At 39.3% G+C, this 144,179-nt stretch overlaps 2 protein-coding genes and 1 pseudogene across 5 annotated transcripts in view; 2 read left to right on the top strand and 1 right to left on the bottom strand.

Moving 5' to 3' along the window:
- Positions 1 to 5,457: 5,457 nt before the first annotated feature.
- Positions 5,458 to 7,675, top strand: LOC100349394 (transducin-like enhancer protein 4 pseudogene; annotated as a pseudogene).
- Positions 7,676 to 28,390: 20,715 nt separating this feature from the next.
- On the top strand, positions 28,391 to 133,044 carry CDK17 (cyclin dependent kinase 17). 2 transcript variants are annotated; one of them, XM_051845785.2, is made up of 17 exons: positions 28,391 to 28,530; positions 95,141 to 95,287; positions 97,475 to 97,577; positions 101,421 to 101,554; positions 105,669 to 105,794; positions 114,777 to 114,833; positions 116,181 to 116,295; positions 116,970 to 117,064; positions 117,300 to 117,362; positions 119,807 to 119,930; positions 123,486 to 123,606; positions 125,797 to 125,894; positions 126,386 to 126,491; positions 128,245 to 128,287; positions 129,238 to 129,328; positions 130,350 to 130,427; positions 130,955 to 133,044. In XM_051845785.2, the coding sequence occupies exons 2-17, from the start codon at positions 95,285 to 95,287 to the stop codon at positions 130,990 to 130,992; spliced, it is 1,395 nt and encodes a 464-aa protein (XP_051701745.1). In that variant the 5' UTR covers positions 28,391 to 28,530; positions 95,141 to 95,284; the 3' UTR covers positions 130,993 to 133,044. The 2 variants fall into 2 exon arrangements, with proteins under 2 accessions (XP_051701745.1, XP_008255141.1); XM_008256919.4 differs by having other exon boundaries at positions 28,397 to 28,530; positions 97,413 to 97,577.
- A 7,131-nt stretch (positions 133,045 to 140,175) lies between these two features.
- ELK3 (ETS transcription factor ELK3) overlaps positions 140,176 to 144,179 on the bottom strand; it is a 70,831-nt gene continuing 66,827 nt past the window's right edge. For all 3 annotated transcript variants that reach the window (XM_070052729.1, XM_070052728.1, XM_070052730.1), the window contains one exon: positions 140,176 to 142,470. Coding sequence is in view for 2 of the 3 variants with exons in the window: in XM_070052728.1 (XP_069908829.1) it covers positions 142,372 to 142,470 (99 nt within the window). In the remaining variant the exon portion in view is untranslated. The remainder of the gene's footprint in view (positions 142,471 to 144,179) is intronic.

The following is a 144,179-nucleotide window of genomic DNA, read 5'->3' as shown; positions in this document are numbered from 1 at the left end:
TGGCCTGAAGCACCGGCATCCCATATGGGCACCGGTTCTAGTCCTGGCTGCTTCTCCTCCAATCCAGCTCTCTGCTATGGCCTGGGATAGCAGTAGAAGATGGCCCAAGTCCTTGGGCCCATGTACCCACATGGGAGACCCGGAAGAAGCTCCTGGCTTCAGATTGGCACAGCTCCAGCTGTTGCGGCCAGTTGGGGAGTGAACCAGCGGATGGTAGACCTCTCTGTCTCTACCTCTCTCTGTAATTCTGTCTTTCAGATAAATAAAACAAAAAAATCTTAAAAAAAAAAAAAGGCTTACTAGCTCAGATTTTACCAGTCAAATCACTACTGTTCCTGAAGTTTGTGGACTTACAGAATCTCTTAGTCTATGTAGCAGATTTTGTTGTTTGCCTGCCCAACACATTCTACCATTGCTTTTCCCTCAGAGAGCTTTTATTTTGTTCAGGAATTCACCCTCTTTCCACCTTGTGCCTGAGAACTGCATTCTGACTGTTTTTAGCAATTAAGGCTGGCAGTGATTGATGTAGACATAAGCATGTGATACATTCTGGCCAATAAGATGTGAAAGGAAATCTGGATGCTTCTGGGAAAAGTTCCCTCCTCCAAGAGAGACAGACAGAGAGCCCTTCTCTTCCCTCTGAACATTGTCCTATCCAAAGGTGACACATGGAACTGTGTGGCCTGCTTTCTAACCATGAAGGGATTTTTCTAAGGACAAAAACAAGAGAGAGTGAAAAAAGAATGGGTAGAGAAAACCTGACCTTGATGACTGGCCCACCAAAAATTTAATCTTGACTATTTCTTCCTCCAGAATTTTTAGAATAATAGTGTTATTATTTATACTTATTTTGAGCTCATTTTTCTGTTGTTTAGAAATAAAAATACTCTAAAGGACACCTCTAAGTTTCCAGCCTGCTGACATTATGAGGATTCATTCTCCCTCTAATATCCATATCCTTCCTTGAGTCTCAGAGTCCCAAAATCTATCTTAACTAACTCTCAAAGAACAACTCCCACATTCTATTTGTTGGCTGTGGGAAATAAATCCCTTTATTCTCAACTTCTCCCATCTAACCTCTAGGGTCTCCTCTCTACCACTTCATTATCAAAAGGTCCACTTAATGAATTTTCCTAAAGAATTCTTCACTAGGAATCAGATACTAAAGATACTCAGCTCTACGTCATGCTAGCTGCATAACTTTGGCAAGTTATTAATGTTTTCTAACTTTATCTATCAAATGGGAATAATAAATGCAGTGTTATTGTGAAGATCAAATGATGTCATCCACACAGGAACTTCATAATAGTGTCTAGCACTTGCAAGCATTCAAGAAAAACATACTGACTGGAATTAAGCTGCATAAAGTAGGTAGAAAGTGAAATTTCCAACCCATGTGCTACCAGCTCATAGATTGAAAAATCCCAATTCTATCAATAACTAGAGCCGAGAAAAGGCAAGAATCACAGTGGCCTTGGGACTTAAGATAGCAAAAGGAAATGTCTTTTTCAGTCTTTTTGTTCCTCTCTTCAAGATTGAAAATTCCTGGGAGCAAGCAAGTGATACAGATCTAGCTTGGGTCATGTGTCCACCTCCATTTAGTAGAAGAGAGAAGAGCAAGAATAAGCTATGAGTAGACAGACAGGCTTATGGTGAAATCAGCCACAAGATGACTAGTGTCACCTTTTTATTTGGCTAACCCTCATTCATGGTACAGCCAGACTATCTCCAACAGTGTCCCAAAAAAGCTTGGAATACTGTTCATAGAAGGAGTAAAGTAAAAAACAAATGAAAAAAAAAAGGTATATTGATGAATCTATTTTTTATGTTATGGTTGTAGGACAAGGATTATGTCTTATCCATTGCATTGCCTAATATCCTGATTCAATCATTATCAGTGTTCAAGATCTATTGGTTGGTTTTTCTTACACAAGTTGACTTGTAACAAAGATCATTTATTTGTATTTGGAGGCTCAATCCAAAAGAAAGTACATGTTCCTTTCTTGGTTTTGTTAAGAGAAGAAAGAGTATCAGTGACAATTATGAAGGGATATAACAAGGCTGTTTCTGAAGCATGAGGAAAGCAGAGTAAGGGTGAGTATGTTAAACAAAAAAAACTCAGTCCTAAAGAAAACCACGGAGGAAAGCGCAGACAACTGAAGACACCTTTGCTGAACTGTCTTCTCCATCCTTCTCTGAAATTTGAACAGATTTCAGTCCTAGAGGATGAAGTAAAATGGGAAAGGGGAAATTGGTAGGAAAAACATCTCAATGACCTAACTGAATCTTTGTGTATTAATCTTCAGAGGGAATGCTCTTTGACTCCAAGCATGGTGAAAAAGAAAGTTGTATGTTTCATCTAAAGGTGAACACCTTAGAAAAAGTGTTAACTTCACTATTTCTGATGTCTTTATTCTCTACATTTTCAACCAGCACTGTGTGTCCTTCTCTAGGTTTCTTACAGATGTATTCCTATCATAAAAAATGACTGAATACCAGGCATCTTGTGGCTGCTCCACCAACACAGCCTGTCTAGCTCCCAATAGCTTATCCTTTCTTCATTCTCTTCTGTGAAATCACACCACGAGTCAGCTCCTCCAAGCATTATTTTGTTCTAACGCCTTTCAAATTGTACTTAAGCTCCTCAACCAGATGTGAGAGCAATCTGGCTGAGACATCTGTCCATCCTTTCTTATCCGCAGTGATTCTAACTGATCTGACTGCTAAAGACAATGTTCCCCTTTTTTCCTCACTGCTCTGTGTGTGCCCGTCCACCTGAAGCTGAATGTATGGGAACCCTGGCAAACGAACGGGAAGGGAATCCATGGCCTTGATGTTGTGTAAACCAAAAGAAAGGGTCTCATAATGTAAAGATACATTTTAAAAATGTGACATACATATGCAATGGAGTATCATTTAGCCTTAAAGGGGAAGGCAATTCTGAAACATGCTGTAACATGTATGAACTTCGAAGACATTATGGCTAACTGAAATAAGTCATTCATAAAAGTACAAATACTGTATGATTTCACTTATATAAAGTACCTAGAGTGATTAAATTCACAAAAATAAAAAATAGAATAGTAATTGCCATGGGAGAGACTAATAGGAGGTTATTGCTTTTTTTTTTTTTTTTAACCATTCGTACCATTTTTTTTAGTTTACAATTCAGGAGTGTTACAATTTTACACCACTGTATAATCAATCTCCAGAACTTTTACATCCTGTAAAACTCTATACTCATTACACAACTCTCCATCACCCCCTCATGAGCTCTTGGCAACCGCCACTCTACTGTGTGTTTATGATTTTGACTATCCTAGATACTTCAGCTAAGTGGAATCATGAATTTTTTGACTTTTGTGATTGGCTTAATTCACTTAGCATAATGTCTTTGAAGTTCATCCACATGGTAGCTTGTATCAGAACTTCTTTCCTTTTAAGGTTGCATAATATCCCCTTGTGTGTATACACATTTTGTTTATTCATTCATCTGTCAATAGACAGCTGGGTGATTTCTGCATTTTAACTATTGTGAATAGTGCTGAGCATATGAATGAATATCGAGGATATGAGTGTACAAATATCCCTTCAAGGTCTTGCTTTGGTGCTTTTGGGTATGTACACAGAAGTATAATTTCTGAATCATAAGGTAATTCTACGTAGTTTTTTTAGTTTTTTTTTTTTTTTTTTTTTTTTTTGGAGGACCTGGCTTACTGTTTTCCAGAGATGCTGTGGAGGTTATTGTTTAATAGGTACAATTTTGCCAAGTGGGGAGTTCTGTGGATGGGTGGTGGTTACAGTAGCACGAGTAACATGAAGGCTCTTATTGCCACTGGGCTATACACTTAAAGGTGGTTGAGAGAGTAACTTTTGTGTTATGTGTACTTTAGAGTGGTGGGGAGAAACTCAAGAGGTCAACAAAGTCAGATACTGCCAAAGGTCATGGACAGGAAGGACTGAAAACATCCCTGGTGTTCAGTGCCCTAGAGACTGCTGGTTAAACAGCAAGGGAGGGGTCCTGCCGGCATTCTGGGTGACTTCAATATGCACACATCACGCACATTTTGTGCCTCATAACTGACTTTCAGTAAAAGTGACTCACGGCAGAGTCAGGCCCTCTCTGGCTCCCGGGCTAACCTCCTCCCACCACCGCCTTCACTCAGTGCCTCCCATGGTGTACTCTGTGGCTCCCCCACTTATTTCACCATTTCCTACCTAAAGCTTAATAGGACTTAAATGTTTTATTTCCCCATGGAAGGTATTTACCCGTCCATTCTCCCAACTTATATCTCTCCCTTCCTTCCAGTCACCAAACACTTCCCTCTTCCAAGGCCTTTTTCTGAATTGACTCCATTTGGTTTCAGAAAGTCCTACTCACCATTGTCTTCATCTTTATCATCCCCTAATTTTTTTCTCATTAAAAAAAAAAAGAAAAAAAAAAGAACGCCAAGGCTGGTACTGTGACGCAGCGGACTGAGCAGTGTTCTACAGTGCCAGAATCCCCATACGGGCACTGGTTCCTGTCCTGCTGTTCTGCTTTTGATCCAACTCCCTAATAATGCACCTGGGAAAGCAGAAGATGGTCCAAGTCCTTGGGCTCCTGAACCCTCGTGGAAGACCCAGAAGAAGCTCCTGGCTCCTGGCTTCAGATTGGCCCAGCTCCAGCAATTGTAGCGTTTGGGGAGTGAACCAATGGAGGGAAGATCTCTCTGTATCTCTAACTCTGACTTCCAAATAAATAAATAAATCTTTAAAAAAAATCAGTAAAACTCCATTTGTCATCCATTCAACAATTAAAGAATTTAACATTCTATAGACCTTAATAGAGCATCTACTATATACCAAGTATTACGAGAGCTGCTGAAGATATAGTGCCTTCCCTCACACAGTTCATTGTCCAACGAAGAATTTATCTTCTGAGTCTTGGAGACAGTTTTTGTCTTGAGTTTAAATTTTAGAATGTGAATAGCCGGGTCGGTGCTGTGGCGTAGTGGGTAAAGCTGCTGCCTGCAGTGCCAGCATCCCATATGGCCAACGGTTCAAGTCCCAGCTGCTCCACTTCTGATCCAGCTCTCTGCTAGCATGAGAAACTAGTAGAAGATGGCCCAAGTCCTGGCTCCTAGCTTTGGATTGGCATAGCTCTGGCCACTGCAGCCAATTGGGGAATGAGCCAGTGGATGGAAGACCTCTCTCTCTCTCTCTCTCTCTCTCTCTGCCTCTCCTTCTCTCTGTGTAACTCTTTCAAATAACTAAATCTTAAAAAAAAAAAAAAAAAGTGCGGTAGCGCTACAGGGCCAGCTCCGGCTCGGCTTGTGAGTGTGGAGCACTGGAACTGGTCACTGGGCGGGCGGGCGGGCGAGTGAACAAGCCAGCTAGAGGGTGGTGGCCACGCCTCCCTCCCTGGCCTGACACTAGGGTGCAGGTCCCCCTGATGGGACAGTTTCAATTCCAGGCACCGCATCAGCCTGCTCAACCCTTTAAATGTACAATTTCAGAATCCTGCGATGGGATTAGGGAAGAGTTTCAGTTTTTACAGGCTCAATACCACAGTTTGAAGCTGGAATGTGAGAAACTCACCAGTGAGAAGACGGAGATACAGCGGCATTACGTCATGTACTAGGAAATGTCCTGTGGGTTGAATTTAGAAATGCACAAGCAGGCAGAGGTTGTCAAGAGGCTGAATGCTATCGGAGCACAAGTCATCCCTTTCCTGTCCCAAGAGCACCAGCAGCAAGTGGTGCAGGCTGTGGAATGGGCCAAGTAGGTGACCACGGCAGAACTGAACACCATCATTGGGCAACAACTCCAGGCTCAGCATTTATCACATGGACAGGGGCTGCCAGTGCCTCTGATCCACACCCTTCCGGGCTTCAGCCACCTGCTGTTGCACCCATCGGCAGCAGTGCCGGACTTCTGGCCCTCTGTAGTGCCCTAGGAGGCCAGTCTCACCTTCCAATTAAAGATGAGGAGAAGCACCAGGAAAACGATCACCCAGGAGACGGAGACTCCATCAAGAGCTCGTCCGTATCCCCATCAGCCAGGTTCCACGCTTAGAAGCACAGAAACTCCACAGACTGCTCCCGGGAGAGCAAAAGCAGGCAACTGAGGAAAAGGAAATTGTAGCTCATTATGACAGTGATGGTGAGAAGAGTCATGACAACTTGGCAGTGAATGTTTCCAATGAGGATCCATCTTCCCCCTGGGGGGAGCCCAGCACACTCCCCAAGAGAGAACGGCCTGGCCAAGACACGCCTGCTCAAGAAAGATGCCCCCGTCAGCCCCGTTTCCATGCCTCTTCCAGCAGTACTCCTTCCTCCAGCTCCAAAGAACTTAGCCTTAATGAAAAACCTACCACTCCTGTTTCAAAGTCTAACACCTCCACTCCACGAACTGATGCACCCACTCCAGGCAGTAATCCCACTCCCGATTGAGACCTGTACCTGGAAAACTACCAGGAGTTGACCCTTTGGCTTCCAGCCTGAGGACCCCAGTGGCAATACCTTGTCCATATCCAACCCCATTTGGGATTGTTCCCCATGCTGGGATGAATGGAGAGCTGACCAGCCCGGAGCCGCCTATGCTGGACTGCACTACATCTCCCCTCAGATGAGTGGTGGGATTTGATCCGCATCGTCACATCCGTGTGCCAGCGATACCTCCAAACCTGACAGGCATTCCAGGAGGAAAACCAGCGTCCTCCTTCCATGTTAGTGCAGACGGCCAGATGCAGCCTTCCTCCCCCGCCACCACCACCACCACCACGCCCTCATTGGACCCGGGATCCCCTGACACGCTCGCCAGATCAGCACCCTCAAACATGGGGAGGCGGTGTGCACCGCGACGTGACGATCAGCAACCCCACGAGACATGTGTACACGGCGGCAAGGGCTGAGTCAAGTTCTGGGACACCAGCCACCCTGGCGACAGGAGTCCTGTCTCACAGCTTGACTGTCTGAACAGGGATAACTACATCCATTCCTACAGATTGCTCCCTGATGGTCGCACCCTAATTGTTGGAGGGGAAGCCAGCACTTTGTCCATCTGGGACCTGGCGGCTTCTACCCCGTGCAGCAAGGCAGAGCTGACGTCCTCGGACCCCGCTGGCTACGCGCTGGCCATCAGCCCCAATTCCAAGGTCTGCTTCTTCCGCTGCAGCGGCGGCAGCATTGCCGTCAACCAGACCTTGGTGAGGCAACTCCAGGGCCACACAGACGGAGCCAGCTGTATTGACTTTTCTAACGATGGCACCAAGCTCTGGATGGGCGGTTTGGACAACACGGCCAGGTCCTGGGACCTGTGCGAAGCGGGGCAGCTGCAGCAGCAGGACTTCACCTCACAGATCTTTTCTCTGGGCTATTGCCCAGCTGGAGAGTGGCTGGCAGTGGGGATGGGGAACAGCAACGTGGAAGTGCTGCATGTCACCGAGCCCGACAAGTACCAGCTACATATGCTTGAGAGCTGTGTGCTGTTGCTCAAGTTTGCCCACCGTGGCGTACGGTTTGTAAGCCCTGGAAAGAGCAACCTTCTGAATGTCTGGAGAACACCTTACGGGGCCAGTATATTCCAGCCCAAAGAATCCTTGTTGCTGCTCAGCTGTGACATCTCTGTGGATGACAAGTACATGGTCACTGGCTCTGGGGACAAGAAGGCCACGGTTTATGAAGTTATTTAGCAAGGACAGATCATGCAAACTGGACTCCTTCTCCTTATAGCACTTTGCTCTCTCATCCCTTTAAGTTCACCCCCACCCCCACCTCTAAAACCAAAGATTCCGAATACTCCCTGCTGTTGTGGAGTTTAATCCCCTTCCTTCACCCCACTTCCTCTTTGCTATTGAATTGTGAATATTCATTAAGAACTTGTGATACCAAATCTGCAGCTGTCTACTAGGAAGAACATGGAATAGCATACTTAACAGTGACCGGAATCTTTAATTATGTGTTATATCTGTAATATATTTATTTTGTTTAAAGAAGGCTTTCTAACAATGATTGACTATATAAAGCTGTCTGCTCCTGCAAAAAAATGTGAACAGCCAAATAAAAAACTTTATCAGGACAGGGAGATTTACAGCTGTTTCAGGAGATAATATTGCATAATAATTTCAGTAGGAACTCCTTCCAATCACCGACAAATTAAGTGTAGTATGAACTCTTAGGCCTATAGCAGAACTTTTACAACACAATTTCTAAGTGCTGGTTTTGCAGGGTAGCTGGGTCCAAGTTCTTGTCTCTGACAAAAGAAGGAATTTGAGGAGCAGACAGGTAAAGGATAGAAGAGAAGGAAAATGTATTTGCATGCAAAGCAAAAATACACACTCTACAAGGAGTGCAGGCAGGCTCAAGAGAGAGCTATACTTAGTGAGGTTCAGGCCCATCCCCAGATTCACTTATATGAGCTGGAGGCATATCGGGGGTGGGGTTTGATTGACTAGTTTTAAGGGCCAGAGTTTTGGCCAGGGCTTGAATACAGTACCACTTATTTCCTCGCCCTTTTTTGGAAAACTCAGAAATGTCAGCTTCAGGTGCATGATGGTAGTAGATATGTCAACCATGACAATTTGATGATAATGACCTTATAATGAGCTAAAAGTCAATGTGGCTATGCAGTGGGCAGCCATGTTGGTTAGTTTTTTGCCGGTGCTAATTCCAAGCAGAGAAACCATAGAAGCTGCAATTTTCCACTGAGTGGAGGCAAGGCAGGGATAGGGCAGTGCAGGTGGACCTCAGGGAAGAGCTGATGACCTCAGCTCCTCCCGGCTAGTTTCCCCTCTGTCTCCATCACTAGTTCCCTCTGTTCCCCTATGTATACTCTGTGTTCAAGTAAAACTGAATCACCTTATTTATCCATGCCTAAAATGCAACTGATGTTTATAAGACACACCATCAATTAAAGAACATTTCAGGGAAAAAAGGAAGCAACTATAGTACATTCAGATGGTGATTATAAGACACATACCAATTATACCAATTTAGAAATGTTAAAATGGAAGGGCAAGCAGGAGGATAAAGTTTGCATCTTAAGTTCAAAAATAGACAGAGTTTATTGTTCTCAGAAAGGGATTTGCCTTTCTTGGGCTCCAAACATTTGCTTATGCTCTTCCTTCTGTTTGGAACATCTCTCTTCTCCCCACTACTTTCAACATATCCAGTTTTTAAGGCTCCCTTCCTCTCAGGAAACCCATCCTGATCCTACCAACCAAATGCAATCTTTTGTTTGTTCATTTCTTCATTCAACAAATATATGTTGACAGTGTCAAGCACTGTTCTAGGCATCAAGGGTAAAATGGCAGACATGACAGACAGTCCTGCCTTCGTGGAGTGTTTATTTACATGAGGATTCAAAAAAGCAAGTCAATCAACAAATAAAGGAACTAATTATAAATGGTCATGAATGCTCTGAAGAAACAAACAAGGAGCTGAGATATTGAATTATAGGGGGAGTCTCTTCTATCATGAGTGGTCAGAAAAGACTCGCACAAGGACAAAGACGTAAGCTGTCCTGTCAAAGGGAGAGGAAGGAGTTATATACCCAGAGTTAGGAAAAGACATTCAAAGCATATGGAACAGCATATGCAAATGCTATGAAGCAGAATTGAGTTTGATGTATTTAAGAAACCAGACTTATCCTGTTTTTGAATATCCAGGGCATTTTGTATTTTCCTTTGAGGTTTATACTACTTTGCCTTGATCAGAATCTGTGTTATTTTCTTATTCCTGTTGCCACACCTAACTAATTAGTAAGTTTTTGAGGGTAGAAGTTGAGTCTAATTCATTTGTGTTTTCTGTTATAGTGCTATGACAGTACCTTGCACAAAGCTGTTGTTCAATAAATATTTGGGGCCATATTTACTTAGTCCATTATATAATTTCTTATTGAGCTACTTTGTTGTATACTTTGGATTTTACCAATGGTGCTATCCCAGCCATATTGAATTCATTATAGTATTTACTGCAAAATGTTACTGAAAATTATTCAATATATTACCTAATGTCCCCTGAGCTCCTTTAGAAATTCAGTGCTGGCAAAATTTTTGCATCTAAACTGGTTTGCTCCTTACTTTATAAACCCAAGATTTATACAACAGTTTGGTTTCACCTCACAGTTATGGGTGCTAGAAAGCTCAAAATCAATTCAATTATTTGATTTGCCCAATTAAAGCCACATGTTTATCCATAGAGTTACAATATTTGTGTTTTTCTCAGATCCTGCCTTTTCTTTTTATAATGATTAAAATCACAGTTTGCCAGGCTCTGTGCCAAGTACATTATGTGAATTATCTCATTTAATCTTCGCAACAATCCCGGGTTATGCAAGCAAAATAAGCTGAGCTATAGAGTCACTCAAATAGATAGTAAGTACTAGAGCCTGGATTGAACCCAGTTAGTCTGACTTCTCATTTTACTATACTTTATTATCTGATCATGTGGAGTGTTGTCTCTTAAAATAATTTCAGGAAAAAGACCATGTATGCTTACATCTACTTATTAATATTTACATAAAATATTTGAATTAAATTAAAAAACAAAACACACATTAATAACCTATTTTATATAATACTGTACTTGGAGGTCATTATGAAATGCAGCAAGACCCCACAAACTCTTTGTCTATTTGATATAGATGAGTAGGACCGAAACAATAATAGTATTTTAATGTAGTTCTAATAATATGCAAGCAAATCTAGGACGTAAACAATTTTGTTCTCAAATCTCATAGGAATGTAAGTTTGGATAAAGAATGTTTCGAATTTTTAAGTTCAGATTGTGGCCCAGTGCACTGCAGTAAATCATAAAGAGAGAATCCCCAGCTGCATTGCAGTACAGTTCCTTAGATGACATATGTCATGTTTTAATATGAGATCTGCTCCCAATTGGGAACAGATCACGGGCCCTGGCTCTTCCAGACACTCAAGTTGAGCTCACTGGGAGAATATTATATTGTTTAACATTGAAATAACTCTGCATTCCCTGTCAGTCAAGACTGCTTTTACATTTTTATAGAGACAATTTGTAGAGAGAAAGAAATTATTGAAGTTTATTCCCAAGGCAAATGCTATCTTTTAGGGTATTATTCAAAGCCATTTTTTTTTCACTTATGGCAAGAGTTTACACCAAAGCTAGTAAAATATGGAGAACTGAAAAAATTTCCAGTGATATTTATTTCTCTTCACCAAAGCTACAGAGGCGAGAAAGCTCAGTAGGAAAACCTGTTTCTGGAACAAACAAAGCCACAGAAGGAAATCTTCCCAGGGTGTTCAGACTCATTTAGTGAGAGCAATAGCTTTTCATTTGCAGAAAGAACAGGTGTTCCCGGAGAAAAAAAACACCCTGCAGAATCACCTTGCCAAGGCAACATACAATTGGAAAACAACAAAAACTGGATTACTGAAGCCTGATTCAGGAGAAAGGTAGAAGTCTATGGGATATTTTGCTTATGTGTCACCAAGATTATCTGATAGCATCCTCGGGGGCTTGGGATGGGGGAACAGATTCTTTTGCAAGTCATAAGAGAAAACTTAGCTCTTCCTTCAGTTTGGAAGGGATTAACAGAAAAAACACAAATTGACTGCAGCATGTTATCAAAGTGGTCAGAAATTAAGTAAACAACATTTAATACAATCAAGAGCAGCAGAAAAAATATGCTTTGTAAAGATAAGAAAATGATGGCTTAGGATGGTTGCAAAAAGACGAAAGAGGGAGAAGGAACTCAAAGATGTGCATGAGTCAGCACCACTAAGAGCTGCACAATTCAGGCATGTGCTTGTTGAAACAAAGGTTTGCCGCGCAGGAATTGGCAAGATGGTTCTGCCCATTGCCGAGCTCTCTGTAGCAGGGGATGGGGTGGGGGGAGGGTTGTGCAACTCATCAGATTTGTCTGAATATTTCTCCTGCAGTGCACTTTCAACAAGTAGCTCAGTGTTGGGAGTCTCTTGGTGTCTAGACTCTATTTGGTGAATATTTCAAAATCTCATTTATTATTTTATCATTTAACCACATTGACGGGGTGCCCAGTGACTGCCATGCATGCTGGCAAGCTGGGGGGAGACGGAGAGAAATAAAGCAAGAGGTTCAGAAAACGAGGTGATGTGATCAGTTCTCAGAAAAATTGTTGCACGCTGCTTCATCCTCCCAAGAGCCTGTTTGACATGAAAATGATTCATCGGTTTATAATGGAAAACGTTAAGGACTAGGATAGTGGATTGGCACCCACTCCTGGTAAACACAAAGCAGCCTAAGTCACGGGTCCCAAAAATCTTCAGGAAAACAGATTTAGAGCAAAGGAAACCAGACACGTTTGAAACACGGTAACTTCTCCAAAGATTACTCTCCTCATTTCTCTCTAATCCTTTCTCTGCTAATACTTATTTTTTCACCTACATCTCAGATTCCTTCACATTATCACAGTAATGAAGAACAACATTGCAGAAATCCGAGAAGGCATTTGGGGACAGGCTTTGGAATCAAGGAGATGTGGGTTCACACACCGCTAACTGTGTGACGTTGGGCAAGTTGCCTAACCTTTCTGAGCCTCAAATCCCTCATCTGTGAGATAAAGGCACTGCAAACACCTGTCCCAAGGATCCTTATGGACATTAAATGAGATAATATTTGTAAAGCAGTAGCTCAATTAGTTATAGCTAACTTAACTGTTACATTCCCATAGTATCTGCTTCCACGTTCAAGCGAAGATAATCTTTTTGACTTCTGCTTGTGTCATTTTTTCCAAATTTTTTATTTTAAAAACAACAGCATTATAGAAATTGGAAATTAGAAGAAAAGAAGAGTAACTTAATTCTGCCATCCTAATACTACTTTTAAAAGCATTGTGGTATATTTTAAATTTTTTATTATAAGCAATTATTTTTCATAATTGTATATGTGTTTGTATCTCTAATATATAAAGTTAGCTATGGATTGGAATAAAGAGATAGTAGGTAATAAGTGCCTTTGCCTAATGAAATATTTTACCTTGGATTTATTGACACTTTATCATTTTGAGTGAGAATGTGGAAAAATTGTCAGTTATGCCATTTCTCTTCAACGAAAGGGTGTCATGCCTCAATTCAGTCATTCCCTGGTTTACATTTGTCATATTTGGGCAAAAACATTTAAAATAATTTTATTTTGTGCACCCCTTTTGGGAATCCCAAAGTGCTTTGAATTATTCAAAATGTAAAAGAATTACTTAAAGTAAAAACACCAATTGCAAGCAAAACTGTGAGACCACGGTACACAAGCATTGTTTGGCAATACATCCGGTTTTTCTGCTTTGATGAAGAAAGAAGTCAACATGTCGCTGTGAGTCACTGCTTTCTACATCACCTTGCATGGGCATTAAAGTCCCTGCCAACAGTCCTGAAAGAGGTTTTACCCATAACTGCAGATGTCATCACTTTCTCCAGACCCTGGGCTCTCTGACTCTGTGGCACTTCAAGATTTTTGTCAGGAAATAAAAGCAGAATATGAACCATTCACAGGAATTGACTCCTCAAATAATTCCATAGGGAAAACGTCATTGGTGATTTGATGTAGTCGACCACAGAAATAAGGTAAGGCAAAAAACAAAAACAAAAACAAAAACAAAAAAACAGAAGAACAAGAAGAACAAAGTAAGGCTTACTTTCAGCACAAGATACCGAGGTTGCCATTTTTGGAAACAGACCAAAAAACAAAAACAAAAAAAAAAAAAAAAGGGCGCCATGAGCCCTTTTGGCTCTGCTGCCACTGTGGGAGAGAGGGAAGAGACCAATCTGAAACAGTCTCACACTGGAGCAGAGTCTCCTGGCTCCATTCTCGGGTGATGAAACATGTCAATTTTTCTGGAGGCAGAGATTTGCAAGCATTTGAAAGCACTGCAGAACTCCTCTAAAGGTCAGTTACACGAGGCTGACCTTAACATCGGAATGTTGATGTTAACCATTTTTTCACTGACATGTACAGCCTTGATGCTGCGGGCTCTGCAAAGATAACCAAATCTGTAGACGTGAAGAAAGAGGAAATGATGCAACTGCGTCAGTCTGAAGAGTCCTGGAGGAATCCAATGTGTCTGGACGGAAGCCTGTCCATTCGCTGCAAGACACTTCTGTTCTTTTGGGCTTTTGTTCACTTGTGGCTATCAAAACTAAAAGCCAAACTGACAGAGTAACACAAATGGCAAGCACATTACAATGCAAGACTATATCATAGTATCTTCCCTTCCAGTTAAATAATGGCAGCCTTCATAGTGAAATTCTCTCTGGGAGAAGAATTTTAATTTGGTTTTTTGCTTCTGCATGTGCACACCTAGGATTATTTTGAACTAATTCACTTCTGTGAATAAACAAAAATGAGGGAAGAAAAGCATTTTTGAAGTTTTTTTTTCTATGTGAAGGAGATCAATTTCTAATGCAACTAAGAAAAGTGTGTGGCAAAATCTGGGAGGGTGTTTATGTGCATTTTTTGGAAGAAAATGATCCTTGTCTTTCATCAGATCAAAAGAAATGAATGAATCACTTCAAAAAGACGTAAGAACCACTGATCTAATACCACACTTATAGTGAACAAGTGGAGCACCCAGAACATGAAATATTTATCTAAGATCACACACAGCTAAAAATTGCAGAACTGAAATTTGAACCCAGTCCTCTTACATCTGAGTCCATTATGCCATGTGGCCTTTACACCTCCTCGTTGCAGCACCTCAGAGGCACATCAGAAAGTTATTTGGAATCAAACCAAACCACAAGAAACCAACGACAAAACCAGATTGGATTTTTTAAAAATCCTGTGAAAATGAAACCTTTTGTTGCAAATGTATGACTACCAGGTTTTCTCAACCTTGACTCCCTACTTGACTAGACCTATGCTGATTGCCAGCTGCTTGGAAAAATCCATCTGCCACCTACTCCATCTTGTTCTTGCTTGTTCTCTTCTTTAATGACAGCTGTCCCAGTTTCAAATCCAATAACAGATTTAAGCATCTTAACTAACCATCACTAACCTTCAGCTGGGTGTGTCTCTATTCTCTAAACCGAAACCTTAGTTTTTTCTGCTGTGTCATTTTATCATTGTCCAAACTCTGTGAATAATACCTTATAATAGAGTGTAGTAAATTTTGAGGCCATATGCTAAAATGGACTCTTTACTTTAAAAGGAAAAAAAAAAGGATAAAGCTTATTTGAAGCTTTGTCATTTTCAAATACATAAAGGTCATATGAGCATTTTCCACATTTAATTCAATAACCTGAAAAAAATTAGTTCAAGATCTTTTTCTTAAATGGTTAAGCAAAATCAACAAAACAGTTGAGATTTTGAGTCTTAGTTTCAAGATGGGGTAGGCCATCTGAATTAACTCTACTGTTCATATGTGAACAATAAATAACAAGAATATTAGCTATTGAGATCAATGTGGTGCTTGGAGCACCACTCTGTAAAGTAGAAGATATTATCCCCATATATAGACGAGAGAACTGAGGTCAAAGAAATTGACTTGCTAAGAACACTTTGTGTTGTGAGTGGCGGAGCTAGATTATAGCATTCAGGAATAAATATTTTTGAAAACACTCATATCAAGCCCAGCACATAGACAGAATCTTTCTTACCACTAAAAAATGAATGTAGTTGAGAGCCCATTTAAGAAAAATGTGAACCTACTGCTGGGAACTCCAAGGGCTTTCGTTAGCCTCTGGTCTAATTTCTGCCTGCAATTAGAGACCCTTTCAGGTTGGAACAGCAGTGGGTGAAATCAGGGTGGGTGGTCTGGGAGAATAAGCTAAAATGTAAGCCCTCTCTATAGAGAAAATCAGTAGTATCCAAGGAAAATGGTGGCAGAGGCTGCAGCAGTGTGTGCAAACTCAGCTTAGCTGAAAATGGTGGTATCCAGCAATGGGGGAGAAGAATTAGATAAATACATGGTAACCGAGTGGGCAGGAAACTAACCAAGTGAGGATCCTGTTCTCTCCAGCACCTGCCACACGTACTTTAGGGAAGACTTTGCAGAGTTTGGGGAGGCTCCCTGAGACACAGGTGATGCAACCTTAGGCAGCCAACAAATAGATAATTATGAAGACCTATAGCAACAGAAACAAGTGTTCATGATCATATAAGCAAAGAATGGGCTACAAATCCACCTGACCACCATTAAAACAAATGACCATGAAATAAAGAGTAGAAAAAAATCCCTCCAAATTGATACAAATAACTGTTGTAATTGTGACATTACTGGTGACACTTTCTTCTTTTCTAAATCTTTTTAATGTTGTGGCAGTATAATTTTTAGAAAAAATACAAAAATGAGGTCAAAGGAGAAGAGAAATATTAACCAACATTTTATATTCTATAAGAAAAACAGAAAGTTCTTCAAAACCTAAGAATTTTTTTTCTTCCGTTTGTCCTCTGTCATCACTTCAAAGTCTACTTCCAATTCATTTCCTGTTATCATTCCCCTTCAGGCTCAATTAAGATGCAGTTTGAGCCTGCTGAATTTTGTTGGTTTGGTGTCACATAGGTGAGCTATATGGACTTGCCTAAATATGAGCTGGACATAAATGACCTGCAGAGAAGTGCTGAGACATCCAGTTTGTAAAAGAGCGTGAAGTATGAACCAGGCGCAAAAGGAAACCAGGTGAACAAATCAAAAACTTGTACCATGTTCCAGAATCGGTATATATAAAGTACATGAAATATGTATACTTTAAATATTTTTTTTGACAGACAGAGTGAACAGTGAAAGAGAGAGACAGGTCTTCCTTTTTCCATTGGTTCACCCCACAATGGCCGCCACGGCCGGCACACTGTGGCCGGCGCACCACGCTGATCCGAAGCCAGGAGCCAGGCGCTTCTCCTGGTCTCCCATGGGGTGCAGGGCCCAAGCACCTGGGCCATCCTCCACTGCCCTCCTGGGCCACAGCAGAGAGCTGGCCTGGAAGAGGGGCAACCGGGACAGAATCCGGTGCCCCGACTGGGACTAGAACCCGGTGTGCCGGCGCCATAGGTGGAGGATTAGCCTAGTGAGCCGCGACGCTGGCCTAAATAAAATTTAAAAAAAAAATGAGTAAGAAAGCAGTTTGAGGACCAAACAACAAACAAACAAAAAAAACTTGGATGCCAAACATGGTGAGGCTGTTTTAGATAAGTTGTAAACTCAGTGCCAGGGAGAGAAATAGAATACTTCATATTTAATTGGTTTACAGCATAAATAAAACGAAATTTATTTCTGAAGATTATTCTAAAATAAAGTTGTTAAGGATTTATAATACCTCTTGTAAAATAAATGCTTAACATTTCTAGTAAAAGTTTAGTACTTATCTTAATCTTGTTATGCATAAACACTAGACCCAAATTTTATGTGACTCTACAGTTAAAATTGTATCTCATTAATGCTTTAAGCATAAAGGTATGGGGTAGGTGTTTGGCCTAATGGTTACAATGCCAGTTAGGGCACCCAAGTCCCATATTAGAGTACCTGGTTTCAATTCCCTGCTCTGGCTTCTGATTTTCTGCTCATGCAGGTCCTGAGAAGGAGCAGTGATGGCTCAAGCAATAGGGCTCTTGCAACTTATATGGGAGACTTGGATTGAGCTTCTTGGCTCCAGTCTGGCCAGGCCTGGGTGTGAACATTTGGGGAGTGAACCAGGATAGACGTGTTCTCTCTCTCTCTCTCTCTCTCTCTCTCCTCAAAAAGATAAATAAACACATTTAAAGGGAATATGTAGTAACCAAATAATTCATTTAAAGTTTTAGTTTAAAAAATATTGCCATTCAGCCAAGATTCATAAAGAATGGCATTCCCCAAATACCACAGGGCAAAGGACTACAGAGGCTATTTCAAGATGTCCTGAGTTAATTTTCTTCATTATCTGTTTATCAAACCACTTACATAGAGAGGAGCCTACCTTTTATCTCTCTATATAACAGATTTCATTCCCTGTTTTCTAAAACTGAAATACTATTGAACAATTCACATTAGAAATGGAGACATTAAAAACCTAGCTTTCAAATTCTGCATGGTGCTATTCGATCCAAGTACAGACACGGTATCTTCCTACCATTCTTTAGTGTGCCTGGCTCCTTGTAGACACAAACTATAAATCAGTTGAAAGATTATTTGAATATAATGATAGCTGAATAGTAAATACGAGAGTTGGATGATTTCTCCTTCCCACGCCTAAAATTACTTGAGTTATTAAAAGATATTGAGATTTATAGCTATACTTATAAATACAAAGTATTTATAAAGTATTTACAAAGCAGATAAATAAGAGTCCCTGTTCATGTGATTTTTTTTCCCTTACAGGAAAATCTGTCACAAGCTACATTTGTATTATACATTCTATTAGGTAATACTTATGATGAATAATACAGTAAGATTTAAACATCTTTTTTTTTGTTTAAATAGGGCTGCTAATCTTCCAGCAAAAAAATTTATTTTTTTCCATTCCTTTTTTCTAAATATTGTATTGCCACTCCATAGAAGATAGATTATTTCTCTTGAGCATTATAAATTTAGATCTCTGCCTTTCTAGATGCATTTCCATCAAAGCATTTTTCCGTAACTTTTGTAGCCATGGTGTGCAGGAGTGGAAGGAAGCACACTAACTTTACTCATTGCCTGTTAAGCGCCAAATATTGTGTTAGGCACTTTTCTATCTGATGTCTCATTGAATTCTCATGAAAGGCCCCCTGCGATATGCCCCTCTTTTACCTATGAAGTCACTGGTGCTCAGGAAGACAACTATCTTTCTCAATATCTTACAACAGATAGTGGAGTTAAAATTCAGACTCGGGTTTGTTTCACTTTGAATCCTATAGTCTTTCTATTGCACCGTGCTAAAATGTTTCTGAACACTTACAGGAACTACAGAGCCCTGGAATGTAGTACTCCATCACATCTGGAAGTACATAGAAAGTAGTGGGGGATGAGGCATGATGCACAGAGAAAAACTGACTACCCTAACAACGAGTTCATTGATAATGATGTGAATTACTGAATGATCCAAATATGTGAGATAACCTTTTATAGACTACCTTACTAGAGAATTATCACTGTAAGGAAAATTATCTTTTAGGGGCCAGCCTTATGGCGCAGCGGGTTAACGCCCTGGCCTGAAGCGCTGGCATCCCATATGGGCGCTGGTTCGAGACCTGGCTGCTCTACTTCCGATCCAGCTCTCTGTTATGGCCTGGGAAAGCAGTAGAAGATGGCCCAAGTCCCTGGGCCCCTGCACCTGCGAGAGAGACCCAGAAGAAGCTTCTGGCTCCTGGCTTCGGATCTGCGCAGCTCCAGCCATTGCGGCCAATTGGGGAGTGAATCACCAGATGGAAGACCTCTATCTCTCTGCCTCTCCTCTCTCTGTGTAGCTCTTTCAAATAAATCTTTAAATATTATCTTTTAAACAAACAAACAAAAAACACTCTGTAAATGTCTGCATTTCTATATGCATGAGAGGTCAGTACTGAAGCACTGAACATTTCTGATGAGTTTGAGGATAGGTAATTGCTATGACTTTTATGAACTAATTTTAATGATCTATCTAATGGCTTTGGATACAAGAGTGCCCAAAGAATCGGGGTGGTCTACCCAGTGGTAATCTTCTCCTTGCCCAGAGAGAAAGCACCTTTAGATAAATGTACAGATCAGGATTCTAAAAAGAGGAAATATTTGTATTACATAAACACAAAAGATGAACAGTATTTCAAACTTTTCATTTATTTCCATATTGAGGAAGTGGAGGGAGACAGGAGCTGCCATTGATTGTAATTTACAATCTGCTTTACCAGGATGTCCGGGATTTACCAGAGCAATATTTTATACAGGGTCAAGTAGCTGTCAGATGTGGCTCACTCACTATTACCCACTGTTACCCTCTTTTGCACTGTGGGGAGGAATCTGTCAAAAAACCCGATATTATTTGTAGCTCTTATTAACCTCTTCTTTGACCCTGAGGCTAGAAACCACCTATGGGTTAAGTGGTGGGACTTCTATATAGACATACTTAGAGAAAGCTTGCATTTTTAATACTGTTGGAAAACTCAGACTTGTATAGACAGGTCCAATAATAGCTTTAAACATTATTAAACAGCAGGGTGCTGTGGATCATGTTCCCTCACTTTTTAAATAGCATTATTTAGGGAAGATTACATACAATGAACTGCACATATTTAAAGTGTCCAAGCTGATATGTCTTTACATTAAAAGTGTACACCCAGAAAGCTACAACCACAATAACAAGAAAACATAATTCCTATAAATGCCCTCTTGCTTCTTTTTTTTTTTTTTTTTTTTTTTTTTTTTTTTTTTTAACAGGCAGAGTGGACAGTGAGAGAGAGAGAGACAGAGAGAAAGGTCTTCCTTTGCCGTTGGTTCACCCTCCAATGGCCGCCGCGGAAGGCGCGCTGCGGCCGGCGCACCGCGCTGATCTGATGGCAGGAGCCAGGAGCCAGGTGCTTTTCCTGGTCTCCCATGGGGTGCAGGGCCCAAGCACCTGGGCCATCCTCCACTGCACTCCCTGGCCACAGCAGAGAGCTGGCCTGGATGAGGGGCAACCGGGACAGAATCCGGTTCCCCGACCAGGACTAGAACCTGGTGTGCCGGTGCCGCAAGGCAGAGGATTAGCCTAGTGAGCCACGGCGCCGGCCTCTCTTGCTTCTTTAATCCTTTTCTCACCGACTCAGGCAACTACTGATCTGCTTTTTGTCACTACAGTTTACTTTGGATGCCCTATAATTAGACAAAAATGTCACCATAAAGTATATATTCTTTTGTGACCTGATATCTTTTCTGCAGCATAATTATTTTGGGGTTCATCTATATTGTCACATGTCTCAGTACTTCTTTCCTTTTTATTGGTGCGTCATCTCCTGTACTATTTGCTTTTCTGCCTGTCCTTTTGCTTGTCCCTCTTTTTGGTTTATCTTGCTCTCCTTATCAAAATCACTTTCTCTGACTTGCAATTTCGCATTGTTCTCTTGACATTCACTCAAGGATCATGGCCACCTGCAGTCTTTGATTGTCTAGCACCCCTTTCCTCTTCCTCCTGTGGACAGCACCCTCCTGTCCTTTGGACATCTGCATCTTTCCCCTTCCACCTGGTCTGGTGGGACCCTTCTGCTAAGAAGGTGGACACATATGACATACATTGGGCCAATCGGAGCCTTTCCTTGGAATTGTCTGAATGGGCCTCCCTCCCCTCGCACTAGGAGGTATGGGGAGCTGTTGGTGAACTTGGAAAGAATGAGGTTGGCCTATACATTGAAGCTCAGATGAGAGACAGAAATCCTGATCTGAGGCAGCCTTTTTAGATCTAGTTGATGAGAAATCCCGCTCATCCCTGACTTTCTGCACTTTAACTAAGTGGGTGCCTGCATCTACTACCCTTCTATGATAAGAGTAGCCTGGTTGTGTTTTGGGGGGACTTCTCTTCCCATAAGCCCTGTATGAGCATTTAGGTAACACACACACACACACACACCCTTTAAGAGTAAAGCGTATGTGCAGGTTCCAGCCAATTATTCAGCAGCATTGGCAGCATTGACAGTCAATGATTTAAACTGAGCTAATTAGAGTCAATGTTTATGCTATTGAGGATGTGGTTCCCTTTTATTGTGTAGGAATTGAACTTGGAAGTACAAAGCTACAAATTTTGGAGACATCTTTTGACCTAATGGGTAGATGAGCCAGCACCATCAAAGGCAGAACCTAGAAGAGAGAAACTATGTCCTGATAACATCATATGGACTGTTAATATGTTCCTGAAGTCTGCAGTACCCTGGCCTTTACAGATAAGAAAGCAACAAAGTCCCCTTTTGGTACGAGTTATTTGAGTTGCTATCCCTGTTCCTTACAATAGAAAAGTTGCAATATGATGCATTTAATCCTCGTAACATGGCAGGTGTGTTATTATCCCAGTTTACATGAAGAAACTCGTGGTTAAGTAACCTACAGAAAGCTCTGGGTGGCAGAGCTGGACTCTCATCCAATCCAACTGATTGCAAAGCCCAATTACTGTGCAATGCTGCTTCAGGGCTAGAACCTTGACCTGTTTCGATTTGTGGTTTTCTATTCTTTCTTTCTATTACATGAAGTTTAATACTATTAACCTTTGTAGCTTCCTTAATGCTGAAATAAAATTATATTTACACGGCTTAGTTCTTCTCTTCCTCCTTTTCCCTTGCTTCTTATCCTTCTTGGTTTCTTTACCTTCTTCCTCTTTTTTTTTTTTCTTTTTCCATTTTACCCCACATCTAAATAACAAATATTTGCTCTAATTTCTTCGTATAGGTCATACCAATTCTAAAATGATCCTACAGGTCAATGTTGTCTTGAGCAAGGCAAAATTAGTTTACTGCAAACTTGCCCTTCGGAACTAACAGCTAAAGACTAGGGGACTACAAAGCAGTGTAATCAACTGACCTTAAAGCAAATCATTGGACCAAATTTCAAAGATGACAAACCGTAAGGCTGCTGCTAGTCCATCTCTTGTTCTTTAAAAGGATGGATAAAAGCCGACCATCATTGGTGATTTTCCCCCAGGGAAACTGGCTGATTGCCATGTCTTTCTTCATAATATTCCTACCAAAGGAAAAAAATCTATATCGCCTCAGCTCTCATTTTTCAACAATGTTTAAATAAAAGGGAGGAATCTGTGAAATCTAAAAGTAGCTTCATGTTGTGTTTTATTTCTCAGGAAGCTCAAATAAGCTTTAATGCATTTGACTTGATTAAGAGCCTACCTTTGCTTTTTTTCAGTGGACATAATGTTAGTTAAGAGCAGATTGGGGTTCTCTAGACAGATAGAACGGATAAGACACGCATGTGAAGTATAAGAAGGAGGATTTATTAGGGAGTTTGGCTCATGAGATTGTGGTGGTTGAGAAGTGCCACAACAGATTCATCTGCAGGCTGGGGAGCCCGGGATGCTGGTAACATGGCTCAGTCCAAGTCCATGGGTCTTAGTACCAGAGAAGCTGAGGACGTGAGCCTCAATTTGAAGGTAAAAAAACCCAAGTGCCAGCAAGGGGGTCCCAGGTGTAGGCCTGTGGTGCAAAGGCCAGCAGCCAACACTCAGGACAGAAGCGGAACATGTCCCGGCCTCTCTCCACCAGAGATGCAAATCATCTTCCCATTTAGTCTTTCCAGACCCCAGTCCATTGATGATGCTGCTCACGTGGAGGCCAGCTCTTCCCACTTAGTCCACTTGGATTCACACGCTACTCTCACTTGGGCACCCCACCCCCACCCCAACACATCCAGACTAATGCTTTTACAGCTTTCTAGGGACTCCTTAAACTAGTTGAGTTGATACACAACATTTAAAAAGTAAAAAAACCTAACCTGTTTAATATCTTCTTTTTTAAAATTTATTTATTTCATTTGAGAGGTAGAGTTACACAGAGAGAGGGAGAGACAGAGACTGAGAGATATTCCATCTGCTGCTTCACTCCCCAGATGGGTGCAGTGGCTGGAGCTGGGCCAATCAGGAGCCAACACCTTCTTCTGGGTCTTCCACATGGGTGCAGGGGCCCAAGCACTTGGGCTGTCTTCCACTGCTTTCCCAGGCCATCAGCAGGAAGCGGGATCAGAAGTAGAGCAGCCAGCACTCAAACCATATGGGATGCTGGCAACACAGGAGGAGGCATAACCTACTGCATAACAGTGCCAACCACTCATTTTAATTTTTGAAAAATTTCTTTTTAATTTATTGAGGGAGAGAGAGAGAGAGAGGGAGAGAGAGAGGCCTTTTATCCACTGGTTCACTCCCCAAATTCCTGCACAACCAGGGCTGGATCAGGCTGAAGACAGGAGACTGGAAGTCCACCCAAGTCTCCCATATAAGTGCCAGGGACCCAAGAACTTGAGCAGTTGTCTATTGTCTCCCAAGGTATACAAGCTGGATTGGAAGCAGAGGAACAAGGACTTGAACCAGGCACTCTGATGTGGGAGGCAGGTGTTTTAAGCAGTAACTTAACCACTGTGCCAAATGTCTGCCCCCAATTTCATTTTAAAACAGAAACATTTCAAAATTATGTCCTCCTTGACTGCCAAGACTGAGGTTGGTTCCTGAATTCATTTCCTGTATAAGGACACATAACAACATGGTCCTGAAAGTTATTTTTTTAAAGATTTATTTATTTATTTATTTGAAAGTCAGAGTTATACAAAGAGAAGAGAGGCAGAGAGAGAGCGAGCGAGCCTTCCACTTGCTGGTTCACTCCCCAATTGACAGCAACAGCCAGAGCTGGGCTGATCCAAAGCCAGGAGCCAGGAGCTTCTTCTGGGTCCCCAAAACAGGTGCAGCAGCCAAGGACTGGAACCAGCGCCCATATGGGTTTCTGGCACTCCAAGCAGTGGCTTTATCCACTACGCTGGCCCCCTGAAAGCTTTATCTAATACTCCCTGGACCCAATCTCTCCTGTGTTATCAATCCTCTGGAGTTAAGTTCAGTACTGCAAATTTGAAAATATACATTTAAACAGAGAAGAAATTTTCCTCTCAGAATTTGTAACTTGTAAGTCTACAGAGATATTCCGAGAAAGATTTTAAATCAATCTAGTTCTGTAAAGTATCTGCAATTATTCTTTAAGTGAGTATACAACCAAATCATGATGCAGTGGTATATAGTGGTCTTACAGGTGTTGGGATGTACAAAATATTTATAAAAGAAGTTAGAGTAAGGTTAGGTGTTTTGTTTTTAAGCAGTTCTTTAAAAGCCTCTAATACTCTAGTAGCATTTTTACCAAATGTTAAATTATTTTTCTCAAATAACATTAGGGAGAAGATAGTTGATTCCTGCCCTTAGCTTGATTTGTTCACTCTTGTAGCAAAACAATCAACTTCTTATGTGGATCTGCCTTGCAAAATAGGGAATGAACCCAGACAAAAAGCTTTTTCCCAATTTGGTCAGTTAACTCTTTTCTTTAAGATTTTTAAACAAAAATTGGAAATGGTGCAGAAGTCCAGGCATGTGGCAAGTTATTTTACAAATAGATGTAGCTATGGATTGATGTTGTATAGAACAGTGGTTCTCAAACTTTATTGTGCAGCAGAATCCTTGAGGCCTTGGGATAACAGTTTGCTTGGCGCCATCCCAGAGTTTCTGATTCAGTTGGTCTGGAGCAGAGCCTGAGAATTTGCATGTCAAAGAAAATCCCAGGTGGCAGTGCTGTGTCTGGTTCAGGGATCACAGTTTGAGAACCACTGATGTAAAGCAACTAAAAACCAACTCAAGTGTTTCTTCTCCATATCTTATCTGCATATGCTTCACATTTGTTTCCCAGGCAATGTCACACTCAAGACTGTGAATCACAGCATAGATTTCCTGGCTCTATACCCTTTTGCTGTCTGTCCAAAGTTCAATATTCTCCCATCAATATTTTTATGTATGCCCTGTGATACAGCTGTTCTATGTCAAAACATTTTGAGATACACTGGTTTCACTGGAAAGCAAATTATTTTTAATCTCAGAACTTGTCAGAGCTTTTAATATGTAAATGTGCATTGTAACTTTCCAAAAAGAAAAAGACCTCATGGCATTTCCTAGGTGGATTTGGTTTTTTGAGTTCTTCCCGCATCTCTTCTGCACTAAGCACCAAGGAATGTGTGTTAATCACAGTTTGAGAAACACTCAAATAATTTAACTTTGTTTTACAAAGTACACTTATTTGCAGCCTAGGAAATAGACCAACCAACATACACAAAACATTATGTGTGAATTGTAAATCAATGTAGAAAAGTAGATAAATGCACTTGATGCACTCATCTGTAGTGTTGAGTCATGTGACCTTTTCTTGCTCAAATAACGTGGAGTGATACAAAGAAAGAATCCCTGCCTTCTAGCCTCTACTGATCATCAGTGCTTTCTTGGTTTTACCACCTAGTATACCCCTGCTAACCTCCCTCCCCCATTGCTGCTGTGTTTTCTTCATAACCCCCTCCTGATTATAAATTATCTCACTAACACAGTTCCACAGGGCAATATTGTCTTGTTCTCTTCAAAGCCTAGTACATCATGTAGAGTTGGTAAATGATTTTTAACTGAAAGAACAAATAGATCAATAAATTAAATCCTAATAATGAAATATTTGTGATCATAAAAATGTAGGAAGAAGAGATGATGTTCTCTCTCTCTTTTTTAAAGATTTATTTATTTATTTGAAAGAGTCACACAGAGAGAGAAGAGGGGAGACACAGAGAGAGAGAGAGAGAGAGAAAGAGAGAGTTCTATCCGTTGGTTCACTCCCCAAGTTGGCTGCAACAGCCGGAGCTGAGCTGATCCAAAGCCAGGAGCCAGGAGTTTCTTGTGGATCTCCCATTCGGGTGCAGGGGCCCAAGGACTTGGACCATCTTCTACTGCTTTCCTAGGCCATAGCAGAGAGCTGGATTGGAGGTTGAGCAGCCGGATCTCGAACCAGCGCCCATATGGGATGCCGGCACTGCAGGCGGCGGCTTTACCTGCTACACCACAGCACCGGCCAGAGACGGTGTTCTTTAACAGCTTTAGAAGAGGCAGTTGGAATAATCTATAGTTCTAACAGCAATTCCAATCCGATGATAAGAAGGGGGGATTATTGGTGCTGAAACTCAGGATGTAATTTTGTAAACTTCTTTCTTGGTGATTTTTAATATTTACTAAGGGATCAAAAAATCATTCAATTATTTTTAAAAATAAGGCAAGTATGTGAAGAGGCTTGGCAACATAAGTAGGCCTGTATAAACATCAGTTCTTTAAAAAGCACAGTTGCTCTAAAGGAAAGCTTGTTATATGGATTTGCATTGCCGCATGGTAAACAAGTGTTAAATGTGTGTAGAGCATAATTGCCGCTAATTTACGGGTCCTGCTCATTTTGGCGGCCCAGGAGCAATCTAACTGACATGTTGAGTGTTACAGCAGATACATTTAACTTGCCCAACAAGAGAAAGAAGTCAGCAGGCAGTATTTTAAGGAGATTCATCCAGGAATCTAAGTCAACTGTCAGAAGTCCTTAGGACATAATGTGATTTGAAATTGCATTCAAAATATATTGTCTACCTCCAGTGTTAAAATGGGAACAATATTTACATCTCACTTCACAGGCCTTTTATGTGGTTAAGGTTTTTTTTTTCCTTGTTTAGGTTTTCTGCATCCGGTCTCTTTTTCTTTTTTTCAATCCTCTCATCACCTCCCTCTAGGGGTTTAAGTTTGTTTTCACTTCATGCTTTTATCCTTATTAGTGGGAAAAAATGGGTCAGTATTACTTTAGTTTGTCTTCACTTTCACTCTGCTGTTCATTCCTGAACTAGCTTTTAACCTCTGGGAAAGAAGAAAGTAGAAACATTTGCAGAAACTGGGCCAACCTGTGGAAGCCCGCCTCCCCCAGGAAAACAAACCTAACCAGGTGCACTGGTGGTCCGTGGTGCTCTCAGCACACCTGTAGCTCCCTCTCACCACGCTCCGGTTTTTAATTATAATTGTTGATCATCCTTCACTGGGGTTAGCCTCCTGGCCTCCTGAGGACCCAATATTTTTGGTAGTATTATACATAAAATTGTAGCTTAACTTGTAAACTGCGTGTGTTTGCGTGACTGCTGCACCAGTACCCAACTCACCACACACAACGAAGGGAGAGTTTGCAGCAATCCACACGGGTCCTTTGACATCAGCCTTTTAGAAGGACCAAAAACAGGCGCATTGATACTTTGCACAATAATTATTTGGATCTTTGCAAGCAAGAGTTGTGTGTGCTGGGGGTGGGGGTGGGAAATGAAGGGGCTGACTTATTCAGATAATTTCTTCCCCGGTCTTCCTTGACAGCCACTGCTTACTTTTTTCACTCCCGAAGGGTCGTCCCCAGCCCAGACCCCCGCCTGGGGGCAGGGGGTTTCCTGGGGATACCCCGCCCCGCCCTTCAGGCCCCACCCCCTGCCCGCCGGCTCCGCCCCCATTGCCGCCGCCGCCGCCGCCGGCAGGGGTCGCGCTGCCCCCGGCGAGCGGCTCAGGCGGGGGTGGGGGAAGCTCCCGCGGCCGGTCGCCTTTCTCTGCCGCTGCTGGTTGGATCGTTTCAATAAAAGTCTTTTTTCTCTCTGGCTCGCTCTCCTCCGGGGAACAGGCGGAGGCGTCAATCCGCAGCCGCCGAGTGAGAAAGCGACGCACACGCAGCGACCGAAAGCGGCCGCCCGCCGTCTCCTCAGCGCCCCACGGTCCGGCCCCAGAGCAGAGAAGAAGGAGCCCGCGCCCGGCCGAGCCGCCTCAGCCGGGCGTCGGCGCCTGCCTGTCCGCCTCGCTCCCGCCCCAGTTTCTCCGAGGGGATTAGGGGGCCGCCCGCGCGACTCGGCGGCCCGGGAGCCATGTTGACCGGGGGGCTTGGCAACGCGTGAGACACCCGCGGCCCCTCCCGGAGGCTCCGGACCCTGGGCTACAGCCGGAAGGCGGCTGCGGCGACGGAGGCCTGCGTCTCGCAGACGCCTCGGATCTGCCGACCGCTGGGACCCAGACCTGCATCCGGTCGCCGCGGGCGTCGGCGGAGCCGCTTTCCCTCCGCGCCTCGCCCGAGGCGGTCCCCGCACTTGCTGGTGAGTTGGCGGCCGCGCCTTCCCCGCGCTGCCGGGCCGACCCCGGGCCAAGGGGGGCCGGGAAGGTGCGTGGGACGGACGGGAGGGCCGGGCGAGGCGCTGCTGGGGGCGCAGGAGGCGCAGGCCCGGCCGGGAAGTTGGGAGCCGACCCGCCGGGCGCCGGGGGCGGGGGGCTCGCTCGCGTGTGCCTGTCACCTGTCGGGTCCCGCGCGGACCCCGGGTCGCCCAGGCATTTCCGGGGGGTGGGGTGGGGTGTGGGTGTCTGCCGGGAGCACTCCCGAGAGGCGCCTCTGGCCGCCGCCTCCGGGGCTCACGGTCGCCCTTTGGTCTCCAGGGGAGGCCGGTCTCCCCGCGGGGCGGAGGAGGGAAAGAGACAGAAAGTCCCCGGAGACACAAAGCTCCCCCTCCGCGAGGTGGAGCGGGAGGCGCGGGCGGCGCTGCCCGGGTCGAGCGCTCGGGAGGTGGGGGGTGGGGAAGGGGCGCGGGGCCGCGGGAGGTGGGCGAGGAGGCGGTGGCCCGCCGCTTGCAGCTCCTTGGAGACGCGGGGACTGTGCGCGGTGGGGAGCGAGGAGGAGGAGCCCCCGCGTGGGGAGCGGGCCGAGACAAAGCTCGGGGAGGGCAGCCGCCTGCTGGCGGGTCGCACCTCGAGTGTTGGTCCAGAGCGGAGATGGAGGGAATGTGGGAAACCCGGAGACCCGATGGCGTGGGGGGGTGCCGGTGCCCTTTCGGTCGCAGCCGCTTTTCTCAGCGTTTTTGTGCCCGATGCCTCTGCGCCCCAACTCCGCTGGATAGCTCCAGATCCCCTCCCTCTCGGCACCCCCCACACTGCCACAACTGCCTCTCCGGTGGCTTCCCCCGCGTTCTTCCCCCACTCTTCACCCACTGCTTTTTGAGTAAGCAGTCTTTTGCCTTGAGCTGGAGGAGCGTTTGCTAATGACAGGATGCCTGAGCTTGTTCTGACCCTGAACTGCCTTGAACTCCTCCCCCCCCCCCCACCTTTTCCTTTCTGGGCTCTGTAATGTCACATGGCCATTAACAATTAGCTTTTCTTCTGGAAGAAAAAAAAAAGGCAAAAGCATGTAGCTTCAGTCCGTGGCGCTTCTCCTTTATGTGCAAGCGTCCGCGGAGACACGTCGCTGGTCGTGTTCTATTAGCCCCTAGCCAAATTAATTTTCTAATACAGAAGTGGCAGATTTTGTTTTTGAGCCTTGGTCGTTCCTAGGATCAGCAAAGTGTATTTCTGGCAGCTAGGCCTTCTGTCACTTATCAGGAAATGTTTGACTTAAAGACAGGCAATTCTTGCAAACTTTGCCTTTTTTTGGGGGGGGGGGTTCTTTGTTATAGGATTTCTTTTCAAAGACGTTTGTGTAGGAAGTAACAAATCTGAGTTGCTGTGTTTTAGGTTTACTTTGTTGAACATCGGACAGAAGAAAATGAATGGCATTTTAAGACTTTTGATACGTTGAGTTGACCAGAACCTCACTGAGGCTAGAAATAAGACTAAACTAGATTGCTGGTGGTCATAGCTGGTTTTGTTCTTTTATCCGTGTAAGGAAGTGTCTTATTAAGCATTGGGTGTTGCTTTGTTAATGAAGTCATTTCAGTCTTTGTAATAACATCTGCATATTTCCATAAACAATGAGAGGGACCAAAAGAAAAATGACTGTATTTACAGAATATTCCTTATTTTATGTTGTATGAGAGGAAATTGGAATGTAAAGGGTCTTGTTATCTAGGAACCCTCTCATAGGCCAGAAGCACCAACACTTTGAATGCTGGGCTTCCAAAACAAATTGCTGAGTCTTAGAATTTAAGCTGCCTTAAAATTATTATACAAATATAATTAATTTGATTATTCTTACAGTGCAAATAAAAACATTACTTAAATGTGGAAAGAAAATAAAAATAAAACCTATGTCTTGCTGGTTGCTTCCATACTAGAAATTGCTGATGAAAGAGATTTCAGGTCACGGGCCAGTCTCTAAATCACAGGACTCTGTACCTTCTTTCACCACTTCACTGTTTTAGAAACCTTTGTGGAATTGACAGGTCATATAATTCATATTTGATATGTACAACATTTATCAAAAGGCCATATTGAAAATACATTGTTTTTTCTGTCATCTAATTAGATAATCAATCAAACTATCATTGGAAGGGATTTACTAAAAAGTTAAAGGTTTCTGAATGCTGGGATTTATTGGTAATGAAAAAATTGTTTTCTATATTTACAGGTTTTCTCATTATTTTTCAACCCTAATAAAAGCAGAATTAAAATCTTGTTACTTTTTTTTTTTTTTTTTTGACAGGCAGAGTTAGACAGAGAGACAGAGAGAAAGGTCTTCCTTTTTGCATTGGTTCACCCCCAAAGTGGCTGCTATGCGCTGGCCGGGGTGCTACGCCGATCCCAAGCCAGGAACCAGGTACTTCCTCCTGGTCTCTGATGCTGGTGCAGGGCCCAAGGACTTGGGCCATCCTTCACTGCACTCCGGGGCCACAGCAGAGAGGTGGACTGGAAGAGGAGCAACTGGGGACAGAATCCGGCGCCCCTTGTTACTTTCATAATTTGGCTATTACTAAAAGAAGATTCTATAAAATATGTAATTTATTGTTGACTTTGGATTCAGGCCCAACAAAGTAACTTTCAGTGTTACTGATACTATGCAGCCTTTCCCATGTACTCTGGTTACCAGAAAAACAAGAAGAAACTAGTAAGGAAAATTTAATTGGAAGAATAGATTCAGTGTATATGATAGTTTGGTACAACTAATCTTCTCCTAATAAGTCTTTGTTTTACAACATATAGAAAACTTAAGTTTTATTTTCTCTGTAGTATTGGATAGTTGCGTGGACTGAGAGCAGTTTTGAATGTATGTATATATATATATTTTTTACATATATATGTATTTAGTTTTCAGATACTTGTTCAGTTCTACAATTATGGCAGAAATAGATGACATGCAAAATCATTTTCTTTGCTCTGTCAAGGTTGTTTTATCTCTTATTTTCAGCATTATGTCTTCCTTTCCCCCTGCATTGATGAAACAGTAATAGCTGGAAAACATTGCAAATATTTTGTGAAGAGTGGAAGCTATGACAACTAAAGTTAGAGTTATTTAGCAGTGGAGATCATAATTACCTGTGAACAAAAACTTTTTGTCCTGTTCTCTTTGTTATTGTCCATTTGTGCTGATATTTATAGGACATCACAGTTTGCATCTTTATTGCTGTTTCTCATTCTTTGTAAAACTATAGCATCGGCTTCTGGCATTGTTCTGCATAGCTTTTATACTTCCAGGGTGGATAATTACTTAATGAATTTATTGCTGTATTGTCAACAAAGGAAAAAACCATTATATGTTAAATCCAGTTTAAAATGTATAGTTTTTGCCTACATTTTTAAAAAGAAAATCATCATTTAAGCTGTATTTTATACAATGATTATGGCATTCTGCATTTTAAATGCAGAAGATAAATAATAGGTTTATGACATTTTTAAAAAAAGATTTATTTATTTGAAAGTCAGAGTTACACAGAGAGAGGAGAGGCAGAGAGAGAAAATCTTCCATCCACTGGTTCACTTCCCAGATGGTCACAACAGCCAGAGCTGCCGATCTGAAGCCAGGAGCCCGGAGCTTCTTCCTGGCCTTCCATGTGGGTGCAGGGGCCCAAGGACTTGGGCCATCCTCTACTGCTTTCCCAGGCCATAGCAGAGAACTAGATAGGAAGTGGAGTAGCCGGGACTCGAAGTGGCATCCATATGGGATGCTGGCACTGCAGGCTGCAGCTTTACCCGCTATGCTATGGCGCCAGCCCTGGTTTATGACATTTTAAAATTAAAATGTGCTTTATGTAGCATTTGTGAAGTAAAAAACTGCCTGTAGTTGAAAACCTAGTATTTCTGCACTAGCATTCAACTTACAGTGTTGGCAATTTCTTTGAACCTGTGGAGAGAAGAGCACTTAAACTAGCTTTTAAGAATTCCTGTTGTCATTATTGGATTCTTTGTCATTATGTTCCTCCCAAGATGAGTATAGTTAGTTGCTGGTTACTTTTGATATCTGCAAAATATTGACCTGATAGAAAGAATTGTCAAAAGACCCAAAAAATCTATCAAGTGTGGCTTACTGTACCTACCCTATTTTTTATCTCCCTTTTGGCCAACTTGGAAGATCAACAGACATCTACCAGTAGATCTTTTTAATGTTTATGTTCTGCAGTAACATGGTTCTGAATGCTGTATGAGTATTTGGGGAGGTAGATTCACAGACCCCATTGGCATATTGGAATGAGGTGAAAATTATCTTACTTTCCAAAGTCTCCTTTTTGAAGTATTTTTTGATGTAACCTATTTTAATCTCCTCAGGCTGCCATAGCAGAACCATCCAGTGGGTGGCTTAAAAAGCATATATATTTTCTCACACTTTTTAAAACCAGAAGTCTGAGTTCAGGATGCCAACTTGATCAGGTTCTGGTGAGGGCCTTCTTCCTGGCTTGCGTATGGCTGCCTTTTCATTCTGATAAATCTGTTATTTAAAATATATAAGTATTTTGAATACCTTTTGTGGTCTCCTGGCATTTACCCCATGCCTACAGGTAGAGAAGGGGAGAGGGAAAGGAGGAGAGAGGTCTTTTTCTCTATTCCTTTCTTTATAAGACCATGAATCCCATCATGAGGGCCCACCCTCAGGACCTAATAATCTATACCAGGTTATCTCCCAAAAGCCCACTGACCGTAACTACCAGGAGTTCCAACATGCATTTTGGTGGCACATAGAATTCAGTTTATAGCATAAACTGTATGAAATAAACTGTATGAAATACAATTACCATTAATTTCCTCCTTTGTAGGCACTATGTTAAATCTTATTTTGTTAAATCCTCACAATAAGCCCATGATCTAGGAATTGTACCTATTTCCAAATGAGGAAACAAAGGTTTTAAGTTTGTCTCTAGGGTCCTGTCACTATAGTGACCCTGAGAATCCAGTTTAGATATTCCAACTGCTGCTATACTTCCTCCTTGGGGATGAGATGTGAAAAATCAATGTTAGTATCAACGCTGCATAAGCAGTGGTAAAGGTCATTGAAATTATATTTAGAAAAGATTATCAAAATTATTCTTAAACTCAGTTGATTTAGTTTCACTACATAAAAATTGAACCACAGGGCTGGCATTGTGGTGTAATAGGTTAAGCTGCTCACTCCCTGCTAATGGTACCTGGGAAGGCAGCAAAGGTTGACATGGGTGCTTGGGCCCCTGTACCCATGTGGGAGACCTGGAAAAGCTCCTGGGTCCTGGCTTTGGCCTAGCCCACCCCTTTGCAGCCATTTGGAGAGTGAAGCAGCTGACGGAAGATCTCTTTCTCTCTCTGTAACTCTGCCTTTCCAAATAAAATAGATCTAAAAAAAACATTGAACTACACAAAATTTATAAAGTAGGGCATGTTTGTCCCTCAAAGTGAAGTAAAATCAAGGTGCAGAAAAGATGTTTACAATGTTTGTAGATTTATTTTAAATCAGGGGGATATCAGAATTCTTTGTGCATAAAGTGAAGCAAATGTGGGATTATGATATAAGTACATGTAGTTTTACTTATTTTGATTTTATATGTATTGAAATTAATTTTCATTATTTGAGCATATTCCATCAAAGGGAAGACAACTCAGACTCGTGACCTTAAGGTAGATAAATTGTGTGTGTAGTAAGTGTATGTGCGTACGCTTGTACATGCCTCTTGGCTTCTGGTATTGATATTATTTAAGTAAGGTATAAACTCTGAATTTATGTTTTTATTAGAATGTGGCTACATGCCATTGAAAAGTGAAAATACCAGACTAGATTATGGATTTTTGTAATTGCTTTTTTTTTTTTAAAGATTTATTTATTTGAAAGTCAGAGTTACACAGAGGAGAGGCAGAGAGAGAGGGGTCTTCGATCTGATGGTTCACTTCCCAACTGGCCGCAACAGCCGGAACTAAACTGATCCGAAGCCAGGAGCTTCTTCTGGGTATCCCACATGGGTGCAAGGGCCCAAGGACTTGGGCCATCCTCCACTGCCTTCCCAGGCCATAGTAGAGAGCTGGATGGGAAGTGGAGCAGCTGGGTCTCGAACAGATGCCCACATGGGATGCCGTTGCTCCAGGCCAGGGCGTTAACCTGCTGTGCCACAGCACTGGGCCCCTATAATTGCTTTTTATATTGAAAACCAATCCTTATGATATGCAAGCTGAAAATTAGTGTTAACATGTTTGTTTTAGGTTTATTTATTTGTTTGAAAGGCAGAGGCGCAGAGAGAGAGAGGTCTTCCATCCACTGGTTCACTTCCCAAATGGCTGAAAGTGGCGGGGAGCTGGATGAAGCCAGGAACTTCTTCCGTGTCTCCCATGTGGGTGCAGGGGCCCAAGCATCTGGACCCAAAACTTCCTCTGCTGCTTTCCCAGACACATGTTAGCAGGGAGCTGGATTGGGAGTGGAGCAGCCAGAAACCGGCACCCAGATGGAATGCTGACACTGCGGGCCGCTCTTGTTCACTTTTAAAGAACAGAAAACGTTACTGACATTGACCTGAAGGTAGTTCATTAAAGTGAAAAGCATAGGAAATTTGTAAAGTTTTGCTTACTTTTTAATAGTACATTCTTGTTTCCCTTCGTTCACTTGTTAGTGTAAACATTTTCAAGAATTGCCTCAATTTTGTGTGTATGTTTGTAAACAATGGGAAAAAATCCTAAGATAATTTTTCCTTGAGGTTGGTTAATTTGACCTTATCAAGTCATATTATATTCTAATTGTTGGTTAATATTTGTTGTTAGTATGTATTAATGTTCAGTAATAAAAAGGGTGGTAGATATTGATATTAATGTTTGTGAGAAATTATGAACTGACAACATTGAAGCTCTTATCTCTGAATTTTGAAATTTTCCTTTAAATTGATATGTATTTTTAGTATGATTTTAAAGTAAACCTTTTTGAAATATAATTTCAAATTTTAATATTTTATTGTACTGACTTGTACTATTATTTCTGATTGGAAAATTAACTTTTCAGTGATTCTAAGTAAATTAGGATTCCTTAACCAGTTGTTAGCCCCTCAAGCCTGTCCTTTTAGTGTTTTTTTTTTTTTTTTTTTGACAGGTAGAGAGTTATAGACAGTGAGAGAGAGAGAGACAGAAAGGTCTTCCTTCCGTTGGTTCACCCCCTAAATGGCTGCTACGGCCGGAACTGCGCCAATCTGAAGTCAGGATCCAGGTGCTTCTTCCTGGTCTCCCATGCAGGTGCAGGGGCCCAAGCACTTGGGCCATCCTCCACTGCCTTCCTGGGCCACAGCAGAAAGCTGGACTGGAAGAGGTGCAGCCGGGACTAGAACTGGCGCCCATATGGAATGCCGGCGCCGCAGGTGGAGGATTAACCAAGTGAGCCATGGTGCTGGCACCATGTCCTTTTAGTTTTAAGAAGTGGTCCTTTATTTATGGCTGAATTTAACTTAATTTGATTTTCCAATTAATTCAAGTGTGCAGTCAGTAATTTTAAAGCATTGGTTTTCTCTACATTGTGTTAGTTATTATATATGCTGTAAAATAGAATTTCATGAAGAATGTTGTAACGTGAAATAACAGCAATAATGGTTGAATATTCCTTCCAAAGCCCTCTCCTGTTTTATGACTTCCCTGAGCAGTCTCATCATGTTTAGGCTTAGCTCTCGTCACCTATATACTGATGATACTTCCAGTTATTTCTAATCCAGATCTCTTTTTCTGAGTTCTATTCTAGCTACCTCCTAGATACTGCTTCTTTGTTCCCTTACCTACCCTCAACTCTCTTAAAAATATCCTTTTTTTTTTTTTTTTTTTTTTTTAATTTGAGAGACTCAGAGAAAGACATCTTCCATCTTCTGGTTCACTATCTAAATGCCTGCAATAGCCAGGACTGGGCCATGCTGGAACCAGGAACCAGGAACTCTGAATCAGTCTTCCACCTGGGTGGCAGGTACCAAGTACATGCACCATCACCTGCTGCCTCCCAGGCTTTGTAAGAGGCTAGAATGAGGAATGGAGCCTGGACTTGAACCTAGGTGTTCTGATATGCAATGCTGACTTCCCAACTTGAGGCTTAACCACTAGGCCAAAGGCATACCCCATTTTTTCATTCTCTACCCTTCTTCCTTCCTCCTCTCCTACCTTCCATCCATCCATCCATGTCTGAAGGGCTGCCTACTCTGCTAGGCATTTGATAGGTGCAAACATAGATAAGGAAACAGATATGTTGATATTATAGTGCTACAACACTTATTTGGAAAAAAAAAGTCTCATTTTTGAGGCCAAATATCACTTCTGGAGTTGTCTTTTTTCACTCTGGCAGAATATGGTAATTTAGGTTTATAGCATTTATTTATATTACTGTTGTACTTACTACTTCTTATGGCTGGCTTTATGATATGTGGGGACCTTTTTTGTTTTATTTTTATTTCTTTATTTTGTATTATTTAATTGAATGAAATGGGATTAAGAGAAAAAAGCACCTAATTAGTAAATTAGGATCAGAGTGGTCATGGTTTAAATTAAATTAAATTTAAATTTAAATTAAACAGTCTAAATTTTGATATATTACAAAATAAAAAGCCATCAAAGATATTGATTGTTGTAGCTATATGATATTAGTTCAATTACATATGAGCTTTACTAGTTAGTGAAAATAGAAAAGGAGTATAGTGGGCTGGCACTGTAAATTAGGCCACCACATGAAATGCTGCCATCCCAAATGGGTGCTGGTTTGTATCCTGGCTGCTCTACTTCCAATGCAGCTCCCTTCTAATGTGTCTGGGAAAACAGCGGAAGATGGCCTGGGTCCTTAGGCATCTGTACTCACATGGGAGACCTGAAAGAAGCTCTTGGCTGTTGGGACCATTTGTGGGAGTGAATTGGCAGATAAAAAGTCTCTCCCTCTCTCAAAAAAAAAAAAAAAAAAAAAGTGGGGGAGGATGTAATTGTCAAAGATGGTCTCCTAGCAAATTAGAAATATAAAATTACGGTTATGTGTGAAGATAATGCTTATTCTAAGGTCTAAAAACATTGGTTAATGTGAAGAGTAAAATTTGGTTTAACGGGAAGAATTTCATTTATGCTGAAAAATGTAATTCTTTGTATAGTTCTAGATTTGAATTTGCTTTCTAAAATCAAGTGCAGAATTGTATTCAAAGGACGAACAATACATTTATTAATGTCATTCCTGCTGTCCTAGTACTTTGTATATATAGCTTACTAGGAATTTTTTTTTAAGGATTTATTTATTTATTTGGGAAGTTGAAAGGCAGAGTAACAGAAGAGAAGACAGAGATAGATTGTTCATCTGCTGGTTCACTGTACAAATGCTTACAACAACCAGGGCTGGACCAGGCCAAAGCTAGGAGGCAGGAACTCCATCCAGCTCTACCATGTGGGTAGCCAGAACCTAACTACTTTGGGCCATCTTCGGCTGTCTTCCCAGTGCCGTAGCAGGAAGCTGGATCAAAAGTGCAGTCAGGGCAGAGACTGATGTGATTGTGGCATCCCCAGCAATAGTTTGACTCGCTGTACCTCATTGCCAGACCTAGGAACTTTGTTTTTCTTTTTCTTTTTTTTTTAATTTATTTTGACAGGCAGAGTTAGACAGTGAGAGAGAGAGACACACACACACACAGAGAAAGATCTTCCTTCCGTTGGTTCACCCCCCAAATGGTTGCTATGGCCAGTGTGCTGTGCCTATCTGAAGCCAGGAGCCAGGTGCTTCCTCCTGGTCTCCCATGTGGGGCCAGGGCCCAAGCACTTGGGCCATCCTCCACTGCACTCCTGGGCCACAGTAGAGAGCTGGACTGGAAGAGGTACAGCTGGTGCCTATATGGGATGCCGGCGCCGCAGGCAGAGGATTAACCAAGTGAGCCATGGCGCCAGCCAGGAACTTTGCTTTTCAGCAGAATTACTGCAATTAAATGAAAACTTTTTATAATTTACTTTTAAAAATTCTCCCTTTGCTGTAGTAGTAGAATATTGTGTTATCAGGAATAGATTTATTTTAGATATCTGATGGTGACTTGCTACCATCTTATTTGAAATGTGACATTTAAAAATGAATTTTCAAAAAAATGAATTTTCAATATTTGTGAGATTTGATACTTTTTCATATTACTAAACTAGCATGTGGTCTTAAGACATTAAATTTTTTGTGTTAGTAACATTTTTGAGATGATGATTTATTTATCTACATTTATCATTTCATAAACAATGGCATCAACATTGTATTTTGTCAAATTTTTGCCTGTAATTTTGTGAACATGTATTTTTATCCATTCCTCCCAATCCCAGATATTGTTACTATTTAAATTTTCATATTTCTTTAACTTCTTTTCTTTCCAAGAAGGTAAAAGTGAAACATATATTTTAGGTATAATTTTTTGGAAGAAACCTGCAACTCAAGTTTCTATTATATAAAGTTTAGAAATGATTACATGTTTTCATTTGTTTTCCATAAAGATTACTTCAGTTATAACATGATGTGATCATGAGTTACTTAAATTCTTGAGTCAGTTTCTTTTATGCAATTGGGAAATAACAGAAGGTACTTGACAGGATTGTAGGAATTAAATGAAATACTACATATAAAGTACTTTGCAAAATATAAGGCAGATAGTGAGCAGTCACTATTAGCAGTTACTTTTTTTTTTTTTTTCCAAATTTTATGTATTTGAAAGGCAGTGACAAAGAGGGATAGAGACAGACATAAATCTTTCACCTACTGGTTCACTCCTCAAATGCTAACAACAGCCAGGGCTGGAGTAGGCTAAAACCAGGAGCCCAGAACTCCATCCGCGTCTCCTAAATGGGTGACAGGAACCCAAATACTTGGGCTGTCTTATCATCTGCTGCCTCTCAGGCACTTTAGTAGGCAGCTGGATCAGAAATAGAGGTAGGATTGTATCCCAAGTACTCAGGTACGCGATACAGGTGTCCCAGGCAAAGGTTTAACTTGCTGTGCCACAACTTCTGCCCACCAATTGTGTGTGTGTATGTGTGTGTGTTTAAAGATTATTTATTTATTTATTTGAAAGGCAGAGCAAGAGAGAAATCTTTGATCTGCCAGTTCACTCCCCAGGTGGCCACAATAGCAAGGTTGAAAGCCAGGAGCCACGTGAATGATCTGCCACATGAATGGCAGGGGCCCGAATACTTGCGCCATCTTCTGCTGCCTTCCCAGACATATTAGCAGGGAACTAGATTAGAAACGGAAAAGCCGGGATTCCAGCCCTCACTCCAATATGGGATGCCAGCTTTGAAGGTGGCGGTTTAACCCACTGTGCTACAATGTTGGCTCCCCAGTATGTTGGTCATATTGCTTATATAGTGAGAAGTTTTGGTTATGGTAGTAAAGTTATTTAAGTGATCTAGTCCTTCAAATTAGTGAATGTCTAAATTGTTCACAAGGACAGTTTAATCAAAATTGTCTTTTTAAAAAACTATTCATACCTCCTGATCCTCCCAATTTGAAAATCAATTATGTAGTGAGTTAGTGTTAGTGTTACTAATGAGAACCTTCATGTGTATTGGGTTGTATGGGGTGGTGAATTTTAGACTCACCAGTCATAAATAATAAAGGGTATTCATTGTTTCTTCTCTGATGACTATTAAGAATAAAGCAGTCATAAGCTTCATATAAGCACATAAATAAGATTTTTCTTAGGGCCAACCAAATTTTTCTTTTAGGCATTTAGTGCATTCCTCTTTATGATATTTACACAGTCTAGACAGTGTTTGCTTTCTTTGTTATTGGCTCATTAGACTCTCAACTTTTTCTGAAATCAGAATAGAGTAATTGATACAAAACTTGTCCAATAAAAGAAACTGACTTTGCATTTTATTCTGTGCCATAAAATCTGATTGATGCTTACTATTTACTATGTTATTGTTTATCTAAGTCAGTGGCCTTAACGTGAACTTCACAGAGGACTCATTGATTTAAAAAAAAAAAAAAAAAAAGACTAAAGACCGGAAAACTTGAATCAGAATCTCTTAGCCTGATTATTTAATATTTCAAGCAATTGTTGATGGGTCCTGGAAATTTAGAAACACTGTTCTGAGGACTAGTACAACATTACAGGAAGGTTCTCCTGAATTTGAATTTAATTTACATGGAAGGTAAATTATTAAAATTTTCCATCATTCCATCTCCCTTTTTATTCTTTTGAACCTTTAGTTTTAGCAGGTTTGGGAAATTTTCTTAGGTTTATGTGTAAATATGCTGTTCCAATTCAAAAAACTGTTTTATCTCTTGATTGGATGTTTTGTATTAGTTTTTTTTTGAAGATTTATGTATTTCGAAAAGGTTAGAGAGATCTTCCATCAGCTGGTTCACTCCAGATGACCACAGCAGCCAGTGCTGGACCAGGCTAAAGCCAGGAGGCAGGAGCTTAATTGAGTCTCTCATGTGGGTGCAGGAGCCCAAACATTTGGGCCATCTTTCACTGTTTTCCCAGGTGCATTAGCAGAGAGCTGGATAGGAAGTAGAGCAGCTAGGACAGGAACTAATGTCCATAAGGGATGCCTGTGTTGCAGGCGGCCTTACCTGCTACGCCACAAAGCCGGCCCCTTATTCTTCATGTTAACATTTTTGCTGTATTTTTGTCTTATCAGTGTCTTACTTTTTCTATTTTTATTTTTTATATGTAAGAATGCTTAATAATGTAGGAAATAGGCTATCTAAATTACCTTATGTGATAGTTACCATCTTTTGTCTTTTTTCACATATGCAGTTTTTTTTTTTAAAATTATTTATTTGAAAATCAGAATTACACAGAGAAGGAAAGGCAGAGAGAGAGAGAGAGTGTGAGTGTGTGTGTGTGTGTGTGTGCAGTCTACAGATTTCCTGTCCATCAGACACAGGGAAGTAAAAAACTGTCATGGTGGCCGGCCTTGTGGTATAACGGGTAAAACTGCCACCTGCAGTTCCGATATCCCATATGGGTGCCAGTTCGAGTCGCAGCTGCTCCACTTCTCATCCAGCTCTCTGCTATGGTCTGGGAAAGGAGAAGATGGCCCAACTCCTTGGGCCTCTGCATACTCATGGGAGACCTGGGAGAAGCTCCCCGCTTTGGATTGGCCCAGCTCTGGCCACTGCAGCCATTTGGGAAGTGAACCAGCAGATAGAAGACCCCTCCCTCCCTATCTTCCTCCCTATCTTCCTCTCTCTCTCTCTCTCTCTCTCTCTCTCTCTCTCCATCCCTCTCTCCCTCTCCCTCTCTCTGCCTCTTTGTAGCTCTGCCTTTCAAATAAGTAAGTCTTTAAAACAAACCAACTGTCATAGCCAAGGGTAGCCTAAGAAGACATGACTATTAATAATGTGGTAAACTACGTGGGATCCTGAAACAGAAAAAGTAAATTAGGTAGGGGCTGGCGCTGTGCTGTAGTGTATAAGACCGCCGCCTGCAGTGCCGGAGCTGGTTCAAGACCAAGCTGCTCCACTTCCAATCCGGCACTCTGCTATAGCCTGAGAAAGCTGTATAAGATGGCTCAGATTCTTGGGCCCCTGTACCTGCGTGGGAGATCCGGAAGAGGCTCCTGGCTCCTGGCTTAGGATCGGCCCAGCTCTGGCCATTGTGGCCATCTGGGAAGTGAACCAGCAGATGGAAGACCTCTCTGTCTCTCTCCTATCTGACCCTCTGCCTCTTTGTAGCTCTGCCTTTCAAATAAATCCTAAAAAAAAAAAAAATTAGGTAAAAACTGAGGAAATCTAAATAAACTAGTATAACTTTAGTTAATGATATATCAGTATGGTTCATTAATTATGAAAATATCCGTGGCTCACTTGGTTAATCCTCCGCCTGCGGTGCCGGCATCCCATATGGGCACCGGGTTCTAGTCCTGGTTGTTCCTCTTCCAGTTCAGCCCTCTGTTGCGGCCCCGGGAGTGCAGTGGAGGATGGCCCAGGTGCTTGGGCCCTGCACCCCATGGGAGACCAAGAGGAAGCACCTGGCTCCTGGTTTCGGATCGGCTCAGTGCTCCAGCCATGGCGTCCATTTGGGGAGTGAACCAACGGAAGGAAGATCTTTCTCTCTGTCTCTCTCTCTGTCTCTAACTCTACCTGTCGAATAAAAAAAAAAAAAAAGAAAATATTCCTTGCTATTTAAGATCTTAATAGCAAAAACTGGGAATGTGATACAGAAGCCTGTAACATGTTTGCAGTTTTTCTGTAAATCAGATTATTCTAAAGAAAAAGGTTTTTTTTAAAAAGATAAATGTCTCTGTAATTCTGTTAGATATTGCCAAATTGCTATTTTTGTACTAGTAACTGAATGTTTAAGAGGCCTGTTTTTCCATAGCCTAGTCAGCTGAATGTGTTGTCAGACTTTTGGAATTTTGCCAGTTTGGTGGATGAGAACTTGTATAACTAGGCTATTGTATTTCTCACATTTTCAGTGACATTTGGTATTTTTTCATTTGTTTAAGGGACATTTTACATTTTCCCCCTTTTGTGAACTCTCATGTCCTTATTTTCCTATTAGGTTGTCAGTCGTTTCTTCTTGGTGGAGGGCATTCTTTTTTTTTTTTTTTTTTTTTTTTTTTTGGATAGGCAGAGTGGACAGAGAGAGAGACACGGCGCACCGCACTGATCCGATGGCAGGAGCCAGGTACTTCTCCTGGTCTCCCATGGGGTGCAGGGCCCAAGCACTTGGGCCATCCTCCACTCCACTCCCTGGCCACAGCAGAGAGCTGGCTTGGAAGAGGGGCAACCGGGACAGAATCTGGAGCCCCGACTGGGACTAGAACCCGGTGTGCCAGCGCCGCAAGGTGGAGGATTAGCCTAGTGAGTTGCGGCGCCGGCCGGAGGGCATTCTTGATACAGAGATTAGTGTTTTATATGTAATGAGAGTTGAAATTTTTTCTCCTTGCATTGTATGTGATGATTTTTCATGTAACATTTTGTTTTTGTGAAACTTTTCATGTTTAGATTGTGATGTGATTTTTCTGTTTCTTAATTTCAAAATGTCTTCACCACCTCAAGATTTTAAGTGAATTGATCCATATTTTTTTCAGTCCGTATGGCTTCATTTTTTCGTATTCAGAATTTTTAAAAAAGATTTATATATTTATTTGAAAGGCAGAGTTAGGGAGAGACAGAGAGATCTTCCATCTGCTGGTTCAGTCCCCAGATGGCTGCAACAGCCTGAGTTGGTTAGATCTGAAGCCAGGAGCCAGGATCTCCCACATGGGTGCAGGGTCCCAAACACTTGGGGCATCTTCTACTGCTTTCCCAGGCTCCTTAGCAGGGAGCTTATAAATCTTAAAAACAAACAAAAACAAACTTGGGTTAGCATTGTCAATAGAAATTGCCTAACGTAGTGTGATGATTTTTTTTATAGATTTATTTATTTTATTTGAAAGGCAGAGTTACAGAGAGAGAGGTCTTCCATATGTTGGTTTATTCCCCAAATGGCTGCAGTGGTTGGAGCTGTGCTGATCTGAAACCAGAAGCCAGGAGCTTCTTCTGGGTCTCCCACGCAGGTGCAGGGGCTCAAGGACTTGGACCATCTTTTATTGCTTTCTTAGACCATAGCAGAGAGCTGGATTGGAAGTGGAGCAGCCGGGACTCGAACTGGCGTCCATATGGGATGCCGGCACTGCAGGCTGCAGCTTTCCCTGCCATGCCACAGCGTTGGCCCTGGTTGATAATTTATCATAGCATTTTTTTTAAACTTTTATTTAATGCATATAAATTTCCAAAGTATGACTTATGGATTACAATGGCTTCCCCCCATACCGTCCCTCCCACCCACAACCCTCCCCTTTCCCACTCCCTCTCCCCTTCCATTCACATCAAGATTCATTTTCGATTATCTTAATATACAGAAGATCAGCTTAGTATACATCAAGTATGGATTTTAACAGTTTGCTCCCACACAGAAACATAAAGTGAAAAATAATAGATGATTTTTTTTAAATGATGATGAAATCAGAGCAGACCTATTGTCATGTTTAATCCCAGTGAGAGTCAGGTTGGGAATTGATAATTTCTTTTTTTTTTTTTTTTTTTTTTTTTTTTTTACAGAGGATCAGTTTAGTATGCATTAAGTAAGGATTTCAACAGTTTGCACTCCCATAGAAACACAAAGTGAAATATATTGTTTGAGTACTCGTTATAGCATTAAATATTTCCTCCACACTGTTTATTGAACTGAATGTGTGATAGTCTTTGGAAGCTCTCTGATAGTGCTGTGGAATGACAGCTCCTGGAATATGCCACCAAAAATAACCTTTTAAGTTTATTGTTTATATGAGTAATGGAATGTACATCTTTACAGAATTTAGAGCATCTGCAGGAGGAGGTGGTAGAGGTGGAGGTAGTGGTGGTTGTATCAAAATATCAAACAGGGAAGGGGCAACAGAATTGAAGTTTCTTATTAAGGGCTGCAAATTGGTTTAAAGTAAGTACTTCAGTGTGAGACTTAATTAGAATTAGATAAGGATCATGATAGAGTAGTTTAGGATTGACAGACATAGCTGTGCAAGCATATTTGAGGTGAGATTTTCCAGAAATCTGAAAAAATGGAAGGAAAACAGTCATTTGCTGCTATTTATTGAAAAATTGAGTAGTCTGATGTTGGTTTGTATGTTTTTTGGGGGGAGTTCCTGATATGAACAATGAAGTTCTTTGCAACTCTTATCTGCTTGGGCAAGAGTTTCCTGGAATAGCAGCCATGTTTGTTGAAGACAGTTTAATGGAGATCATTAATGTGGACTGTAAACTCAGTTTCAGTTCTCAGTGCTCATTCAGAACCACAGTACACTTTCAAATATATGTCTGATTTTTAGGTCCATCTATATCTCAGTGGTTGACTCAATTCCCCCCTGAGTAATGAGGCCTGACTTTAACAATTAAGGTGTCTAAGACACATGAATGGGCAGTTGATTATAAGAGTCTGCAGCTCAGTATAGAAATTTGGAGCTAACATACAGATGCTACTGAAGTCATGCACCTGGATAAGCTTGACTGAGGAAACAGGATGAGAAGAAAAATAACTTAGGAGTTTTAGTACTTAATGGTCACAGTAGTGTGTCTGTGGCCAGAGGTGTAGTGAGAGGGTAGAATAAGCCTCCAGAGGAGTAGCCGGAAAGCTTGGGGAAAAATGAAGATATTGTTATATGGAACCTAGTAAAGTGTTTTTTGGATGATGAGGGAATGGTCAAACTCCAGTAAAAATATTGAAGGAAAAATGAAGATACTGGTGCAGGTTAGTAGACAAAATCTGTGTAGTCCATCATTGAACCAAAATATTACTCAGAACACAACTGTTTTTATGCACTAGAATGGCACAAGTGTGTATATGCACCTTCTCCCTGCTCTTCACCTTTGGAGTGGCTGTGTCTCTGAGTTGATTTGCTGGGGTGCTTTGTTTCCTGCTGATAGGTATCCTCACATGTCCTCAGATGCCATTAAGCTTACTACTTAACTGGTGTTCAACCTAAGCTTATTTTTTATTTCTATGGATAAGTAATTATTCATTCCCTGTCCCTAGTTTTCACAGGACCTTGAGATCTCTGTTGCTTTTTGAGAAGCAGGGATATTTGAATAGAATTATAAAGGCAAAAAGTTTACCAACAGAGGGAGGATGGGAATGGGGAGTTTAGTTGCTCCTAATAAAGGAATATGCTTGTGCAAAGCTGGAGACAGGAGCAAAATGCCTTAAGGGAACTGAAGCTACAAATAATTTCCTTTAGGCTGTGACCGGGGTTGCATTCTCTGGAGGTGGTACTGAAAAGCGATGAGGTCAGAACATGAAAGCCTTATATATATGCCTAGGTGGAGAAAGAGCTGTTGGCCCCATTGATAAATTTTCACCTAGCAATTTCCTGTGCATGTACGAAATATAGGCTGTTCAGAGAATTATTCAGTCTGTCATGACATTCTATGCATAAGAATTGCCTAGGGGGAAATTCTGTTTGAAATTTAGTTATTTGAAATTGAGAATATTTTCATAGAAATAATTTTACCAACTTTGCTCCCATATTAACTCATAAAGTTATTTAATCTCATTTTGACTATCATTGGAAGAGGGTCAGTGGTGTGTAGTTTATAATTTTATGTGAAGTATGTATATTTTTTTTAACTTTTATTTAATGAATATAAATTTCCAAAGTACAGCTTATGGATTACAATGGCTTCCACCCATACCGTCCCTCCCACCCACAACCCTCCCCTTTCCCACTCCCTCTCCCCTTCCATTCACATCAAGATTCATTTTCGATTATCTTAATATACAGAAGATCAGCTTAGTATACATCAAGTATGGATTTTAACAGTTTGCTCCCACACAGAAACATAAAGTGAAAAATAATAGATGATTTTTTTTAAATGATGATGAAATCAGATCAGACCTATTGTCATGTTTAATCCCAGTGAGAGTCAAGTTGGGAGTTGATAATTCCTTTTTTTTTTTTTTTTTTTTACAGAAGATCAGTTTAGTATGCATTAAGTAAAGATTTCAACAGTTTGCACCCCCATAGAAACACAAAGTGAAATATATTGTTTGAGTACTCGTTATAGCATTAAATCTCAATGCACAGCACATTAAGGACAGAGATCCTACATGAGGAATAAGTGCACAGTGACTCCTGTTGTTGACTTTACCAATTGACACTCCTGTCTATGGCATCAGTAATCTCCCTATGCTCCAGTCATGAGTTTCCAAGGCTATGGAAGCCCTCTGAGTTCTCCGATTCTTATCTTGTTTAGACAAGGTCATAGTCAAAGTGGAGGTTCTCTCCTCCCTTCAGAGAAAGGTACCTCCTTCTTTGAAGACCTGTTCTTTCCACTGGGATCTCACTCACAGAGATCTTTTGCCAGAGTGTCTTGGCTTTCCATGCCTGAAATACTCTCATGGGCTTTTCAGCCAGCTCCTAATGCCTTTAGGGCTGATTCTGAGGCCAGAGTGCTATTTAGGACATCTGCCATTCTGTGAGTCTGCTGAGTATCTCACTTCCCATGTTGGATCACTCTCCCCTTTATTTATTCTATCGGTTAGTGTTAGCAGGTACTAGACTTGTTTATGTGCTCCCTTTGAAGTATGTATATTTGATGTTCATAAGTTGGGAATTTTCAGTGGAAGAAGTAACATCTGTTGAATGCTTATTATATGCTAGCCACAGCACATTCATTCCAATTTAGATCTCAAATATTTTTGAGGTAATTATCAATTCTTTCTCCCAGGAAACTAAGTGTGGCTTTTTCAGTTTCCTAATTCTTACTTACTTCAATATCTAAATGAAGGAATGAGGTAGGCTTACTCAAAGTTAATCTCATTTTCTGTTTCACAAAGAGCAATTGCTGTATGCTGTATACCCTTTATCACTAGTGCCAAAGTTGTATGCAATTAACATTTCACCACAGATGTTAATTAAGTTTAGGAATATGTTTACCTCTCAGCTTTTGGGAATCAAGACTGAACAGGTAGCAAGCAATAATGAAGCAGAGAGAGAGACGTAAGTCCATATGGTCATGCTTTGATTAATTAGGATATGTTTAATTCTACTTACGCTTAGAAAAGTATATTGTTTATTGGAATACGATAATTAAGATATTAAGATATTACTGTTTTTAAATGTTCTATATCTTCTGAGGATTTTTAAAAAGTTTCTCATTAAGGCTAGCACTGTGGCATAACGGGTAGAACCCCCACCTGCAGTGCCAGCATCCCATATGGGTGCCGGTTCAGTCTCGGCTGCTCCACTTCAGTCCAGTTTTCTTCTATGGCCTGGGAAAGCAGTAGGAAATGGCCCAGGTCCTTGGGTCCCTGCAGCTGCGTGGGAGACCTAGAAGAAGCTCCTGGCTTGGGATTGGCCCCACTCCGGCTGTTGCAGCTGTTTGGGAAGTGAACCAGCAGATGGAAGGCCTAGCTGTCTCTGCCTCTGCGTCTCAAATAAAATAGATTAATATTTTTGTAAAAGTCTGTCTTTTTTAATGCATATTCATGTTTTGCTTTTCTTTTCTTTAATTTGTGTTAATTTAATCAAGTATTTGAATTCTATTTGTAGTATGCTGCGGTGTCCTAAATAAGTGGAATTTAGAATGGAAAATCTCATAAGTAAAAACGCAAACTTTTGAGAAAAAAATTAAGTTGTGGCTTTGGAATTAGGTACAACTTTTTAAAAAATCCAATTTTTTAAGAAAATTTATTTGAAAGTCAGAGTTACACAGAGAGAGAAGGAGAGGCAGAGAGAGAGGTGTCTTCCATCTGCTGGTTCACTCCCCAACTGGCTGCAATGGCCAGAGCTTCACCCATCTGAAGCCAGGAGCAAGGAGCTTCTTCCGGGTCTCCCACGTGGATGCCGGGACCCAAGTGCTTGGGCCATCTTCTACTGCTTTCCCAGGCCATGGCAGAGAGCTGGATTGGAAATGGAGCAGCCAGGACTTGAACTGGCATCCAAAGGGATGCCGGCAGTACAGGCAACAGCTTTACACGCAACACCACAGCACTGGCCCCACAACTTTTTTTCTTACTGTTTTGATTGAACTATTACAACCTGGCTTTATGATATGTATTTTAAAAAGAAAAAGTACATAAGAGTATTTCTGCAATTAAAAGATGTTTATTTGGGTGCAGAAAAAAACATTTTTAAATCCATGCATAGTTTTTTCACAATATACATTTTTGTGAACTTTTTGAAAACCCTGTGTATGCATGGATTTCAAAATTTTTTTCCAGTGTTGTAGGGATTAGGGTAATCTCCCCTTTCCCCAAAAAATCATCAAAAATTTTTTCCTGAAGATAATGGTGGTTTTATAGTTTGGAAGTCAAGTGACTCAGCTTCAGGAAAACTCTTTTGGAGTATTTTTAATGTCGTCAAAGTTAACTGACCATGTAAGAGAGAAATATTTTTCTTAAACAGACTTTCCCTTCCCCAAAGAAAAATTTTGCCAAAAGATTGACTACTGCTGGCATTTTTTAATACATTGCCAAATCATCCACTGTTGCCAAGGAAAGTTGGCTACTATCCAAAATTTGTCTTAGATAGACTGTTAATAAAAGTATTGGTTTTTAAAAAATGTAATAAGCTAGTGTTGTCATAAATTATAAAATGGAAGAGTAGCATTTTCAGTTGTCCAGGTATCTTTTGGAGAGAAAGGCTAGAAAATTGCCTACACGCAGTCCCCCCACCTCCCCATTTGAGGAGGAGGTATATATGTTGAGAAATTTATATTTACCTTGTGCCAAGTATACTGAGAACATTCTCAATGAAGCATGGATACTGAAGAAGTGGATTTTTGTGAGACTTGTACTTTATTATTTGGTTACAGTTGAAAAATGTGTCATCTGATGTAGAATTACTTTTGAAGAAAATTGAAGTTTCACTTGTAGCTTTAAGAATATAGCCTTTTAAATATCTAAAATTATAGTATGATTTCTTAATTCTCCCTAATGAAATGAAGTTCCAAAATGCTGTTTTATTTCTTACTGTTGGAGTTAGGCTGTACTTAAAAGGATAAATGATTAGTTGGGCTTCACAGGCCACCTTTGTCAGCGGGAACATCTTGTGTCGCCATGTGGCAGTCTGATCTTTTCAGTTTTGTCGGTTGACGGTCTTCTACAGTGCATTTCATGGTGATGCAGTTAGTTCATTTCATGGTGATGTAGTACATGGTGATATGGAGAATTTTATGCTAGTTATACAATACACTATAGTGTTAATTTAAAAATGAACAATCATATATAATCTGGTTGTGATGTGATGGGGGAGGGAGGTACACAAGGATTTTTTTAAAAAGTTTCTGCCCTTAAGGAGTTTTGCATAACTTACTTAAACCTGATGAGTAAATCAACCTAGAAGACCAGAATTTAGGTTTGAGAATTGATTGAAAATAGCTTTAGAGCAGTGAGTTTTCAACCTTTTTGGTCTCAGGATTTCTTTATGCTCATTCTTTATTGAGGACCCATAAAAAGCTTTTATTTATGAGGATTATATATAAATATTTACTGTATTATAAATGAAAATAAAAAAACGTTTCTAAAATTCTATTTATTTGATAGGCAGAGGGCTGGAGAGAGCTTTCCCATGTACCAGTTGACTTCCCAAATGCCTACAGTAACCAGGAGCAGGCTGAAGCCAAAGCCAGGGTCTGGAAACTTAGTTCATGTTTGTGATGTGAGTGTCAGGAACCCAGCTACTCCCTCCCAGGATCTACAGTAGCCCAAAACTGAATTTAGGAATCAGTGTGGGACATGGGCAGATTACCCACGTTTTAACTGTTAGGCCAAACTCCTGCCTAGTCAATCACTTATTGTAAAGCTTAGAAGAAAGAAAAACCTTAAAGTACCCAACAAGTTCATGTTTATTGAATGAAGGAATGTGCTAATCTTATTCTGGGTGATACTGTGTAGCAGTTAAGGAGCATAGACTAACAGTGTTACATTACTTGAGTTCTCAGTGGCTATCCTACTTCCTGTGAACTTGAGCACATTTTTAACTCATCAGTATATGTTTCTTTAAGTGTAAAGTAGGGATAAATTTAGTAAACTATAGCATGACTGTTAGGGTTAAATGAGTTAATTACAAAAAGCACTGGAACAGATGAACACATAATAGTGCTTAACTTTTCTCCTAGTGTAGAGTACATAAAAAAGGGAAAGGCATCATTTCCTTGACAGTATTAACTTCTGGTAGTCTCACAGGGATCTTATATTTTAAAATGGGGGCTGAAAAATTATATAATGTGGAAAGTTAATTTTGTCTGCCTTTCACTCCTTTGGTATTTAAAGTATTTTTTTCTTGCACAAATGGAGAAAATTGATAAAAGACCAGATCTTTTTGTAGTTAGGAAGCAAGTGTTGCCATGCAGCAGTTAAGAGGCCTACATTCCATATGGGAGTGCCAGGTTTGAGTCTCAGCTACTCCACTTCTGATACAGCTTCTTCCTGATGCACACCTTGGGAGATAACAGATGATGGTCAAGTATTTGAGTTCCTGTACCCACTTGAAACACTAGGATGGAGTTCCAAGATCCTAGGTTCCGTCTGATCTAGCCCTGGCTGTTATAGGCATTTGGAAAGTGAAGAACATATGGAAGCTCTTTCTCTCTCTCTGATACGTGTGCTTTTCTTCAATCTGTCTTTCAAATAAATAAAAATAAAGTAAAAAAAAAGAATGTATTTTTGCTGAAACAAAACCTTTGTGCATACCAATGGCAGTTGACATTCTGGTATAGAGAAAAAAATTATTTTTCTAAAATTATATAAGAAGGCTTCAAAAACATCATAGAAAAATGGAATTAAGAGATAATGTGCATTTTCCATGAAATTTGTGTAACTCCCTCATATTAATGATTTTTTGACAGGCAGAGTGGACAGTGAGAGAGAGAGACAGAGAGAAAGGTCTTCCTTTTCCATTGGTTCACCCCACAATGGCCGCTGCGGCTGGCACGCTGCGGCCCACGCACTGCCCTGCTCTGAAGCCAGGAGCCAGGTGCTTCTCCTGGTCTCCCATGCAGATGCAGGGCCCAAGCACTTGGGCCATCCTCCACTGTACTCCTGGGCCACAGCAGAGAGCTGGACAGGAAGAGGGGCAACCGGGACTAGAACCCGGTGTGCCGGCGCCACAGGCAGAGGATTAGCCTATTGAGCCGCGTTGCCGGCCCATATTAATGATTTTTTAAAAGTCTTTTCCCTTTTGAATTCACCTTTTCATGCGAATATTGGAAGAAAAATTGATAATAAGCTTAAAACTCATTTAGTGACAGGAAAATTGTCCAAGGTTGTTGGTAGGTACTAGTTATTTTCTTTACAGTTTTTACCAGTCTTAAAGAATATAGTTGCATCTATAAGATTGCTATGATTTGAATATGGTTTGTCCTTCAAGGGCTCATGGTTTGAATGGTTGGTCCCCAGTGTGGTTATGTGAGAGGTGATGGGACTTTTAAGAGGCAGGGACATGTGTGTGTGTGCGCGCGTGCACACGTGCACACTCTTTCACTTCTGTTTGGTATTGTGATCACTCACATGCTTGGTGTTCTGCCATAATGTGATCTGCCATGATATGACATAGCCAAGAGTGCCCTTATCAAAGGGGACTAGGGGACTACCTGACCTTGACTTTCAGCCTCAAAAACTGTGAGCTCTACCTCTTATTTTTTTAAATTATTATTTTATCTATTTATTTGAAAGGCAGAGTTACGGTGACGGAGAAATGGAGAAAGAGGTCTTCATCCGCTGATTCACTCCCCAGATGGCCGAAATGGCAGAAGCTGGGCTGGACCAATGCCATGAACTAGTAGCTTCTTGGTTTACCACGTGGGTGGGGGCTCAAGCACTTAAGCCATCTTTCAGTGAGTGCCCAGGCCATAACAGAGAGCTGATCGGAAGTGGAGCACCTGGGACTGGAACTGGCGCCCATATGAGATGCCAGCGCTGCGGGCCAGGGCTTTAACCCGCTGTGCCACAATTTCGGCCCCTCTGCCTCTCTTCCTTATAAAGTTAGCCTGCCTCAGGTATTTTCCTGTTTCAGGTATTTTATTATAGTAACAGAAAACAGACTAATACAGAAACAGTTTGCTAATTGAGTGATTAACCTTACAGACAGAAGATTGCTCATATTCAAGGTTGAGACTGATTGATTTGAACAAGTATTTCAGATTGTCCTTGGTGTATTAAAGTTTGGGTCAAAGCCAGCATCGGGATAGTAAGTCATAAACTTTGCATTCTAGAGCAATAGTTATTGAAAGGTTAAGAGTCTTTTGAAGAATCAGTAAAAATAATCCTTATATTTAATCCACTTTGCTCAAAGAAAGTATAGGGAAAAAATAGAAGCCTTTCTTATTCTTTATGTCACTGAGTATATTGGGTAATAGTAATGCTAGTGAAATGTGTGTACAGAAGATAAATATACCTTAGAGCTCCAGGAAAATTTGAGTTGAAGTAGTATGTTTGAAACAAGATATTTGGGGCTGGTGTTGTAGCATAATGGGTTAAGCTGCTTCTTGGAATGCCAGCATCCCATAAGGGCTCCACTTTGAGTCCCGGTTGCTCCACTTCCAATCCAGCTCCCTGTTAATGCTCCTGGGAAAGCAGTAGAAGATGGCTCAAGTCCTTGGGCCCCTGCTCCAACTTGGCAGACCTGAATAAAGCTCCTGGCTCAGCCCTGCCATTGCAGCTACCTTGGGAGTGAACCAGCAGATGGAAAATTTCTCTCTCCCAATAAAACAAATTAAAATAGCAGAGTTATGGCCACTTTTGAATTTCTAGATTAAAATGTCAGAAAAATAAATCTTACTTTCTCTATAGTAAAAGAATATATAGACATTGGAAGCAAATGAAACCACACAAGAGGTTCTGTTTTGGACTATGAGAGGCATTTTCTTTTCTTTTCTTTCTTTCTTTTTTTTTTTTTTTTTTGACAGGCAGAGTGGACAGTGAGAGAGAGAGACAGAGAGAAAGGTCTTCCTTTGCCGTTGGTTCACCCTCCAATGGCCACTGCGGCCGGCGTGCTGTGGCCAGCGCACCATGCTGATCCGATGGCAGGACCCAGGTGCTTCCTCCTGGTCTCCCATGGGGTGCAGGGCCCAAGCACTTGGGCCATCCTCCACTGCACTCCCGGGCCACAGCAGAGAGCTGGCCTGGAAGAGGGGCAACCAGGACAGAATCCAGAGCCCCGACTGGGACTAGAACCCGGTGTGCCGGCGCCGCAAGGCGGAGGATTAGCCTAGTGAGCCGCGGCGCCGGCCCGAGAGGCATTTTCATACTACAGGCAAATTTTTTTTCTATTGAACGTACTCATTTATTGTAATTAAATGAAGATTTTTTTTCCCTCCTCAGTAATGAGTAAATTTAATGAGAATAAATTAATTCTCAATTGAGTAATGATAAATTCATACCCTTTTTGCTTTCACTGTTCGTGAGTTCTGGAGAGTTTGTGAGTGCCATTAGGTTTTCTTTTTTTATTATTATTATTATTATTTTATTTGAAAGGTAGAGTTACAGAGAGGCAGAGGCAGAGAGAATGAGTTATTCCATCCGCTGGTTCACTCCCCAAATGGCCCCAACGGCCAGAGCGAGGCTAGTCTGAAGCCAGGAGCCAAAAGTCTCCATGCGGGTGCAGGGGCCCAAGGACTGGGGTCATTTTCTACTGCTTTCCCAGGCCATAGCAGAGAGTTGGATCAGAAGTGGAGCAGCCGGCACCAGAACTGGTGCCCATATGGGATGCCAGCACTGCAAGCTGCAGCTTTACCTACTGCTGTGCAGCACTGGCTCCACTTAACATTATTATTATTTTTGACAGGCAGAGTTAGACTGTGAGAGAGAGAGACAGAGAGCAAGGTCTTCCTTTTCCGTTGGTTCATCCCCCAAATGGCTGCTATGGCCGACACGCTGCGCCGATCCGAAGCCAGGAGCCAGGTGCTTCCTCCTGGTCTCCCATGCGGGTGCAGGGCTCAAGCACTTGGGCCATCCTCCACTGTACTCCTGGGCCACAGCAGAGAGCTGGACTGGAAGAGGAGCAACCGGGACAGAATCCGGCACCTTAACTGGGACTAGAACCCCGTGTGCTGGCGCCGCAGGCGGAGGATTAGCCAAGTGAGCCGTGGCGCTGGCCAATGTTATTTTTTAAAAAAGGATCATCACATACACAAGATATATCTATGATAGTAACAAGAACTTTTTAACAAGATATTCATTTAACTATAGTAAAAACTGAATTCATTTGTGTTGTTTTTTCTGCTTACCTTTTTTCAGTATAAGAATATTTTAAATGGCATAGCATTTAAAAAAAATTTCTGTATATTTATTTGAAAAGCAGAGAGAGAGCGCTCTCATCTGCTGGTTCATTCCCTAGATGCCTTCAGCAGCCAGGGCTGGGCTAGGCTGAAGCCTGGAATGGGGAACTGAGTCCAGATCTCCCACATGGGTGGCAAAGATCCAACTATTTGAGTTGGACATTGATAGGAAAAAAAGGGGGCAGAGCCCATACTGTAACCAAGGCACTCCTGTATGGGAGACCAGCATCCCAAGTGGCATTTTAACCTCTCTTCCAAATGTCGTCTCTGCACAGAAATTGTATTACTCTTCATCAGCACACTATTTAGGAAGCTTCAGCACTCAACTTAGAAAAAATTGAAACCACCCATTTGCAGTTAAGTAAGATATTTGTTACAAGTTTATTTATTTTAAAATATTAAAATGATATAGATGTTATGTACTTGCCAAGATATCTGAGTACAGTGTTTAAAGGTGAGGGTATGTAGAAGCTCTTGAAACAAAGTCTGATATGTGGCATTTTTTTCCCTCTCTGTAAGACTACTGATTAATGGTCATGGCATATTTAATGCTAACTAGTTGCTACTTGGTTGTCTCTAATTTGACCTTACATTTCTTTTCCTGCTAGTTGTGTGTCAGATTTGCTAGCTTAATCACATAATTTCATCAAAAATTGCCTGAACCAGTGAAACATCAAATGCATGAGTCTGCAAGTTGAATTTTGATGGATGGAAGACAACTAAAAAGTCTAGAATGATTCTAAAAATCTAAAAGAGTTTGGCATTCATTGCTTTATAAGTGTTTTCAAGTTTTTTGCTTTTTACATAATTCAGCTAGAAATTATAACATCTTTGTTGCTGTGCAGTTCATATTAGGTATTCCTGTCACAGATCAGCCCTCGGCCTTATGGCAAAAGATTAGTAAACACGATTGCATAGTTTTTAAGTTAAAATAATTAAGGTGCTTAGGTACTTTTAAAAAAATTTTTTTAGCAAGTGTACCTTCTATCATAGGTATATTTTTCTTGAAGTCTAATTTCAAAGAAAGTAGTGGGACTGAAGCACTTTTTCAAACTTAAACATGGATTTTGTAATAAAAGTTAGAATAATTAATGGTTTTATAATAGATTCGAGAAGCTTTCATCAGATTTTGTGTTTGTTGTTTCATTTAGTAAGACTTGGTAGCTACCTAGGATTTTAACTCCACATTGCTTTCCATCCTTGTTGGCTTTCCTTTTTTTTTTTTTTTTTTTTTTTTAAGGCATTAGCTTTCTTTTAAATTTCCTCTTCCAGCTGATGCCGTTCTTGTGAATATTAGACTAAATTGTGGAAAACTTCAACAAATTGAAATATTAAAAGAAAGGTATTTACTGTTTATATTTATTTTACTTACTACCTTGGGGAGCTGAAAATACCATTTAAGAATGAGTGACAACAGGATTGGCCTGCACTCAGATTTTAGGAGGCGCAGTGCCCAGAGTGGGCTCCAAAGCTGTTTTGCTGGCTGGCTGCTCTGGAGCAGCTGACTAACCAGCTGCAGAGCATATTGATCTGGTCATGACTGCTTTCATCCTGGAGCAGAGTGAGTTCACACAGTTTTAAATCAAGAGCCACAAGAAGCTTCTGACCTTAGTATAACCTCTCATTTCCTACCTTTGAAAGAGGGAACAATTCCAGTCACTTCGTAACTTCTGGCCACAATAATGCATAGAAACATATAGCCACATCTAAGGATTGTGACCTCTTGACTTTCTTTTTGTCTTATACAGGTAAATGAAGAATAGAAACTTTTCCAATTTTCCTCTGGTGTAAAAGGAACATTAGTCTTTTTTTTTTCTTTTAAGATTTATTTATTTATTTGAAAGTCAGAGTTACACAGAGAGAGGAAAGGCAGAGAGAGAAAGAGGTCTTCTGCCCAATGGTCACTCCCCAGATGGCCGCAATGGCTGGAGCTGTGCTGATCCGAAGCCAGGAGTCAGGAGCTTCTTCCAGGTCTCCCATGCGGGTGCAGGGGCCAAAGGACTTGGGCTGTCTTCTACTGCTTTCCCAGGCTATAGCAGAGAGCTGGATCAGAAGAGGAGCAGCTGGGACTCAAACTGGCACCCATATGGGATGGCAGCACTTCAGGCGAGGGCGTTAACCTGCTGAGCCACAGCGCCGACCCCAGGAATATTACTGTTCTATGTTGAATAGAGAGAAATCCTTCCTTCTGTACTCTGCTCATTTTCCCTGTTGAAATCTTCCTAGGTCATTCCTTTACATGCAGCATAGAGGAAACAGACCTGGGATGTTGTTTGCAAACACACTTTTCCTAAAAAAGCATAAGAGAATATGACAACTTTTGTCTGACGGATAGCAGAGCAAATTTTTTGGTAAATACATTTTAAAATTTGTACTTTCTTTTGATAAGTCTAGGCCTCCGATTATTTGAATATCTCCAGTCACTGTAAGGTTTTATTGACTATTATTTTCTAGTGTTTTCAACTTTGTTTCTGCTATGACTCATGTAAAAGGATAAGTTCTCATTGAATACTCACTGTAAGTTACTGTATTGATAAGAGAAACTGAGAATTGTGATTTCTAACTTATGAGCAGTACTTTGACACTTCTGTTCATTATTGAGTGTCGTTCTGTACAGTAATTCTAAATCTGCTCTAGTTATTAAGTGTAATTCACATATCCTTATTTCAACTGTTTTAACAAATCCACGTTCTCACAAAGGTGAGCACCAAATATTAATTGAAAGAATTAATCTTGAGTTAAGAAATGCTTTTTTGCTTTGTAAATTTTCCTGGTACCAAAGGAACTACCACAGTGTTAAAAGTCTGTGAACAGGGTTGGTGCTGTGTGGTACTGGGTAAAGCTGCCGCCTACAGTGCCAGCATGGGTGCTGGTTGAGTCCTGGCTGCTGCATTTCTGATCCAGCTCCCTGATAATGCACCTGGGAAAGCAGTAGAAGATGACCTCAGTGCTTGGGGACCCTGCTCCCACGTGGGAGACCGGGAAGAAGCTTCTGGTTCCTGGCTTCAGATCGGCCCAGCTTAGGCTGTTGAGGCCATCTAGGGAGTGAACCAGTGATGGAAGACCTCTCCCTCTGTCTCTGCCTCTGCCTCCCTGTAACTGCCCTTCAAAGAAGTAAATCTTTAAAAAATAAGAAAAGTCTGCATACTTGACTGTTGGAGGGCATATTGAGCTACAGCGAAATAAGAATGGAATTCATTTAACATGTCAAAGGAAATAAGGAGGTTAAGAAATATGTGAAGAGTTTTATAAATATTATAATTATGTTGACTTATGTAATTAACATCTTCCTACTCAGAAAAAAGAAAAGGATCCAGATATATTTAATCAAGGTCAGATATGTTTGAATTTTGTACCTTCCTGTTCATTTAGTTTATTAAGCCATCTATAATCTTGGCTAAATCCTCATAAGATCACTGATAAATGTTTACCATTTCTGATTGTCCAGATTTATAGGTACTTTACATCCCTGATTAAAAATCTGACTGATTTATATAAGGATTATACTATGAGTCTTAACGTTGGCCAGATACATTAAACAAGCTTGAGTTAACTGTTAACTAAATTTTTTTGAACAGTGCAATTTAAATAGCTTAGAATTCACTTATTTTTCAAAGATGGTTTTTAGTTATTCATGTCTTTTTGTCCTAGGTATTTTAATACACTAGGTAAAATAATATATCAGAGTGGCTGTGACTTATTTTTATACTTAGAACTGAGGGAGCTTATCATGGATATTTACCTTCCCTCATATGAGAGACTAGGTCATACTGCCTTTGAAGAAATGACTAAAATGGCTTGCTGTGTAGGAAGGGTGGCATCTGTGTTCATACAGTAAATGGATGTGGCCTACTTCTTCAATGGAATGTCTAACACTTGCCAGTTCTGCTCTCAAAAGAGTTTATTAATAATTTTAAATAACTTGATTTCATTTAAAAATGCGTTGAGCGACCTAAGAAGGTTGGATAGCAGTGGAAAGTATTTGCTAGAACTGGCTTATACTGTGTCTGAAATCTCTTTTCACAAGTGTTAAAATGTAACCAGATTAGTTGAAAAATTTTCCTAACTTTGGGAATTGATGCTGGAATTTGTCTTTATGATTCTGCCCTAGGAGAAGTGTTCATAGGTCACCCAAAGGAAAGAGAAAAATGTTTACAGGTATCCTGCAGAGGTACTATTTATAGAGTTAGCTGGTTTATTTAAACGTATTTTTAAAAATTTATCTGAAAAAAACTAGGTAAGATGCTCTTTTAAGGAAATATTTGTGAAGCATGTTTTGGTAGGAAAGTAAATAGAATTTGTTGACTTTCAGAAAATCTAATACTGCCAGAATTTCTTTAGGGTGTGGTTTTTCTTTTGGTCTTTTAAAATAATCTTAATTGGCTTTATTTTCAACTGTAGAATTGAGCAGCACTTCATTCCACAAAGGAATAAGTATTCCATAGCTCTGAACCAAGAGGGATTGGTTTTAGAGATAGAAGGGTTAAAGAAAGCAGAAACAAAATGAAATGTGAACTGGTCCTTTCAAGAGTTACTTTCCTTGTAATGTGAGGACAGGAAGACAGAGCAATAGAAAAATAATTGATTGGTTAACATCAGGTTATTCCAGGTCACTTTTTTCTGTAAGGCTTAAGAAAGGTACAGGGAACTCCATCATCATGCCTGCTAAAATCTCTAATCCTTGGTTACATAAATATCTTTGGTGGTGTGGAGCCTTAACAAGTTTCTCCAATCTGATTTTTAGAATGGCCTGTTGTGGTATGATTTTACTTTAAAAACAAGTTCTCAAGTATACTCTAAAGTATACTTTATTCAAGAATACTACCTAATTTCACAAAAATTGAAAAGATAGTTTTATGGATAAATATATAACAAATATACAATCTATAGACATCTAGAAGTTATTAGAGTGGCAAAAATATTTGTGATACAAATAAAAATTTGGAGTCTCATAACGATTGCTTTGTAACCAAGTAACGCTTTTGCATCTTCCACATCTTTTTATGTCTTGTTCCTATCTTGCATTTGTGTGACCTCATAAATCCTTGAGTGTATTTTAGTTTTGTCCATGGTGCTGACAGAGAAGGTAGGACTGGATTCCCATCTCTCTCCATAAAAGGAGGAGTAATGTGCTGGTCTTAATTTTTTTTTTAAACAGTTTTTGAAGTTCATTTGTGAAACATTCATGTCTCAGGTGCTGTACTTTGGATCCAACTCCCTGCTAATGTACCTGGGCAAGCAGCAGAGGATGGCCTGAGTACTTGGGCCCTTTACCCATGTGGGAGACCTGGAAGAAGCTCCTGGCTTCTGACTTTGCTCTGGCACAGCCCTAGCCCATACCATTGTGGCCATTTGGGGAATGAACCAGCTGATGGAAGATCTCTGCCTGTCTATCCCTCTCTATATAACTCTGCCATTCAAATAAATAAATCTTTAGAAATAATTAGGAAAAACTGTTAGGAGAACAAAGAAATTGCAATACATATATCTGACAAGAATTTATAATCTATAATATATAAAGAAATCTTTTTAAAGGAAGTCTTGAATAATAAGACAACCCAATTTAAAATGGACACAAATTCATAAAATATTATGAATAGAAAATAAGTGCATGAAGAGATGAAAAGCATCATCAACCAAAAGGAAAATGCAAATTAGAATGATCCTGAGATTCAACTTATCAGAATAGCTAAAATTCTAAAACAATATATAGGAGGCTGGCATTTGGCGCAGCAGGTAAGATGCCACTTGGAGTGTCTGCATCCCGTTGACTAGTTTCTGGGTTCAAGTTTTCTCCATATGCTGGCTTCACACTCTGGAAGGGCAGGAAGTGGTGGCTCAATTAGTAATTGTGCCCCTGCTGCCCAAGTGAGAGGCCTGAATTGAATTCCTGGCTTTGGTCAGACCAGCCCCAGCTGTTCCAAGCATTTGGGATGTGAATCAGCTAATGGGAAATTGATCTCCCTCTGCCTTTCAGATGATAATAATTATATCAATGATTTTGAAGCTGTGGAGCAACTGGAGTATGTATATTATATACAAAGATGTAGCCACTTTGGAAAACTGGACATCTCTTAGAAATTTTAACAAAGATCTAGCATACAAGCCAGCTATTTTATCCAGTGGAAATGAAGATGAAGAATTTTATACAAGAATGTTCATAGCAAATCTGATTATGATAAAAAAAAAAAAAAAACTGGAGGGGTCAGTGCTGTGGTTCTGTGGGTTAATGCTCTTGCCTGAAGCACCGGAATCCCATATAGGCGCCGGTTCGAGACCTGGCTGCTCCTCTCCCAATCCAGCTCTCTGCTATGGCCTGGGAAAGCAGTAGAAGACGGCCCAGGTCCTTGGGCCCCTGCACCCAAGTGGGAGACTGGAAGAAGCTCCTGGCTTCAGATCTGGGCAGCTTAGGCCATTGTGGCCAGTTGGGGAGTGAACAATCAAATGGAAGACTTCTCTCTCTCTCTGCCTCTCCTCTCTCTGTGTAACTCTGACTTTCAAATAAATAAATAAATCTTTAAAAAAAAAAACAAACTGGAAACATGTTCATTAACAAGCATATGAGGAAAATATGGCATATCGATACAGTACTTTTAAGCAGTAAAAAAATAAGCTGATAAACAACATGAATATCAGAATCTTCAGTGTTGAGTATAGAAATGTCTTATGTAAGAGTATGTATGTGCTCTGAGGTGAATTAGTTTATATGAAATTCTAAGCAACATCCTGCCTTAAGGGACTGCAAAGCAAAAAGTAGCTATTGGGACTACTTGCTGACAAAGTATTGTGAGCTATAGTATCTTGATGTGCAACATTAAAAAAGTTTAATTTTTTAAGCTACAATCTCTTGAATGAGAGTAGCTCTTCAGGAACCCAGGACTTCTGTAGAATCTCAGTTTAAAGACTTGGTACTGGGAGTTCTAATTGTAATAATGCAAATTGATGACACTCATTTACACTTAAAAAAAGATTCACTTTATTGACTTGTAAGGCAGAGTTACAGAAACAGCAGGAGAGACAGAGATCTTCTGTCTACTGGTTGATTCCCCAAATGGCTGCGATGATCAGGGCTGTGCCAAGCAGAGCCACGAACCAGGAGAACTCCATCTGGGTCTCCCACAAGTGTGACAGGGGCCCAAGGACTTAGGCCATCCTCTGCTGCCATCCCAGGTGCATTAGCAGGGAGCTGGATTGGAGCCAGGACTACCAACTGATGGCTCCGATCAAGGTTCTGGAGCAGCTTAACCTGCACTACAACACTGGCCTCCATAATTAACTTTTCAAAATGAAGTGGTGGGAGCTTTAGATACATACATAGAATGTGTATCTGTGAGTCATTTCTGTAACTTTTCCTCTTGAAATATATTTTAGAAGTGAATAGTACATGAGTTATTTGTCAGAAATGTCGGAGGTCTTTCTTCTTCCATCAGTGCACCTTGCATACCGCATTTGATTTGTGGTGTGGAAATCGTTTCAGTTGGTGTCCAAACTCCTAGCGCCTACCCAGCAGTACATGAGAGGTGAAATGAGTCTTCAACGACCAAAACTGCTTTTTGGGGGCTGGCACTGTGGTGTAGCGGGTGAGGCCACCACCTGCAGTGCTGGCATCCCATATGGGCGCCGGTTTGAGTCCCACTTCCAATCCAGCTCTCTGCTGTGGCCTGGGGAAGTAGTGGAGGGTGGTCCAAGTCCTTGGGCCCCTGCACTTGTATAAGAGGCCCAGAGGAAGCTCCTGGCTTTGGATTGGTGCAGCTCCAGCCGTTGTGGCCAATTGGGGAGTGAAGCAGCAGATGGACAGCCTCTCTCTTTCTCTCTGTCTCCTTCTCTATTTTTTATAAAATCTTAGTTCTGAAAACAGTATCAGAAAAAATTCTCTCAAGTCAGCAAACTGTACATGATCCAATATTTTATACCTATATATATTTTTAAAATTTATTTGAAAGACAGAGTTATAAAGAGAGACTTTCTCTTTAAAAACTAACTAAATAAATAAATCTAGTTTATTAAAAAAACTGGTTTATGTTGGTGTCTCTTCATTAATATTGTCATTGCTGTGGGCTACATTTGGACTACCTGCTTTCTAAAATAACAAGGTGGCATGTGATTAGAGCAGGAGTCTACAAGCTACAGTCCTAGAGCTAAGAATGGCTTCACATGTTCTTTTCTGAAAAATTTGCCAGAGACTATATGTGGCCCACAAGTATAAAATATTTACTGTTTAGAGGTGGGCACTGTGGCATAGCAGGGTAAAGCTACCGACTGTGTTGCCAGTTTTCCTATGGGCTCTGGTTTGAGTCTCGGCTGATCCACTTCCCATCCAGCTCCCTGCTAATGTACCTGGGAAAGCAGCAGAGGATGGTCCAAGTGCTTGGGGCCCTGCATTCATGTGGGAGACCCAGATGAAGCTCCTGGCTTCTGTCTGGCCCAGCTCTGGCCGTTTTAGCCATTTGGGGAGTGAAACATTGGATGGAAACTCTCTGTCTCTCTCCTTTCCTCCTACACACTCTCTTTATAACTCTGTCTTTCAAATAAATTTTTTTTTTTTTTTTTACAGGCAGAGTGGACAGTGAGAGAGAGACAGAGAGAGAAAGGTCTTCCTTTGCCGTTGGTTCACCCTCCAATGGCCGCCGCTGCAGCCGGCGCACCGCACTGATCTGATGGCAGGAGCCAGGATCCAGGTGCTTTTCCTGGTCTCCCATGGGGTGCAGGGCCCAAGCACCTGGGCCATCCTCCACTGCACTCCCTGGCCATAGCAGAGAGCTGGCCTGGAAGAGGGGCAACCGGGACAGAATCCAGCACCCCGACCGGGACTAGAACCCGGTGTGCTGGCGCCGCAAGGTGGAGGATTAGCCTATTGAGCCACGGCGCCGGCTCTTTCAAATAAATTTTAAAAATATATATATGTATAAAATATTGGATCATGTACAGTTTGCTGACTTGAGAGAATTTTTTCTGATACTGTTTTCAGAACTAAGCTTTTGTAATTAAAAGTGCTACATTTTGTTTTATTGATGTAAGAAGCCAAAGTTTATTGTAGATATATTAACAGCTTTGTTGAGATTTAATGTATGTACTATACAGCACACCCCTTTAATGTGTACAATTTAGTATTTTTAAAACATTTTTCTCAAGAAACTTTGTGCCCATTTCTCCAAATCCCCCTTTCCCCTTCTCATAGTCCTGCAAATGTTAAATGAAATTATAATTGACTTTCTGTGTATATGGGTTTCTCAAGTGCAAATGCAACCAACCCTGGATCAAAAATTTTGGAAAGACTTGAATCTATACTGAACATATACAAACTTTGCTTTCTTGTCATTAATCTCTAAGTAGTACATTGTAACAACTATTTAGAAAGTATTTATATGGTATTAGGTATTATAACTAATCTGGAGAACAGAGTGGATGTGTATACCTTACATTTGAATACTGCACTATTTTTTTTTTTTTTAAGAGACTTGAACATTCGTAAATTTTGGTATCAAGAGGGAGTCCTCGGCCGGCGCCACAGCTCAATAGGCTAATCCTCTGCATGCGGTGCCCATTCACTGGGTTCTAGTCCTGGTCGGGGCGCCGGATTCTGTCCTGGTTGTTCCTCTTCCAGTCCAGCTCTCTGCTGTGGCACAGGAGTGCAGTGGAGGATGGTCCAAATGCTTGGGTCCTACACCCCATGGGAGACCAGGAGAAACACCTGGCTCCTGCCTTCGGATCAGCGTGGCGCCGGCCGCAGCGGCCATAGGAGGGTGAACCAACGGCAAAGGAAGACCTTTCCCTCTCTGTCTCTCTCTCTCACTGTCCACTCTGCCTGTCAAAAAAAAAAAAAAAAAAAAAAGGGGAGCCGGGGGGTGGAATCCTGGAACCAGTTCCCCCATGGATACCAAGGGACGACTTTATTCATTGAGTTCAGCAGTTCGAAATGAACAGAAATGGACTGAAGTTAACCTTTATGCTTTCTCTCTTGGGGAAAAAAAGATTTATTGATTAAATAATTAATAAGGTAAATCTCAGAGAAAACAGTTTAAGAAGCCAACATATTTATATGTACTCTAGAAACTGATATAACATCTATTAGCAATAAGAAATTATTCATTAAGGAACATCCTGAGATTACATCCTTTAACGGAACATTAGATAATTGATTTAGGAGAGCTCTTTCACTAAGTTGAAAAAGCCAATTGAAAGGACCCATGAAGTCACAGAGTAATGTACAGCATTTTTTACTCTTAGTGCTTTATACCATAGTTCTATTGTTCTATAATTGTTGGCATCTTAGATTTAGTGAAATATGTGTTCAAAATGATAAACACAAATATTACATTAAGAAAATATCAACTGTGGCTTACAATGTACAGCCTGCTGCATGCGAGGGTGGCATCTCATATGAGTTCCTGTTCTAATCATGGATGCTCCATTTCTGATGCAGCTCCCTGTTAATGCACCTGGAAAAGCAGCAGACTATGGCCCAAGTGCGTGGGCTGCTGCTACCCATGTGGTAGAAGATCCAGATGGAGTTCTAGGCTCTTGGGTTCAGCCTGGCCCAGCCCTGGCCATTGTGACCATTTGGGGGATGAACCAGCAGATGAAATATCTCTTTCTGTAACTCTGCCTTTCAGATAAATAAATAATATCTTAAAAAAATCAACTATTAACAAGAATCTTTACCATCTATTACCAGGGACTTTTACTCAAAACTTTTTAGGCAATAAAATCAGAAACATTCTTTAAAAAGTTCATGGAAACTGTATTATGGAAAAAAATGTGCATGAATTTCAAAAATCTTTCTGCCAGGATAAACTTATTTTCCAATTTGAATTTCCATGAACTTTTTTAGATTCTGTCATATTAAATGAATTACTAAGATGTGGCTTAAATGAAAAAGCTATCTATACTTGAAAGTAATGAAACAACATTTACCTAAAATTTAGCAACTCAGACCTTTCACTAATCCACATTAGTCTTTTCCTGATTATTTTTTAATAGGTGCAAGTTTAAAGTTTTCACATAGTGCCAATTTTTTTTTTTTTTTTTTTGACAGGCAGAGTGGACAGTGAGAGAGAGAGAGAGAGAAAGGTCTCCCTTTGCCGTTGGTTCACCCTCCAATGGCCGCCACGGCCGGCGCGCTGCGGCCGGCACACCACGCTGATCTGATGGCAGGAGCCAGGTACTTATCCTGGTCTCCCATGGGGTGCAGGGCCCAAGGACTTGGGCCATCCTCTACTGTACTCCCTGGCCACAGCAGAGAGCTGGCCTGGAAGAGGGACAACCTGGACAGAATCCGGTGCCCCGACTGGGACTAGAACCCGGTGTGCCGGAGCCGCAAGGCGGAGGATTAGCCTAGTGAGCCGCGGCGCCGGCCACACATAGTGCCAAATTTAAGAATTTTTCTAATTCTTCAGGTTCTGATTTTGTTTTGTAAGCTTTGAACATTGCTTTTATTACAAGAGTACAGAAGAGTTATTCTCCCCCCAGCTATTTGAGCACACGTCATTATCACTGTGTCATTGTTGTCTGCTTTTCTGGTTTTCTGATTTTGAGGCCAGTGATGATGTCTTTTATGTCTGTCTTTAGTTCTTAACACAAGATTTCATATACTTGTACTAGGTACTCAAATAGTATTTTAATTAATGAACATGCTTTTAAATCATTATAAGGGGCAAAAGGAATAATAAAATTATATGTGAAGGGATTTAAAAATTTTTATACCAAAATAAGCTTATTTTCTAATTACATTTCATCATGTCTGATGAAGAGATTTTATTTTAATAATTTTGGGCATATGAAGTTCCTTAGGGACCCTGCCCTTCTATCTAGTTTTTCCTGAGACTGCATATCCTCATTCTTACCAGCTCTTGCAAGATTCTTCTTCCAGAGAAGAATCCAAATCTATCCTGATTCTTTCTAGGTTGTCAGGTATCTGCTTATCATGCCTCACTTTTGCCTTTTTTCCCTGAAAATTATTTCTTTTTATTTACTTGGAAGGCAGAGTTGGAGGGAGGGAGTGAGGGAGGGAGGAGATACCATCCATCTGCTGGTTTACTCCCCAAATGGCTGCAATGGCTGGGGCTCAGTCAGGCCAAAGCTAAGAGCCTGGGGCTTCTTCTGGGTCTCCCACATGGGCACAGGGTCGCACTTGGGGCTGTCTGCTGCTGCTTTCCCAGGTGCATTAGCAGGGAGCTGGATCAGAAGTGGAGCAACCAAGTCTTGAACCAGCGCACATATGGGATGCTGGCGTCACTGGCAGAGGCTTAACCTGTGCTACAATACCATCACCCCTAAAATTTTTTTTGAAATTTATTTTATTTATTTGAAATGCAGAGGGAGATAGAGATCTTTTATCTACTAGTTTACTCCCCAAATGGGCTGGGCAGCTGAAGCGAGGAGCTTGCAATTTATTCTGGGTTTCCCACGTGTGTGTCAGTGACAAAGCCATTTGAGCCTTTTCCTGCTGCCTCCATAGTGTGCATTAGCAGGAAACTGGAGTCAAAACTCAAACCCAGGTACTCTGTGATGTGAGATAATGGGTATCATAAGCCGTGTCTTAATCATTAGACCAAATGGCTGGCCTATCTTAGAATTTTGAGGGGGCTTTGGTTTGTATTTGGCCTTTTCTTTATTTTCTGTTTCAGCTTTTATGATTTAAATGCTTGAAAAAATTTTGTGTTATTTCTTCCTATTCTTGAATTTGTAGTATGTCATAGTATGTTAACATGTCATGTGGTGTTTATCTCCAAATGCTGAATTGCGTAATAGTGAAAAGTGTTTAGATGTATTCTGATTTTCCTCTGGGAAGTATGGAAGGGATTCCTGCTAACTTGAAATTAGGAATGGCCTTGTGGCTTGATTTAGCCAGTGAAATGTAGTGAAAGTAATGTCATGGTTTTAGGTGGAAGGTTTCCCAGTTATTTTGTAGTTTGCCACAATTTACCCTATTCCCTTCCTGGCTGCTTCTTCAGCCTATCTTTAAGGACATTTTTTAAAACATTGTATTGATGTATTTGAAGGCAGAGATCTTCTGTCTCCTGGTTCACTCCTCAAATGGCCGCAGCAGTCAGGGCTGGATCAGACTTAAACCAAGAGCTACAAACTGTCCAAGCTCCCATGTGGGTGGCAGGGATTTTCTGCTGAACAGAAGCAGATAGAACTTCAACTGGCTCTCCAGGTGGCAGATTAACCTGCTGAGCCACAACGCTAGCCCCTGTTTGAAGACTTTGAGCAGAGCCCCCAGCCCAGTCTCTATGGACAAACAGAATGAAGAGAATAAAGTCTTGGTTATTTTAAGTTACTAAAACATATTGGTGTGGGCTGGCATTGTGGCATAGCAGGTAATGTGTTGCCTGCAACGCTGGCATCCCATATGGGCAACTGGTTCCTGTCCTGGCTACTCTACTTCCCAGCTGGCTCTCTGATAATGGCCTGGGAAAGCGATTCTGGCAGTGTTAAATTTTCTGAAAATCAACAAATCTTACTTTCGTACCAAAATATGCTTCACAAATAGTTCCTTCCAAAATCATTTTATGTGATTTTTTTTCTGATACATTTTTAAAAATAGGTTTTAATAAAGCAGCCAATAACTATAAATACCTGCAGTGCCACCAGTCTGCTTCCAGTCCTTGCTAGTGACCTGGGAGGGTGATGGAGGATGGTCCAAGTCCTTGGGCTCCTTGACACGTGTGGACGGCCTGATGAAGCCCCTGGCTCCTGGCTTCAGCCTGGCCCAGTGCTGGCTGTTGCAGCTGTCTGGGGAGTGAACCAGCAGATGGAAGATCTCTCTTTTTCTGTTTCTCCCTCTCTAACTCTGACTTTCAAATAAATAAATAAATAAGTCCTTTTTTTAAAAAAATAAATAAATAAAAGGACTTACTGCTGTTTGTTACTGTATAACCTACTCAAACCTGAATGATAAAAATTATTTTACAGTAACATTTATTAATACATATCTCATGTAAAACTAGTTCTCCCAAGGCATGTGGTACGTCTTTCTATGTTCATCCTCATTGGTTGTTATATGAGTAATCTGTGAAGAAAATTCAGTAATTCAGTGGAATGTTTTGTTAGCTGCTTTATTGAGGCAAAATAGTGACAACTATTAGATAGGTTGATGGACCAGGAAAAGAAGGGAAGCCAAGAGCAGAGTAATTCATTTTGTAAACAAGACTAAATTTCATATCTGCTGACATCAAACATAGACCAGTTCTTTCAGGGAAAACAATCCATCTGACCACAAGCACTTTGGGAAACTAATCTGTTAAGAAGCTAGTCTGAGATTATACAGCTATTTAGTGGGAGGACTGGGAAAAAGAAACCAGTTCTTTTGACTGTACGTAGCCCTATGTCCTTTTTTATTATTAAAACATTTCACTTATTAGGAGTTTTTAATCCATTCTTAATTTTTAATTATGCTTCTCTTTCATTCCTTTTTTTTCTAAGCTTATTAACATTTTTTCACCAATTTGTATTGATTTGTGTTAATCATAATTCTTGGCTCTTGACATACTGTCCTCACTGGTCCCTGCGTGACATGCATTTCTGTATGTGTATGTACTTATATATCAATAAAATAGTTAACCTCTGTGACCCCTACTTCATAAACATTGTCAGTTATTTAATATCTTTTTTTTAAAAGATTTATTTATTTGAAAGAGTTACACAAAGAGGAAAGGAGAGGCAGAGCTAGAGAGAGGTCTTCCATCTGCTGGTTCACTCCTCAGTTGGCCAAAACGGTCGGAGCTGTGCCGAACCAAAGCCAGGAAACAAGAGTTTCTTTTGGGTCTCCTATGCGGGTGCAGGGGTCCAAGCATTTGGGCCATCTTCTACTGCTTTCCCAGGCCATAGCAGAGAGCTGGATTGGAAGTGGAGCAGCCGGGACTTGAAGCGGCGCCCATATGGGATGCCAGCACTGCAGGCGGTAGCTGTACCCGCTACGCCACAGCTCTGGGCCCATGTAATTTGATTTCTATTTCTTCTTCTTACAACTCCCTAATTAGTGACTGTCATGAATTTTTATGTCAGTCTTTTGCATTTTATAAAAATATTATGTACATGTTTACCTAAACAATATGTTTTTATTTTTCCTTGTTTTACTTTTTAAAAATTATTATTCTAGATTCACTTTTCTGGGACTTTATTTTTATGGTTAAAAGGTAATGGTAACAGTGTTCATTTTCTATTGCATGTGGTTGTAGTTTGTTCATTTTTACCATTGTATAATATTCCATTCTGTAAATTTGTACAGCTTGTTCTGTCTATAATAGGCATTTGAGTTGTTTCTAGTGTTATGCATTACAGACATATTGTCATGAGCATTTCTGTTCATATTCATGGGTAAATGTGTGTTGACAATTTCTCATGGATACTTAGTATTAAAATTGCAAGGTACTTTCCTCAAGAATATGAAACTATTGGCCTAATGTTATCACTATTTGACTTTTCACCAAATAGAATAAACTGATTTACTCTTAGAAAATATGAAAGATATGATGTATACAACCTTAAACTCCCAGTGCTTATTACTTTATTGTTTAAAAATGTTCACAAGACTAAGCAAGATAATTTAAAGCTCAGAATAATCAATAGTCTGTGTGGTTGTACCTTCAAATATATAGTAAGTTTAAACCTGTGATGAGGAATTGTCATCTTGTAACTAAGATGTAAAATGATAATTTGAGCTGCTTTGAGTTGAATGACTGTGGAGAGATTTGAATTTTTATAGATTGGTACTGTTTCACTAGCCACTGGAGACAGGAGAGAATTGTCAGAGCAAAAACAGCTCTTTGTTTCTTTCAGTGAACTCCTGATATCACAATTAAAGTTGTTTTTCTTTTTTTAAATAAAAGAGTATTTGGTAAAATAAATGTATTGGAGTAAATAGTTAAAAGAGAATTTCATTCATTTACAAAAGAATAGATAAAAATTAGTGAAGTCTTAACATGTTTCACATATATTTTGTTTCCAATCCATGCTTCTTTTCTAATGGGCTTTTGTGTGTGTGTGTGTGTGTGTGTGTGTGTGTGTGTGTGTGTGTATCAAAGTGATGCACTACCTCAAGTGGTTACAATGGTTCTCTTGGTTCTGTTCTGAGTGAGACCATTATTATCAAAAGTGTCAGATGACATTTCTAATAGATGACTGAATTCACTGAAACTGAACAGCTGTCTAAAACAAATGCCACTTCTGTGGGGATTTATCATTTGAAAATCGATTGATGGTTATTCGTAATGAAAATGTCTACATTGGGAGCGATTTTTAAATCAGATTTTAATTATATTTTGAATGTTAACTTCTTATCCAACAGTGTATCAAAAAATATGTTTAAAGATAATAAATAAATAAATAAATAAATAAAGGGGAAAAAGATAATTAAAATAACTTTTAGTGGAAAAAATAGTTTCTTAAAGCTAGAAGGATTGGGGGTTATTTTTGTAAGTGAATGTATTAACAAATGTTAATAAGCCTGTTAGAAGCTTCTCTGAACCTGGTTTAAGTTTTATCTAAGTTCTTATTAAATCCAGGGAGTAACGGGTTAGGGATGTTATTTCATGTGTCTGTAGGAGTTCCTGTAAACTGAACTGTATGTTTTGGTCCCCGCTACTTTATTGAACTCAGCTAGTTAAGGTACATTTTTACTTAAGTTGATGAAACAGTTTTCATGAAAAGTTCAATTTGAGTAAGTTTGTTTTTTATTGAATTAATTTTGTGGTTTTATAATAGTTATAGAAGCATTCATTATATTGAGTTATATTCGCTTACAGTGGTAAAATGTTTCATTCTGCAAATGATATAACACCTCCCAGAATTCTTTCCATATGGACTGAGTTTACATGTATATTATTTACCTTTCTGTACTCAGTGCCAACTCTTTAGCCTGAGGCATGATATGGCCTCTTTGTGAATGAATGAATGGATACAATTTTTTAACATGTAGGTGAAAGCAGTCAGCATGAAACAGTGATCAGGGATTTTGCCAATTAGTGCATTGTTTGACTTTAGTCAGGAAGAAAGCCCAAGATATATAAAAATGACTGATTCTGGTATTACTATTGGTTGTTATTCATTCATTCATTCATTCAACAAGTGTTTATGAATGCCTGTTGAGTACTAAGTTTTGTTTTAAATGCTGGCAGGTACAACATTGAACAAGGATCCCACTCTAGAGGAGGGAATCAGCAATAAACCAAAATTTGAATGCCAGGCAACGACAAGGCTGTGAAGAAATTCGAAGCACTTCAGGAGGTGGTAGAGTGTGAGCTGGGTGTAGAATTGTCACTCTTCTGTATTAGGTGACCAAGGAAGTGGTGGTTGAATAGAAACTAGAAGGAAGTGAGGAAGTGAACCAGTAACATGTTAGGGAGAAATGCATTCTAGGCAGAGAGAATCAAGTACAAAGGCAGGAATAGCAACAACAACAACAAAAAAACTGTGTAGCTCAAGTGGAATGTTTGGAAGCAAAATGGTAGAAAAGGAGAGTGATAGACAAGTCATTGAAGCCATTTAAGGACTTTGGATTTCATTGTCAAATAAACTGCCATTCATTGTATGGTTTTGGAGAAGAAAGAGTAATATGTTTGTTATGCCTCTCTTATGGAAAATATACTGTGAACAGTGATGGTGGGATGGGAGCAGGAAAATCACTTAGGATGCTCCAAATATGAAAATCTAGGCAAAGAACCCATGTAGGAGACAGGATGAAGCTCCTGGCTCTTGGCTTCTGTTGCAGCCACGTGGGGAGTGAACCAACAGATGGAAAATTAGTGTGTTTCTCTTTCTCTCTCTCTACTTCTCTCTCTTTGACTTTCAAATAAAATCTTTTTAAAAAAGATTTATTATTTATTTGAAAGAGTTAGAGAAGGAGAGGCAGAGAGAGAGAGAGAGTCAGTCTTTGGCTGCAATGGCCGGAGCTGCGCTGATCCAAATCCAGGAGCCCGGAGCTTCTTCCAGGTCTCCCATGTGGGTGCAGGGGTCCAAGGACTTGGGCCATCTTCTACTACTTTCCCAGGCCATAGCAGAGAGCTGGATCACAAGTGGAGCAGCCGGGACTCCGAACCAGCGCTCATGGGATGCCAGCACTGTACGTGGTGGTTTTATCTTCTAAGCCACAGCGCTTAGGGAAAGAAATGATGGGGCTTGGATTAGGATTTTAGCAGTTCGTATGACCAGTATGAACGTTTTCAAGATTTTGAGGATGCATTGATTTTAAGTAAAGGGAAGACAACTGGAGCAAGTGTTAGGTTATAGTTACTGGATAAGTGAAGACTGCAAGAAGAGCAAGGTTTTTGGGAGGGAGTAGAGATAGATGTTCTGTTTGTTGATATCTGTCCCTGATGCTAGACTAACTCCTTTGTAACAAGAAGAGCAAAGAGTTGCTCCCTAAGTCTGTGGAAATGTTCATGAAAAGAAAAAATGAGATCACTCAGGTAGGATTTTAGAACCTTGAAGTTTCAGAAGCTTCACCCATAAGATTCCACTTTTTTGAGCCTCTTTATTTAGGCTTTGTTTCCTTAATCATAACTAAATTGATAGGCCCAGATTGTCTCTGATGTTCCTTCATTGTCAAAATCCTTACTTTTTGGAATTGCTTTGATGACTTCTCTTTAATCTGCTTGAAGACTGTAGGCATTCCTCAAGTTTCTGACCTCCTCTCTTTTTACACATATTCTTTCTGTCTTTAATCAGTTTTATAATTTTAACTGTCCCACAATTTAAATATTGACCCTGTTCTCAGCTATAGATTAATTAAAATTTTGTTTCAGTAGGTTTAATCCTGAATTCATTTTCCCTTCTGTCGCTCCCCCACTCGCGGAGGAAGGACACCGGACGCTGTTTTCTTTCCCCGTCCTTCCTGGATTTGCTGCCGCTCCCCCGCTTTCGCAGCACCAACGACTCTCTCAGGGGGGCGGCCCCGCATGTTGTCTCTCTCCCCCTTTTATAGTCCTCTCCCACCAATCCCTGCTCTGCTGCCCGCGTGCTGAGCACACCGCTTTCCTCCAATCAGAGGTTGGATCAGGAATCAGCTAATTGATGAAGCAGCTGTGTAAGATTTGTTTACTCCCTCTCAGCCCCATATGGTGGGAGCTCAGACGCATAGAGTTAGTTTCAGTCCACAGTCTCAGTACTTATTTGTCTCCCGGGCGCCCCGCCATGTTGCGGCAGACGGACCCTGCTCCCCACACCTTCCATACTTGATCTTACTGCACTGGGCCATTGGCCATTTTGATTATGATTACTGTTATTATAAGCAACCATTAACCTTATTAATTTATTAATATGCAGTTTGCTAGAATATATTAATTGAATTTAAGTTGAGGAAACTAACATAGCTGATCTCAAAATATGATCTATGATCTTGACACCCTTTCAGGAATCAAACAAGGTCAAAACTTAATTTTCATAATACTGAAATGTTATTTGTTTTTTTTTCTTATTACATTTGTTTTTTTTTTTTTCTTATTACATTGACATTTGCATTGATGGTACATAGGCAATGTGTATAAAAGTACTGGCTCCATTCTTTGAATCATGGTAGTGACATTCCTTACCAGCATTGCATACACAGAGACAGAAACAAAAAATGGTTTCACTGAAGTGTATTCTTGCTGAAGCCGTAAAATTTGTTACTTTTATTAAATCTCCCCCTTTCTTAATTTTATTAAAATCTCACCATGTCTTTTTTTATTTTTATTTTTATTTTTTTGGCAGGCAGAGTTAGATAGTGAGAGAGAGAGACAGAGAGAAAGGTCTTCATTTTCTGTTGGTTCACCTCCCAAATGGTCGCTAAGGGAGGCGTGCCGATCCGAAGCCAGGAGCCAGGTGCTTCCTCCTGGTCTCTCATGCGGGTGCAGGGCCCAAGCACTTGGGCCATCCTCCACTGCACTCCCGGGCCACAGCAGAGAGCTGGCCTGGAAGAGGAGCAACCTGGACAGAACCAGTGCCCCGACTGGGACTAGAACCCGGGGTGCCGGCGCTGCAGGCGGAGGATTAGCCAAGTGAGCCTCGGCACTGGCCACACCATGTCTTTATTAGTATTATGTGTGAACATAATGTGTAAACATAATGTGTAAACAGGAAACTTAAAACATTTCTACCGCATGGTACAGCCATATAATGGAATGTAAACATCCATTTAAAAGGATGTGTATAGTGATCATATAAATAGGATCAAGTATCTGGTAATAATAATAGATAGAATAAAAAAGGAGAGAATGTTCCAGCATGGGAAGCAGTCCATATACTCATAGAATGACAATCTCTTTATGTAATACACTGACTTTGGAATCAGCCCTTAAGGCAACCTGGTCTGGCTGAAAAGCCCATGAGAGCATTTCAGGCATGGAAAGCCAAGACACTGTGGCAAAAAAATGTTCTACAGAAGGATCTCTGAGTGAGACCTCAGTGGAAAGAAGGGGCCATCAAAGAAGCAGGTATTTTACTCTGAAGGGAGGAGAAAACTTCCACTTTGCTTATGGCCTTGTCTAAATATGAATGGAGTTTGTGGCTTTGAAAGGCTTCCATAGCCTACGCAGTTCATGTTAAGAGCCTTAGGTGGACACTGATGTCATACATAAGAGTGTTAATTGTTAAATTAACAACAGGAGTCACTTTGCACTAACTTCCTATGCAGGACCTCTGTCCTTAAATGAGTTGTGTTACGAGAGTTAACTGAGTTAACTGTAAAACTTGTTCTCAAACAATTTGTGTGTGTTTGCAAATTGTTGAAATCTTAGCATAGAGTTGGTCTTCTGTGTACAAAGTTAATTGAAAATGAATCTTCATCAAGAATGGGATGGAATGGGGAGAGGGAGGAGGAGGTGTGGGAGTGTTGGTGGGGGGGTATGGTGAGAAGAATAACTGTATTCCTAAAGTTACACTTATGAAATTTTTATTCATTAAATAAAAAGTTTATTTGAAAAAAAAAACCAGTGTGTATAGCTATATTAATTTATGTAAATAGGTCTCTGATACAGTTGAGGTAAAAAGGCTGAAAAATGCTTATCAGGAAAACAGATTATGAAGCAGCATATATTGTCTTATATAATTTATATAAGTTGTTGTGTGGGAAGTTAATTGTTTTGTAGTGTTAAAAGTGTCCATGATACTATGTGGCAAGATATATTTTGAATATAATAATACTCATTATTTTTACAGTTGTCTACTTTGTGATTCAGCTATCCAAAATTAATTTGATCATGGGATGCTTTCTAAAAGAAATGTTTTAGAATTTTAGATAATTGTATCATTGCCATTGACATGATGAAAGATCTGGCATTTTGTTGACCTAATAGTGGTGGGCAGATGGTAGTATTGCTTTCTTTTAGTTTCTGTATAGTATGAATTTTATACATTCCTTATAGTATTTTTATGTGGAAAAACAAATTCATTATTTTGAAAACCTATGTCTATGGAATAGTTTATTGGATTAAACACTAGTACTTTAAAAAATTATCCAAGTAGCAAAATAAAGGCATCACTTGAAATATTGTTGCTGAAACTTGCTACATTTTTGTTCTTGATTGTAGGACACATTTTTCTGTCTCTTAAATTTCTTATTTCATTTTAGACATTGTGTGAAAAGGGCAGTACAGACTGAAATATTCTGTCAGGCAACTAATGTTAGGGTCTGAATGTATCTAATTTGGGTTAGTACTCTTGTGACTTTAGTTATAATATTTAGTTCATCACTGGAACCAGATGTTTTGAGAACAGAACCAGAACTTAACCTTTATTAGCGATTGGGCTCTGAGAGAGCACCTGCGAGACCCCAGAAACCTCTTCATCCTTTTGACCATAGCCAGTGGTCACAGCCCAGTTGCTGGTATTGTGAGCAGCTGGGACATTCTTTGCCTCTAGCCTCTCTCATAACCCTCCTTACATTTGGAGCAAGCACTGACCTAAAACCTGTTGCCTTCATGTGGTACGCTTGGTGAAGACCCTGTGCCATTTGGATGACAGTTTCTTTAAGCTTTCCTGTCCTTTCCCCAGCATTTTGTGGGCCTATCTCCCTACCCCCACGAGTCAGTTTAGTCAGTTAGAAAGGATACTTTAGGAGGTAAACATTTGGTACAGCAGTTAAGATGTTGCTTGGGATGCCTACAACCCATTTATCAATGCCTGTATTTGAGTGCTGGCTTTGCTTCCAATCCAGCTCCCTGCTAATGCAGACTCTCGGAGATAATGGCTCAAGTATTTGGGTCCCTGCCAGCCACATGAGAGACTTGGATTGAATAAGTCTCTGACTGTAGCCTGGTTCAGTGTTGGCTGTTGTAGACCAGCAGATGGAAGATCTCTGTACCTCTCTTTCTGCCTTTCACATAAAATAATTTTTTTTCTTAAAAACATGCTTCTGGGAAAGTACAGACTTACCTTGTGAATGAGGCTGCCCATTCTCTTTCTAGCCTCCATGCATCCTTTAACAGTTTGTTACAAGTTGGACTAGTTTATGCTTTCTGACACTCTCACTTCTCTTTTCATCACAACCGTAGTTCTATTTTCTTTCCCAGAAATTTCTTATCCCCTCAAGAATTTATTTCATTTATTATTATTCACATCCTCAGGTGAGTTTAAAAACCAATTTTATATTCTGTCTAGTTTTTATAGTGGAGGTGGTAGCAATGAGAATTTTTTCCAGATTTCTACACTATAAATGTAAGTGGTAGTCCTAATGTTTACTCTGTTTTGTTCAATGTAATGGGTATAGATTATTCACAATGAAATTATTTAAGACAGTTCTTTCAATAAAGCTTTACTAAAATAAAGTATTGACCATATTTAAGCTTGATGAAAAACTGATATGCCTTTAGACATAGCTGATAAAATTTTTTTGGGGTCAGTGCTGTGGTATATAGTAGGTTAAGCATCTGCCTGTGGCACTGGGATCCATTATGAGTCCTGGTTTGAGTCCCGGCCGCTCCTCTTCAATCCAGCTCTCTGCCTATGGCCTGGGAAAGCACTGTGGAAGGTAGCCCAAGTATTTGGGCCCCTGCACCCCCATGGGAGACCCAAAAGAAGCTCCTGGTTTTGAGTGGGTGTAACTTTGGCCACTGTGGGCATTTGGGGAGTAAACCAGCAGATGGAAGACCTTTCTTTGTCTTTCCCTCTCTTTGTCTTAATTTTTTTATTACAGTAAAATAGATAATAAAATCTACCATTCAGAATATAAAAATATAAAAAATATTTTTATAACTGTCAATACTTGTGTTCCTAGATTTTTTTATTTATCTCAAACACAAATACTATCCTGATTTGACATTTTTCCTCACCCCAAACATCTAGTCACCTCCAGTCTACTTTCCATCTATGAATTTGCCTATCCTAGCTAATTTGTGTAAGTGGAATCATGCAATATTTGTCTTTTTGCGTCTGGCTTATTTCACTGGCATAATGTTCTCAAGGCTCATCCATACTGTAGCATGTTAGAATTTCATCCCTTTTCAGAAAAGTATTCCATTATATGTATGCCACACTTTGCCTCTACCTTTTGGCTCTTGTGATTAATACTGCTAATAACATCAGTACACGTGTGTGTTTGGGTCCATGATTTTAGTTGTTTTGGGTATATCCCTAGGAGTGGAATTAGTGGGCTGTCCGATTATCTTGTGTTTTACTTTCTGAAGAACCTTCAATTTTTCACAGTGGTTGCACCATTTTATATTATACCAGCTGTGTGCCAGTGTTCCAGTTTGTCTACATCCTCACTGACAGCTGTTGTTTTCTGTTTAGATATATAGACCTCTTGGTAGATGTGAAATGGTATCTCCTTGAGGTTTTTATTTTGTATCCTTTTGGCCATTTGTGTATCTTTGATGCAATGTACATTCAACACCTTTGCCCATATTTTAATTGGATACTTTTTTTTGAGTTGTAGGAGTTCTTTCTAGATTGTAAGGCCTTAGCAAATACATGATTTGTAAGTATTTTCTCTCATTCTGTGAATTATCATTTCACTTTCTTTACTACCCCTAGGTGTGTAAAAGTTTTAAATTTAAAATCCACTTTTTTTTTTAAAGATTTATTTTATTTATTTGAAAGAGTTCAGAGAGAGGTAGAAACAGAGAGAGAGGTCTTCCATCCGCTGGTTCAGTCCCTAGATGGCTGCAACGGCCGGAGCTGCACCAGTCCAAAACCAGGAGCCAGGAGCTTCCTCCAGGTCTCCCACGTGGGTGCGGGGGCCCAAGGACTTGGGCCATTTTCTACTGCTTTCCCAGGCCATAGCAGAGAGCTGGATCGGAAGAGGAGCAGCCAGGACTAGAACCAGCGGCCATATGGGATGCCAATGCTTCAGGCCAGGGCTTTAAACCACTATGTCACAGCGCTAGCTCCGAAATCCACTTTTTAAAAAAAATCTATCAGGAAGCTGGAATTGAGAGCTGGAGCCATTACTCAAACCCAGTACTCTGCTATGGGATATGGGTGTCTTAACCAGCTCCTTAACAGCTAGGCCAAATGCCCACCTCTATGTTTCTGTTATACCTGTGTTGTAATGTTTTTATTACTGTACTTTTTTGGTTAAGCTTTAAAATGAAGAAATATGAGTCTTCCAACTTTATTCTCTTTCAAAATTATTTTGACTATTCGAGATCTTTTAAAATTCTGTATTAAGTTTAGGATATGCATTTCTATTTCTGTAAAACACACACACACACACACACTGGGATTTTTTTTTTTTTTAATGGTTCTTTTATTTATTTGAAAGACAGAATTACAGACAAAGGTAGAGACAGAGAGAGAGGTCATCCATCTGCTGGTTTACTCCACAAATGGCTGCAATGGCCAGAGCTGTGCCAATCCAAAGCCAGGAGCCAGAGGCTTCTTCTGAATCTCTCAGGTGGTTTCAAGGGCCCAAGGACTTGGGCCATTCTCCACTGCTTTCCTAGGCACATTACCAGGGAGCAGGATCAGAAGTGGAACAGCCGGGACTCCAGCCAGCGACCATATGGGATGGTGGCACTGCTGGCTGAGGCTTTAACCCACTGTGCCACAGCACTGGCCTCCCGCATTGGGATTTTAATAGAGATTGTATTTAATCTGTAAATCATTTTGAGTGATACTGTCTTGCTAACAATAGTTTCTTCCAATTAGTGAATATGATATATATTTCCATTTATTTAGGTCTTTAGTTTCATTTAACAATATTTTATACTTTCATCTTGTTGGTTAAATTTATTCCTAAATATTGTTTGTTTTTAAATTTCTATTTATTTGAAAGGAAGAGAGACATTAAGAGACAGGCAGAGACTGCCCATCTGCTGGTTCACTCCCCAAATGCTTCTTTTTTGACAAGCAGAGTGGACAGTGAGAGAGAGAGAGAGAGAGAGAAAGGTCTTCCTTTTGCCGTTGGTTCTCCCTCCAATGGCCGCCGCATCACGCTGATCCGAAGGCAGGAGCCAGGTGCTTTTCCTGGTCTCCCATGGGGTGCAGGGCCCAAGCACTTGGGCCATCCTCCACTGCACTGCCGGGCCATAGCAGAGGGCTGGCCTGGAAGGGGGGCAACCGGGACAGAATCCGACGCCCCGACCAGGACTAGAACCTGGTGTGCTGGCACCGCAAGGTGGAGGATTAGCCTATTGAGCCGCGGCACCGGCCCCTAAATGCTTCTAACAGCCAGGGCTGGACCAGACCAAAGCCAAGAGCCTGCAACTTAATCTGGGTCTTCCATATGGTTGACCTCCCAAGCCCCACTTGCTTCCTCCCAGTGTGCACAGTAGCACAGAGCTGGAATAGGGAGCAGAGCCTGGACCCAAAACCAGACATCCAGACATTCTGATATGGGATGTGGGTGTCCTGAGCAACAACTTAACCACTATACCAGTGCCCTCTCCATAATGACTTAAATTGTTGTAAACAGATTCTTTAAAAATTTCCTTTCATATTCATTTCTAATCTACAGAAGTACAACCAATTTTTGCACACTGATTTTGTATTCTACAGCTTTATTAAATTCATTTATTAGCTCCAACTGATTTTTAATTTTAGAAAAAAAATTATTTATTTGAGAGGTAGAGAGACAGAGCTCTTATCTACTGATTGACCCACCAGGTATCTGCAATAGCTGGGGCTGGGCTGGGGCCAGAGTCAGGAGCTGAGAATGTTTCCAGTCCAAGTTTCCCTTCCATGTAGTTAGCTAAAACTCACTTGAGCCATTACTGCTGGTTCCAGGGTCTGCACTGGCAGGAAGCTAGAAACAGGAGCTGGAACCTGGTATCAAACCTAGTTAATCTGATGTGGGACTTGGGCATCTTAACTGCTAGGTTAAATGCTGCTGAGTCCCTCTAACAGGTTTTAGTTTTGTGGATTCTTTGGGGGATTTCCATATGTAAGATTATATCATCTGTGAAGAGATACTTTTGCTTCCTCTTTTCAGATTTGGAAGTCTTTTCTTTCTTTTTCTTGCCTAATTGTTCTTGCTAGAATTTCTAACACTGTGTTGAATAGAAATAGGGGAAGCTTTTTGTCTTTTCGCTATTGAATGTGATGTTAGTAATAAGTTTTTCTCATGTGGGTTTTATCATGTTAAGGAAGTTCCCTTTTATTCCTAGTTTATTGAATTATATGGTAAAAGGTATTGAGTTTTGTTCAGTTCTGTTTCTGCATCAGTTGAATTGTTTGGTTTATCTTCATTCTGTGAATATAGTATGTATTACATTGGTTGGTTTTTCTTGTATTGAATCATCCCTGCATTATAGGGATAAGTCTCACTTGATCATGTACCCACGTGGTGTAATCCTTTTACTGTGCTGCTGCTGAATTAGTAATATTTACCTAAGGAATTTGGCAGATGTGTTTATAAGTGATATTCACCTATAGTTTTCTTCAAAAGCTTGGTAGACCTCACCAGTGAAGCCATCTGGTCATGGATTTTTCTTTGTTTGAAGTGTTTTGTACTGATTAATTCTCCTTGCTTGTTACATGTGTATTTAGAGTGTGTATTGCTTCCTGAGTCAATTTTTGTATTTTGCATGTTTTTAGGACTTTGTTCATTTTATCAGGTTATCCAGTGTGTTGGTGTACAGTTGTTTATAGCATTCTCTTGTATTCCTTTTTATTTCTGTTTAATTGTTAGTAATGCCTCTATTTTAATTCTTGATCTTAATAATTTGAGTTTAGTCTTTTTTGACAGAAAATCTGAGTAAATGGGATTTTTTCCCCATAGAATCTACTTTTTGGTTCATTCATTTTCTCTATTTTTTATTTATTTTATTTTCATTCTAATCTTTGAATTTCCTTCTTTATGCTAGCTTTGAGTTTCATCTGTTTTCTCTAAATCTAATAGCTACTGATTTGAGATTTTTTTCTGTCCTTTTTTATTTTTTAAAGTTTATTTTTATCTACTTGAAAGTGGGGAGGTGGGGGTGGTGAGGAAGAAGAAACACAAGTAAGCAAACTTCCGGCCACTGATACACTCTCCAGATGGCCATAACAGCCAGGGCTGGGCCAGTCCAAAGCCAGGAACTCCAAATTCTGTCCAGGTCTCCCTTATGGATGTCAGGGGTTCAAACATTTTTACATCATCTGTTGCCTCCCAGGATGCAGTAGCAGGAAGCAGGATCAGAAGCAGAGCAGCTGGGATTCCAGCTGGCATTCTGATGAAAGGATGCAGGCACTCCAGGTGGCAGCTTAAACCTATTGTGCCTCAGTGCCCACTCAATTTGAGATCTTTTTAATGTAGGTTTTTTAACTGCTGTAATTTTCCTCTTAACATTGTTTTAGGTTCACACCATAAGTTTTGGTATGTTGTATTTTTGTTTTCATTTGCCTCAAGTATGTTTTAATACTTTTTGTGATTTCTTTGATCCATTGCTTATTTAGGAGTTGATTCATTTCTACATTTTTATAAACTTAAATCTTTTTTTGTGGTCTATTCTGAAGAATGTTCCATGTGTATTTAAGAAGAATGTGTATTCTACTGTTGTTAGGTGGAATGTTCTATATATGACTGTTAGGTCTCATATACTAGGTATTTAATATTGTTTAAATCTTCCATTTCTTTATTTGTTTTCTGTCTGATTTTTTCTATCCAGAATTGAAGGGGGGGTAATGTCTCCAATTACTGTCAAAATGTCTGTTCTCTTTTCAATTCTTTTTTTTTTCTTTTATTTATTTATTTATTTGACAGATAGAGTTAGAGAGACAGAGAGAAAGGTCTTCCTTCCGTTGGTTCACCCCCCAGATGGCCACTACGTCCGGAGCTACACCTATCCTAAGCCAGGAGCCAGGTGTTTCTCCCTAGTCTCCCATGTGGGTGCATGGGTCCAAGCACCTGGGCCATCCTCCACTGCCTTCCCGGGCCACAGCAGAGAGCTGGAGTAGAAGAGGAGCAACCAGCCGGCGCCGCAGCTCACTAGGCTAATCCTCCGCTTTGTGGCGCCGGCACACCGGGTTCTAGTCCCGGTCGGGGCGCCGGATTCTGTCCCAGTTGCCCCTCTTCCAAGCCAGCTCTCTGCTGTGGCCCGGGAGTGCAGTGGAGGATGGCCCAGGTGCTTGGGCCCCGCACCCCATGGGAGACCAGAAAAAGCACCTGGCTCCTGGCTCCTGCCATCGGATCAGCGCAGTGCGCCAGCCGCAGCGGCCATTGGAGAGTGAACCAACGGCAAAAAGGAAGACCTTTCTCTCTGTCTCTCTCTCTGTCACTGTCCACTCTGCCTGTCAAAAAAAAAAAAAAAAAAAAAAAAAAGAAGAAGAGGAGCAACCAGGACTAGAACCCGGTGCCCATATGGGATGCCGGCACTGCAGGTGGAGGATTAACCAAGTGAGCCATGGCGCCAGTCCCCTCTTTTCAATTCTTTTACTTTCTGCTTAATATATTTTCAGTGTATGTTATTAGGTAGTGTATGGTGGGTTTTTTTTGTTTTTGTTTTTTGTTTTTTTTTGAAGGCAGAGTGGACAGTGAGAGAGAAAGAGAAAGGTCAATGGCCGCTGTGGCCGGCGCACTGCGCTGATCCAATGGCAGGAGCCAGGTGCTTCTCCTGGTCTCCCATGGGGTGCAGGGCCCAAGCACTTGGGCCATCCTCCACTGCACTCCCTGGCCACAGCAGAGAGCTGGCCTGGAAGAGGGGCAACCGGCACAAAATCCGGTGCCCCGACCAGGACTAGAACCTGGTGTGCCGGCGCCGCTGGCCAGGTGGTGTATGTTTTAATTGTTGCATCTTACTAAATTAATCATCTTTAAAATATGTGATGTCCTCCTTTGTTTCTTATTTTTTAGATGATGTTAACTTTCTTTTTTTTTTCCCCCTGACAGAAAGCTATCTCAGTACTCTTTTGCTAATGTTAACATGGAAATGTCTTTTGCTGTCATTTTTCTTTTAGTCTCTTTGTGTCTTTGTATTTAAATTGTAGATCCTTTAGACAATATTTAGGTGAACTGAGTTTTTACAATCCAGAGTGGCAGTCTTTTGTGTCCTTAACAGAAATTTTCAGTCCATTTCATTTTAAGTGATTATTGATTGGGGAGGACTTGCTTTTTCCATGTATCTATTGTTTTCTGTACTTCTATTTCTTACTGCTAATTTTATTCTTTCTTGGATTTAATTGATTTCCTTTTTTTTTTTTTAACATTTTCTGCAGTATTTTAGTTAATTTCTTAGTGGTTATCTTACAGTTCAAACTTAAAATTATATTTTAATTACAATTGAAGCTTAAAATTGTAACAACCCAGTTTAAATAATACCACCTCCATTCAGTAGTATATAAATACTGTGTTCCTATGTATCTCCATTTCTTCCCTTTTTTGTTAATGTCAGAGATTATCTCTTTTGATATTGTGTACCCATTAACATGTTTATATTTTTGTGGTGCATTTGCCTTTTAAAACATAAGAAAATAAAAAAGAGCTCTAAACCAAAATTAAAATAATGCCATGTTTTATAGTTACCTAATAGCTTTTACTAATATTATTTATTTTTTCTGGTTTTTTTGTTTGTTTGTTTGTTTCAGCCGGAGAGTATCCCTCTATCACTTCTTGTATGCCAGGGGTACTTATAACAGAATTCCTCATATTTTGTTTATTTCAAAATGTCTTAATTTCTCTTTCGTTCTTGACGGATAGTTTAGCTGGGTATAGAATTCTTGACTGACTTTTTCAGAGAATTTATTTATGTATTTGAAGGGTAGAGAGGCAGAGTTACGGGGGGAGAGAGAGGGAGAGAGAAGCAGAAACAGAAACAGAAACTAACTTCTATTCGCTGCTTCACTCCTTGAATGCTCACAATGACTGGGACTGGACCAGGCTGAAGCCAGGAGCTGGAAGCTTCTTCTGGGTTTTTCACATGTGTATAGGGGCCCAGGGACTTGGGCCATCCTCCACTGCCCTCCCCAGTGCTGCAGGCCATGGCTTAACCTACTGCACCAGGGTGCCAGCCCCTGGCTGACACTTTTTTCTTTCCAGAATTTAGGTATGTCATGGCTTCTGCTGTATGATCTTCGTAGTGTCCGATAATGCATCAACTGTTAATGTTATTAAAGATCCCTTGTATATGTCAAGTTGTTTCTCACTGCTTTGAAGATTCTTTGTTTTGGGGTTTCTACACTTTTTTTTATTTTATGTTTTTTTTTTTTTTTTTTTTTTTTTTTTGACAGGCAGAGTAGACAGTGAGAGAGAGAGACAGAGAGAGAAAGGTCTTCCTTTGCCGTTGGTTCACCCTCCAATGGCCGCCGCGGCCAGCGCGCTGCGGCCGGCACACCGCGCTGATCCGATGGCAGGAGCCAGGAGCCAGGTGCTTTTTCTGGTCTCCCATGGGGTGCAGGGCCCAAGCACCTGGGCCATCCTCCACTGCACTCCCTGGCCACAGCAGAGAGCTGGCCTGGAAGAGGGGCAACCGGGACAGAATCCGGCGCCCCGACTGGGACTAGAATCCGGTGTGCCGGCGCCGCTAGGCAGAGGATTAGCCTAGTGAGCCGCGGCGCCGGCCAGGTTTCTACACTTTTAATATAATACATATAGGCTTGGATCTCTTTGCATTTTTTCTTCTAAGATTGCTTTGAGATTCTTGGAGAGATATATATTCATGTCTTTCACTGAATTTTTCAGCTTTCTTTGCCTGTATTTCTTTAAGTTGTTTGTTTTGTGGGAAGAATGGGACTTTGCTCTTTCTGGGACAGCTATTATGCCTATGTTGGTATCCTTGATGGTTTTTTTTAAATTTTTTTTTAAATTTTTTTATTTTAATTTTTTTTTATTTTTGACAGGCAGAGTGGAGAGAGAGAGAGACAGAGAGAAAGGTCTTCCTTTGCTGTTGGTTCACCCTCCAGTGGCTGCCGGGGCCGGTGTGCTGCGGCCGGCGCACCGCGCTGATCCGCTGATCCGATGGCAGGAGCCAGGTGCTTCTCCTGGTCTCCCATGGGGTGCAGGGCCCAAGCACTTGGGCCATCCTCCACTGCTGATCCGATGGCAGGAGCCAGGTGCTTCTCCTGGTCTCCCATGTGGTGCAGGGCCCAAGCACTTGGGCCATCCTCCACTGCACTCCCTGGCCACAGCAGAGAGCTGGCCTGGAAGAGGGGCACCGGGACAGAACCGGCGCCCCGACCAGGACTAGAACCCAGTGTGCCGGCGCTGCAAGGCGGAGGATTAGCCTAGTGAGCTGCGGCGCCAGCCCTCCTTGATGGTTTTTTGATAGGTCTCTTGGGGTTCTCTTTTTCTTTTCTTTTTTCTTTTTTCTTTTTTTTTTTTTTTTTTTTTTTGTCTTTCAGAATAGATCGTTTTCATTACCTTCAAATTTGTCAATTCTTATTTCTAACTTCTCAAATCTGTTGAACCCTTGGAGTGAATTTCTCATTTCTGTTATTGTACTTTTCTTTTTTTTTTATTTGACAGGCAGAGTTGGACAGTGAGAGAGAGAGAGACAGAGAGAAAGGTCTTCCTTCCACTGGTTCACTCCCCAAATGGCCACTATGGCTGACGCGCTGCCAAATCCAAAGCCAGGAGCCAGGCGCTTTCCTCTTGGTCCCCTATGTGGGTGCAGGGGCCCAGGCACCTAGGCCATCCTCCACTGCCTTCCCAGGCCATAGCAGAGAGCTGGACTGAAAAAGGAGCAACCGGGACTAGAACCCCACACTCACATGGGATTCTGCGCTGCAGGCGGAGGATTAACCAAGTGAGCCACGGCGCTGGCCCCATATTGTACTTTTCATTTCTGGGAATTTTGTCTGGTCCTTTTGTTGATATTTTCATTTTGTTTATACCTTGTTTTCCTTTAGTTCTTATTTTTTGTGATTTCTTTTAGTTCATGAGCATATTTAGGATAGTTGATTTAATATCTTTGACTAGTAATTCCAGATTTTGAGCTTCCTCACTAGGGTTTTTGTGTAATGTTTTTGTTGTTGTTCATTGGCTATGCTTTCCTGCTTGTGTGCTTTGTAATTATTAGTTGAGTTCTGAACATTATGGATCTTATGATTTGGTAACTGTAGAAATTAGATTATCCCAGTCCCACTCAGTTTTTTTCTTTCTTTGCCAGTTGAGGGCTCTTTCCATCCATTTGTGTCTTCCCAAACTATTTTTGCAAACTGCATATCTCATGTGTATATTCACTGAAGTTTCTTTTCCAGTATCTACCTAACATAGATACCAAAATATCTGATCTTTAAAAAATGCTGTCTCCTATTCTGTGGTAGATTTGGGTGGGAAAACTAAGTGTCCCCTTGCTCCTACTTCCCCACAAGGTCTAAACAAAGGCTAGCATCTGCATCTGAATCTCAAAGGGGACCACAAAACTGAACATGCAATACCTTGGATTTTTGCAGGACGAAGTTCGTCAGCATACTTTGACATTGCCTGAACTTCTACCAACCAACTGCTCCAGGAAGGCAGGTTGCTATCCCCAGTGTTTTCTATATCAGGGCTAAAGAATGGGGAATGGTGGCCTCAGGTTTGCAGAGGCGGGTTTTCCTATCAAAATCACAAGCAGTATCTTCATCATCCGGTCTTCTTTTTGTTTTATGTGTCCAGTCAGATTCTAGATTTCTGAGATAGTTGTTGCTGGTCATTTTTCCAATTTTGTGTTTTTTTTTTGTTTTTTGCTTTTGTGGTGGATGATCCAACCCTAAGTTGTTCTTTGACATTTTGCTTCTCAAATATCACAGTACTATTTTGTGTTTCTCTTGTGGTATTAATGAATAGAGGAAAGTTTTTTTTTTCCTTTCTTTTTTGTGGTCTGTGTTTGACCATTCATATTATCAAAGGAAAAGAATCAACCTCAGATTTTGAACACATAAAGGATTAAGATTTTTGATTCTCCATTGGAAAACTTATAAGCATAATTGAAATTTTGAGTGCCTTTTTGTCAGTGGTTTGTACAGTCATGTTGTGTTTAGGTATAGAACAAAGTTGTGTCTTTATTGAAAAAAAAAACTTAATTTCTAAATGTTGGTTATTCCTCTTTCTATATAGTTAGCTTAAGTGCGTAAGTGCCATAGTAAGTATTTGATATTCATCATGATTTAATGTTGTTGGAAAAGTAATCTAAAATTTGCTTACAAGACACATGATGATTTCACTGCATTTGCAACAGATTTTATTTAAGGCCAGAGTTGCTACAGAAAACGTTATAAATAAATAAATAAAGATAGCTTTTTGTGAAGTCATGCTATTCTACTTGCTATTTCAGAAAGACTGACAATAGTGATTAAGTAGAAAAGCATCAGTTTTCCATTTCAGTCTTGTATTTTAATCCTAACTTCAAAATACTCAATTTATTCTACATGTAAAATTTGGGTTTTTTTCCTAAAGAAAAATCATATAAGCATTTTTTTAAGATTTATTTATTTATTTGAAAGAGTTACACAGAGAGGGGAGAGGGAGAGGGGGAAAGAGAGGTCTTCCACTTGATGGCCTACTCCCCATTTGGCCGCAACAGCTGGAGCTACGCCGATCTGAAGCCAGGAGCCAAGAGCTTCCTTCGGGTCTCCCATATGGGTGCAGGGGCCCAAGGACTTGGGCCATCCTCCACTGCTTTACTAGGCCATAGCAGAGTGCTGGATTGGAAGTGGAGCAGCTGGGTCTCAAACCGGTGCCCATATCAGATGCTGGCACTTCAGGCCAGGGCATTAACCTGCTGTGCCACAGCGCCAGCCCCCATGTAGGCATTTTGAAAACAATCTTTAGTCTTCATTTTTCTGCTGTTACTAAAAACATTTTAAAAAATATTTCAGACACATGAGTGATGGATTACCACTTTCAAGTCCTTCAGTATTAGAATGGTTTGAATATAAGACATTTGTATTTTAGAAATTTCTTATTCAAAGTTCCAAGAGTGCCATAACCAATTTTACAAATAAAGATTCAAGAGAGTCTTGTTTAATAGTGTTATTATAGCTGTAGTCTTTTTTTTTTTTAAAGTGTATGTGAATATTTTCCTGTTCCTAAGGCAAAATTCAGTTGACACTCATGAATGGTTATCTGTGTTCTGTTAAGTAAATAGAATAGTTATATTTTGGGGATAAAAGAAATATGAAAATTTTGTTGTATAGCAGAGAATCCTAGTACAATTTTAGCTCAAGTTGAAGCAAGAAAATGCATTATATTTGCAAGCTTGTTTTATGCATTTGTATTAGGGAGCTCATTTTAAACTTTATTTCCTGCTCGTGGGCGTTCTATCTATATTTCTATTAAGCTGCCATTCCCTATCCTTTTCTGCCCTTTTCCCTTTCTAAATTTGACCTAGCTATGACAAAAAGTTAGAGGTGTTTTTGACACCTAGAAAGGCATAAAAGTTTTGCAGTGTATACACACACACACACAAACACACACAAACACACCCCTATACATATATACATGCAAGAGATGTACGTGTATATAGGTTTGTGTATATAGGGACTGTGGGTGTATATATGTTATGATAAATGTTATCAAAAACTAGGATCAAGGAATAGAGAGAGGGAAAAGGTCCTCTTATGATTGACAATTATGCAGAGATAGGAGCATTTATAGTAGTTTACTATGTAGTTAAGTCTTTAAACCAACATGATTGTAAACTGTTTCTGTAAAAGCTCATTTTACATTGTAGTATGTTTATTTTTAAGGTGAAATGGTTTTGTCTGTAGGATGAATTAAATAAAGAACTAACAAAATGTAGTTTTAAAAGTTATTTACTTTATTTTTTTTTTTTTTTGAAAGGAAGAGCGAGAGAGAGAGAGAGACAGACACAGACAGACATGGAGGGAGGAAGGTGGCAGCTGGGGAGGGGGGACTGAAACTGACAGAAAAAGATTTTCTGTCTGTTGGTTCATTCTCCAAATGCCCATACTAACCAGAGCTGGGATATGCTGAATCCAAGAGCCCAGAACTCAATCCACGTGTCTCATGTGAGTGGCCGTGTCCCAATCACTTGAGCCATCATCTGCTGCCTCCCAGGGTATGCAACAGAAGTTGTAATTGGAAGTGAGCTGAGACTTGAACCCAGGCAGTCCTACGTGGGATGTAGGTATCCCAAATGGCATCTTAATTACTATATCAAATGTCCATCCAATAAATCTTACTGTTAACCTATGTTAATATTCATGGAAGTGATAGTGTAAAGATTCTTCTAATTATTCCAAATAAAATTTTGATTAAACTAGATCAAATATCTTAACCAAGCTCTTGAGGATTTTGATTCTAGGAAGCCAGTAATTTAGTACTGCTTCACTACAAAACATAATAGATTGTCTGAAAGCTATTATAAGTAGTTTTACTTTGCAAAAGATATTTTTATTTTAGCATTATGTTTTGCTCTAAGCTAATGAAATAGCAGATATGCATAATTCTGAAAGATAATTAGAAATGTCTATTTCTCTAGGAAATAATTTCTCTTTTGTCATAATCTAGTGGGTGGGCATTGTGGCATAGCAGTTTCAGCTTCTGCTTGAGGTACCCACATCCCATATAGGGGTATCTAGGACTGAGTCCTGGCTCCTCCACTTCTATTCCTCAGAGCAACAGAATGCACCTGGGAGGCGGGAGACAATGGCTCAAGTAATTGGATCCCTGCCACCTACATGGGAGACCCAGATGGAGTTCTGGGCTCCTGGCTCGGCCTGGCCCTGCCCTAGCTGTTGTAGGTTTTCGGGGGGAGTGAACCAGTGGATGGAATCAGTTTTCTTCCCCCTCTTTCTCTGTTTCTCATTCTGCTTTTCAAATAAATCTTTAAAAAATGGCCTAGGCTATGGTATGGAAATTCTTTACTATATTAATCATTATAACAATTAAAATGTTAGTTATATCTTGGAATATATAAATAGATCCTTTTTGAAGATGTGATTTTATTTGGAAATGTTGTAGTATCGTTAAGTTTTGTAATTTTTTCTCTTTTTCTTATAAATTTACAAAAGTAACATTGTAAGGCAGTAATGTAGAGTTACCACATACCCTTAGTCTCATTTCCCCTATTTTCTTGCTTTTATGAATTGGGAATATCTTTATTGTTTCTGACAGTAGAAAATATGTATAAAATTATTTTATAGACTAGAATTTTTTCACTATTATGACAAAACATGTTTACTGTTCAGAATTATAGACACTTATTATGTTTCCCAACATAGTATTGTTCAAATGGACTGTATGAAGCAAACCTTAAGATTTTCAGTGATTTTTTATAACTACTTAAAAGCTCCAGATCTACTTGATACTGTATATTAACATTGTCCAATAGAAATGTGATATGTACCTCATATGTAACTTAAAATTTTGTCTAGCCATAGTTTAAAGTTGCTTTTATTTAAAAAAGATCGAGTTAATTGTGTGGGCAGCACTTCATTGTACCAGCAGCCATGTGTGACAACATGTCCGTAGAGTTTCAACCAGAGAAACTCAGCTGAGATGTTGAAAATTTGGGGAATGGGATCAGTTAAGTAGGTATAGAGTACCCATAAGACTGAGGTTAGCTATTTAGTCTCCAGCCTTATCTGTTCTTCCTCCCTATGGTAATCAAACTAATGTTGTATGACCGAAAGCCCCAGACATACAAAAATAGGCATTTATCATAATTCCCATAGTTAATTTAAATTACCTGGGGGGAATGCAAGCACTCAGGTATACAGAAGATACTGTTCTCCTGTAGGATATTCCAATGATTGGGGTTATCTCCTAGGACCCTCTCTTAGGTGAGTCCTTTTTCCAGAACATGTGAAATTTGAGCACCATAAGCCTATGGAGTTATTTCATAGTCTTACAAAGGAGAGTTCTCAAGTATAAAGTCATAGGGAAACAAACAGGTAAGTAGAATGACAGCAGCTCAGTTCACCTTAAATATCTTGGATGTTTAAACAAATAACATGGATTACAAAAAGTTATAAAAGTTGACTGTAAGAAGAAGTACAGAAAACAGCATTTAAGATACCCTACAATTCACAGGTTTCATAGTTGGAATCAAGTCTTATAGTTTGCTGCCTCCTTATAAATTTACCTTGCTTGGTAAAATTTCCTTTTTTTTTTTTTTTTTTTTAAGATTTTTTTGTTTGTTTGAAAGTCAGAGTTACACACACACACACACACACACACACAGGTCTTCCAAGTGCTGGTTCACTCCCCAATTAATTGGCTGCAACAGCTGGAGCTGGGCTGATTGGAAGCCAGGAGCCAAGAGCTGCTTCTGGGTCTCCCACGCAGGTGCAGGAGCCCAAGGACTTGGGCCATCTTCTACTGTTTTCCCAGGCCATAGCAGAGAGCTGGATCAGAAGTAGAACAGCCAAGACTTGAACCAGTGCCCGTGTGGGATGCCGGCACTACAGGCAGAGGCTTTACCCACTACGCCACAGTGCCGGCCCCTACATTTATCTTTTCTAATCCAAACCCAAACCTGCATTTCTGCTATGATGGAGTAACTTTAAGAAGACTAAAGCTTTTGCTGAAGTTACTAGAAAAATCATTTTAAAGTCATTGTGAGTTGAGTCAAGACTTGAGGAGTCCAAGATTCAGGAGAAAACAGACAGACATATTCTGTGCTGGATTTCCTCTTGAGTCACTTTCAGCTGCTAAACTGTTTGGGGTAAGAGGATAAAAACAGCATGGCAAAAAGCAGTTGAGGAAGTTGAGTGGAACTTGTGCTGATTTTGTTGTTGTTGATGTTCTTGTTTTTGATGTTCTGGCCCTAAGTTTACAGTTCTGATCTCTTGAAGGACCATACCATAAGATTGGAGACAACCCAGAGATAGGCCACTCTTTGTAATGTCGAAAATCGAGTTTCAAACCATCTTAGTCCCTGATGGCATTGAGTTGATCTGCTCCTACTCTGACTGCCTGCTAAAAAAATAATTAAATACTTTCTGGAGTAACAGCATCCAGAGCTTCTGCTTTTTCCCCAGTCATTTACATATACTATCTGGCATTTGATTTAAAAATTGCTAGATGTAAAACAAGACCAAAAGAAAAAAATTGACAGTAGAAACAGATCTATAGATTATGCAAATTTTAGATTTAGGACTGGGGCTTTAAAATACAATAACTAATCTGCTCATGAAAATCATTGTAAGTTAGAGAATTTTACTAGAGAACTAGAATCTGTAGAAAATCAAGTAGAAATTCTGGAACTGAAAAATATAGTAACTAATATTAAGAACACAATAGATAAGTTTTATTGCAGGTTAGATCAGTTGAGAAGAGGATTAGTGAACTGGAAGATAGTAGGAAATATTCAGCAATATGGATTTGTCTATTTGGTGTTATTACTAAACGGAGCTAAGAAATAGGAACTTTTCAATCTCTCTCCAAAGTGTGTCTCTTATTTTAGAGCTTATGTGTGAAGAATCCTTATTAGAGTATACTTGCAACTCTTAATTTTAATATGTGTGGTTTTTAAATTTTCATTTTTATTATAGTGGGTTCTTTTAAACTACAGTGAATAGCGTGAAAAGTGATGAAATAGGAAATTATCATTTATAAATTGTGCTTGGTCCCTTCCTTCCAGCCTTTGGTCAAAAAATTATTCCATAATTAATGTTTTATGGAGAGATTCTCTGTTCAGTAAACTCACTTAACTTAGAATAGAGCCTTAGAGTGAGAAAATAAAGAAAACAGCTTTACAGATATGAAATAGATATACAGAGCTAGTTGGTAAAACTTAGGTGTTTTAGCATAGAGGAATTGCAAGATTTTCCTTCTACTTGGGATCATGTTTATAGGTTGCATGGTGATCTAGCACACTAGTTCATCACAAGTCAAAAATCACAATATAGAAAAGTTACAGGTAAATTGTTCTTTGTTTCATTGTATCTAAGACTTCACTATGAATTGTTCCTTTAAGTTTATATATTTGTAATAAAAAATGCTGTTACTTTTTGTCCTCTCACTAACTGTAAGATAGATCCTGATTTCAGAGATGCTGTAATATAGAGGCAAGAATGAATGGTAATCCTATGTTTGAAACTTAGTTCGATCATTATTACTCATTTGACTTGAGTCAGGAAACTTCTTTGAGCTTTTTTTCCTTATGTGTACAAATTGGGTAATAAAATAGTATAATGTTAAGCATTCTTTATTTTCCCATCATCACTTCTCCCAGGAGGTAAGGGAGACAGATGCACTCTGAAAATATCACAAATTGATTCCATTATGATGATTGGTACTTACAGTGATAGAACCTAAGTGTAAGAATAGTGTTGGTATTTTAACTATATTGGTTTTTTAAAGTCTCATTAAGACCACTTCCAATCCTAAATTTTGTTATGCTTAATGTTTGACTTTCCAGTTATGTAGGATTCCTGCTTTTCTGATGATGTTTTAATACAGTATTATTCACAGTTAGTGGATCTTTTTTAAACAAGAGGTTGGATTTTGTGATACTTGACAAAAACAAGAACTTTTCACTGTAGTATTACTATTTTGAAGCAATAAAATATTCATAGCTTTAATTTTGTGTTCATTGTTTTTTCAGGAGTTTTCAAATCGCACTCAGTTGATAGGATGAAAAAATTTAAGAGAAGACTGTCCCTCACACTTCGAGGAAGCCAGACTATTGATGAATCACTGTCTGAATTGGCTGAACAAATGACTATTGAAGAAAGCAGTAGCAAAGATAATGGTAAATAATTGGGATGGCGAGATACTTCCCCTTTTAATTACATTGTAAAAAAATACTCTCCAGATAAGTTCATAATAGCTTTGTTTTATTTTATTATCAGTTTCTGTGGTTTCTTAGGAAACAGAAGACTGTGTAACTTTGCATGCTTGTTTGCTGGAATATTCTACTTTCACTCCAAAAATGTTACTGCATCTGGTTTCAAACCCTGAAGAATTCTGCTATACCACATATCTTTACATTCTTAATGAGATCTGTTATATAATATCCTGATTGTTCAATAAAGATGTTTAATTAACATTTAAATATTTCTGCTATGGTTATAATCTAACTTAAGACAGGTTAAATGTGCATAGGAAGTTTGTGAAATTCCTGTGTGTGGCTTTATCATAGTTCTGTAACATTGTATATGGGGCCAGCACTGTGGCATTGCTGGTTAAGATGCTGTCTGCGTTATGAGCATCCTCTATGGGTGCCAGTTTGAGTCCTGGCTGCTCCACTTCCCATCCAGCTCCATTGGTGCACCTGAGAAAGCAGCAGAAGATGGCTCAAGTGTTTGGGCTCCTGCACTCTCATGTTGGAGACCCAGATGAAGCTCCTGGCTTTGGCCTGGCCCAACTCCAGCCATGGTGAACATTTGGGGAGTGAACCAGTGAATGGAACACCTCTCTGTCTCTCTCTCCCTCACTCTCTTTCTGTGATTCTGCCTTTCAAATAAATAAATCATTAAAAAAGAAAAACCACTGTATATGTCTGTGGACTATTCACATATATTACAGAGCTCACATGAAAGAATTTTCATGTTTTTTCATTTTATGTTTATCACAAAATCTATCCATAGTATTGAAAGCATTTATTACTATAGGCATATAGGCATATAATTTTTCCCACATTTGGCAATGCTTCTCACAATGTAAAGTAGTAATACACAGATGTTAATATAAAATAAGAGCTTGTTGAATGGTTAAAATGCAACATCATGATGGAATTTATAGAGGAAGGCTACATATTCAAAACTGAAATTATCTTAGAGATGTCATAATAACCAGGAAGGAGCTTACATGAATTACCTCCATTGTGTCATGATATGTAGTGTATCTGGCAGGCCTTCCTTGCCTGTGCCTAAAATTCTGCTGTCTGATTTTTTTTATTGTGGCAGTGAGTAAAAGAATGAGTACCTCACAATGCTGACCCTGATAATATGTTTTTAATATGTTTCTTCCTGGTAATGGGTTTGCAGTTATTTAAAAACTCTTTATGGTGGGGCTGGCATTGTGGCACAGTGCGTTAAGCTGCCACCTGAGAGGCTGGCATCCCATAAGAGTGCCAGTTCAGGGTCCCAGCTGCTCTGTGTCTGATCCAGGTCCCTGCTAATGTGCCTGGGAAAGCAGCAGAAAATGGCCCAAGTACTTGGGTCTCTGCCACCTGTGTGGGAGACCCGGATGCAGTTCCTGGCTCTTGGCTGCTGTTTGGCCCAGCCATTGCAGCCATTTGGGGAGTGAACCAGCAGATAAGATTCATCCATTCTCTCTCTCTGTCTCTGTCTCTCTCTGTCTCTGTCTCTTCCCCTCTCCCTCCCTCTCTCTCTCTCTCCCTCTCTGTAACACTGCCTTTCAAATAAAATAAATCTTAAAAAAATTAAAATTTGGGGGAATAATTTCAGATCCTCTGAATTGATATGTACCTCAGTATTTCTCTTTTATTCACCAATGAACATTATTTTGAATGTCTGACAAATACAAACAGGGCCATGTGTTTTAATTCTGTAGCATGCTTAATCATAAGGCAAATACAGGATAATACATTGGAGAAGGAGTATAAAAACGAATCTTGAAAAACAAATAAGCAAATGGACAAAAAAACAGTGGAGTATAGTAGTTTGTAATTATTAGCTAGCTGATTATATGAGAAATGATAAAGTTTCAAATATTAATATTTTCTATAAGTGTACTTTCTTAGAAACCATTTTAATCTGAATACCTTGTAGAGATAGCCAAAGAAATGCAATTAAACATAATGATCTCTGTTACAACTTTTGTTTTGTTTTTTGTTTGCTTTCTCAATCCTTCTCATGTGTTCCTGAATCTTGGGCTGATAATGGAATGATTTTTGGATGCTTGAACCACAGAGCCTATTGTGAAGAATGGCAGGCCCCCGACGTCTCACAGTATGCATTCCTTCCTCCACCAGTACACAGGGTCTTTCAAGAAGCCCCCGTTGAGGAGACCACACAGCGTTATTGGAGGAAGCCTTGGCTCCTTCATGGCAATGCCCAGAAATGGAAGTAGATTAGGTAATTTGATTCTTTGTCTATTATATGTAACTTTCTGAGTGTAGGTCATGTACCTAGTTAGGTTTTAGCTGTATGGAAGTTAGCCATCTTTATTTTCTGATTTCTCTTGTCTAATAAAATTCAAGTTGAGAACAGGAGAAATAGCGAAAAGATGGAAAATTCCAGACAAATAAAAGTGTGAATACTACATAGAAATAATATTTGAAAACCTATCAGTCAGGAAGTAAACACACCTCATAAGAAGTGAATGCAGGATTTCAAGATAAATGACAGCTTAGGCTGATGCTTAACTCTAAAGATTACCATACTATAGCCTAATGCAATAATTAGCATATATGGTTATCACTTGAATTGTTATTATTTTATCACTGTGTAGCTTTAAGTATCTAGGAACGATATATATTTTCAGTTTTCTATATCTGATGGTTGATATCTCTGGTCTTTTTTGATGTCTTATTACTGTGTTTTAATTTTTAAAATATTTTTAAGCATAACTATTTTATCATCTTAAAAGATAATTATGTTTATTTAAGTTCCTGAGGGTTTCACCTTGCTATTTAGTTGATCTGGTTACTCTGGCTATGGCAGATTATTTCCTCATGTGTTTTGTTAATTTGGAGAGTATGAGATTATCCACGGTGGGGACCTTTTAGTCTTACAGGGTACAACTTGTTTCATGAGAAACAGTTGTTAAATTTTAAGGAATTTTGTAGCTGATTATTAAATATAGCTATTAATGAATTGTAAAGTATGCAAACAAGCTGAATTTTAAAAAAGTAATGAATATGCAAAAGTCATTAGATCCTAGTTGTTTTACTGCTTTCTATTAATGTCTGTGTTTGTGGCAGTTATTTGTTTCTATTGTGTCTCTGTAGCCAAAATTCTATATAATAAAAGTGTACTACTATACATTTTTTTCCCAACTACATGTTCAGTGATGTTGTGTTGGGTAGCTTGAAATCAGTCACAGGTGGAATATTTACCTCATGGAATCCTAACACTGCAGATCATGGCTTGATTTATTTTGTGGACTGTCAAGACCAAGGACTTGCAAATGATTTCTGTAAAGGGCCAGTTAGTAGGGTTTTTAGGTTTCATGTATATATATTCTCTGTTGCTATTCTTCTTTTGTTTAGTGCCCTCTTTAAAAACGTAAATACCATTTTTTGCTCAGGCAGCGTACAAAAACAAGCCTTGCTTATTCTTCACTCATCGCCTAATCTTGGCCTGGACTTGTGATACTGAAAATATTAGTAATTCAGGTTAAATTTAAGAGTTTGTTTCTGCACCTTGAGAATAACACAAAAATTGAACACATAATATTCTGCTAATTCCCCAAAACTGCTACCTGGTTCAGCTAAGAGGTCCTTTACTGCACTGATAAATGAGTGAGGTTGTGACATAAGCTTTCATTGTTTCATTTTTGTGTTGATCAAATGAAACTGTTAGCCTGTAGTCCTGTTGGAACTATACATGTTTGTTAATGACATGAATAATTTCTTAATTGAATCATATGGTACTCAAGTATTCATTCATGGTCTAAGATTAATAAACTTCTTTTGTAGTCCTTATGCAGCAGGACATAGAATTTTTTTCTTCTGTCTGCCTTTAAGATTCAGAGATGTAGCACTTAGAGAGTGGGTCTTTCTAGAGAAAGATCTCACAACTCAGACCAAGGCTTCATCTTTTAGCCCAGTGTGGCAGCTAAAACCCAGTACCTTCTTATCAAGATGAGCAACCCCTCCCAAGGAAAAGAATCAATTTATACATGAGAGCTTTACGTTTTCAGTTCTCTGTTTTTGCTTCCTGAGTATTATCCTCATATTCTTGCAAACTCAGCTGAACAATTTTTATAGTAGCATATATAATAAGAATTTCCTTGAAGAAGGAAGATTTTCAGATTCTACTAGGCTTGATTAAGTTATCATTAACATTTTGAAAGTGTGACAGAAAAAAATATGTGAGTCAGATGACTTAAATGTCAAATTTTACTAGGTTAGAAATCAGTCATCAATATATTAAATACTGCTGCCAAGTTAATTTTTTCACTGCATAATTTTTTCAAGAAATATTAGTGTCATTGAAATATTTTCTGAAATTAAATATTGAGCTATTAGAGGCTATTACCTTTTGCAACTGCTTATGAGTGCAAGTTGGCATTTTCTCAATTTTGAGTTACCAAGACAAAAATACAGATATAAAGTTAATTCCAAGATTGATTTGATAACAGACTTTCATATAAGCAGTTCTCGTATTCTTAAGTAAATATTGTTTATTAAGAGCTTAAATTTATATTCGTAAAATACTTTTAAGTGTTTCACACATAAATATTTCATGAAACATTTCATTGGAAAAAGAGGTCTAATTAGCGATAATCCATTCTTTGATATTTAGTTAATATTTAGTTCATTTGAGTATTTATTGAACACATTCTAGTGCTAAAAGCTTTGTTAAGTTCTGGAAATACAAAGTGAATAAGCCAGATCTGTCACCCAAGATCTTATAATGTGGTATATAATCACATCCAAAAATGCTCTTCAGTGCAGTGAATATGGACACAGTAGTCATTTGTGTATGAGATTAGAAAAGACTTCACTGTGTTGATACAGGAGCATAGTTTTGAAGAATAAGCCTGTGTTTGCCTGGTTGAGAAAATGGGGGACAGTTCTTTTAGGGTTTTAAGCCATTGCAGTATGAAACAACATGATGCTCTTTAGGGCAAGAATAATTGTGTAGAGAGAAATAGTGGCAAAGATGAGTTCTAGATCTAGCATTTGTTTCTAGTTTCTCAGTAGATGAATTGGAGAATGATGTAGATATATAAGCAAGCATACAAGTAGGCAGGTTGGCTTTTTAATAGTCCCAATGAAATCAATCACCCTCTCCTTTACCTCCATTTAATTTTTGTGAATATGGACACAGTAGTCATTTGTGTATGAGATTAGAAAAGACTTCACTGTGTTGATACAGGAGCATAGTTTTGAAGAATAAGCCTGTGTTTGCCTGGTTGAGAAAATGGGGGACAGTTCTTTTAGGGTTTTAAGCCATTGCAGTATGAAACAACATGATGCTCTTTAGGGCAAGAATAATTGTGTAGAGAGAAATAGTGGCAAAGATGAGTTCTAGATCTAGCATTTGTTTCTAGTTTCTCAGTAGATGAATTGGAGAATGATGTAGATATATAAGCAAGCATACAAGTAGGCAGGTTGGCTTTTTAATAGTCCCAATGAAATCAATCACCCTCTCCTTTACCTCCATTTAATTTTTATTTCTATCAGGACATATAACATAATCCAGCTTGTAGGGTGATAGGAGTATGTTTCTGTACCCAACAGCCTGTTGAGCTTTTACAAGTTAGAAACTAGTTCTTACAATTTTAAAGTTAGAATATTCAAAGAACTAGCTTCATTTTTCTGTAGCTCCAAAGACATATTTAATTGAATTATAAACGAAATAAGAGGGAAAATATCAAGCTTCTATTCCAGATCTGTTTCTAAGTTATGTGACCTTTAGAAAGTCATTTAACCTTTCAAGTGTCAGTTTCCAGATCTGGAAAATGAGATTGCTGATTAATTCTCAAGTATTATTTCCAGTCTATAATTTTTATTACTCAACTTTTGATAACATGAATGCTAGTTTGTTCATAATCTGAGAGTATAAAAGGATTTTTTATTACTTTTTAAGAAATTTGATTTGTGTTTTGAGCTATGAACTGCACCTGTGCACCCAAAATGTAAAAGACATTTATGCTATGATTTTTAAATGTTGATTTGTCTCCTCTTTGTCCTTATTGCTAATGTACGATATATATCTCTAAGTTCAATGTCTCATTTTCTGATATAGATATTGTTCATGAAAATTTAAAAATGGGATCAGATGGTGAGAGTGACCAAGCCTCTGGGACATCATCTGATGAAGTCCAGTCACCTACTGGTGTTTGTCTCAGAAATCGTATACATAGACGGATCTCAATGGAGGTAACCGTTTAAAAAGCCTACAGTTGTCGCATGTACCTGTATTTGTGTATGTAACTACTCATTTGAAAATTTTCATGAAGGCGAACGACACTTGTAAGGGAGATTTTTCTTTGTGATTTTGTGTTGTAACCTGTGAACATTTCTTTTTTTTTCTAATTACTCTCCCAAAGCAAGTACACATTAATTATAATTGTTCACATTTTATGAAATTTTAGGTTCTCTGTCAAGGAAAAGTGATATTTTTATTCTAGAAATCCAGGACAATATTAGCAGTCTTTCTTTAGAAAAAAATTAACTTTAATTGTATTTCTTTGATTCATCTTAATACTTCTTATTTTATATATACATATACATAATTTCAAATTTTAAGAGGCATGAATAAAATAAATAACTTTTTTTAACTCTTGCTTTTTATATTACAAATCTATGGGTATCATTTCCTTTGTAGTTCATTATATCTGTGAATTGCTGTAGTGTGTTTAAGTTGTTTCTCCATGTAAAGGAATAGAAATTCTCAGTGTTAAAACCCTGAGAAGAAGTTGATTATAACCGTTAACATTTTAGTATGTACTGTATATTAAACTAGTTTTCTGGAAACAAAAATTTAACATGTTTTGGAATAAAGGTACTGTTAGTTTTTCAGTGCTGTTGCGACAATGAGGAGAGCTCTGTCTTTTATTTTTAAGATTTATTTATGTGTTGGGGCAGGTGATGTGGTTCAGCAGGTTAAAGCAACAGAGTGGGCCTCCCGTATCAGTGCCAGTTTGTGTCCTTCCTGCTGCTCCACTTCCAATCCAGCTCCCTGCTAATGTGCCTGGGAAAACAGGAAGGATGGCCCAAGTGTTTGGGCCCCCCTGCAGCTTTGTAGAAGACCCAGAGGAAGCTCCTGGGCTCTGGCTTTGACCTTGCCATTTGGGAGTGAACCAGCGAATGAAAGAGTTGTCTCTTTTGTTTCTCTCTGTAACTTTTCATTTCAATAAATAAAATCAATCCTTTTTTAAAAAAGGGATTTATTAAAATGAAAAGCAGAGAAACAGATGGGTGACTAGAAGAGGGGGAGGGAAAGGGAGGGGGGAGAAGGGAGGAGAGGGGAGGGGAGGAAGGGAGGGAGAGGGGCAGACACTTTTTTTTTTTTTGGACAGAGTTATAGGCAGTGAGAGAGAGAGACAGAGAGAAAGGTCTTCCTTCCGTTGGTTCACCCCACAAATGGCCGCTACGGCCAGCCAGGTGCTTCCTCCTGGTCTCCCATGCGGGTGCAGGGGCCCAAGCATTTGGGCCATCCTCCACTGCACTCCCGGGCCACAGCAGAGAGCTGGACTGGAAGAGGAACAACTGGGACAAGAACTTGGTGCTCATATGGGATGCCGGCGCCGCAGGCAGAGGATTAACCAAATGAGCCACAGCACCGGCCCCCAGACTCACTTTCTGTCTTCACTCCCCAAATGGCCACAACAGACAGGCATGGGCCAGGCCAAAGCCAGAAGCTAGAAGTACATGTGGATCACCCACATGGGTCACAGCAACACAAGTAGTTGGACCAATTTTGCTGCCTTCCCAGTCACTTTAGCAGGAACCTGGGCCAGAAGTGGAATATTCAGGACTAGAACTGGTACTCTAACAGGAGATGCCAGTGTTGTAAGCTGCATCTTAACCCCCTATACTTTACCACTAGCCATGGATCTGTCCTATTGTTTAAATCAGTTAAGTAAAACAGTAACAGTTTTCTAAATGATAACATTTTCAACCTTGAGATCAACTTGATATCTATTTATATATCACAATAATATTAAGAAGATTGCATATTTTTCTTCATAATAGGTATGATTTTTCTTTATCATATGTTTATATGTTTAAAGGATTTATTTGCTATTAAGGTCCATATCTGGAATTTGATTCTTATATTTAGCTATATTTGTTTTTTTATCCAAAGGTGGCACATTCTAGATTATATAATTTTTATAGTATGCTTTAATATCTAGAAATACTTTATCTTTTCCCTATGCATATATATATACAGATGGCCATACCTTTGTAACAGTAGTTCAACATCTGATTTTTCAACTTTACAATGACATGAAAGTGATCTGCATTCACTGGGAACTGTAGTTAGCAGTTTTTTTGAATTTTTTGAGTTTTGACTTTTTTTCCTGGGCTAGTGATATACATTTGGGTACCTTTCTTTTTTTGTTTCTTTTTTTTTTTTTTTTTAAGGTTTATTATTTATTTGAAAGGCAGAGAGACAGAGTGAGGTCTTCATCCGCTGGTTTACTCCCCAAATGGCTGCAATGGCTGGAGCTGCACTATCCGAAGCCAGGAGCTTCTTACAGGTCTCCCATTTGGGTGCAGGGGCCTAAGGGCTTGGGCCATCTTCTGCTGCTTTCCCAGGCCATAGTAGAGAGCTGGATCAGAAGTGGAGCAGCCGGGACTGGAACCGGTGCCTGTAAGGGATGCTGACACTGCAGGTAGCAGCTTTTCCCACTATGCCATAGCGCCGGCCCCTGGGTAATTTTCTTGTGATGCTGGACGGTAGCAATGAGTCATAGCTCTCAGACAGCCATGTAATTATACAAGGGTTAACAGTTGCAACTTGACACTGGACTGTGTTGCTTAGCTATAGTATTTGGTAGATGTGTATTAAATGTATTTTGACTAACATTTTCAAATCATGGTGGGGTTATCAGAATGTAACTGCATTAGAAGTGAAGAGCTTCTGTGTCATTCTAGAATGCTTTGGAATTTTTTTTTTCACTTATTCAAGATCAAATTTAGATGTTTTCTTTTTTCCTAATGATCTTTTTCAGTGCTATGAAAAATATAAAATTAATATGGGAAGAACCAGTATATTTGCATTAGTTTTAGCATTTTAGGAACATAGTATGTTTCTACTGAAGTCTTAAATCTCTCCGTAAATATATAGCTCCTATACCTCTCCATTCTGTTTCATGGTTTGATTACTATTAAAAGGAGAGATTTCTTTTATAGAATTTATATTTCTTAATGTGACAAGGTAGACAGGTTCCCTATCAAGTTTATCTCAATTTATATTCTATAATTAAATGAATAGAAATGCCTCTTCTTTCCAGTAATATTACATGAATAAAATATATTTTTCAAATTTTCACCTTGTTTGAAAGACAGAGATCCTTTACCCACTGGTTCACTCCCCAGTTGCCCACGACAACCAAAGCTGGGCCAGCTTGAAGCCCAGAACTCCACCTGATTTTCCCATCTGGAGTACTTGAGCTATTACCTGTTGCTTCCCAGAATGAAAATTGGCAGGAACTTGAAGCAGACACTCTGATATGGGATGTGGGCATTCCAAGTAGCAGCTTAAACCACTGCTCCGAATGCCTGATGCTCGACCAAAATATTTTAAATCTCTTTAACTGTGTATTATCAAAATCATGTAATATCTAATTGGTTAATTATTTAAACTGATGACGTTTTGTGATAATCTTTGCCTATTCCTGCTGTTTGATATAATCATTCAGAGTAAATTTTAAGTTTAATTTACCAATGAGACAGCAAAGAAATGACTGGGTTTGCAAAGGACCATTTCTGTAAAACTACATTGTATGCCTTGCTTAAAATAAATACTTTACCTTCAAGATACTATACTTGTATTTAATCAATATAGTTAACTTTGCAACTGCAGTGAAACTTTATGGTTTCTCACTGCTACAAAATCATATATTAGACCCCATAAATTCAAAAGTCAGAAACCCTTTGTTTTTTTCTGTTATTTATTTATTTATTTATTTGACAGGTAGAGTTATATACAGTGAGAGAGAGAGAGACAGAAAGGTCTTCTTTCCATTGATTCACTCCCCAAAAGGCTGCCACAGCCAGTGCTGAGCCAGCCCGAAGCCAGGAGCCAGGTGCTTCTCCCTGGTCTCCCATGCGGGTGAAGGGGCCCAAGCACTTGGGCCATCCTCCACTGCCCCCCCCCCCAGGCCACAGCAGAGAGCTGGACTGGAAGAGGAGCAACAGGGACTAGAACCCGGTGCCCATATGGGATGCCGGCACCACAGGCGGAGGATTAACCAAGTGAGCCAGGGCGCCGGCCCCTTGTCTTTAGTGTTTTTTATTACCTTCTCTCTCTTTCTCTCCTAAGGATTTAAATAAGCGGTTATCACTGCCTGCAGACATCAGAATACCTGATGGATATCTTGAAAAGCTGCAAATCAACAGTCCACCATTTGATCAGCCAATGAGCCGAAGGTCTCGTAGAGCTTCCTTAGTAAGTTTTTGGTTTCCTAGACCTATAGCATTGAATCTGCTTATTTGAATTTTTGGTTGTAAACATTTTAAATTAACTTTATCTATCTATCTATCTATCTATCTACCTATCTACCTATCTAGAGCTTTTGAGTAACTCAATTTTATTACATTGCTCTCTGTATGTTATCAGTTCCTATTCTTAAGGGTTTATTGGAACCCTTAAGATACAGCCACAGGATGCATATTGGAATAGGATTTAAGTTATATTTTATTTTTGGTAGATTTTATTGATAATATGCTATGTGTACAGAATATGTATAAGATATATAATTATGCTAATATACAGAGAAATATGTAAATGACAATTGTATACTTGGTGATTTTTAGGAATATTAACATACCTTTATAACCAGTATTCATATCAATAAAAATTTTTTTTTAATCCATTAACTTCCTTCTGCTACCTTTTTCTTCACTTGATGCCTCCCACTTCCTTAACTATAGCCATAATTCCTGCCTTGTAACACCAAAGGATGAGTTTCACCCACCAGTGTCACCCTGTTTTGGTAATCCTATTTTTATAGTATATTTTGACATTTGGGCATTCTTTATTGTTTTAAAAATATTTACTATTTTCCTGACAATTCTTATTTAAGCTTTCAAACTTTATATAATCATGAATATATAAATAAAGTACATTTCATACACATATATAGGAATACGTCCTTATACAAAGTTTATATATATATATGTATATTATACAAGGAGATCTTCAAAAAGTTAAACTATGTATGTATTTTGAAGTCTTTTGGCATCAAAATGAAACTTACCTTTTAATTCAATTTCCACAAACTTTTTGAAGTGCCTGTGTATAATATTTATCTCAACATGCATTATTATCAAGGTTGGCTTTTTTGGGTCAATGTTAGGTTTGAATTTCATCTGTGTTGTTGCATGTAGTTACAGTTCATTTATTCATATTCTTGCATAATGTTCCATTATATGAGTATGTTGTACTGTTTTGGATATTGTACATTATCCATTCCCCTATTGATAAGCATTCAAGTTGTTGTTTTCATTTTTTACTATTAACAAATAGTGTTTCTATCACCATTCCAAAAATATGTGCATATTTTTGGTTAGTGTATGTAAACATTTCTGTTGGGTGCATATCTAGAAATAGAATTGTTGGATTGTGCTGCATGCATATGTTCGCTCTTTTTAGAAACAATCAAAACAGATTTTCATAGTGGTTGTACTGATTTATACTTTTTTAAAAAGATTTTTATTTATTTATTTGGAAGTCAGAGTTATAGAGAGAAGAGAGGCAGAGAGGGAAAGAGAGCAAGATCTTCCATCTGATGGAGCTGAAATCTACTTCTGCATGATTAAAAAGAGAGAAGCCATTAACCAGAAACCCTCTCATTTTCTGAATGATAAATGTACAAACCTACATATACTCACTCTATTCTTTCAATGTTGAGGAGTTGTCCTTCCTATCCCATAGTCTCAAGATGCTTAAATGCGTTATGCTTGTATGTTCATATATATTCAGACTTTCTTTTTTTATTTATTTATTTATTTATTTATTTATTTTTTGAAAGTCAGAGTTACACAGAGAGAGGACAGGCAGAGAGAGAGAAAGGTCTTCCGTCCGATGGTTCACTCCTCAGATGGCTGCAACGGCTGGAGATGTGCCGATCCAAAGCCAGGAGCCAGGAGCTTCTTCCAGGTCTCCACGCGGGTGCAGGGACCCAAGGACTTGGGCCATCTTATACTGCTTTTCCAGGCTGTAGCAGAGAGCTGGATTGGAAGTGGAACCGCCGGGACGCAAACCGGCACCCCTATGGGTTGCCAGCACTGTAGGCGGTGGCTTTACCTGCTACAACACAGCACCAGCCCCCACAAGCATTATTTTTTTAAAAAAGATTTATTTATTTGAAAAAGAGCTGGATGGGAAATGGAGCAGCTGGGACTCAAACCGGTGCCCATATGGGATGCCGGCGCTTTAGGCCAGGGCATTAACCGCTGCACCACAACACCGGCCCCCAGACTACCTTTCTTACTGTCCTTCCCATTGACTTTTTTTTTTTTAAGATTTATTTATTTACTCAAAAGTCAGTTACGCAGAGAAAGGGAAAGGTGTCCTCCATTCAGTGGTTCACTCCCCAGTTGGCCTCAACTGCTGGAGCTGAGCTGATCCGAAGCTAAGAGTCAGGAGCTTCTTTCAGGTCTCCTACATGGATGCAGGGTCCCAAGGGCTTGGGCCATTTTCTACGGCTTTCCCAGGCCATAGCAGAGAACTGGACTGGAAGTGGAGCAGCCGGGATATGAACTGGCGCCCACATGGGATGCTGGAATCTTTAAAAAAAAGTGGCAGCTTTACCCACTAGGCCACAGCACCAGTCCTCTCCCATTGACTTTTTTTTTTTTTTTTTTTTTTTGACAGGCAGAGTGGACAGTGAGAGAGAGAGACAGAGAAAAAGGTCTTCCTTTTGCCGTTGGTTCACCCTCCAATGGCCGCTGCGGCCGGCACGCTGTGGCCGGCGCACCGCACTGATCTGATGGCAGGAGCCAGGTGCTTCTCCTGGTCACCCATGGGGTGCAGGGCCCAAGCACTTGGGCCATCCTCCACTGCACTCCCTGGCCACAGCAGAGAGCTGGCCTGGAAGAGGGGCAACTGGGACAGAATCCGGCACCCCGACCGGGACTAGAACCCGGTGTGCTGGCGCCGCAAGGCGGAGGATTAGCCTAGTGAGCCGCGGTGCCGGCCCCCATTGACTTTTAAATAAACTTTTAGGGTGGGAATATGGGTAGGAGGGAGGGTAGAGTGAGAGGAATAGCTGTGTTCCTAAATTTGTATATATGAAATGCATAAAGTTTGTATACCTTAAATAAAATTGAAGAGGATACCACTCCTCCGCCTTGTGGCGCGGGCACACCGGCTTCTAGTCCCGGTCGGGGCGCCGGATTCTGTCCCGGTTGCCCCTCTTCCAGGCCAGCTCTCTGCTGTGGCCCGGGAGTGCAGTGGAGGATGGCCCAAGTGCTTGGGACCTGCACCTGCATGGGAGACCAGGAAAAGCACCTGGCTCCTGGCTCCTGCCTTCGGATCAGCACGGTGTGCCGGCCGCAGCGCGTCGGCTGTGGCGGCCATTGGAGGGTGAACCAACGGCAAAGGAAGACCTTTCTGTCTGTCTGTCTCTCTCACTCTCCACTCTGTCATAAAAAAAAAAAAAAAAAAAAAAAAAAAAAGAGGATACCACTATTATATTTAGTCATAATATCTAATGTTAAAGATATTGGTTGTGGATCAGTGACATGTTACTCAGTATTCATTTATGCTTAAGAAATAAAATGTTTTAATTTTTGACATTTAGTTAAGACTAACGGAAAAACTTGCGTAGATAGTCAGGATTCATCAGAGCTTTGTTGAACTTACAATGAAGGAATACGTAGTGTTTTGTGAGACTGTTAAGTTCAACTTTAGTAGAATGAAAGTGCATATGAGAATTTTCCTCATTGTATTAAAATTAGAGATTATACACATTTTAAGAGTTTTAACCCATCCTGAAGAATGAGTGTTTAGATTCCTCCTTCCTGGCTTTCCCACTATAGAACATACTGTAGTCCTTATTTCTAAGAGTAGATGAGAAAATAGTATATCAAGTCATGTCTCTCAGAAATAAATACATTTTGGGATATGGAAGATGAGGTTCACATACAATTTCTTTTTAAAGGTTGATTTACTTATTTGAAAGAGTTGCATAAAGAAAGATCTTCCATTTGCTAGTTCACTCCCCAGATGGCCGCAGTGGCCAGGGCTGGGCCAGGCCAAAGCCAAGAGCCGGGAGCTAGGAACTTCTTCCATTCCTCCCACATGGATAGTAGGGGCCCAGGTACTTGAGTTGTCTTCTGCTGCTTTTCCCCTGTCATTGGCAGGGAGCTGAATAGGAGGTGGAATAGCCTGGAATTGAACTTGCACTGATATTCGATGCTGGAATTTCAGGCAGTGGCTTTACCCGCTATGCCACAGTGCCACCCCCCCCCCCCACACAGACAATTTACCTTTGGTATATTGTAAATAAGATAAAAGTAGTCTTGTATTGATGGTAATAGTAATTTTTTATATGACAAAATAACCAAGTAGGATAGAGGGTCTTAATCTTTTCTGCTTCTCACATGGCTAAGGGATACAGTACCTTTCTATCAGTAACAGTAATTTAGTAATTCCCACAGGGAGGAAAATGGATGCATGAAAAAACCTGCCTCTGCTCTTTAATTCTTATATAAGTATTCACTTTTAAAATGGCTTATATAAGGGGGCTGGCGCTGTGACGCAGTGAGTTAAAGCCTTGGCCTGCAGTGCTGGTATCCTAATATGCGATGGTTTGAGTACCGGCTGTTCCACTTACAATCTAGCTCTCTGCTAATCTGCCTGGGAAAGCAGTGGAGGAGGTCCCAAGTCCTAGGGCCCCTGCACCCACATGGGAGACCCGGAAGAGGCTCCTGGCTTTGGATCAGCTCAGCTCCAGCCATTGCGCACAAGTAGGGAGTGAACCAGCAGATGGAAGACCTCTCTGTCTCTACTTCTCTCTGTAACTCTTTCAAATAAATAAAATAAATCTTAAAAAAAAAAATTGGCTTATGTAAAACCTCTGGACATACTTCACTTGTTTGGAAGCTAAATTAGAACTGCATTTCCAACATGTTAATACATCTTTGGGACTGTGTACTGCAGAATTGTGTTGCTAGATCCAAAGTAAAAAAACTCCTACTGACACTTGATAACCAGTTTTAAGTTACACTGAACCATAGGGAGGCTGTTATAATTTTTATATATGTATATGTTTTAATTTACATATGCTTATGTTGTTAAGAGTCATCTGAATAGGAATTTGCTTGGAGTTGCCAAAGAGTGAAGTATTTTCTTGAAATGATGAAGTGAAAAAATTAATTTGTCTAGAAAGCAGAATTAAGGGAGTTTTTAAAATATAATAAAATACAAAGCAGTTTCTAATTGTTTTTATGAAACTTAAGTTCTTTAAATATCCTAAAATAATCTAAGGTGTAACTTAGTCAAAACTGTGAGCTCATGAAAGTGAGCTGTCTTTTTCGCTGTATCCCTAGCACCTAGTATTGTGTTTGGTAGATGTGGAATAAATGAGCTTTGTCCTCTGTCCTCTGAATAATTTCTGTAGGAGAGCATGCCAGCAAGCTAGACATTATATCTATTGTTAATCTTGTCATGTTTAACAGAGATAAAGTACTGGCAATTTTTTTAAATTTCACTGAAAGATTCTGTAATCCCTGTTTGGATATAATCATTAAATCCTTAAAAATTGTGTAGTAAAAAGGGGAAATACCATGGTCACAGAAAATAAACTAAAATCCTTAGAAATCATTAAAATGGATAGGTGGGGTGGGAAAGCCTTACTCTTTGAATTAGGATCTGACAGATAATTCACTAGTGTAACTGTCTTTTATCTGCATTCTCTGCTTGCCTGTATGGTTAAAATTCAGTAGTACTATTTAATTTATAGAGCAATCTTATAAATTTATAATTCTACAATATTCACTTTACTTTTCTAAAAACATGGTCAGCATATTCTGATGTCATTAAATTTCATTCTTAGAAAAATGACTGTTTATATGTTTGCTATATCACAAGTTTATTCCTTATATACTTTAAATGATATAAGCATAAGCAGGCCACTTGTGTAATCTGTAAAACAAACCTCAATGTTTTTATTGTCATCACTGGACAGAAGTGTATTTGATGCTTTTAAGAGTGTACTAGTGGGCCGGCGCCACAGCTCACTAGGCTAATCCTCCGCCTTGCGGTGCCGGCACACCGGGTTCTAGTCCCAGTCGGGGCGCTGGATCCTGTCCCGGTTGCCCCTCTTCCAGGCCAGCTCTCTGCTGTGGCCAGGGAGTGCAGTGGAGGATGGCCCAAGTGCTTGGGCCCTGCACCCCATGGGAGACCAGGAGAAGCACCTGGCTCCTGCCATCGGATCAGCAATGGAGGATGGCCCAAGTGCTTGGGCCCTGCACCCCATAGGAGACCAGGAGAAGCACCTGGCTCCTGCCATCAGATCAGCGCAGCGCGGCGGCCATTGGAGGGTGAACCAACGGCAAAGGAAGACCTTTCTCTCTGTCTTTCTCTCTCTCTCACTGTCCACTCTGCCTGTCAAAAAAAAAAAAAAAAAAAAGTGTACTAGTATTCCTTTAAAATAAAAGGATCAGTGAGAATATTTGCCTGGCATCTAGCTTCCAGTCATATTTTCCTGCATGCTTCTTGTTGATACAGATGATGACAGTTTGATATATTTTTTCAAGAACATGCATTCATGTATTCATACTAGTTTCCACTTGTTCTCAATATAATATTTTTCTCCATAAAAGATGACGCAGGACTTAAAATTCATAGCAAAAGTACTATAGTTCCATATTTGAGTTTAAAACATCTGAACTCTAGAGATCAATATAAGAGAATAGAGTCATTCTTTTATAGTTTCTGTGACCATGGTATTTCCCCTTTTTACTACACAATTATTTCAGAATCAAGCTGCCATGTACCAGACAGTAGGATGTGTCCATACCAAAATTTAAAACTTCACTTGTGTGTTAGTTTGCTTCCCATTACTTAAACTAAAATACCCAAGAAGAACTTGCCAAACAAAAGATTTATTACAGCCTACAATTTGGAGGTTACTTTTCAGTATTAGGCAGCCCCATAGTCCGGTCCCTGATGGAGGCTGATCATGACAGGTTGAGGGAATGATCACATGATGAGCCAATAAGCAGAGAGAACAGGCAAAACTTGAACTCAAATAATCAACCCTTTTAAGAGAACCACCCCCAGAGAGGATGCCCCTAGTGACCTCAAGACTTCCCACCCGACCAACCTCTCAGATGCTATCATTAGATCATCTCCACCCTACTCCATCAACCATTAACATTAAGACATCAGAATTTAAACATCTGCAAGAGTTTTGGGGAAACAAGTCCTGCTCAACCCACAACAACTTGTATTTAGAAGGTGTTTTCTGTGAAGTCTCACTTTGTTATCCTGTATAGTTATTGATCATAGAAAGCAAAGACTTAATACTGAGTCACTTACAAGACAATATGTGCATAGTGTATGATTGGTCTAAGACCTCATTTTCTTAATTTTTAAATGAAGAATGTCATATGCCTATAGAAAAACGTAAGAAGTTATTTAGGAGGACCACCTATGACCAGAGTTTCAGTTTACCAAAATTGAATTAAGTACTGTTACCATTGTGGAAAATTAAGTACAATTTTCCACATGGCATTTAACATTATATAAGAAATGGTTAACAAAAGAATAAAAACTGTTCTTTTGAGGAGTCTCTGCTACTTTGACCATTCAGTTTTGAACAGTTGGTCCTGTTTTCCAAAGTGGTAAGTAATGCCAAGTCTCAACATGAAGTAGCATTTAAATTTTATTTAATCACTCTTAAAAAAAACACATATTTGAAACTCTATAGAATTTGACTAAAACACAGTGCTTAATGAACCAATATAATTTATACCCTTTGAAAACTGAAGTTATATATAAAAGAACAGTGTTTCCTTTCACTAGCTTTTATTTAAGGGTATTAGCCATTCTAAGCAAGAAGAGAATCTTACGTTAGATTGTTACTGCCTTTACCACTATCTACCAAACTGTACTAGAAAAGAATTATCAACTCCATACAAGATAGACCAAAGTTTAAAAGCAAGGGTTTTGAGAGAACACTTTTCTCACATTTTAAGCTCTGTGCGTGGAAGGGAACGCAGTGTATGAAAGAGACAGAAAGACACACAGATTAGAAGTAGACTTACCATGCTTCTTTGGTGTTTGTTGTTTACTGGTCATACTATAGTGTGATTTTCAGTTTCCTTTTTCATTTTATATTTTTATTTGAGAACCTGAAACAAATAGTATTTTGTTGTTTGCAGGTCTCCCCAGGGAATTCAGAGATTAGCGAAAGGAAATAAATGTAGGAAATTTTTTTATTCTGCAGTTTTATTTTTTTTTTTTAATTTTTTTTGACAGGCAGAGTGGACAGTGAGAGAGAGAGAAAGACAGAGAGAAAGGTCTTCCTTTGCCGTTGGTTCACCCTCCAATGGCTGCCGCGCCGCGCTGATCTGATGGCAGGAGCCAGGTGCTTCTCCTGGTCTCCCATGGGGTGCAGGGCCCAAGCACTTGGGCCATCCTCCACTGCACTCCCTGGCCACAGCAGAGAGCTGCCCTGGAAGAGGGGCAACCGGGACTACCCGGTGTGCCAGCGCCGCAAGGCGGAGGATTAGCCTAGAGAGCCGCGGCACCGGCTTGCAGTTTTCTTAAAAAGAGTATTAACTATGGCCGGCGCCGCGGCTCACTAGGCTCACTAGGCTAATCCTCCGCCTAGCTGCGCCGGCACACCGGGTTCTGTGGCCAGGGAGTGCAGTGGAGGGTGGCCCAAGTCCCTGGGTCCTGCACCCCATGGGAGACCAGGAGAGGTACCTGGCTCCTGCCATCGGATCAGCGCGGTGCGCCGGCCACAGCGCGCCTTCCGCGGCGGCCATTGGAGGGTGAACCAACGGCAAAGGAAGACCTTTCTCTCTGTCTCTCTCTCTCACTGTCCACTCTGCCTGTCCAAAAAAAAAAAAAAAAAAGTATTAACTAGTCATCTTTTAGAAAAATCTTTGTATCTTAAAATGCTTATACTGTCTTAAAATTTTAGTTGTCTAAAAGCATGTTTTTCATAGCAGAATGTTAACTGATCTATATAAAAGGTGGGTTAACAATTTTAATTATGAACTTTGATGCTTTTGAACTTTTGAACGTTCTAACATTGAGTACATTTTAAAAGTTGACAGTTGCTCAGCAATTTTATTATAATCAGATTTTTCTATTCTTAGACACTGTAAAGTAGGAAAGTTTCAGAAGTTGAAGAAGAGATTAATTGAAATTTTAAGAACAAATACTAAATTTATAATTGTTTGCTTTCAGTCAGAAATTGGGTTTGGGAAAATGGAAACCTACATCAAATTGGAAAAGCTTGGAGAGGTAAGTAAATACTTCAAAGATGCAAGACACACTTTTGTCCATGTTCATCTTGTAAATTCCTGTACTATTCTACAGTTTGTGCTAACCAGGATAAAAATCATAAACACTATTGTATAAAAGATTGTGGCTTATTCTGAAAAAGCAACAGAAAGTTAGAATTTCTATATTTGACACTATCCCATCAGTTTTAGAGGAAATGAGTATTTTTGTACCCATCTAATCTTCTATTGAAGCACAGTGTAGTGTGCTGTATTGGTAACAAAATAGGCATCTATTTGTTAGTGTTCATCTCTTGTCAGGCTACCGTTTGTGTTGTCATATGGGAAATTGTATGAATTCAAACCTTGGACAAATAAAAATGCTATCTTTAAATATAAAGACATATTTCATTGAAAGTTAAAGAAATTCTTAAGACCTTGGTTTTTTTGAACTTGTAGTATTACCAACTTAGAAATGCCTGCCTTCCAGAAAAAGAAAGGGCAAAGAAAATAATAGAGTTGGTAGAGTTGGTTAGTAGGAAGGGAACTCTGAAGGCCGTCCTGGCAATGATAGAAGAGGTCTCCTATAGAACATACTTGTTTTTAAAAAACAAAATTTTTAAATATTTTTTAATTTGAGAGGAACAAAGAGAAACAGAGCTCCCATCTACTGATTCACTTCCCAAAATGTCTGCAATAGTCAGGGCTGGTTTAGGGTCAGGATTACAGTGAAAGCAAAAGCAAGGAACTGGAAAGACAATCAGGTCACCCATGAGGGTGGTAGGAACCCAATTACTTGAGATATCTCTGCTGCCTCCCGTGGTCTGCACTGATGGGAAGCTGCAGTTGGGAGCCAGGGCGTACAGTGGAACCCAGGAACTCCAATGTAAGACATGGCTGTCAACCACTAGACTAAACACCTGTTCTGCAATGCTTTTTGAAAAGTCTGGAAACATATGTAAAATTTTAATGATTTAACAGTATGTTAATTACATTTTCAATTTTTAATTAATATGTTCAAATTATATCTTTCAATATGTATATACCATGGCAAGTAAAGCACTTTTGATTTTAAAACTACTGATCCAATTGTCACTCAGAAATAAAGTATAAAATGTAAATTAAATATTCTGTTTTTATACTGTTGAGGCATTCTGTAGTGTTGCATGAGTATGGAAGATATTTATATGGAACCAAAAGCCGTCTTTGCTCTAAGAAAAACCAAGACTGATCATTGTGCAGTTTTCTTTGCCAGGTGGAACTTAACAAATGCTTAGAAACTAGAAATCACTTTAGGACTATTAATTATATTGCATTAGAGGGACCATCATGATGTTTTATATGTGTCCTTCAAAAATATATTTTATAGGGTACATATGCAACAGTGTATAAAGGAAGAAGTAAATTGACAGAAAATTTGGTGGCGTTAAAAGAGATCCGATTGGAACATGAAGAAGGTGCACCATGTACAGCTATAAGAGAAGGTATAGTATATAGAGAGAACATTTTAACACCAAAGTTGCATAATAAGTAAAAGAGCCCAGATATAGAAATAATAGATGATCATAAGACATAATTAAACCTTGAAAGAGTTGATTTTCAAAGCCAAAATATACAACAGAAAGTAATTAACTGTATTATTGTATATCTTATAATGAAATATTTTGAAGGCATTTAAAAATCGCTGTCATAGACAAATATTTGATATAGGAAGTGTTATATATATTGGTACATGGGGAATGTGGCAACATAGTTAAAAATAAATAAAAACATAACAAGAAAACAAAAATGTAAACATTTAAATTATTCAATTTTAAAGAGAAAATGGATTATTTAGAAAATGATTTGAGGCAACTGATTAGTATGGTGGAAGGAAAAATGGGCACCTTGCACTTTATCTCTAAATTAATGAGATGATATGGGGAGTATTGTAGTATTGAAGATAATTTTAAGTATGAGAGCATCAAACCTAGAACCATAGAAGAATGATGACATTAACATTTCTACTATTCATTCTATTGACATTTCTACTCATCTTCCTGGTGAATTATTATTTTAAACTTAAGAGAATATTATATTCAATTTTCATATATTAAACTTCAGCTTTTTATAAAGACTGACTACCACAGACTAAATAGTTGTATTTTCTGTTTTGCAGTTTCACTATTGAAGGATTTAAAACATGCAAATATAGTAACCTTACATGACATTGTTCACACAGATAAATCCTTGACTCTGGTCTTTGAGTATCTGGTAAGCATTTAATGAAAATTCAATATTTAATCTTGCTTTAGAAGAGCATAGCAAATTGGAGTTTTTAACAGCCTCAGGGACATTTTTGTTTAGCTGTTCATATTTAGCTAAATTAGATGCATACAATATCTTTCCTTGTAAAACAACTTAATTTTGAAAATTAAATACTAATAAGTGAATCAGCCATGCATTGTGAAAACTCTGCATTGCATAGTAAAGTACTGTGTCTTTTCAGGATAAAGATCTAAAGCAGTATATGGATGATTGTGGAAACATCATGAGTATGCATAATGTAAAGGTAGGTTTTAGTGGTAATTTTAAACCTGTGCAAAACATAGATCAGCAACATTACATAATGAGATATTCTAGCCTCATAATTATTCTTCAGCATTTTCTCCTTGGCATTTTAAATAGATTGTAATCCTCTGAATATATTTACTCAGAACTTCTATTTACACTTTAGTTTTCCTAGGACCTGTCCTTTTTGTAGAATGGCTTCATTTTAAAGTATTTTAGAAATTACTTCTGACATTCACTTTCATATAACAACAAATTCTCCTAAACATAGAACACATTTCAAGATATATTCTGCTTTAAAACATCCAAACATTTAAAGTCAATGATAGGTATATTCTGCAAAAGGCTTTCTTTAAATAACAACCTCCCTACTATACTTAAAATGGTATTTAACAGCTTTTCAGGATATTAGTCTAATGGGTAAAGGCAGGAAGCTGCAGGTATTAAGAATGCTTTGCTGGAAATACTAATCTATATTCTCAGGAAGAAAAGTAAGATAATTGTTGTGTTATTATATATAAATATTCAAGTAATATAAAAAGTTTAACAGTTGGTATCAGATGAAACTGAAAAGTTACTGGATAAAAGCATCTGACATAGTTATGTTCTTACAGTAGATTTCTTTAACCTGAATGGTATACTTCAGATTTAGTTGGCAAAGACTTATCCAAATTTGTCAACAGTTTGTGATAACCTATTCTGGAAATAGGCTGTCCTAGCTGTGTGTTTGGGATGTTTCTAATTCTGTAGGTAGTGAATTTAAACTTAGATTAAAAAAAAAAAAAATGAGTGGATAACAAGAGCCAATTTCTGTTTCTAAAAGAAACCTCAGAACATATGGATAACACATTGCTTCAAGAATGTCAGAATAGTGCTTTAAATGTATTTCCATGTACATTCTATGAGTTGTTATCATATTTTGCATTTTGTTTGCAAGACCATATAATTGTAATTTGTGTATATTTTCTGTGTGTGGCTTTTGTTCTTCCCTTACTTTTATATTACCAATAATTTTCAAAGAAAATAGTCTTTAATTATCATAATTTGATAAAAGTTTGAGATGTGTTTATCTTAGAAGCCAAGTCTACATGACTAACTTAAGTCAGAAAGCACTTTGTTGTTTGTTTAAACTGTCTTTATATTTCTCAAATATAAAATGTAACAGGAATATATTGAAATATAAATTTTAGAATTTTCAAAACACATAAATATGTAGAGCCTAGAGACTGTGCTGCTTAGAATTCATTCTGGGCATATCGTTCATCTGCTGCCTTGGCTTAGTCTCACTGTTCCTCAGCCTTTTCTCACCTACAAGTGAACTGAGGATATACTTCTGAATTCTCTGTACCTGAGGTTCTTTTTTGTTAACCCCAGAGAATCAAGAGACTTTATATATTCATCTTTTTACCAAAATTCACAACAAAAACTCTACCATTAGCCTTATAGGAATTGCTTTTTACAGAGTCATTCAAAGCATTATAGTGCTAATGCTGCTCTCTGAATCACAGATTTTGAAAGCTGAGTAGGAGGTGCTGAAAGTAAAGTACCCAGGAGGTGGGTGATAGAAGCTAGTTTAGGTTATTTTTATAGCAAGTAATTTGCCAGAACTTTGTAGCACCATTCTCTTGGTGCCTCAGACTTCTGATAAAACCATTTCTAGTGCCTTATTTTAAAGAAACTGCCCCAGATCAGAGTTTTTTGAGGGGGATTATTAGGGAGGTGAGTGGCAGGGACTGTTTGGTTGTTTTGCCAGAATCTTATAATTAAACTATAAGCTTTAGTAGGCCATTAAGTTTATGAGAATATGTTTATTTCAAGCCATTTTCTGTAAGAAATAAACTATTATAAGTTTCATTTGATTTTCATAGATACTGTTAGGCCAAAAAGTAGTGAGATTCTTCAAACTGAATAATAAACTCAAATTCAGAAAACAACTATATAAGGAAAAGGCCGGCCGGCGCCACAGCTCAATAGGCTAATCCTCCACCAGCAGCGCCGGCACCCTGGGTTCTAGTCCAGGTTGGGGTGCTGGGTCCTAGTCCCAGTTGCTCCTCTTCCAGTCCAGCTCTCTGCTGTGGCCTGGGAGTGCAGTGGAGGATGGCCCAAGTTCTTGGACCCTGCACCCGCATGGGAGACCAGGAAAAAAGCACCTGGCTCCTGGCTTCGGATCAGCACGTGCGCCGGCCGCAGCGCACCAGCCACTGCGGCCATTGGAGGGTGAACCAACAGTAAAGGAAGACCTTTCTCTCTGTGTCTTTCTCTCTCACTGTCCACTCTGCTTGTCAAAAAAAAAAAAAAAAAAAAAAAGGCATTATGGTTTGGGATATAACTACTTTCTTTTTCTTTACTCTACACAAGTTGTTTTCTTGCTTACCATAATTTATGTTTATTCCAAAATATGTATCATTGCCTGTAAGACTAATATTTACTTACTTATTTCTGTAGCTGTTTCTATACCAAATTCTACGTGGTTTGGCATATTGCCACAGAAGAAAGGTGTTACATCGAGACTTGAAACCACAGAACCTCCTCATTAATGAAAAAGGAGAATTAAAGCTTGCAGATTTTGGTATGAAATATATGAGAGGATGTTAACTTTAAAAGAACAACCATTGTCACAATGTGTCATCACTTTTTATGTGGATTTGGAAATTTTCTCCGTAACCCAGAGAATAAGATACTTTGCAGAACTTTGGTGGGTGATTTTTGTTGATTGGGGCAAAGACTAAGAGGCACAGGGTTTCAGGTGTAGTCCGTAAGTGTCTAGGACTTTTGAGAACCATTCAGGGGGTCTTCAAAGTAAAATATATTATCAAAATTACACTAAACAATATTTGCTTTCTTTCACTGATGATCCAAAGCAGTAAGAAGTAGAGCTACTGGTTCCTTGTTTCAAGGCAATACTGCTAAAGTGCATCATTGTGCTGTTCACCTCTATGTATTTGTAGGAAAAAAGTGTCCGTTACACCTAAAAAGATACTTGATAGTGAGATAGTAAAATACATAAATTTTATTAAATCTGTTTCTTTGAGTTGAATACATGTCTTTGTAGTATTTTGTGTAATGAAGTGGAAGAGATACATAAAACACATTTGCTGCACACGGAGATACTGTAGTTATCTCAAAGAAAGTCTCATGTGGATGGCAAGGACCCACTACTTGGCCGTCACCTGTTACCTCTCTGGATATGTATTAGCAGGAAGCTGGAATAGGAATTGGAGCTGGGACTCAAACCCAGGCGTTCGTTCTAAATGGGATACAGATGTCCCCAGGGGCATCTTAACCACTTTGCTAAACACCTGCCTGTTGCAGCCTGTTATTTCAAGGAAAGCAATCAAAAGTGTTTCTTGTCAATAGTAAATTTCAAGTTTTCAGTCAAAAATTGGATTTTAAAAATTTAGATCTGTCGCTTTGGAATTTGATTGCTTCCCAATACCTAGAGGCTTTTCTGATGAGATTTGATGATGTTAGTAACAATTTTTTTTTAATATGCTAAAAACATTTTGAATGTTTTTAGGAACCAGTATTTTTCAAATGACCAATGTGTGATATTACAGAGTCATACATACATGGTAAAAATACATACATGGGTAAAAGATACATTTGCAGTGTAAGATAGACCAATGAATTTTATTATAACAAAAGTAAAAGTTCATTGATAACATTTCAGTTACCACATTACCTTTAAGAAACAGCTTACTTTCTGGCTAATATATTATTGAAAAACACTATTCACAGTGATCAGAAAGGCTGTTAAAATGCTTCTCTTCTTCTCAGTTTTATACAAGTTTTGTTCCTCTCTCTCTCTCTCTATACATATATATATATATGTATACATATAAAATATATATAGTGATACATGTATTTGATAGATTGTGATAACATATATTATATATTAGATTTTTTTATTATTTTAACTAAAATACCAAACAGGAGCTGCTTAGAAGGGCGAAAGATTTATTTCAGCTTACAGTTTTCAGATTCATGTTCCAGGAGCAGGGACTCCATCAGTCTGGTACCTAATGGCAGAACACTTGAGGAGAGGGGATCACCTAACAAGCCAGGAAGCAGAGAGACACAGAGAACATGCTCTTCTACCCACTGTGGTCTCTCCTTATAGTGCCATTGTGATTCAGTCATGGGGCTCCACCCCAGCAGCCCAATCCTATCCCATCACTTCCTAAAGGCCTTAACTTCAGACACCATAACTGAATCAACTTTCACCTTAATCCATCAACTATTAATCTATTAACCATTAACAAGACTTTCAGCTATAAACATTTGCATGAATTTGGGGAGCCAATCGTGTTCAAACCGTAATAGATATGTATCAGAGCAACATATCAGAACAGATTGAATGTAAAAGCAAATGTGGAATCCAGCCATCTTTTATTAAAATAGATTTTAAAGAGATTCATAAAAATTTAGGGGTGGATGTTTAGCACAGCAGTTGAGATGCCCCTTGGGACACCCATGTCCCTAGGAGAGTGTGATTTGAGTCCTGGCTCCACGCTATTCCATTTTCCTGTGCACCCTGAGAGGCAGCAGGTGTTGGCTGGAGTAGTTGGGTATATGCTACCCAATGGGAGACCCAGACTGAGTTCCTAGTGGCCTGATCCAGTCCCAGCTGTTGTAGGTATTTTGGTGGGGGTAGAGGGTGAACCAACAAATGGGAATTCTCTTTGTTCTCTCCCTCCCTTTCTGTTTGTCCTCTGCCTTTCCAATAATATAGTGTTCTTAAAAACAAATATAAGATAAAATCATTCTTACTAATTTTTATTTTGAAAAAAATATTTTTTCATAAAATATTACTTATGTAGTATCTGTGTGCTGTTTTAATGAATAAGTAATTTTTTTTACTTATCTATTTTTAAAGGATTTTGAAAAATAAAATTGCAAGCTCTTTTTGCTTCTAGAAAGTAAAACTTATGTTGAAGGAACTTGGTAGAATATCTATGAATATTTTATATTCACCATTCTGAGAGTTTAAATACTCTAATTGATTAGTGTTTAAAAGCCCATGAAATTTTCCATGATTAGCATGTAATTTTTCATAAATGATTATAATAATAATAATAATATGGCCAGCGCCGCGGCTCAATAGGCTAATCCTCCACCTGCGGAGCCGGCACACCGGGTACTAGTGCCGGCCGGGGCGCCGGATTCTGTCCCAGTTGCTCCTCTTCCAGGCCAGCTCTCTGCTATGGCCTGGGAGTGCAGTGGAGGATGGCCCAAGTCCTTGGGCCCTGCACCCGCATGAGAGACCAGGAGGAAGTACCTAGCTCCTGGCTTCGGATCAGCGCAGTGCGTTGGCTGCAGTGCACCGGCTGCAGCAGCCTTTGGAGGGTGAACCAACGGTAAAGGAAGACCTTTCTCTCTGTCTCCCTCTCTCACTGTCTATTCTGCCTGTCAAAAAAATAATAACAACAACAACTACTCATGTTCATGACTCAGGATACAGTTGTGATTACCAGGCTTTATTTCTGGGTAGTCAACAGCTTTCTTAAGTTGGAAAAAGCATAGCAAACATTTTATAACGTTTATAGCAATTAATAATATCCAAAGGTGGTAAGTCTCTCTTGTTCTAATATTATTCTTATGATTTAAAAAGCTGCAAAGAGAATACACTATAACATTAAAATTATTCTAAGGAAACTTTCTCTAAGTGGATTTCTACAAGGAAATTGTCAGTAAAACTCAGTTAGATCATGGTCCAGTAACTTCAGGATTTTTGATTAAAAAAAATGGTGTAGCAAATGAAAGTTGGAATTTGATTAAAAGATAATAAAAGCTTATAGATAGAAGAAATAAAAATGTGGATCTAAGTGTCATTGACCTATCTGGGCATTGTAACTCATGGGTCAAAGAACCCAGGCACTAAATCCAGTGCTATTTAAAAGTTAAACTTGTCTCTAGTTGTGGAATTATTATTTAGTGTTAGTACATAATGATTTGATGACCCAAAACTTCATGCACTCAGCAGAGTTCATAAAACTAGTTTTGTTGAAGCCTCAGGAAGCTACACAGGAGCCCTCATGCAGCCCTTTGAATGGAGTCCTGGTAAGGTTTGAGGCTGAGAAAGCCAATGTGTTTCTTAATTCTTTGTTTTCTTTTCCCTGTGAAGGGTTAGCTAGAGCCAAGTCAGTTCCCACAAAGACCTACTCAAACGAAGTTGTCACGCTGTGGTACCGGCCACCTGATGTGCTTCTGGGTTCCTCGGAGTACTCAACCCAGATTGACATGTGGTAAATATATACAGATATTATTACCATTCATAATTTTGAAAGAATGTGGCTGTTAACACAGAAGCATAATGATAGGCATTTGGTTTTCAAAGAGGTATTACTTCAAAGAAGCATAATATAAACAGTGATTCAGAGTTCTGTCCTGGAATTAGAGTACCTGTGTTTAAATTCCAATTCTGCCACTTACAACTGTAATAACCTTATTCAAATCACTTGTCTATACTTAGCTTCCTCATTTGAAGAAATGGGAATAGTAAAAAAAAAACTAGAGTTCTGTAGATAAGATTAAATGAGTAATAAGTATAAGGCACTCATGTTGTTTGTTATGTAGTCATTTTAAAACATTATTTTTAATATTCATCAAAATCCACCTGCCTTAAAAGTTGACCTGAAAATAATCAAAATATCCTTACTGCTTTGGCCACCACTTTGGTCATGACACTTTTCTACTCAGACATCTTTGTTGCTACTCTATTCATTGCCTATAGAATAAGGTACAGTTTCCATAAGGTATCTCTAAATTACTTTTCCCAACTTATTTCATACTGTTGTTTAGTATAAATGTTCCCTTTTAAGCAAGTGGCCTACTCACCATACCTCAACAATACCCTGGACTTTGACATTAGTCTACCATTCTGTAACAGTTCTACTCAGCCTCTCTAATTAGGGCTTGTTTCTACCAACCTTTAAAACACAACTTCTTCTAAGTCCTGTTCATAATATACCCCAGCCTCCAGTGGCAAGTCCTTCCTCTGAACTGTGGTTGAATTTCTTGGCTATACTGTATACAGTGTTATTATATCACTTTTGTTGTTGCCTTGAAAAAACCTGGTTCTATATAATTTTTTTCTTTGTTAATTCATTTTTTAAATATGGAAAAATATACATAACATGATTTTTCCCAATTTTAAGTGTACAATTTTGATACTAAGTACATCGACATTGTTGTGCAAACATTTTCACTGTCCATCTCCAGAACATTTTTTATCTTGGTAAAACTGAAACTGTGTTAAACATGTGGGATGTGCCCTATTTCACCCCCTCCTTCTCCTGTCCCTACAAATCACTATTCTACTTTTGTCTCTATGAATTTGGCTACTCTGGGTACTTCCTATGAGTTGAATTATAGTTTGTCCTTTTGTGACTGGCATATTTTACTTAGCATAACACCTTCAAGATTTTATCCATGTTGTAGCATGTGTCAAATTTTCCTTCCTTTTTAAGGTTGAATAACACTCCATTGGATGTATGTGCCACATTCGGTTTTTTCCCTTCACCCATTGATTGGGTTGCTTCTACCTTTTCACTGTTGTAAATAATGCTGCTGTAACACAGGTATACAAATATATCTTCAGGATCCTGCTTTCAGTTACTTTGGGTGTATTCCAAGGAGAAGAATTGCTAGATAATATAGTGATTCTGTTTTTATTTTTTTGAGAAGCTTCATACTATTTTTCTAGCAACTGTATGATATTTACTTTCTGTAGAAACTTATTATATGAAATTAAATTTTAGATACAGTTGCTTGAATTGGGGTCTTTTAATGACAGTATGTATTGACTGAACCTCCCCACCTGTTACTATTCTCTTTTACACACACACACACACACACACACACACACACCATCCTGCACCTAAATGTTCTATTTCTACTCCTTGCATCAAAAAAATCTTGAATCACTGGCTTCTCTATCCTGGCTATCCATTACCTGGGCCTACTGTGTCCTAGATTATCATAGAAGCTAAGAGGTCCATTTACAACTGTTTTGTAATTCTTTGTTTTCTTTTCCCTATGGAGGAATTCTCAGTTGGTTTTCCTCCTTCCAGTCTTCTTCCTTTCAGACCATAGTCTGCACAATAGCTGATGTAAACATTTAGTGAGATAGTAATTGTAATTCAAACACTTAAAAATCAATTTTTCACACAGTGTAAGCACTCAGTCTGTTAGCTATTGTTAGTGTTACTCTTGGAGGATCATGCAGAGCTGGACATTTTAAGTGGGAAAAAATGAATATAACAATATGGAAGTTGAGACAGAGTAAATGTTAACAAATTAGTTCTGAAAAAATGTCTGCAGGAGGTTTGCTGGTAGGCTTGTGCAAATTTCTCTAGAGAAGCAATCTTTAGGAAAAGATTTTTGTGCTTCATAATATGTAAATTGTTCATTTTTTCCCATGATATATTTTAAAGGGGTGTTGGTTGCATTTTCTTTGAAATGGCTTCTGGAAGACCTCTATTTCCAGGATCAACTGTGGAAGACGAACTGCACTTAATTTTTCGACTGTTAGGTAACAGAAGAAATCTTTTCCTGGTGATTTTGCACTTACAGTTGACTAGCTAGATAAGACTGTCTCTAAAAATGTCTATTTAAGAATTTGATATAGAGACTAATGTAAATAACTGTTAGGTGTAAGAATTTCAGTTGATTTAGTTGTTATAAAAATAGATACATTAGGTAACTTCTGTTCATTTACTGAGTTTCATCCTTACAATAAAGATGTTGTGGAAGAGCAGAGAAGAGAAATAGTGTTGAAAATTGACCTTCAGTCCACCAACCAGGAATATTTCTTAGCTTAGGTGGTATCAGCTGGATAGAAAAAAAGGCCCAGAATCATCATGACATCATTGCATAGTCCAAAAAATGTCAATGTATGTTTACTATTTTTATCATCTCAATTTCAGTTGAAATTGTTAAATTATCTAGTACATGTAAATTGTTCTCACATATATAACTTACAAATATATTTTTATGTATACTTACATATTTTTTTAAATTCAGGAACTCCATCTCAGGAAACTTGGCCAGGTGTTTCTTCAAATGATGAGTTCAAGAACTACAACTTTCCAAAATATAAACCACAGCCTCTAATTAACCATGCACCAAGGTATTTTTTCCTTCTTTCCGATCTTTTGAAGCATTAGTCACAGTAAAGATTCAGGAAAAATATACACACAATTCTTAATTATTTTATGATCTCTTTTAATTTATTCCATCATGTTAGATTAACTTTATAATTTATTGACCAAGAATTGCCAAAGTATGTAATTAGAACTGAATTGTAAATAAAATGAATATAGAATGTATGTAGTAGAATTCTCGAGTTTATGTAAGTAATTCTTTCTTCCAGAAAGGAAACACTGATCAGTACCTTTTTCAGTATCATAAAGATTATGATGAAATTTGTTTTGTTTTCTACAAAATTGTTCTATATTTTATAATACTCTAAGAAAATATTATAAGTAAAATCTTCATTCTGACATAAGATGATTCATAAGTGTTTTAACCAATGTTAATGATATATTTTGTATTAGAAGTATATAAACTCTGATCACTCAGCAAATATCTTCTAGATATCAGCAGGTCAGTTAAAGTTTGTTCTCAGTCTTACGCTCAAATCAATCTAATCTACCACTAGAGTTTGAGTCATTTCGTCTTGTAGACTTTGTCACATTTTCATTATGATAGACTAACTCTTTTGACTGCATTTTTAATTTTTTCCTTTAAAGTATTTATGAATTGATGCTATTATTATTACTCTAGCAACAAATAGCATTTTAAGTAGACTCTCTTAGGAAGAATACATGTACTGGGTTTTTTTGTCTCTCTCCAAAGTGGTATAAGTCCTGTTTTTATCATACTGCTTGCTGTTGCTAATGTTCAGTTGTAGAAGGTTGAAGCTCTTCTAAGACAGATTCATTAAGACTTGATTTAGCACCTAGCTTGTCTGTACCTAGGAAACTCTGGATATGTGCGAGTGGCAAACTACAGAGGATTAGAATAGCCTGGAGAATGTCGAGGCCACAGTGTCCACATGGCTGCCTCTCAGAGCACTCAAGAAGATGAAATTTCTTTATTCATAATTGTACTTTTGCTGGTGAAAGGTGTAGTGCAAGATAGAACCCATGTGTTCTCTTTAGTACATTATCCCTTTAAAATAATCCCTAATCCTCACTCCCATTTCTGTTCATTTCATCACTGTAACTAGATTGACTATATCTTTGGTTTTGTAGCCCAGATTAATGAAATTGTTGAGGCATATGTAAATTAAGCCAGTGTCCCTGCCAACCATGTGGAATGCTGGATTAAACTCCTGGCTCTGCTCCTCACCCAGCCCTGGCCATTGTGGGCATTTGGGGAGTGAACCTGCTCACTTCCTCATAAGTTCAAACAAACAAAAAACCCAAAGCTGAGTGGCTCATCCCTGTGTTTATCTTGAGCCAAAGTGATTCATTTTGGAGTCACTTTATTGTTATATTTTCAACTATACAATAGGAAGATGATGCTCCTGGATGCTTGCCTTGAGTGGAATACTGAAAATTGATGCAGTTCTGAAGTTTTCCTTATGATAGATGTTGCTTTGTCTTGGCATAGAATGGTGATTCTTAAATATTTTGTAATTTTAATTTGTTCTTGAATATTGTAAATTTCAATTTCAGCCCAGTTATTCATGGATTGTTCTTTTAAAACAAAATGTGTTTTAGGGCCAAAACAGTTGTCTGTCTGAAGACAACAAGAGTGACTAATTTGGGGGCACTTACATTTAGCAAATTAAAGCACTTAGAATAGTTTTATCTTAGAAGTTTCTACCAGCTGAAATAAAAGAGAATAAATTGCCACTTGGTTTTTGTTGCTTCTAGGTTGGACTCTGAAGGAATTGAGTTGATAACAAAATTTCTTCAGGTAAGTCACATCTTAGTTTGTAATTGCTAAGTGGGTATTTGTACATTTCCTCATCCGTGGAATGAGGTTAGTAATTCCTCCCTCAAGGATTGCTAATGACAAATAAGATACCTATGGTCATATCTAGCAGGCTTAAAACACATGCTTCAGTTAAAAAAAAAAAAAAAGGTTCCTTAGGTCTTCATGTGTCTGGGTTTCTCCTTATGACCTAAAACAATGGGAGCTAGTCAGGTGGCATAGATCAACTATGTCAAGGCTATGTTCTCTGGAATTCATGCTCTCTTTTCCTTATACTTAATTGCCTTACAAGATGCTGCACCTCCAAATACCATTCATATTTTCGTACAAAGCAGGAAGAAGAAGGAGGAGGAGGGTGTTACCAACCATATTAGTCTTCTTATATCTTGAAAGTAGAGGCTTTAGCAGAAATACCAACCCAAGTCTCATTGGCCAGAAAATTAATTGTAGGAGAGGCTGGAGATTGCAGACTGTCATAATTAGCCTAAATTTAGAACAGTTGTAATTCATAATCATTCTGCTGGAGTTGGAAGCATAGACACCTTGAGCAAGTCTAGGTTGTGTCATCAAAAAAAAGCAGGAAAATGGGTATTTGGTAACTAAGAATGACTTCCATAAAGATAAGAGATATTCCTATCAATCATTTGGAGTTCATGAAGAAAAGTACTACCAAAAGTCAAATCCCCTTTCAATTTTATTTAAGATCCAGCCTTATCTTGGAAATGTAGAACTGAAATAATTATTGCTACATAATCTCAGTAGCAGCTCAAATTAGAATATATCTGGATTACTCTAGAATGGTGCTTAAAAAATAGTTATTAAGTGATCTAGATTTTTAACAAGTAGCTGTATGTACTAAGTTGCCCTTGCCCTACTTTTTAATAATTAGAGATAAAATTAATGATAATGAGGCTATTGTTTTCTTTTTACAGTACGAATCCAAGAAAAGGGTTTCAGCAGAAGAGGCCATGAAACATGTATACTTTCGAAGTCTGGGACCAAGAATACATGCTTTACCAGAAAGTAAGAAAAATTGTGATTTTCCCCCCACCCTTTGTTTTCATTTGTCTAGGATTAGGGACTGGGGTGGAACAGGTGCTTTTGATTTTTAAGCCTAAAATATGAGTTTTTTTCTGTAATTTTGATTAGAATTTCTCTCTCCTTTTTTTTTTTTTTTAGATTTATTTATTTATTTGAAAGATGAGAGAGACAGAAAGACACAGGCAGAATCTTGCATCTGCTGGTTCATTCCCCAAATAGCCCCCATGGCTGGGCTGGGTCAGGCTAAAGCCAGGAGCCAGGAACTCCATCTGGGTGTCCCATGCGTGTGGCCGGGGCCCAGGAACTCAGACCATCTTCCACTGCTTTTCCAGATACATTAGCAGGGAGTTGGATTGGAAGTAGAGCGGCTGGGACTCAAAAATGTTGTTCATATGAGATGCTGTTGTCAAAGGAATACAGTCTTACCCACTGCACCACAATGCCAGCCCCCATCAGAATTTCTTAAAGAGGGTGCATTAAAAAATTCATAGAGAATAGAATTGAAAGATACTTATTTTGATGCAAAAAAATTTTGAAATATATGCATAGTTACTTCATAAAATGCATTTCCACAAACTTTTTGAAGCCTTTATGTTTGGTTTCTTTGCTTTATTTCTTGTCACAGTGAACACATTGCCACTACTGTATAAGAAATCAGTAGCACCTAGGCAGAGGTCATCACTCTTATTAGACTTAGGTTGGTACATACTACCTCATGACAGCCATTGTCCTTAGACCCAATCTGGATTCGATTCAGAGTTGTTAAAAGTGGATTTCTGGGCCGGCGCCATGGCTCACTAGGCTAATCCTCCACTGCTTGGTTTTCTCCTCAAAACAGAAAAGGAAAAATCTTACAGCAGGACTACAACCTTATACGTGTAGTAAATGTTCTGTGTTGAATCAGCATATGCTTTTTAAACATCTTTCTTTAGTTAGGTTGTATTTGTTTTAAATAATGTTAGACCTTCATCGGATAATTTGTGTCCAAAATTTTGCATTTTAGGTGTATCAATATTCAGTTTGAAAGAGATTCAGTTGCAAAAGGACCCGGGTTTTCGAAATTCTTCTTATCCAGAGACAGGTGTGTTTGTCATAAACCATTTCACGTGTCGATCATGAATTTTTGTATGGAACCAAGCTTTTGGTTTATAAATTGATCAGTAAAATTATTGATGTACAAACCAATGTACAGTGCATTCCACAACTGTGTCTGTTTAGCATTGCACGTCCTCACTTTTCTGTATGATGTGGGCAGCTCAGTAAACCTTCAGAGAGGAATCTGACTCAGTCAAGTCAGGGATACTGAAAGCTGCAGATGGCACAAAGACCTTTTGCAAGTCACCTGGCTTGATCTGCACGCGCCATCCGTGGTACCTGAGGCAGAAGACACATCTTGTGCTTCTCTAGTCATCAGGCTCTTCACTTCGAAGCACAGAAGCTGTAGACTGACCCCATCAACAAAAGGGCCCTTTAAGAAAGTGCTGATCATTCTTACGGTGGAATATCAGCTTTTGCTGGTGGGAACATTAGCTTCCTAGAGTCACCAAATACTGTATGTGGGATAAAACTGAACCTTGAACTGCCTCATAAAATGACTTTATATTTTAGGACATGGGAAGAACAGAAGACAGAGCATGCTCTTTTAAGTCTGATAACATGGTTTCAAGCCCAGCCCCCAGCCTTTCTTATCAATCAAGGACTCAGATCTGAAGGCAATTATTTCTTTTGGTGAACTTGGAATCTCCGTTTGTCTACACTGTCCTCTTCGCAGTGGAGTCTTTTTATTTCAGACCTACAGATTGTTTTTATATTTGTTGTCACAGTGTGACAATGTTTTTGTACAGTCAGTTTTCAGGTCTTCTCTGCCATTAGAGCCAGTAGGTTACAGCTATTGATGTAACTGTAGCTGCAATTTTTGTGCAGGACTGAGAAACACAGTGCATTATTTATTGCGGAATCATTGCTGCTAAGTAACTACTGTCTGTTTAACACAATAGTTGGATGCCTGAAGTTGCAGTGGCTTTATTATATGTGAATGCATATGTTTTTCCTCACGAATTGTTTTACTGCTGCATTGTTTGTTTGTTTGTTTGTTTGTTTGTTTTTAAAATTAAACTGCAGTGTTTCCTGGAATGTAAATTAGCTTTGCTTAACAGTAAAATAAGTGAGCCATCTTGAACACTCTAAGTTCATGCTGTATAATTTCTTATTGAACATTAATAAAGAGTAGCTAAGAGATTGATAAACACATTATGTCTAGGAAAGTATGTGATGCAGAATTTGATTCAAGAAAGTGAACATCTGACATTTTGGAGATTTCACATTAGACTAATAAAGCACCAAAATCGCTCATTTTTACCTATTATTCCTCATTTTAGAAATGTCTGCTGTATATTACTGGATATCTGTATACTAATACACTCATCTATTTTACCTTGTCCTTTAATTTAGTTAAAATTTAGCCATATAAGTCAATTCAAGCATAAAAGGTCCTGCTTTTATTTGTTTTAAATACATTTCTTTTTTTATTAGAAAGGATGATCCTTCATTGGGGAACAGTTTCTTTCATTTGGGGGCTGTGTGTATTTCTGTAACATTCACTTGGAATCAGCTTAAAGCTGTAATATGTCCTTGAATGAGCCATGATAAATTGCAAATGAAAGAAATGAGAACTTAGAGGACTGCTTTAAAGCATTGTAGGTATTATCTGTTTACTAGAGATACTAAATATTAGTTTTAAGAGAACATCATAAACACTTTGGTGTTGGAAACAGTGTTTTAAAAGCATTTGTGTTCACTTTTAAGGACTATTTGTTTAGTGCATCTTATAAACTATAAATCTTACTTGGTATATTTTGAAATGGTCATGTAAATTTTTGCCTTATATCATGAAAATAGTCATAACTTAATTTTTTTTCCTGGCATTCACTGTAAAACATTCAGGGGTCCTACCATTTCTGTTCAGGAAATCTTGTAGTTTATTGTTATTTAACAGTATTAAGTGAATTTTTGTATATTTCATTTTAACTTTATTTGTGAATAGTGATTGTGGCATGTTTGGGGGTGTTATTTTAATATTTTCATGATACTGAAGTTTTAATTTTAAAAAAAATGTTCTGGAAGAAACAGACTCATGTTGTAATGGTGAATATTGGACCACTACTGCTTTTCACATTTGTAAGTTGGTTTTATGTTAAACCCTGTAGCCTAACAAACTGCTGTTATTTCTAACTGACAGACATGTATTAATATTGTACTTTGAAGGTTATAAATATTATGTGAAAATTCCTCCATTTTGTTTTGAAATTTATAATAACAAAATCTCCATGTTGTTAAAATGTGGTTTTGTTGAGTCACACTTCTTTCTTAGGGAAGAAAACTGAGTAGTGGAATTTTTTTTTAATGGGTCATTCTTAAAATAGCACTGTCTCACTGTGCCAAAAGTGATGCTTTGTATTTTTGCTGACCGTTTATTAATCTCTGCTGTAATTTTACAGGATAGCACTCTTAGTTACAAAGTATCAAACTTAGTATTTCATATTGTAAAGATTTGATTTGTTGCAAACTTGGCATATAGTTAGTTATTCTAAGTGTGATTCTTGAATATAAAAGGTGAAGAAGTATATCCAGTTGTTACATAAAATTCTTCCTTGGGAGGTTCTGAGGTATTCATTTTATTAAGAAATTTGGCAGGCAAATGAATGTATTTTGTTTTGTTTGATAATTGAGCACCATTCAGATCCTGAAAACTCTGAAGTGAAGACAGTTGAAACTCAGAAATTTTGAACCTTGACCACTTATGGTTCCTCTTAAACTGACAAGGTTCTTAAGGTAAGAGAAGGTATTTCTTTTATTTTGAATGTGTCACTCCTGGTCTGTAGAGCAGCTGCACACTGTTGGCTCCCTTATCAGTTTAGAGTCAAAAGACTAATTAGTTATTAACATGCTGTGGTTATCTTTTAGATTCAAGATAATTCATGTGGATTTTCTTTACCTTTTTTTAAGTTGTGTTAAGATATATGCAACATAAAATGTTACCTACTTGTAAGTACAGAATTCAGTGGTGTTAATTATATTAACAAAGTTGTATGATAATTACCACCATTCCAGAATTGCCCATCACTTCAAACTTACTAAGAAATAATTCCCTATTTAGTCTCCCCACCCGGCTCCTGATAACCTCTAATCTACTTCCTGTCTCTGTGGAATCTGTTTTTGATATTTTTTATAAATGGAATTATACCGTATTTGTCCTTTTTGTGTTTCACTTATTTAATTTAGTTTAGCATAGTATTCTGATGGTTCATCCATTTTTGGCATTTACCAGAACTTCATTTCTTCTCATGGCTAAATAATAATGTATTATAAATATATATATTTTGTTTATCCATTCTTCAGTTGAGGGTCACTGGGGTCCCTCCCTCCCTGTTTTAGCTGTTGTAAGTAAGACTGCTGTTGGCCAGCACTGTGGCTCACTAGGCTAATCCTCTGCCTGCAGCGCCGGCACCCCGGGTTCTAGTCCCGGTTGGGGCGCTGGGTACTAGTCCCAGTTGCTCCTCTTCCAGTCCAGCTCTCTGCTGTGGCCCAGGAGGGCAGTGGAGGATGGCCCAAGTGTTTGGGTTCCTGCACCCACATGGGAGACTGGGAGGAAGCACTCGGCTCCTGGCTTTGGATCGGCACACAGCACTGGCCGTGGCGGCCATTTGGGGGGTGAACCAACAGAAGGAAGACCTTTCTCTCTGTCTTTCTCTCACTGTCTATAACTCACTTTCTCTGTCTCTCTCTCTCACTGTCTAACTCTGCCTATCCAAAAAAAAAAAAAAAAAAAAAAAAACTGCTGTGAACATGGTTGTAGACATATCTGTTGAGTTCCTGTTTTCAATTCTTTTAACTGTAAAGAGTGGAATTGTAAAGTCATGTGATAATTCTGTATTTAGCTTCATGAGGAACCATCAAATTGTTTCCCACAGCAGTTGTTTTACATTCCCTGTAGTAGTGCGCGAGAATTCAAATGTTTCCTCATCCTCACCAATACCCAGTTTCCCTTTTCTATTACTATATCCTCACCAGTACCCATTTTCCTTTTTCTACTGCTATATCCATTTTAATAGAAGGGAAGTGGTATCTCCTTGTAGCTTTGATTTGTCTTTACCTAATGATTAGTAATGTTGGGCGTCTTTTCATGTTTGGTTTTTTTTTTTTTTTTGCCATTTATATATTTACTCTAGAGACATGTCTGTTCATATACTTTTTTATATAGTTTACAGTGTTTCTTTTTTTAAAAAAATATATTTATTTATTTATATTAGAGGCACAGTTTCAGAGAGAGAGAGGGAGAGACAGATATTCATCTGCTGGTTCACTCCCCAAATGGCTGCAACAACTCTGGGTGGGCCAGGCCAAATCCAGGAGCCAGGACCTTTATCTGGGTCTCCGATGTGGGTGCAGGGGCCCAGCCACTTGGGCCTTCTGCTGCTTCTTTCCTAGTCAACATTAGCAGGGAGCTGGATTGGAAGTGGAGTAGCTGGGGTCGGCGCTGTGGCAAAGCAGGTTAAAGCCCTGGCCTGAAGCACCAGCATCCCATGTGGGTGTCAGTTCTGGTCCTGGCTGCTCCTCGTCCGATCCAGCTCTCTGTTATGGCCTGGGAAAGCAATAGAAAATGGCCCAAGTCCTTGGGCCCCTGCACCCTCATGGGAGACCCAAAGGAAGCTCCTGGCTCCTGGCTTTGGATCAGCGCAGCTCCAGCCATTGCGGCCTTCTGGGGAGTGGACCAGCAGATGGAAGACCTCTCTCTGTCTCTACCTCTCTCTGTAACTCTTTCAAATATTTAAAATAAATCTTTAAAAAAAAAATAAGGAAGTGGAGCAGCTTGGACTCAAACCAGCTAAACCTGTTATGCCACAATGCCAGTTCCTACTTTACCCATTTTAGGAGTTTTATAGTTTTAGCTCTTTGATTTAGGGCCTTAATCAATTTTGACTTAATTTTTACATATTGTATAAGGTAAAGTCTACCTTCATTCTTTTACCTGTGCCTGTTTTTCCAGCACCATTTGTTGGAAAGATTTATCTTCCCTCCTAGAAAGATATGACACCCTTGTCAAAAATCAGTTGATCATAAATGTGAGGATTTATTTCTGTGTTCTCAGTTGTGATCCATCAGTCTGTGCATCTATATATCTATCCATAAAGACAGTACCACAATGTTTTGAGTACTGTGGTAGCTTGCCTAATTATTCTGACTAGAATTTCCAGGAAAATAAATGTTGAATAGAAATTGTAAAGTAGGCTTCCTCTTGTTTCTGACTTTAGAGGGAAAGCTTTCAGTCTTCCACTGTTGAATATGGTATGTGCTGTGGGTTTTTCTTTTTTAAAGATGTACTTTATTTGTTTATTTGTTTATTTATCCATTGGTTGACTCCTCAAATGGCTGCAACAGCCAGGGCTGGTCTAGGCAGAAGCCAGAATCCAGGAGCCTGGAGCTCCATCTAGGTCTCCCATGTGGATGTCAAGGGCCCAGGTACTTGGGCCGTCTTTTCCTCCTTCCCAGGTGCATTGGGCAGGGAGCTGAATTGGAAGCAGAGAAGCCAGGACTTGAATCAGGGCTCCAATATGGGGTGTTGGCAGCAGCTCAGTTCAGCTCACTGTGGCACAACACTGGCCCCCAGCTGTGAGTTTTTCATGTGTGACTTTATATTAATGAAGTTCCTTCTAGCATTGGTTTATTGAGTGACTTTACCCTGAAAGGTGAATTTTGTTAAGCTATGTTTCCACATCAGTTGAATTATTTGTGATTTATCTTCATGCTGTTAATATATATTGCATTGGTTGATTTTCTTACATCGTTTCTTATGTTGAATACCATCATTGTATTCTGTTGCACCAAAATAAACAACTTTTAATTTCATTTTCCATAAGCTTCCCAAAGTACCCTCATAGGATTTATTCAGGAAACAGTTTCATGTGCACACAAGATTATCTCATTCTAAGAAAGGAGGTAGGTGGAGAGTTTGACATGTCTGTTGTCTCTAATTGGTTTAGAATGTTCAATTTTTCTGTTTTTAATTGATCTATGTAGTTTTTCTATTGAAAATTTGTAATTTTTCTTTAGGTTTGTCAGTGTTTACTTCATATGTTTTAGGGCTCTATAGTTGGGTACATGTATCTCATGGCCATGGAGTGGACTTTTTACATATATAATGTCCCTGCATGCCCTATAACTTTTTTTTAACAGTTTCTTTTTCTCTGACAGAAATATGGCTACTTCTTGTTTCTTCTGGCTGTTATTTGGAATATCCTTTTCCACCCTTTTGTTTTTAATCTCTTTGTGTCTGTGTATCTAAAGTGAGTCTCTTACATATTGTATATTGATGATTCATATATTTTTTTAAGATTTTATTTATTTGAGAGACAGAGTTAGAGAAAGATAGGGAGGGACAGACAGAAAGGTTTTCCACCTGCTAGTTCACTCCCCAAATGGTCGAAACAGCTGGAGCTGGGCCTATCCAAGGCCATGGAGCCAGGACTTTGTTCTAGGTCTCCCATGTGGGTGCAGGGGCTCAAGCACTTGGGCCATCTTCTATTGCTTTCCCAGACTATAAACAGAGAGCTGGATCAGAAGAAGAGCAGCCAGGACATGAACCAACACCCATATGGAATACTGATGCTGCAGGCAGAGGCTTAACCTACTACATCACAGCGCCAGCCCAGATCATATTTCTATTCTACCAATCTGTCCTAGAGACTTTAGACTATTTAAATTACTTGTAAGGAAGGACTTATTTCTGCCAATTATTTGTTTTGTTTGCTTTATATGCTTTTCATAATAATGCCTTATTATGAAATTGGGTTTTTTGTAGTGCAACTTTTCTTCCTTTCCTGTATGTATTTATAGTTATTTTCAGTACTATAGGTTTTTAAAATATCCCCCCCCCAAAGAAAATACCTTTGAATTGATTATTCTTAATGTCAGTGGTTTCATCTTTACAGTGTTCTAGTCCAGATCCTTCCATAGGCAGGAGAGTCCCTCAGCTGTCATCATTCTTGGCTAAGCTAATAATCAGTTTCCATCACTGAACCTGGGTGGTGGTGGGGCTTAAGACACCAATCTTCTAAAAATAAAAACAGGAAGAATATAAAGCTGCTTTGATTAGGAAATAACATTAAATTGTTGGCCATGATGATTGAGAGAATTTTTGATTGGTGGCTTCTACCTAAGTGGAAATTTTCAACTTAGTTAAAACCAACATTTCTAGAAAGTTACCACTTGAGAGATTATAAAATAAGCCTCTGTTTGAGCATAGTTGGTGTGTTTGATGTACAGTTGTGCATTTTTGAGAAAGATGAACAGAAATTAGATAGGAATTGTGATGGCTGCTCCTGCCATTGTCTTCCATCTTAGCCCTACTGCAGTAGTGGCATAGATAACATAATAATAATAATAGGCCAGCGCCGCAGCTCAATAGGCTAATCTTCCACCTGCAGCGCCGGCACACAGGGTTCTAGTCCCACTCAGGGTGCCGGATTCTGTCCTGGTTGCCCCTCTTCCAGGCCAGCTCTCTGCTGTGGCCTGGGAGTGCAGTGGAGGATGGCCCAAGTGCTTGGGCCCTGCATCCCATGGGAGACCAGGAGAAGCACCTGGCTCCTGCCTTCGGATCAGCGCAGTGCACCGGCCGCAGCATGCTGGCTGCGGCTGCCATTGAAGGGTGAACCAACAGCAAAGGAAGACCTTTCTCTCTCTTTCACTGTCCACTCTGCCTGTCCAAAAAATAATAATGTACAAGAAAGCTGGTGACCCATCTGGATGATTTGCAGAACTTTTCAGGAGGTGAGGAAAGCTCAGATTTATCAGTGGTCTTGAGTGTTTACTAAAGGATGGCTCCACTGGACTCCGGTGAAAGCAGGGAAATCTAGTGGATACAAACTTGGTATTTACACAAGATTCTTAGGTCTCAAGTCTTTCCTAGAACAGTGCTGGTGAGTAGTGCTACAAAGTCTGTTTCTCCAGCTGCACTGATAGTAGCTCTTGATTCTTACAGCATCGTCCTCGTCATCTTCCTTTCTCCCTCGAGTTTATGCAGCTGAGGCTGTCAAGTGAATTCACAGGTGATATTGTCCTGTTGTGGGTCATGTAACTCATCTCTGGATGATGTCCATGCATCATTTTACTAGAAGATTGTTTTTGGTGCCCAGTCTTGGCCTTTTGCTCTTTCATAGAATTCCACGCCAATCACTCTGATGTTGCAGAAGCCCTCTCCTCTTCTGTGAATTTAGACTCTATTGTTTAATTTCTGTAATACTATCTCTTACAATGATGAACTGTAGGCCTTTTTTCAGTAAAGTTAAATCCAACCATACTCTTCACTGAATTCCTCAAGTGTTTCCTCTCTCACCCGAATTGAAGCATCCTCTTTCCTGCTTGCCCTTTTCTTCTGTTATTTGATACTCATTCATTCTTTGGGTCTCAATTTGGATCTCAATTCAATTATTTCTTCCAGAAAGCCTTCCCTAACACACACCGCACCTTACCCAGACTGGGTTATGTGCTCTGCTATTTAACAGCCTTTCTTTCCAACAGCATCCTTATACTTAAACCTGTAACCACACTTAACCGTACTTTATTTCCCTCTCACTAAACTATGAGCTTTATGAAGGAGAGGATTATTTCTTACCCAAATCTATATCCCAGTCCAAGAAACATTTTAGAATATTTTTTGTTGATTGAATTAAGAGCACGCGCTGAGAGGTCCTAGGTTACAGTCTTATCAGTTATGTAACATTAACTTGGAACTGTCTATTCTCTCTGAACAAAGACAAATGCAGCAATCAAAAAATGATACAAAAGCAAGTTTTTCTTTCTGGCAGGCTAAAATATGTGACTACTAAAGTATATGACTAATCTGCAGAAACTTAAGGACTAACCTAAAATCAAGGTGTTCTCCACACACACATACCTCACACTGGGAGAGTAGGACTGGGGATAAAGTCAATACTGGAGAAGTGTAGGCAGGGCCAGCTTTATAATAACTAAAAATATGCTCTCCCAGAAAAAAAAATAGTGCAAACATGTACTTAAGATTTTTGTGTACCAGGTACTTTTTATGTGAAGATATAGCTTGCTAGTTTAAATTCTTTTGAAGTTCCCTGTAGCTTAAGATCTTGGCCTCTAGAATCAAAATGCTGAGTTTGAAATCTAGGCAACATGACGATCTTCAGACAGTTAACAACCATTCTGGGCCTCAGTTTCCTCATCTGTGAAATGGCTTATGGTACTTCCTTCATAGTGTTGTTGGGAAGACCAAGTCACAGTGCCTGGCACTGAGATACCTGAGACCTCTTAGCACTCTCTAGGGACAGTGAGTTGTTCACCTCTGTTAATTTGCTGTTTCTACGTGCATGTTCCCCACCACCACCACCACAGTACACGCCAGTCTCTGTATCAGACCCATCATGGAAACTGCATTAAACTGAAGTGAGACTGGGGGGATAACAACCTTTATTACCAAGCCTGGCAGTTCACATTCCCTGTATCAACAGAGTGGCTAAGAGAATAAATGATAACTTGGCTTTTTTCCTTCCTCCTTACTTCCCCCTTCTCAGTACAGATCAACTGATGGAACTTAAAATGTGAAAGATCAGGAGACTGCTTTTCAAACTCATTCCATTCTCTCTCAATTCAGCCACAGTAATTTATTTTTAAAGCACTTGTGGATATGCCTTATTTAAGGTAGGTAACAAAACTCATTTTACAACTTGTATCCATATGGAAAAGTGAAGTTGGGATGATCCCAAGTAAATGAAAGAAAACTAGCCCATTTGCCTCTAAACATCTTTTATCACAAAGTATTTATTGAACAAAAATAGTATACAATAAAAATGATACATGTATGAAAGTGAATGAAGATTTCAAGTCATAGAAAAGATGTGTACAAAGAGACCAATGTTCAGGTTATATACTTGTGGTTCCAGAAAACTTAAGCCACAGTAGTTTAACATTGATCAAGCAGACATATAAAAGGGAGTGGGGTATCTAATGTTCTTTGAAATCTATTTTCTGGCTAAAATACATATTTAAAACACACACACACATGCACACGCACGCACAGAATGAGGCAGAGCTTAAGAGTTACACTTCAATACCTTGTCTGCTACAGTGAGTATCCCGACCCACCAAAAATTGTATTTTTTCCATCTATAATAGAGTACGTGTTCATCACAGTATTCGAATAAAATCAATTTATATTCCTTTGGACCAAATTTCCAGTCAGCTTTTACATCTTAAAAATTCTAAACGTGTATATATATATATATATATATATATTTTGCACATTAATTTTATAAGATTCTTGCATTTTAGACTAATCTTACCTCGCGAAACAATTTATCTTTTTCTTACCTAACATAGTTTGGGCCAATGATTACTTATAGCAAGGCACTGGGGACAATCAGACTGAACACACTCAGTGTTCTGTCTTCAGAGCTTTGTGGCTTCAGGCAACCCCCAGCTTCTCCCGTGCACCTGTCCTGACCTGGAAACTGGTGGGAGGCATTCTTGAAGGCCCCTCCTAACTCTGAACATCCTGCATTCTACTGTAACTACCAGTTCCCTGAACCACCTCCCTTTATTGTATTACTACAGAATCATCTTTAGCCTGTAAGGGGGTGACAGTATTGTCTGTGTGGATTTTGGATGCACTCCTATTACTCCATAATCAAGGAGGCATGTGTTTTCTCTAATCTTTCTAATAATCCCTGTAATTTAACACCTGGCTTGCATCAGTTATTTGGTTCATTTCAAACTGATCCCTATTACTTGTAGTTAATGGTTACAATTAACTTTGCTACTTCTATACAGGTGCAATGCCTGCTGATTTTCTGAAGGAACAAAAAAATTAACACTGCTGTAAACCACAGCACACAAAAGAATTTATTACAGTATTCCAGACTGTTATCAGTTCAGTTCCACAATAAGTTCCTTCAGAATATTTTTTAGATTTCCTTTACTCTCAGCATAAATTTAGCAATTCATTAAGTAGTGTATCCTCCCTCTGAATTTCCACAAGTCAGAGCTTCAGTACTTCCAGTTTGGTTTGTTGTAAGGAGGTTACTGACCCATGAAGATCGTGACAACACATGATGTAGCAAAACTGTTGTTTGGAGTCATCTGTAGTCTGGGAGCTCTAACACAGTAAATATATCAGATGATGTGACTCTGTGGAAAATGGAGAGAACCAGGGCTTGTTTTTAAAATAAGAATACGCTAACAGGAAATACCCTAGGGGCTCAAGATAATGTGAATTTGATGTAACTCTTCTGATTTTTGTTTCAGAGGCATCTAAGTTCATTTCTTTAAAAATGTACTTTAGAGCATTTTCTCTTACGAATTTTTATTGTCTAAATATGGCTTGGTTTATTCATATAAAAATGTTACTTGGACACTACATTGACTGAGTTTCAGTTCAAAAATGTTCTAAGGCAATTCTTAACAATTGAAAGCAAAAAAGTGATATGATTATGCTTTCACATTGCTTATTTGTGAAAAACAGTGAAATTCTACTAGAGAGCTGTTTGTTACTAATTTTTGTCTTTCATTTTTCTTAATACTAAAAAATATATAAATCATTTACATAAACTAAATGCAAAGGAAGGCACAGCTGGTTATAGGGTGTTATAAGCACAGTTCAGCATATGCAGAATTAAGGAAAAAGCTTCACATCCTTATTAGTTCTACTGAAAACCATTAAGAAAAGTTCTTCACTGTCAACAGTGTTCAACACTTAAGAGCTACGAGGATATAAAAACAGACATTAAAATTCACTTAATGCAAAACAGATTTTCATATATATTTGAATATATATAAAAACAGTTTTTAAAATGCTAACATAAATCTAGACTATCCATGTTATGAAAAGTGCAAACCAAATTAACAGGGGGTTTCACGATGTCCTTCTTACGACACAGGTAAACTAGCCCATGGGACAGATCTGTTTCATCTGTTAATGAGTCCTTAATTTTGGCCAGATGTCATCAGGATTTCTGGGAGTTGGAAGAAAGCAGTACTGGAGAAGCAGCTCTGTCCAGACTGGGGATTGGCACTGGCATGTGGCCGTTAAGCAGTGTGGGGAACTGTAGGGAAGAAAAGATTTTTTTAATTAATTATTACAAATTCAGTGGAAGAACTTGGGTCCCTGACACTGCCAAACCATAGTTCAGTTCTCTCATCACCCTTGTAGTAGAGACTGGTTGCCAATGTATTTCACAGAGTAACTGGAAGGTGACAATGAGAACAAGATTACCCACAATATATTCAGGGTAGGGCCCTGAAAATGTCTATTCTATATGCAGAGGCTGCTAGAAGATACTTTATAAATTACTGAAACGTTCTAAAACCATTTCTAAAGATTCCAAGCTACTTGGAATGCCAGTTTGCTTTAAAAATTAAAAAAGACCCAGTCAGACCAGACTACCATATTTGTAATTTCTCATTGTATTTTTGACTGTCAATATTCCAGAGTACTACAAAGATGTTTCTCAGTATTATGTTTCTACCTTAAAAGACTTAGAATAGAAAAAACATTTTTACTTTGGAGCGGAGAAAGTATTCTAATTAAAATGATAAAAACAAATTTATTAGAGATCACCCATAAGTGACAAGCTTAAAGAATGAAAATAATTTCTCTGTTGCTGGTAATCAAGATACATAGTAGGATAAGGTATATACTTTCAAAGGTGAAACTTGTTTCAAACAAATACATTAGCTATACACTCAACTGGCCAGGAATAAAGAAAGGACTCCTTTTGATAGGTGACAACTTGCAACTAGGTATGTCTAGGATGATATTTGTCAAAATTATCTGGACTGTCTTCTAGCTTAATTCCTGTTTAGTTCAGCTGGAGTTAAATATTAAACTTAAGCACTGAGTATCGAACTTAAGGGCCTGGCACATATTAGAAGTACAATAAATATTTGTAGAGCAAGTCAATGAGTATTCTTTGTAATTTCCAGGCTGTTTCAGTAACATTGTCTATACCTTAACAGTTTTATCAAAGGTTATCACATCCTATGCTATCTGGGGGCTACACAGTAAGTTTTGTAATCTCCATTTTCCAGATGAGAAAAACAGTGAAAGAAATTCTGATTGGTGAAAGGTCACAGCAAGTCAGCAGCAAAACCAAGTTTTAAACTGTCTGAAATATTTCCTCCGTCAAACTGCCCAGTTCATTGTGGCACAGGTCTTTAATAACTTTCACTTTTAGTAGTTTTGAGCATATGCAACATTTCTCATTTCTGATATTTTGGAATTTTTTCTATAGTTTCATCCACTTATGTTATCGATTCACATATAATTTTGTGTGTTCAACCCATGCTCTTAACCACTATTCCTGTTGACTTAGAAGTGAACACTGGAAGAGCAGGTTTTGAACTTTGATTCTTTTGAGTCGAGTCTTCTCTCTGGTCTTTACTCATCAGCTTTGGCTTTGTTTATGTGCACACACTCCACTGCCGGCATTCCTCTCGATTAGCCGGCCTTTCCTGGCGTGTACCTTGGTCATCTTTATTGGTTGCTCTCCCACCACAGTCCCCTTCTTGCCTCAGCCATCTTTTCTCCCATACCATGCCTGGACTTGACAACTATTCCATTTTAAATGTCCCCAACCAATGCCTCTTCCCACAAGACCTACTTTTTAATCTGGTGCTCAGTGGTGACTAGGAATAAATTTAGCTCTCAACTTGAATTAGGGCTCTGCCATTTACTAGTGTGTGATCTTGGGTAAGTTGGGCAGTATCTCTTAGTTTTCTCAGTTCTAATAGAACTGGGGCCAGTGCTGTGGCT

The sequence above is a fragment of the Oryctolagus cuniculus genome, chromosome 11, assembly GCF_964237555.1.
Source record: "Oryctolagus cuniculus chromosome 11, mOryCun1.1, whole genome shotgun sequence".
NCBI classification, from domain to species: Eukaryota; Metazoa; Chordata; class Mammalia; order Lagomorpha; family Leporidae; genus Oryctolagus; species Oryctolagus cuniculus.
The sequence above is the reverse complement of the archived record's forward strand: the minus strand, read 5'-3'. Positions and strand labels throughout refer to the sequence as shown.

Bases quoted from the DNA above. Each gene is read 5' to 3' on its own strand.
- CDK17 (XM_008256919.4), top strand. From the start codon at position 95,170: ATGAAAAAATTTAAGAGAAGACTGTCCCTCACACTTCGAGGAAGCCAG. The intron at 116,296-116,969 runs GTATAGTATATA...TCTGTTTTGCAG, and splicing joins ATGTACAGCTATAAGAGAAG to TTTCACTATTGAAGGATTTA. The intron at 117,065-117,299 runs GTAAGCATTTAA...GTGTCTTTTCAG, and splicing joins CTCTGGTCTTTGAGTATCTG to GATAAAGATCTAAAGCAGTA.